Source organism: Anabrus simplex, chromosome 1 (assembly GCF_040414725.1).
Source record: "Anabrus simplex isolate iqAnaSimp1 chromosome 1, ASM4041472v1, whole genome shotgun sequence".
Taxonomy (NCBI): Eukaryota; Metazoa; Arthropoda; class Insecta; order Orthoptera; family Tettigoniidae; genus Anabrus; species Anabrus simplex.
Window position 1 is genome coordinate 817,949,772 of NC_090265.1, and position 144,179 is coordinate 818,093,950.

General features: G+C 40.5%; 1 protein-coding gene across 1 annotated transcript; it reads right to left on the bottom strand.

Annotated features, from left to right (window-relative positions):
- Positions 1-2,819: 2,819 nt before the first annotated feature.
- Positions 2,820-87,049, bottom strand: LOC136857124 (uncharacterized). Its single transcript, XM_068224975.1, has 8 exons — positions 86,905-87,049; positions 77,464-77,664; positions 61,456-61,580; positions 49,794-49,926; positions 38,817-39,100; positions 13,448-13,610; positions 2,990-3,093; positions 2,820-2,858 (listed from the first exon to the last, which is right to left on the bottom strand). The coding sequence occupies exons 1-8, from the start codon at positions 87,047-87,049 to the stop codon at positions 2,820-2,822; spliced, it is 1,194 nt and encodes a 397-aa protein (XP_068081076.1).
- Positions 87,050-144,179: the final 57,130 nt, after the last annotated feature.

A 144,179-nucleotide genomic window follows, 5' to 3' on the forward strand; every position in this document is an offset into this window, starting at 1 on the left:
GAGAGATCCGAAGAGTACGCTGGCCACGGAAGCATCTGTACACCTCGTAGAGCCTGTTGGGAGATGCGAGCAGTGTGTGGGCGGGCATTATCCTGCTGAAACAGAGCATTGGGCAGCCCCTGAAGGTACGGGAGTGCCACCGGCCGCAGCACATGCTGCACGTAGCGGTGGGCATTTAACGTGCCTTGAATACGCACTAGAGGTGACGTGGAATCATACGCAATAGCGCCCCAAACCATGATGCCGCGTTGTCTAGCGGTAGGGCGCTCCACAGTTACTGCCGGATTTGACCTTTCTCCACGCCGACGCCACACTCGTCTGCGGTGACTATCACTAACAGAACAGAAGCGTGACACATCGGAGAACACGACGTTCCGCCATTCCCTCATCCAAGTCGCTCTAGCCCGGCACCATGCCAGGCGTGCACGTCTATGCTGTGGAGTCAATGGTAGTCTTCTGAGCGGACGCCGGGAGTGCAGGCCTCCTTCAACCAATCGACGGGAAATTGTTCTGGTCGATATTGGAACAGCCAGGGTGTCTTGCACATGCTGAAGAATGGCGGTTGACGTGGCGTGCGGGGCTGCCACCGCTTGGCGGCGGATGCGCTGATCCTCGCGTCCTGACGTCACTCGGGCTGTGCCTGGATCCCTCGCACGTGCCACATGTCCCTGCGCCAACCATCTTCGCCACAGGCGCTGCACCGTGGACACATCCCTATGGGTATCGGCTGCGATTTGACGAAGCGACCAACCTGCCCTTCTCAGCCCGATCACCATACCCCTCGTAAAGTCGTCTGTCTGCTGGAAATGCCTCCGTTGACGGCGGCCTGGCATTCTTAGCTATACACGTGTCCTGTGGCACACGACAACACGTTCTACAATGACTGTCGGCTGAGAAATCACGGTACGAAGTGGGCCATTCGCCAACGCCGTGTCCCATTTCTCGTTCGCTACGTGCGCAGCACAGCGGCGCATTTCACATCATGAGCATACCTCAGTGACGTCAGTCTACCCTGCAATTGGCATAAAGTTCTGACCACTCCTTCTTGGTGTTGCATTTGCTCTGTCAGTCAGTGTATAATACTAATCGAATACTTATTTTAGCAACTCCGCCATAGCCGGTCCCAAGCCCGGTTGAGAAAGGAGGAGGGACTCAGTTGCGCCCTGTAGAGATCTAAATTGACAACAGTATGAGTAGGGAATAGAGACGAACACCAAATCTTCATGTAATCAGAAGGCGGGCACAGACGCATCTCCGTGAAAACGTTATTATTGGAAGTGCAACAAAGAGAAACCGGACGGAAAAAATAGATGAAAATTTTTGGCAGGAGATGAGGGAGGACGGCAAATCCTGGGTAGACTTACAGCTGATTGGCAGGAAACGGAAGCAATGGGGGACTTTTGTTGCAGCCCTTTACTCCGAAAGGGGACGCAGGATATAAGTAAAGTAAAGTAATTATTTTAGCTAACCCTGTGGGGGTAGAGGTAGCGTGTCTGTCTCTTATTCCAAGGCCCTGGGTTCCTTTTCCGGCCAGTTCAAATATTTTATTTCTGGACTGATGAGTAGAACGGGGTTCACTTCATACGAGGTTTTCTCAAGCTCTTGGTTACAGGAAGAAAGCGCATAGTAAGAAGTTGGCGCTACTGATCTAGTATACAAAGATGACGTACAATGGTTGTCAGGGTTACTATGGTGTCGGAAAATTCATGGCACTAATTTCGGATAGACTCCCAGCCCAAAAACACATCTGCGTCAGAAAAGTCCTCGCTCAATATAAAATACTGCAAAAGGTCTACAAAAATGTAATAATACAATCATGAAATGATTTTCCCGTCAATGACGGGCAGTACACTTCTTCTTATTCTACTTTGAGCCGTCTTCCTACGAAGGTTGACGATCCAACTTATTACGATAACTCGCGAAACAGCGGCTCAAAGGATTTCAATTGAAGTTCGTCCATGCCAGCGGCAAAGGTCTTTAAGTCAGGAAATTCTCCGTCTCTCCACAGATCGTTTTCATTTAGCTTCCCCCTCGATGATGAGTTGCAGAAGTTCATATATTTCACCTCTCAGGATGTGCCCGATGTACCTGAGCTTTCGCACCTTGACGGTTGTTAAGAGCTCTTTTTTTCTTATTTAACAAGTTGAGGACTTCTTCATTGGACTTCTTTTCTAGCCAGGATATTCGAAACATTATTTTGAACAAGTACATTTCGAAAGCTTCAATCTGCCTCTCCAGAAAAATGCTGAGCATCCAGCCTTCAAAACCATACAGAAAGGCAGGGAAAACATAGCATCGCAACATGCGAACTCGGAGATGAATGTTGAGATCTCTACTGATGAATAGGACCTTCATACTGTTGTACAAATTTTTGGTGTACCCAATCCTGGATAAGATTTCAGTCTTGGAATCGCAATGCTCAGCCACTATAGTTCCAAGGTATTTGAGAGATGACACTTGCTGAACCATTATGTTGTTAATGTGTAAGGAGGCCCGCTTACGAGTTTTTGAAAATACAATAAACTTGGTCTTGCCAATATTCATAAAGAGACCAAATTCTACACTGATTCTTACGATGGTATCAATAATAATTTGAAGACCAGCAAGGTTACTGGCTAACACGAAGGTATCATCAGCAAAGTGGATGTTATTAATGACATTGCAATTTATCCTGATCACTAGGTTAACATCCTCGACAGGTTCTCAGAGTCGATATTAAAAGGAGAGGGGGACAGGACATAGCTCTGTCACAAGCCTCTACGTATAGTATAGCTATATCCTCAGTTGTGTCTCCCTCTATTTTGACCTCTGCAGTACAGTTAGCTGGTCTCTATCAACAAGCTTGAGATCTGAAGATCCTGAACGTATGTACATAAAAGTGATAACAGTGATATAGCTGGTACACACGGAGATGGTACAGCTTAAATCCTAGGAGATAACTAGTGTACACTACACAAGCACATGCATGAACAACTTTATGGAAACTCACATGACTTGGCTTATCCCCCTGTACCATACTGGTGTCGTTCATTTGGACTACCAGCCGGTAAGTCTTCTTAGGGTCGAACTGCATGGAGTAGTTGGCTCTCAAGGCTGTGGACAAAATAATATTGATAAGTCATAAGTGAGGCGTTATCGTGGTCGACTACAATATATCGTTGTTGCGCCTCTAAAAACCGTTATGTGACAATGTTGAGGGGAGAAATACTAACCACCAGGTCATATCGTCGCTCGACCGGTAAAAGGTTGTATTCCACAAAGCTCTTCCTATCAGTTATTCTCCTTAAGACTGGTCACGCCTCCCAGCCACGTATGGATATGCAGTCCATCAGGACAAATTTTGTTGTGTTCATTTTCCTATGCCCATGTGTAAAGGAAAATGAACCTTACAGTACCGTACTGTAGGAATGTACGTTTGCATTATGTATTTACGCACTCCTAGTGTACAATGCATGTAAGGTTCATTTTCGTTTAATCGTCGACATAGGAAAACGAACACAACGGACATTGTTCTGATGGACTGCGTATCCATATGTGGCTGGAAGGCGTGACCAGCCTTAAGGAGAATAATGGATAGGAAGAATATTGTGGGATACAACCTTTTACCGGTCGAGCGACGATATGTCACAGAACGTAAATTCGTTGATATAGTTCATGCAGTACAGAACCTTAGATGACAGAACCTTTCTGGTCAGAGCTCTAAGCTGAAATATTATCACATAGCGGTTTTTCTAGGTGCAACGGCGATATATCAGATTATGTCACATTTTCATATAGAATTTGTATGTAATGATGTAGAGTTATCAAGTTTTTAGTACACTGCCTGACAAAAGAATAAAGTGCAGAGAAGACATGATCGGATATCAATGTAACATTTTTTTTGCTAGTTGCTTTACGTCGCACCGGCACAGATAGGTCTTATGGCGACGATCAATGTAACTTCGTACACGTACATATTATGTAGAAGGGCTACCAGAGTGCATTAGTGTTGTTCGTGTTTAGTGTTGATACCAGGCCTGTTAAGGATATAAGAGGCATAAACAGCGGAAAATGTTGAGTGATCGCAGTGAAGGACACGGAGATGCCACATACTCGATTGAGACAGCGTTTAGGCCTCAATGTGCGTCTTTATTTGGACGTCTGATCGAATCATGCAATATATCGATTTTTGGGGTATTCGTATGTCACAGAGGACCGTTGTTGGACTGCATGGGAACGTGAGGGCAGGCCTACACGTCGTCAAGTTTCGAGTTGACCATGTATGACCACCGTAAGGGAGGATCGCCGTCTTGTGTACCAAGCAAATCGTAACTCCTTCATAACTGCGCCTGCCATCCTAGAACAAGTAATGGACTCACTAGAATATTCTGTGTCATCCTTCACCATTGGTCGGAGACTAACAGCAGTCAGACTGGGGAATTACCGTCCCGTGTGTAGGCTGCCCTTAACACCACGACACAAACGGCTGTGTTTGGAGCTCTGCTGTGATCAGGAAGCACAGACTGCTGATGAATGGCGTTGCATTATGTTCAGCGATGAATCGCGATTCTGCACTACCCCGGACGACCATCGTCTGCGAGTATGGCGGTGACCTAGGGAGAGGTCCTATTATTTCAATGTTTTGGAGAGGCACAGCGATGTTGCTCCCGGCGTCATGGTGTGCGGATACATCGGGTATGACTTCAGGCCACGGCTGGTGGTGATTGACGGCACAACGGTACATCATGGACATCCTTCGACCTGTGTTACATCTCATGCGACAGTATCGTGGTGCCTGTTTTCAAAAGGACAATGCTCGTCCACGCACGACACGTGTTTTTATTACTTGTCTGCATGATGTTGAGGTACTCCAGTGGTCAGCATGATCCTCAGACCTTTCTCCAATAGAACATATGTGGGACCAGCTCGGACGTCAACTCCGTCCCAGTTCCAGTATCCAGGATATCAAGGACCAGTAACAACAGTTGTGGGCCAGATTGCTTCAGGAGAAGATACAACGGCTTTATGACACCCTTCCAAAGCGAATCAGTGCAGGCGTGCAAGCCACAGGGGGCGCAACGTCATTCTCACCGAAATAACATCACATACACTCTCAACACGTGAAGTTTGGTTTTGTTTCCTTCTCCCATTCTGGGTTATTCAATTTTTCTTCAGGCGGTGTAGATCACGGAAGTACTCAGAAATGATCCTTTGGGGTAGCAAGGAGCAACAGATCCATTTTTTTACACGGTAGGGTGGACCGGAGATAGGAAGTGAGAGCGGTATTTAAGGAATCCCATCCAGCTATTTTAGCCTTTCAGTATCAGAATAACTCATTAGTTACCTCCCATTTTCGTCCCTGATATGAAGTTTCTCATCCAAGGACCACCAATTCTTCCTCTCTTTCGCCAACTTCACTTTTACGAACTACTTAACGTCAGCTTTCTCTGTGGATCAGTAGTATAATATCGACCTCCGAGTCTCAAGACCATGAGTTCAAACCTGGCCCTGAAATCTGATTTTTGAAAAGCGGAATAATATCCGTTCACCACTCCATGCCATACGATGAGGGGAGAAATACTGACCCGCAGCACATATATCACTTAGAACGAAAATCTCTGGTGACACACTTGGTGTTCATCCGGCAAAATTATAAACTCTGATATACATTACCTGACAGAGATCCATTTTCCGGCCATGTAGTGAAAGGTTACATCGAAACTGGCAGACAGGCAGTGTGGATGGCATCAAATCAAAGTGCCTGCAGATGGTAGCTGGGGCCATGCGATTGTTGTGATAATATTATCATCACCGAGCGGAATGACAACGCGTGCTATGCTCTGCATTCATGAGACGTCGAGTGCCCTGGGAATAGTTTTCTGTGGTTTGGTTTTTCCATTTTCACTTCCAGGCAAATGCCCGGAGAGTTCCTATTCATAGCGACAGCTGATTTCTTCCACCTTCTCATCCCTCATTTATTTCATCTTCATTACCTCCTGAGGTTGCGTCGGGAAGGGCGTACGACCGTAAAACATGTCGTACAATTTCATCACTTCACATCCCCGACTCCGTATCAAGGAACGGAACCAAGGTTAGACATATACACAAAAATACAAGGTGAGTCTAGAAGAGTTCGATGAACGATACCACAACACAAGGAAATAAAAAGTCGCCTTCAAAGCACTCTCTGTTGGTCAAAATACACTTTTGGGAACGTCTATACAGCTGCTGGAGACTGGCAGTGAAGGCATCTTTTGGAAACGATTGAAGCACTGAAGGCACACGTCTTTCGATGTCCGGTATGTGAGCACAACGTGTCCCTTTCAGGAATAGTTTGAAGTGAGGAAACATGAGGAAGTGCCAGAAGTACCAGATTCGCGAAGTACGGTGGATGTTCAAGACGTGGCTCATCATAAAAAGTTTCCTGTCCATCCCGAAAGCGTTTAAACCAGTCGAAAACACATTTTCTGCTTAGCGATTCTGTTCCGTACACTTGCGCCAATGTCACATGCGTCTCCTTCGCGGTTTTCCCAGATTGTAACAAAACTTCATGTTTATGCATTTCTCGATTTCATTATGAAAATTCTTCAACTCACTGCGTTCGTCTGGCTAGCCTGCTTCAGCTCCATGTGTTCAACGCTAAGTGGTGCTTCTCAAGATGTCTGTCTATTCACATGCGTTTGCAGGTAGTATTACCATACGTTGCCATTGCGATTACCTTTCACATTCACCTTGTATTAAAACCGTGAGATCATCTCGTGACGTCTTCTATCCATTGTCCTGTTGGCCGAACCGTTCTAGGTTCTCTCTTTGTCCGCCCTTCCAGTGTGCTAAAGGCGAACCGTGTAGGATACGACTAACATACTCTATTTTCTCTTGTCACCGACGATAGGCTACTTCCTGTCCTGCACGACACACCGTCATTCGCCGTGTCTTTTCATCTTATTCTCGACTTATTTCTTCTTATAAACAAGCCTTCATTGCAGATTGTTTCTTCGTATGATGTCAACATTTCGCGTTCACATCTCACAGACGTAGAACAATACCCGACCCTGCACAGCATTTTAGCTTGCAAGGTACCAACGTCGTTTTGATATCACGCGTTAACAATTTCCTCATCCTTCATAACACACACACACACACACACACACACACACACACACACACACACACACACACACACACACACACACACACACACACACACACACACACACACACACACACACACACACACACACACACACACACACACACACACACACACACACACACACACACACACGAGTTTCAGCCTGTGTCACTGTAGCGTACTTGCTATGGCACGATCCTGTCAGCTCAGAAGACCGTGTTCAAATCTCTCTCCTGGCGAAGAATTTACCCCCACATAATATTCTTAATAGACTCTTACGTCTTTTAGAGTTCAGTCTGAATGCATCTGTGAGTTTACTAAACGCCTCCTCTTCCCTTCCCACTCCCTGTTCTGAGAACATAGTCCGGTTTATTACCATGGTTCTTCAGAACATCGTCCCATTCAACCGGCCCGATATTCTTTCCGAAGTCCAGCTGGCAGTGCGGTTGGTTTCCAATACCTATATGGATATCGCATTGGCTGTTCGGGGAATAAAATGCATTTTGCATTTTTTTTCTCCTTAAAATGTTTCAAGTACACAGTTAAAAAAAATTAGGGGAACATGTTTTTGAACATATGCCATACTTCACAAATCAATACCTCACACGCAGGTATATTACCAACTAAACCTTTATTGTTTACCGTTGAGGTATACAAAAGAACATCGGTCGATTCGCGTTCATTTTCAGAACACAAACGGAAATGTCAAAATCGGGGAAAAAGTGATAAAAGTCCTCCAGGGTGGATTTTTAACACAGTTGGAGAAATTTAGTATTGTGTATGTCCTCCACGAGCATTTATCACAGCTTGGTACCTACGTGATATGCTCCGTATAAATCGACGGAGGTCACGTTGCGGTATCAGGTCCCATTCTTCAATGAGAGTCTGTTCGAGGCCTTGGAGAGTCTGTGCTGGAACAGGACGCCCACGAACACTTCTGTCAAGCCTATCCCACACCTGCTCGATAGGACTGAGGTCGGGAATCACTGCTGGCCATTCCATCCCTTGAATGCCAGTTCTCGCAATACAGCTCTGGTGATGCGTGCTACATGAGCCCTGGCAATGTCGGGCATGAGTACGAATTCAGGGCCAACACCGTATTCAGCAACCAACACATGCTGTAGCAGTATCTGCTCGATGCACCCCGCAACGGTAAGATTAACACAGACGACGACAAGTTCCGTACGGCCGTCAATACTGATGCCACCCCACACCATCACAGAACCTCGTCGGAATCGGTCGCCTTCCTGGACAACATTTGGCATGTAGGCTACTGCTCACCACGGCGTCTCCATACACGTTGACATCCATCACGCTGTGCCATGGTAAATATGGACTCGTCTGTGAACAACACAGGTCTGCATTGGCGAAGTTGCTAATTGACGTGGGTACGGGCAAACAAAAGGCGAGATGCGCGATGTTGCTGCGTTAAACGGGGCACTCGAACAGGTCGTCTGGGTTGTTAGGACACTTTTCCTAACCTGTTCCTTACTGTCTGGTCAGACACCGTGACTCCAGTGACCCTCATAAGATTTTGTTGCAGTTCTCTGGCAGTTGCTGAACGATGCCGCAACGCACAGATGGTCAGATGTCGGTCATCCTGTGGGTTGACATACGTCCACAACCTTGTCCAACCCTCCTTGTGAACTGACCTGTCTCATTGTAGCGATTCCACAAGCGTTGAATAACTGACAGGGAGACATTGAGATCCACAGCAACGCTTTCTGGATCAAGGTGACGGCCCTTGCGACTTGAGCCTCGTTAAGATGTCTAATGGGATGTGCTGGTTGACGCACAACGTGCTCAAATGACCGCAGCAGTCTGTGTACCTCACAATGACACACGGATGCACCGCTATTCACTTTGTTTTGAGGGGTCACCTGGCAGTATAATGCATGGCTACGCCTACAGATGGAGTATAACTTCTATTTGACATATCCTGAGTACCTATGGTCTCAAGGTATGCTGTACGACCATTGGAACCCCCTCTACCAAATTAACTTTCATTTACCAGGTGTTACAAAATATGTTCCCCTAATTTTTTCGAACTGTGTGTATTTTGTCAATCTGCAATCTCTACAAACCAGCCGTGCTCTACTGGACTTTGCTCTCAATCTGTACGCCCGAGATATCTTTATTCTTAACGAAACTTTTCTGACATTCAAACAACAGCAATGTTTTCCGAAATACCACTTTTTCGTGCTGATAGGCTCGGTGAAGCTAGAGGCGGCATGGCTGTTGGTGTCAAACGTGGTATTACCACTAAATGTCACTGTTTTAACTTCAATAACAATTTATCTGAATATCTCATTATCGAAACTTTTCTTCGAACAATTCTTCTATCACTTTCGTTACTCTATACCTTCCTCCTCGAACTCCTCCCCCTATCGAGCTCATCAGATACATATATTCCACCTTTTTTCACTATAATTTTGTAGCTGATATCAACATTACTTCTTGCATTGTAACTGAAACCCATACTTTCAATTCGTTGCTTCCTGAAATCTGGGGTGTGAAGATTCTCTTCCTTTACCGCACCCGTCCAACTTCCAACTCTACCCTGATGCCCTCATTGTTTCCCCTTCGCTTTCCACCCTCAACATTGATAAGCTACTTCATATCAACTCTGATCACACACCAGCCCTCATCACTGTCTCTAATTAATCATATACTAATCGTTCGATACCTCCTCGCCCTTGCACAGACAAAGTGGACCAATTATCGTACTACAATAACTGACTTACTTCAAGACTCCCCTCCCTCCAACTCCCTTTCCAACCTTTTCACATCAATAAATAAAGCAGAACATGCATTACACGTCGCCGACCAACATGATACACCTCGTCATTCCTATCATACTTCAAAATCTCCCATCCCTGCCAAAACCTTATCATTACTTCAATTCGCCCATGATTATTATTGTTCATATTTACGTACTCGAGACCCCGTGACTTTACGTGAACATAGATGACATCTATGACTCGCCAGGTCTTACATTAAAGCACTTTAAATATGACAATGGATGACAGCTTGTAATAACTTGAAAGATATACACGAGCTCCATAAATTCTGGACAACTTTTCGACGCCTGTCCAAAACAAAAGAATTATCTCGACTTCCCCATACATTTTGGTCCTTCCCCACCCATTACTGACAAAGAAAAGGATGAAGTTTTTACAGATCATTATTCATGTATTTTCTCCCCTTCTTCCCTCCCACATTATTTCCAGTCTGACGAGCCACTCATTTTACAGCTCACCAATCCTGGTCAACTTCACTTGCAACCGTCTTTTCTACATTTTCGAGATATTGATTTTTCCCATCCTCTTAATTTAACTATTACCCCTCCTGAAATCCTCATTTTTTGAAACATAAACGTAACCCTGCTCCTGGACTTGATCACCTTACCTATCGCCATATCACCGAAGCACCTTTGCTCCTCACCCATATCCTTTGTTCTATATATAATACAATGTTATATACTGGCATGTACCCCAAACACTGGGGGATGTCATAATTTTCCTCTTCCTTAAATTTCATAAACTTCCCTCTGACATCAAATCCTATACACCTATTTCCTTCCAAACAATCCTTTCCAAAATCTTTGAAGGCATACTTTGCAAAAGGCTATCTCGTTATTTACACTCCCTTAACCTAATACCATCTTCCCAAGCCGGTTTCCGTTCCAGTTTATCTACCCAAGATCACTTGTTCCATATCACTGTTTCCTTATTCACTTATCTAAATCCTATAAAACCACCACCTTACTCTGCCTAGACGTAGATAAAGATTTTGATTCTGTATGACTTCCATTTAAACTCAGTCATCTTCCTTTCCCCACCACTTTCATTAGAGAAAGTGAAAACCTACAACCTGTTCTCCAGTCAGTGACAGGGTAAGGGATGGAAAAAATGAAACCCCATCTTGCGGTGAGGATAGGAAATGCACTTTTGCAAGATGCTTTACGTACCACCGACGCAGATATGTCTTATGGCGACTATGGGACAGGAAAGGGCTAGGAGTGGGAAGGAAGCGACCGTGGCCTTAATTAAGGTACATCCCCCGCATTTGCCTGGTGTGAAAATGGGAAACTAAAGAAAAGCGCTTCATGGCTGCCGAAAGCGGGATTCGAACCCACTATCTCCCGAATACTGGATACTGGCCGCACTTAAGCGACTGCAGCTATCGAGAAATCGGGGAATTGTACCGGCTGCCGAAACCTTTCGCACTCCTCTGGGACAATGATTAATGACTGACGGATGAAATGAAATGATAGTGGAGAATGTTGCTGAAAGGAAAGATGACAGGTAAAAATCGGAGTAACCGGAGGAAAACATGTCCCGCCTCCTCTTTGTCCAGCACAAATTTCACATGGAGCGACCGGGATTTGAACCACGGAAACCAGCGGTGAGAGGCCGATGCGCTGCCACCTGAGCCACGGAGAATTCCCCCTACTTTCATTAGACTCCTTTTTAATTACCTTCAATCTAGGACGGCAACTATAACATTCACGGAACCCATTCCTATACCTTGCCCATCACCTCTGGCCTCGCTCAAGGTCCTCCACTCTCTCCGCTCTTATATATTCTCTTTACGTATGGTATGATGTTTCCCACCCTCAACGTCCCCTACGTCTCGACCAGTATGCTGACGACCTCGCTATCCTCGCTTTCAGCCCTACCCACACCACACTCACCCGCCGCACATAACACTACCTTAACATTAATTTTTGGTAGTGGCTTTGCGTCTCCCCGACACAGATAGGTCTTATGGCGACGGTGGGATAGGAAAGGCTTAGGAGTTGGAAGGAAGCGACCGTGGTCTTAATTTAGGTACAGCATCAGCATTTTCCTGATGTGAAAATGGGAAACCACTGGAAACCATCTTCAGGGCTGCCGACAGAGCGGTTCGAACCCACTATCTGCCATTACTGGGTACTGGCCGCACTTAAGCGACTGTAGCTATCGAGTTTGGTATATAAATATTGTATTAGACCTCTTATTACCTATGATTCACTGACTTGGATCGATGCTCACCCAACGGCCTGAGAGACGGCGTCACCGTCTAAGAGGCCCGCCTTCCCCTTCAGGGGAGGAATGAAAACATTTTAGTAATAGTAGTAGCTGAGAAGGTCGGTAGATGCAGGGTGGGTCTCGGCCCATAAGTGGTCCACCAGCTCTGCTGGACGACGATTGCTCTTTAGTACGCTGCAGTGCAGCCGGGAGTCGTGGCTCCGACATGGACGATGAACTACATGCCTGAACATCTATTTATATATCACTTTCACCCGTATCGTCGTCAGTGCAATCCGCATGTGTAGTGTCCACATAATAGAGAGAATACGACACTACACATTCCACTGACTCATTTTTTAAAAACGCTGATATGTCATCTGCTACTTCCTTCTAACTCTCAGGAATATCTTGCGTTCCTTTCTGACGGAATGTCAACGTCCGCAACTGCTGTTGTAGATATAAGGCAATGTTTGCTTTGTTTATGGTTGCCATTGGACTGATTTATATCAGTACTACTGGAAGTATAGCACTGTTGTGACGTACGTGTCGACTGTGCCGTTCAACTGCGTCTCATAACTTCACTCTGTTCACATTTGTATACCTACAGCTCCGCCCCTTCTTGCCATTAGCAGCCAATACTGCACATGCTGGGTGGAGGATAGCTGGGGTTTCGAAAGCATGCAGTACTATTTGTCCTTCCCAACCTTGAACTCGTGAGGGTTCCTTGTGAATATATGTAAAGCATATAAAGGTTCTGGGGACATAAGACAATATTTAAGAAAGTCGGCGGAAGATGAAGTATTCGTGACGCAGAGATGACGCGGTGAGCGAAGAGGCAGAAGCAAGCGGCGTTCAGTAGGATGACGGGCAATGGTGCGAGGTGTTGGTAGTATGGTGGCGATGCAGAAGTCGACGACAAAGTTAAATGAAGTAGCATGCATACTTTTGGGAGAATGTTACAGTGTATACTGAAGGATTGTCATAATATTCAGAAGACATCCAACGCCTCTGCAGCTCTCTTTATACAAATCCATGGCCTGTGCACCTCTCAAGGTACTGCTGCTAGGTAACATCGCGTCACGCATTTTGCTACATGACACTACAGTATTTCGTTACACAAATTTTCGGAAGACAACTATCTACAAGAATTACTTATGTCGAAGGAGAACCAAGGTGAAATTGGCAATTCAATCATCAGTGAACCTTCCAGTGAACTTTCAAGATAGTTTTAACGATACTACGAGTATTTTGTTTGAAAATAATGTTTATTTTTAATGTTTCAATTTGCTAAGTTTTTGGTCTTATACGGAGATATACTCACTGCAGGTGGATACAGAATCGTTGAATCCAGTGATATTTATATGACTGACTTCATTACAGTTGATCCTCCACAATTTCATTTCATCCTCTAGTATCGATACCCGATGAACGTTGACTTCCTTCGTATCGTTATCAATGAAGATGAGTCTTTCCAGAACATAATCCTGAAAGAGAAAGAAAACTTAATCACAATACCAGTCCACGGTTAAAATAAATACATCTTTAAAATATATAAAAATTATCTCTTGATATCATTATTATCATCATTTTGAAATCTTGGCGGTCCAGTTCAAGTGAATTTGCAGGGTGGATGAAATCATCTGAAAGCCTCCCTCCCAGCGACGAGAGAACTAGATGACATGGAAAATACTCAAAAAGTTATGCTCCAGAGTTGACAGGTCAAACACCGACTTTAATGAATGGGGAATTTACTATGGGACTCCATGATATGTAAATGAGGTGAAAAAGAAACTATGGTCCATCTCCTTGTCTGCATTCAATGCCCAATGATGTGCACAGTGGGGCAATTGATGGACGCATAACGCTCGCAATGTAGCAAATTACTGGTCTCATTGGATTTAAACTACTTATTCAACTTTTGTGAATCTGTTTACCTCCTCCTGTCGATCAGTGGTCTAATATCGGCCTCTAAATCCGTAGATCGTGGGTTAAAACTCGGCAGACGTAGTACGATTTTTGACGGGTATAGAAAAAGTCCATTCGATACTCCTGTCGTACGATGTTGGCACGTAACAGATCTCTGGTGACATATTTGGTGTTTATACGAAAAAAATAATTAAAATTCAGCCATAGATCACCTAAAAGATCCAGATTATTCTGCCATCTAGGAGAGTAAAACGGAACGACAAAATTGCCGAGCAGGCGGCCTAATTGGCGTCAAATTAAAATGCCTCTACAAGGTAGCTGAGGCCATATTATTATTACTATTATTATTATTATTATTATTATTATTATTATTATTATTATTATTATTATTATTATTATTATTATTATTATTATTATTACCAAGGGGAATATGGCCGTGCGTGTTAACGTGTTACGGCTATGGGGCATTCGGGAGACGAATGGGTTCGAACGCCACCGTTGGCTGTATCCTGAGAAGGTTTTTCTGGGGTTTCCCATTTTCACTTCCAGACAAATTGCGGGGCAGTACCTATTCAACGACCACAGAAGATTCCTTCCACCTCCTTACCCAATTTCATTAACCACAATTCATTTCACCTTCATTGGTTCCTCAACTGAGGTTAGGGTGATGGACATCCGAGCGTAAAACATACCTTATAATTTCATCTCACCTCATACCTGACCCCGTATAAAGGAAAAATGACTAAGAGGTAATCATATATTTATTATCGTTCTTCTTCTTAATATTGCAATGATTGCACGAAAATGTCATACCGAGGCGTAAGTTGCTAAATTGATATTACTTTTTAAGTTCAAGATTTAAGATTATATATACCTTAAAGCCTCTTATTATAGAGAGAAGCATCGGAAAACATTGTGAGATAGCCCATATCTTACACTTAATCTTGTAATAGTGAGCACACTGAGAAATATGCCAAATAACTTGCATTTCTCATACCTTGATATTTACTTTTTGAATCTTACCTTTTTATATGTCATCTTTCCTGTCTGTAAATTATTAGAAAATATGATTTTCCTAATTCTCTTAGAAGTTTGAAAGAACATTTTTTATTTGTTTAGGGCAGATTGGGGTCGGTCAATCACGAAAAGCAAAAGTCGTCTACGCAACACAATAATCTACGGAATAAAATTTCCTTCGTAATCCTACTTCATCTCAACGACATAAACAAGATCACATTTAAATATTTTCTTCTACAGTGAATTAGTTTCACGCTACGACATCGTGACTGACTGACATTGCACATCTCCTCACAGAACAGTCAATTGCTCAGAAGAGAAGGTAACAACGAAGTCCAGAAGAAGTCATTTGCTCTCTTGTTTTCCTAAGAATATTGTGTTTATAAATGTTGGAGATTGACCCGAACCTTGAAGTAGTAAAATTGTTTTCAGATAGAGCAGCGAGCCATTTTAAGCAAAAATATACCCTTGGGAATTTGACGTTAATTTCTGCCATATTTTAAATTCAATGGGAATTTTTCGAATCATACCTTGGAATAGGGACAGTAGACGCAATTGGAGGCCAAGTAAAATGAATAGCGTGGGTGGCTGAGAAATTTGGAAAGAAGGTACAGAGCGCTGAAGATTTTGTTAGCGTATTGAGCAATAAGACCAAGCAAATCATTGTTCAGGAGGTACCACTTCAACGTATTTCAGCTATTCCGGCCACACATAAAGTTCATTATGTAGGAATGTTGGGCGAATATGTCATAGCATATTCACATATTTCGTGTGAACAATCGGTGAAAAGAATTCACAAGTTTCACAATTAAAACAAAATCTGTCGGACAATAAATTGATACGTTGAAAGATTGCACTAGGCAGCGTTCCTCACAGCAGTGTGAGTGACATATGCCCGGATGTTGCGTTATGTGTGTCATCAACATTAATAGATAGTGAGGAAATTTATGACAAATTATGCTCGTCTGACTGTCAATGTCAGCTTACCATTAATTAAATGTTGATATTAAAAACATTATTTTATGTTAATTACATCATGGCTATTTTCGTTTTTGTTATTTAAAGTGAGAAAACCGCATTTATATTGACAGGGGTTTAAATGTTGCATCTTCATTACGAAAATTTAGTGATGAACTATCGTGAAATTTGTTGGAAAATGAAAGTGACGGATCTGACTTTGAGGATATAAAGAATAAACCAAGAGATTCTGAATTAGATTTGGAATTTATATCAGCCATTACTTCCCATCAAATATCGGAAAGTGAAACTGATAATGAATCTGCAATACAGAAACCTATCTCAACAAAAGTAATCTAAGGTAAGCCTCCTGAGCAACACATGCCTATACATTTTCCCTAATATTTTCAAGAATATACCTCTCAGAGTGATAAAACTTTCACTAATGCATTACAGGTACATTACTGAAAATTTATATATCTCAGTTTGTTTGTGTAGTGTTTCAGTCTGGTGTACATATGAGCAAAATATTATTATTATTATTATTATTATTATTATTATTATTATTATTATTATTATTATTATTATTATTCTTTTGAATTTGTGAATTCCTCTTTTTGAACAGCCTGTACATTTTTCTACTCAGAACATTTTTACAATATCGCGTCAACATGACAATCCTCAGTGTATTAGCTTTACGTAGGTATATAAAACTTCGTAGATTTATTTCATACCTTGTGGATATTTTGTATTTCATTTAGACAAGTAAAATCTGGCAAATATGGCTGCTACCGGAAGATTTAAGGTTAGAGAAGTCTTAGTCGTGAACAGACGATATTTTTTTTCCGAAGACGCGGATCAAAGTTCTCTGGGAAACGTAAATAATTTTACCTTGTTATGGCAAGGCCCTAAAGATTATTATCATGTCTACATGAGAAATATTCAAAGCAATGAGATAGTGAGCACGATCGACAAAGTCGACAGAGCCAAGAATAATGGCCTAGAGTATTCGTTGTCCTGAACACGCTTCAGTTCGTAATCTGCGGGATTCTGGATTGAGCAGCAGTCGTAGGTAGCCCATCAGAGCTGTAGTGCTATGGAGTTTACTTATTTTATGTTAGGAGCCTTATGACACTACAATTAAATAAACAAAATCATCATCATGATCATCAAAGTGAATTTGTAATTCTAAGTAGCTGTTGAGATCATAGCCGCAGGATTTCCAGTTTTACATGGAATATCAACAGGGATACGATTTTTTTTATTTAAAACCCATTTTCTTTGTTCTCTAAACTTAGCTCTTGAAAATGACACCTTGAGCATGACTCTAGAGTACTGTAATTGTAACTATTTTATTTTTATTTTTCCATTTATCTGACTCCATAACTGTCAACCTTCGTTCGTGATTTCAAAGCTCCTACTTTTCAATGGGATGTTCATATGGCGAAAGAGAGGTTGTTTTCAATAGTTGGAACCGTGCATGTGATGCTGTTCTGTTTTTTATATATCGTCGCTCCTATGCTATAACCGCGGATGTGTCAATGCTCTTCCTATCTATTATTTCCCTTAAGACTAGTCGCGCCTCCTAGTCTCATATTGATCTGCAGTCCATCATAACAACTTTTGTTGAGTTCACTTTCCTATGCGGGTGTGTAAAGGAAAATGAACATTAAATACATCATACTCTAGGAGTGGGTAAATGTCATGCAAACATACATTCCTACAGTACGGTACAGTAAGGTTCATTTTCCTTTACAGTCTAGCATACGAAAATGAACTCAACGAAACTTGTTCTAATGGGGTGCATATCAGGATGTGGCTTTGAGGCGTGACCAGTCTTAAGGGACATAATTGATAGGAAGAACATTGTCACATTCACAATTTCGGCAGAGGAGTGACGATATATATATTCCGTAGATTTTGTTATCCTTTGTATGTTTGTAAACGTTGCGGCTCTTTCGAATTTGTATTGTCGCGGTATCAGTAGTTTAGTCATCTCTCTCTCTCTCTCCCTCCCCTTCTGTGGAAATGCCTAGATTTAGTGGTAACGTTTTTAAAAGGCGTATGAATTGACAGTAGAGAAAGGAAAGCAGTCTTCATGGCAGTGGCACTATGCAACCAAGGGAATATTATAGTGTCAGGTCCTCGAAAAGTTAGGGTTGCATGCTGGTTCTCAGATAATTGATGCTTTTCTGGCTTCATATAAGCTCAGACTCCGAAATGCAGACAGTGTAATCAAGATCTTAGCCAGAAAATCAAGACAAGTTAAAAAAAGTGCCAAGAGAAGTCTGGAGGGTGCCTTTGGAGATGAAGAAGGAAGTGGAGATTAAGCAACAGGGATGTTTTAACTTTGAACTCAGTTTTGCATAAGTTTAAAGTTTTCAAATTCAAGGAATATTTTCTCAGATTTCACTGAATCTATTCTTCTGAAATGTTCAGAACACTTTCATTATAGTATTCTAGATGAAATGGAAACAGTTTTATTTCAGAATGTACCATAATGGGAGTTTTAGAGGGAAGAAATATTAAAAAAAAGTGTTGAAAAATAAAATCTCACTCAAAAATAGCACTCATGAAAACCATTATTTTTATACAGACAACACGAATGTTTCCATGCAATGTCGAAAATTTAGATTTGTGGCTGCAGTGGTTTATGAGAACAATTAGGCACAATTCAAGATTGTGAAGATAGGTGATGCCATTTCCCCTTCAAGACACACGAGCCTGAAGTGAATGAACTAGCAATAAAATAAAGATCTACGTGTCCCCCACGTGCCTGCTCTTGGATTAAAACCAAACGAAAGTTGATCTAGAATTCTTTAGGTAGGTTTTTGAATGCACTTATATGAGACGTTACGGAAACAATTGAATATGAGTTTTTTAGTTCCTTTTGGTAGTTTTGACTGTTGCATCCATAGTTGCGAACCATTTCACACTGGGAACATATCGTCGTCGTTCCTCGAAATACCGTTATTTGGCAATTGTTGAGGGAAGACATACTGACCCGCAGTACCTGTAACGCTTCGAACGAAAGTTCGTTGATCTAGCTCATGTAATACTGAACCTTAGATGGCAGAACCTTTCTGATGATGGTGATGATGATAATGATTGTTGTTTAAAGGTACAAGGTGGAAGGAAATGCCATGATAGTTAAAATTTTAAAATGTAACCAGTGACTAGAATTTAAAACGAATTATGATGAAAAATGATTATGAATTAAAAAATAATTAGTAGACCTAATTTGCAATGCCTTATTTTCTGATAAAATGATAGAAACATAGGTTACGGTAGAATAAGGCCTTTAAGTTCAGTCATATATATACACTGACTGACAGAGCAAATGCAACACCAAGAAGGAGTGGTCAGTACTTTATGCCAATTGCAGGGTAGACTGACGTCACTGAGGTATGCTCATGATGTGAAATGCACCGCTGTGCTGCGCACGTAGCGAACGATAAATGGGACACGGCGTTGGCGAATGGCCCACTTCGTACCATGATTTCTTAGCCGACAGTCATTGTAGAACGTGTTGTCGTGTGCCACAGGACACGTGTATAGCTAAGAATGCCAGGCCGCCGTCAACGGAGGCATTTCCAGCAGACAGACGACTTTACGAGGGGTATGGTGATCGGGCTGAGAAGGGCAGGTTGGTCGCTTCGTCAAATCGCAGCCGATACCCATAGGGATGTGTCCACGGTGCAGCGCCTGTGGCGAAGATAGTTGGCGCAGGGACATGTGGCACGTGCGAGGGGTCCAGGCGCAGCCCGAGTGACGTCAGCACGCGAGGATCGGCGCATCCGCCGCCAAGCGGTGGCAGCCCCGCACGCCACGTCAACCGCCATTCTTCAGCATGTGCAAGAAACCCTGGCTGTTCCAATATCGACCAGAACAATTTCCCATCGATTGGTTGAAGGAGGCCTGCATTCCCGGCGTCCGCTCAGAAGACTACCATTGACTCCACAGCATAGACGTGCACGCCTGGCATGGTGCCGGGCTAGAGCGACTTGGATGAGGGAATGGCGGAACGTCGTGTTCTCCGATGAGTCACGCTTCTGTTCTGTCAGTGATAGTCACCGCAGACGAGTGTGGCGTCGGCGTGGAGAAAGGTCAAATCGGGCAGTAACTGTGGAGCGCCCTACCGCTAGACAACGCGGCATCATGGTTTGGGGCGCTATTGCGTTTGATTCCACGTCACCTCTAGTGCGTATTCAAGGCACGTTAAATGCCCACCGCTACGTGCAGCATGTGCTGCGGCCGGTGGCACTCCCGTACCTTCAGGGGCTGCCCAATGCTCTGTTTCAGCAGGATAATGCCCGCCCACACACTGCTCGCATCTCCCAACAAGCTCTACGAGGTGTACAGATGCTTCCGTGGCCAGCGTACTCTCCGGATCGAACACGTGTGGGATCTCATTGGACGCCGTTTGCAAACTCTGCCCCAGCCTCGTACGGACGACCAATTGTGGCAAATGGTTGACAGAGAATGGAGAACCATCCCTCAGGACACCATCCGCACTCTTATTGACTCTGTACCTCGACGTGTTTCTGCGTGCATCGCCGCTCGCGGTGGTCCTACATCCTACTGAGTCGATGCCGTGCGCATTGTGTAACCTGCATATCGGTTTGAAATAAACATCAATTATTCGTCCGTGCCGTCTCTGTTTCTTCCCCAACTTGCATCCCTTTCGAACCACTCCTCCTTGGTGTTGCATTTGCTCTGTCAGTCAGTGTATATCGTTTCGATTAATGTAAAAACACATTAAAATACGCAAACACAAATTGAAACAGAGTCAATAAAACGTAACGTAGTGAACAATAAATAAAAACTTATAGAAACTACTATACACAATAAAACAGGCCACTATCCCTCATAAAATGGATGACGAGTTTTGCTGACTGCACGTCATCTCGTAGAATGAGGGAGATGGTACTCGAAAGATTTAGACCACGGTGTAGATCGGTCAGGTCCGCGCACTCCGTACAGATGTGTACCACTGTAAGATGACTGCCGCATGTACACCAAGTATACACAGGGGGTCTTCTCCCTTCAGTAAGTAGGAGTGCGTTGCTATACTGCGGCCGATCTGAAAACGACATAATATCACTGCTTCCCCCCCGAATAGCCCAAATGGAAGTCTTCCATATTTTCGTAGTTCCTCTTATCGCTCTCAGATTATTTGGGAGAGGGGTGGCAATGTGACAGCCTCATTGGCAGCCCCTATCAGATAATTCGTTTCCCTCTACATCCATGTGGCTTTGGAGCCACATAAACGTGATTCTGGTGCTAGCATCCCGACACTCGGCCAGCAGGTCCTGGATCCGCTGCACCAGAGGGTGCCCAGGGAAACATACATCAATATATTGTAGTGAGCGCAAGGAGTCGGCACAGAAAGTGCCGGCGTCCATTGGATAGCGCGTACCGATAGATCTCTGCTGTATACACACTACAGGCCTCCGGTAGAGTAAAAATTAATCTGTTATTGTAGACAACGAACGGACAACCTACTTTCGCTTCTGCCCTCTAACCATCCGAGTAAACAAGTACTGAATCTGGATACCGGCTAACAACGGACAGGAAAAGCCTGCCATAAAAGGAGGGGTCCGTGTTTTTTTAGAACCCTTCTGGTCAAGTTCTAAGCTGAAATATTATCGCATAGATGTTTCTCTGGGCGCAGCGACAATATACTATATCAGCTAGACCTACCCAGATATTTTAGACTTTTGAATTTTTATATACTCTTGATTATAAGTACACCTTTGGATTTTTATTTTCAGCTCTAACTCACTTACTCCACGGTGTGTCTCTTATTGATATAGTTAATGGTACTCAGATTCAATAAAGAGTCGTATTCGGCGTATAGATAAAAAGTCGCAACGTTTCCCCTTCCGTAAACTTCATTTTAATGTTCTGAAAATAAGACAAATCACTACACGACACAACATTCTTTTACAAGTTACTTTATGTTGCACCGACACAGATAGGTCTGATGGTGACGATGGGGCAGGGAATTTATGGAAGCTGTAAGCTTTGCGATACGGAATGAAATTAAAGAACTAAATCAACTTGTACTCATTTTCATAGTTAGCATCATAATTTGTGAAATTAGGAGAGAATTACTATTTCTCGATTGAGGCACACGTATACAATTTTGTGAGCTGAAAATGACTCGTTGCGATGAATGGTTATGTAAGCTATTGTGGAGAAGTGATTGGCAGAGGTTGGAGTTTCAATGCAGAACAATCAGGATTGTATTCTACTCATTGATAGAAGTCTTCAGTATTATGGTATGCTATACATCACGGATATAAGTACTTTTTTATGTCGTATATATTGGTTTGAAAATGAAAGAGATTATTCAAAAACACACCTGCGTGTGAGATAAATTATCTTCATGCACTGTAAATAAATGAATGAATGGTATCCATGTATCAAGTGAAATTCTCATTGTATTCCATTAAACATGTTCTGCCAATATTTGACCGCCCCCACCTTTATCAAGCACAAATGATGTGTGTTCAGCGTTTTGTTAATGAAGCTTGTAATTATTGATCACCTTATCGAACTAGAAACAAACAACTCTGCACAGCTGGCAAATCCGGACTTTATCTAGTCCGTGACGATACAGGATTGTTTAAATAGGTAAATTAATTTTATGATAAACTAATAGAACATACAGATAAAATGTCATAGATGATATGGGGAGACGAGGTGGTTTGACGAGTGGACTGCCGATTTGGTGGTTAGAAACATTTTCGTTCGCTCATGGAGAAAGGGGATTTCTCTCTTCTGTGTCTTTATTTGGCTAGTTAGGTAGCGCATTGGCTAGCAATTCGTGTTTTGTGCTCAGAAATGTGAGACAGAATCGTGATACAATCGGTCGCGATTAATAAGAAGAGGGTACGTGTCCACGGTTAAATTGCTAGCGTGTTGACCTTTAGTTCATGGGGTCCCGGGGCTCGATTCCCCGTCGGTTCGTGCGTTTTAATCTAAATTTATTATTTCTTCTGGACCAGGGACTAGGAGTGTGTTCTTGGTCTTTGACATTAGAAATGAGAAGTGTCTTTTCAAACGGTGCTATTTCCACTTCCAGAAAATAAATCAGTATTTTGTCCACGAATTTTACAGTACAGGGTCTCTCATATAAATCCCAACCAAACGCACCGTGTTTGTACTTTGGGCTACGACAGCTGCAGTATGGGAGGCGCGCGCATACTTCGTACCTTGCAAGCAGCCTGCACGTGTTCGAACTGGCAAGCATCAGTCGCCAGTCTGTATCTCAGCTGTTAATATAGTGAGTCAGTTATCACTGCAACACCGTGTTTTCGTGTGTAAAAGTTCTGGTTTCATCTCAATGGTCGTGTGAACAGTCGTAACTCTCCTTATTGGTGTGCAGAAAATCCTAATCGTGTTTATAAGTTCCTCATTATGGTTGGAATATTGGGGTTTGGTGTGCTCTTAGTGGGAGACGAATAATTTGGGCCACTTTTCTCGAGTTCATAGAACTCATAGAGCTCATAGAACAGAAGATTCCCTTCTTACAATCTCGGAAATGTTTGCACACGGAGTGACCAGTGCTGGTCTATTTCCCCCTCGTTCTCCACATCTAACAGTGTGTGATTTTTACTTGAGGGGTATCGAACAAATACTCACACACTGGAGGAAACAATGTGAATGAAATCAGAAACACTGCAGTGGCAGAACTCACTCTCTCCAGTCAGAATGTGGTTACCAGATACAATGCCTGTACAACTCAGGAAGGACGACACTTCCAGCATAGTTTATAAGGTAAGATTTCATATAAGACTGTATACACGCTTAAGCAGGGCGGTCGCAGAGTACAAACACCGTGCGTTCGGTCTGAGTTTATATGAGACCCTGTAGTTGAAAATTGTCGACTGCCATGAGTAATCCAGATGAGAAAGATGCAATTCCTTAAAAGTTGCACTTGTTCAGGTGGAAATATCACTTTTTGAACAGACACTTGTCAATTATGTATACGTTCATTCCATTAGGTTCATTAACAGGTATATAAAGGGAAAATACAAAACAGGGGCTAAATAAGATCAAAAGCCAAACAGGTATTTAAAAAAGAACAAAAGAATAGAGGAGGCCACAGCTGTGAGGTCACCGATTTTCTTCAAACTACGCGAGGTTTATCTACGTCGAATATAAACATACACGTTCTGAGAGGATTTGTGCAAATGACCGTTATTGAATGAGGATAAGTCAATTTAAATTGCTACTATTCGTACACCAAGCACCTAAAGAGAAGAGAGGCTGAAAAGAGAGAGTGTTATGACTGAAAGAAACTGGATGAAGGAAAAACTAAGAACTAAGACCCTACTGATACAGTACGCATTCGGGTGATCATTTCTTCTTTAACGCATTGATATAGAAACCACGAAACTCAATGACGCTGCCAATATAAGACGTACTGGGCAAGATGAGGAGTGAGGTAGTTTGCCATTGCTTTGCTCACCGAGTCAGGAAGTGCTATTGCAGAACGACCAGTCTTTTTTCATAACATCCCGACCGAATACTTGTGGTCCGAATGACATTACTCAGCATTGCCCATACATCAACGGCTTCAACACTGCCACGGCCATTAATGAGACTGAAACTTCGGTGGAAGCTAAATTCTGGTCTGGTCTGTACCAAGAGGCAGAAGAAAAAACTGCATCCATCAACACAGTAGTATTATGGAGTAATTCAAGTTTATATATAATTTTATTTGTCTACTAGAGCAATAAATAATTGCTTTACTGATTTTTAAAAAAAGTACATTTTTGAACACTCTAGGGCGGAAAAAATATCACCTTGAGTAGTTTTTCCGTTACAAGGGAGAAAAGTTATTTTGGGTAGTGTTTCGAATTTTAAAACTGATTGTAGGTGTATTTGCGCTGCTGATTCCAAAAATGCTGTCCATTTTGTTCTAGCGGCTCTAGTTTTTTAAGATATTGTTAATTTTATGATAATGTATTAATTCATTTCTCAACAACATGCGTGTTCTCTTTCTACACATTATATATCTGTATGTGTAAATTACATGTCTGGAATGTTTTATTTCTTTGTATATATATGTATATATATATATAGCTTCATCAGAAACAACATTTTTTAACAGCCCGGATGTTTTTTGTTACATTTGTGGGGAGTACACGTTCTCTCATAGGAGGAAATTTATAACGGAGTGAAAATAGGCTGCTTTTCTTACTTCAAACCGAAACTGGGGGACCATGATAGGTCATGGGCACCGCAGGTCATGTGCAAAATGTGTATAGAGCACCTGCGACAGTGAACAAATGGACAAGGGAAGAGCATGGAATTTGGTATTCTGATGGCATGACGTGAACAGAGCAACCACACTAACGACTGTTAATTTTGTTTAGTAAATAAAAGGGAATCAAAGGGAGACATCGGATTTAGTGGAAGTATCCTGAGTTAGCATCTGAGAGACACATTCAGAAGAGATACCGCGTCCATCTTAACTGTAGCATTCCTGAGATTTTTGAAGCGACAGAAGAATCGAATAGTGAGACAGAAAGTTGTAATGAGCAACGTGATAGTGATTTCTACTTCGAGAGGTTTCAGTCAGACTGAATTGGATGGTCTTATTAGTGAACAAGGAAAGAATAAGAACCGACTTAAATTTAATAAACTTTTCCCCAAAGTACCTGTCATCTTACTGGAGTACTGCTGTATCTCTGTCTACGTCGTAGGCTTAATTTAATAACATAATATGTCACAAAATAGTTATTGTTTTAATGAAGTACTGGTGTTTCTTTGTCTATGATTTAAGCTTAATTTAATAACATAACAGCCCCGCAGCATTCGTTATGAATACGTGAGAGAACTCGTCTTGATATGCCTGTCGTAGTCATATTGCTTCGCCTTCCCTTTTCAATGGTTTTATGAACATTTAATAATAAGCGCTTTATTGCATGCCGCAGTTCGTAGTCAGAATTCATCCATTATGACGTCATCATGCCATCTGTTTGGTAAAACTCTATCCATATATTCGCTTTTATTAAGCCTGCAGTTCTTGATGTAAAGCTTTATATTGTGTCGTAGAATGCAATGGTATTTTTAATCTCAGTTCTTCTACATACGGTTGTCTTGAGAGTTCAAAGGTTAGTCTTGAAGGAGAGATTTTTCCCAGGCAGAGAACTTTTTCAAGGCACATGGCCTTGACTTTTTCTAGTGTAGCTAGGCTATCCTTCTATAGGTGTTCCCAGATAATGACTAAGGCGTTTGGCATGACGGGGTGTGTTTGTACACAGACTTTCTTTTTCTCTTAGCACCGGGCGAGTTGGCCGTGCGGTTAGGGGCGCGCAGCTGTGAGCTTGCATATGGGAGATTGTGGGTTCGAATCCCACTGCCGGCAGCCCTGAATATGGTTTTCGGTGGTTTCCCATTTCCACACCAGGCAAATGCTGGGGCTGTACCTTAATTAAGGCCACGGCCGCCTCCTTCCCACTCATAGCCTTTTCCAATCCCACCGTCGCCATAAGACCTGCCTGTGTCGGTGCGACGTAAAGCCACTAGCAAAAAAATCTCTTAGCAGCATGTAACTTATCAGGAACGCTCTGTTATCTGTTGAATATATTTGAGAGCTGGGGAAGGTTAGAGAATCAAAGAGTGTCTAGCAGGGAATAGTATTCTACCATCATCAGAGGAAGTATATACTCTCGACATTACAGGTAGTAATCAAACATGGCTGTATGCAATGACATTACTAAGGATGAAAATCACATTTATCAGGATGTTAATGAAGGTGTTAGTCGCTTAGCAACCTGCTAAGTGCAGAATGTATTGTGGGTTAGGGTTAGCCATCGCCTGCAATTATTGGAGTGATCATTTCATGAATCATTGTATGATTACTGAAAGTTGGCTGATCTTAAGAGACCTATCAATGTCTTCTGATTCACTGGCAGGCAATTTTTGAGAGAATGAAGCAAAAATAAAGCAAATCTGTCCGGTAAAACGGACGGACGGATTAGCCAAATCTGTTTTTAGTAAACTATTTTAATATATTGACACGTCCCAAAAAATACTTGTTGTATTAATGAAGTACTGGTATTTCTTTGTCTATGTTGCAGGCTTAATTTAATATCATAATATGCCATAATGTGAGAAGGAGAGCTGATATTTTCAGAATCTACGACCCAATAAACACCCCCAAATCGGACTAATATCTTGGACACAAAAATTCGTGTTCTCCAGCATTATATACCTGGCATGGGAAGGGTTAAGACAATAATAACCACAGCCAACAACTACCAATTCTGGTGTGCAAAATCGATGAAACTGAAACATACACGTAATGCGTGTTAATTCAAAGACAATTTCTCACGAAATGAGTTGAAGGAATTTGGTCTGCTGTTTCTAAGTTTATGATAACAGTTTCTCAATTGTCACCCTTTCATATTTTGAAAAGCAATCTAATTATGGAGAGAATTAGTTACATTTGAGGAACAAGATTTGCTCGCACAGTTTCTCTTCGATGATGGCGACTGCTAGCCAAGATGGTAAGGGCAGCTCAGTTCACTCAGGCGAACGTAAGTTTGTTTCCTAATTTTTAAATACGACATTCACAATTAGAACTTAGAGCCGAGGTTATGCACAGTAGAAGCCATCATACCTGTACAGAGGTAGCTCTTTGCTATTCAAGAGTTTAGAACTTCAACTCCATTGACGACAAGTTTTGTAACAAGTTCAATATGGACCATGCGTTCCTATTCTCAATGCTGTCTAAAGTAGCTTTGCACAGGAATGAAGTACATTTCGGAAACTCTTCTCTATGTTATTAGTTCGTAGTTTTCAAGTTACGTGAAAGTCATAAAGTTCTGGATCACGGTGTTTTCCAACTGGCGGTCCGTGGGACGCATGAGGTCCACAATGCGGGCCGCAACTTTTTTGGAAAAGTATTTAAAAATATCAAGAAAATTTACGAAAAACATTTCATAATAACAACGTTATTTGCTCTACGTCCCATTAACTACTTTTATGGCTTTCGGAGACGCCCAGGTGCCGTAGTACAACGTGATGGAACTGCGGTAGTGAGTCAGGCACCGTGCAGAATGGATATGACGAGGCAAGTACTGGAACAGCCGCCATATTTACTGGACCTGATCCATGCTATTTTGACCCTACCCCTAAAGAAAAATAACATTGTGTAGGGGACTGTTTGGGTCACAAGAGAACATTACCTGCAGTGTGAAAATGAGATCGCAAAACTCACACATGTTGAGAAGACTAGGATCCGATGTCTCCCGCATCGTTGGCAACGTGTTATGGACAATCTAGGGGACTACTTTGAGAGGTTTTACGTAAACTGTATTCTCTAAGAATAAACATTATGTAGAACAAGGATTTCATGGCTGACAGTTTCCTCGCTTTATATCCTTCACCTCGTATATCTACTTGTCATTATTCATACAGTGCATTCCCCTGCACCTTACGCTCCCCCCTCCCATCTGTATATTTCCATTTGTCTGGTAGATCCAGCATTCGTGCGAAAAAGTAGTTGCAACGACTTATGCTCTAACCCTCAGATTTGATTGATTCTTACTTACTTAATCCGTTTACCCTCCAGGGCTGGTTTTTCCTTGGACTTAGCGGGAGATCCCACCTCTACGGCCTCAAGGGCAGTATCCTGAAGCGTGGGACTTTAAGACGGGGCATACAACTCGGAACGAGGCCCGGTACTTCGCCCAGATGGTCTCACCTGCTATGCTGAACAAGGGCCTTGTGGGGGGTCGGATAGATTGGAAGGGGTAGACAAGGAAGAGGGAAGGAAGCGGCCATGGCGATACCGACATTTACCTGGAGAGAAGTGGGAAAATACGGAAAACCACTTCGAGGTTGCCTGAAGAGTGAATTGAACCCCCTCCACTCAGTCGACCTTCCGAGGTTGAGTGGAAACCGTTCCAGCCCTCGTAGTACTTTTAAAATTTCGAGACTGAGCCGGGAATGCACCCCGGACCTCCGGGGCTGGCAGCTAATCACAATGATCACTACATCACAGAGGTGGACTGATTGATTCTTTTCATATATAAATTAAGTTTTCGGGGGAATATAAGTCTTTACAAATGTCAGTGTTAGGTCTTAACCATTATAAATTGGCTGTGGATCAATTCTAAATCTTGATCACATTGCCAGCCTCAGTTATGGAAAATTTATGCAACGAAGCATACAATAAATACCAAAAAATACTTGTTTTCCAATGGTGTAGGAGGCGGTATCAGTTCTTCTCTTGTTGGTAGTGCTGGTCGGTACACAGTGATGCACTTCCGAATAAAGTTTCAGGGAAGTACTCTTGGAAATAAATTCCTGGGTTTTATGTTCTTGTAACTGAATATCAATGTTCTCTCCGCAAGGAAGATACAGTATTTGAATTTGGACCAGATGAAGAAAGTGATCACATTAAAAAAATAAACTTCTAGACAGAAAAATACCAAAACTTAATACAATTTGGGCAAAAAATGTCTTCAATGTTTGGGAGAACGTACATACGAGCAAGTGCTTCCTTTTATTTCTATGTAATTCATTTAAAATCAGTTCAGAAGTCGACATGCTGCTTCACCTTATGATATTAGCAACAACAGAGCTGGAGGTGGGTAATAGTTCATTGTTTGATGCAGCTGAAGAACCACAGTACCACCACTAAATTCCCCTTTTTGAGGTTTTATTTTGACTAATTCTTATAAATTTCACTTTATCTCTAAGTTATTTGTTTCCTTTTTTTGCAATTTTTCACACATTAATTCAAATAAACTGGCATTGCGGAGAACTGCTGTTCAAGCCGGGCTGAGTGGTTCAGATGGTTTAGGCGCTGGCATTCTGACCCCAACTTGGCAGCTTCGGTCCTGGCTCATTCCGGTGGTATTTAAGGTGCTCAAATACGTCATCCTCGTGTCGGTATATTTACGGGCACGCGAAAGAACTTCGGCGGGCTAATTTCGGTGCCTCGACGTCTCCGAAAACCGTAAAAACAGTTAGTTGATTGTAAAATCAATTAAAATTACTATTATTTTTCTTCAAAATACAATTGTTCTGGGTATAATAATAATTGTTTCTTTTTAATTTCTTTCTTTTATGCAATTGTAAAATATTTCATTATTTAGCGTAGGGCTAGGGATACAGCGTATATTGTTGTAAGATCTACACTATATACGTATGTCCAAGTTGTTTATATAGTCTATAGCCTCTGGAGTCGCAAAAAGCAATGTCACTACCACTGCCATTGTATTTTCTATTCCTGCATTCTTTAGTGATGTGGTTCACTGTCTGTTGTGTAGCGCCACAGTCGCACTCAGGCGTTGGGATTCTGTTCAAGTTGTAGTGGAAGGCTGCTCAGTTACCGTGGTTTGTTCGGATCCTGTTCAGTGCGGACCATGGTCTTCGAACGAGGTTAAAACCAGCTGGTGGCGTCTTCTTCAAAGAAGGCATTGTCGGGCAGTATTTTTCATTGACTCCCTGATGCCATTCAGCGGAACTTTGGTAGTTGCTGTTCCACAAGTTCATGGCATCTCTAGTTGGTGGTTTTCTTGAACGCAGACGATTAATATTCACATCACCGATGACATTATGTATCGGGAGTTCTGGTTTATTCACTATTTTCCTGAATTCTCTTAGGAGAGCATCTTTATGTCTGAGATCTGGGGGAGGGATATGACTTAACACTGGTAGTCACTGTGTAGGAGTGGATTTGATTGTGTCAGTGATGAGACGCATTGTAGTGTTTAGCTGGGTATCTTGATGTTTGTGTGGGTACAATTTAGCCAAACAGCAGCACAGTATTCAGCAGTCGAGTACACCAGCCCTAAAGCTCAACATCTCAGAGTTGAAACTGTAGATTCCCAAGTTGTTCCACACAGCTTATGAATTATATTGTTGCGACATCTTACCTTGGCAGAGACGTTCAGGAGATGTTGTTTATAAGGCAGTGTTCTATCCAGTGTAACTCCTAGATATTTAGGGTACCTATTATGTCTCAATTTCTGGTTGTCCATGTACACATTTAACTCCCTCTTAGACATTTTATTGTTTAGGTGAAAGCAATAAACTTCAGTTTTGCTGATGTTTGGTTGGAGTCCCCTTTTTTTTTAAAGTAGTGTGCCAGTATCTTGGGCTCTTCAGTCAGGATCTCTTCTGTTTTATCAACTGTTTTGTCCCTGATAGCAAGTGCCCAGTCATCTGCGTATCCGAATTTCCTTGGAAGTGTCTTCGGCATGTCTGCAATATATAAACTAAACAGCAAAGGAGCGAGAACTGACCCCTGTGGCAGACCGTTGTTCAGCGATCTTTGGCTGCTTACAGCTGCCCCATTGTACACACAAAATTGTTTTTGACTCAACATGTTATTCAGGATTCGTGCAGTTGTCCTGCATGGGACCACTTTCAGGAACTTGTAGAGTAACCCATCTTTCCAGACTGTGTCGTAGGCTGCTTTCAAGTCTATGAATGCCACTGAAGTGTTTTAAGCAATTAAAATAATTAAATCTTTGTTTCAAAATAACTATGTCTATTATTTCATACTGGTGCCTCTGTGCCGGCCAGGCGGTGTTCTGATTCTTACCCGGAGGTCCTGGGTTCGATTCCCGGCCGTAAATCTAGGCCAAATGCACCCAAAGTGCCGACCCTAAGAAATTGGAAAAAGTCAGGAAGAAAGAATATAATATACGGATTGCATTAAATTTCACAACGAATCACCTTCGTAAATTTAATTTGCTCTTAACAAATACACCTGTTTTATAAAATGAGGGAACAGTTCTCAAACAGTTCGTCATTATATATTGTCTACTTGTCACTTGTTTCTTGTTATGCTGCGTCTTGTACCAGCATTGCCAGAACGAAGCAAGAAATTAATTTTAGCGAGAGGTGGGGTATATTTAAGCGTTCTAATTACCCTTCTCCTTCTTTACCGTCGTCTCCCCTATACTGCGGAAACTGCTCATTAACCCCTTTGTAGTGATGTCGCAATACAAATGGTAAGGGTTGTTCATGTAGACAGATAAGGAGAGCGGCGGCTCTAGAAATCAAGAGACTGGGTGTATTTACTCTTTGATACGCGTGAATGATGCATAGTTCTGATTCGCTGTCACTAGACCAATGATCAATTTGCCGCAATTGTGAACGGACAACCAAAAACGGGAGTAATATTCAGTCTCGTATTTCCTCTATGGAGCCGAGACATGGATACTCCTTGATACATACCTGAAGTAAATCGATTATTTTGAAATGTGGTCTTCTTCTTCTTTTCCTTCCGCTGTTTCCACACCTGTGAGATCGCGGGTCCGTACTGCGTCTAACATGTGGATTTAGTCCTGTTTAACGGCCGGATGCCCTTCCTGACGCCAACCCTATATGGAGGGATGTAATCACGATTGCGTATTTCTGTGGTGGGTTGGTAGTGTGGTATGTTGTCTGAATATGAAGAGGAGAGTGTTGGAACGGACACAAAAACCCAATCCCCGAGCCATAAGAATTAATAGAAGCGATTAAAATCCCCGACCCGACCGGGAATCGAACCCAGGACCCTCTGAATCGAAGGCCAGTACTCTGACCATTCAGTTAACGAGTTGCACTATTTTGGAATGTGGTGCTGGGGAATAATGTTATGCATACCTTGGATACCATTTTGCACCAATGATTTCATTATAAAGCAGCTCAATTTCGGAATCAGATTATCATCAATTTGTAAACAAAGAGTTTTACAATTCTGAAGTCTCACAAAAAAGCTCACAAAGACAAGGAAAATTGGTCCACGTTCCAATATACCCAAATTTATCCCATTCTATTCTAAAATGTTTTCACATTCAATGATTTTAAGCACTACGGCGTTTTCAATATGCTTTTGCAGAGAATAAGGAAGAAACAAACAGTAATCGACTATAAGTTGGCGGAGAGTATCTAAAACAGGGTTTTCCAACATGTAAGCCCTCGAGGATCTCATTGGAAACTTCAGGCATGATGGCGGGCCGCACATTAATAACAGGCCAATTTTCGTAAAATTCTGCAAATAGAAACATAAGTACCAAACCAAACCAAACCAAACCAAACCAAACCAAACCAAACCAAACCAAACCAAACCAAACCAAACCAAACCAAACCAAACCAAACCAAACCAAACCAAACCAAACCAAACCAAACCAAACCAAACCAAACCAAACCAAACCAAACCAAACCAAACCAAACCAAACCAAACCAAACCAAACCAAACCAAACCAAACCAAACCAAACCAAACCAAACCAAACCAAACCAAACCCAAACCAAACCAAACCAAACCAAACCAAACCAAACCAAACCAAACCAAACCAAACCAAACCAAACCAAACCAAACCAAACCAAACCAAACCAAACCAAACCAAACCAAACCCTATGGCGCAATAGTCTCGAAAGGGCCATGACCGCTGCGCAGCCTGATGGCCTGCAGATTACGAGGCTTCTTCTGGTCGGCACGACGGATAATCCCGGCCATTTTTTGGTATTTCTAGACCGGGGCCACTAACCTACCGAAAGATAGCTTCTAATTTGTAATTACGTAAGCTGAGTGGACCTCGCACCAGCCCTGGCCTGGCCGGGAATCGAACCCAGGACCTTCCGGTAAGAAGCAGAACACCGCGGAGCCGGCACCGAGGCACCAATATGAAATAATAGGCATAGTTATTTTGAAACAAAGATTTAATTATTCTAATTGCTTAAAGCACTATCTATTTTAGAATTGCATAAAAGAAAGAAATTTAAAAAAAACAATTATTATTATTATACCCAGAACAATTACTTGTATTTTGAAGAAAAATAATAACAGTAATTTAATTGATATTACAATCAAATAACTGTTTTTACGTTTTTTGGAGACGCTGAGGTACCGGAAATTAGCCTGCCTAAGGTAGTGTGACGTGTTGTGTACAGATGAAGAAATTTGTATTGATACGAGCACAAACACCCGATCCCCGAGTCAGTAGAATTAACTATACGCAGTTAAATTCCCCGGACCAACCGAGGATCCAACCTGAGGCCCTGAACTGAAAGCCACTACCCTGATTATTCAGCCAAGGAACCACTATCTTTATGTATTATTATTATTAATAATCTGAATGGTGTTCTGTTTGTCTTTTTGTCTGTTGTGAAAAACAACTTTCCCGATCGATCGAAATGTAACAAGCTTATAGCTGGTACCTTCGGGTACTTACTATGCAGCGAACATAAATGTGAAGCAAAGTGGAGAAAATTATAACCTTGAGGCTCTCACAAAGTCTTCGAATGACTATCTTTCTAGAAGGATTTACAGTAGGTACTGTACTACTTCAAGTTTCTCCTGATTTATTGTTTATATTTACCTTCAAAATTTGCATTAAAAGCTGCTGAAGATTTAAGCAAAGAAACAAATATATAACTGCGAGGTAATATTACATGAATTAAACATTCTAAGTATGATTTATTGTTGTATATTTTTTGTTATTCTTTTATTTCACTGCCACGACTTAGTGTATCGGAAACCACTCTCAAGAAGCATCCTGCTAAACATAAATATCGAGACGAGCTGGACTACAACAAGTTTTAACGTAGAATATATCATTGTTGCACCTCGAAATACCGTTATGTGACAATATTGAGGGGAGAAATAATGACCCGCAGCACATGTATCACTTAGAACGAAAATTCGCTGATAGAGGTCGTGCAATACTGAACCTTAGATGACAAAACCTTTCTGGTCAGAATTCTAAGCTGAAATGTTATTACTTGGCGGTTTTTCTAGGTGCATCGGGTTAGAAATTTTATTGTTGACAATTTATTTCTGAAAATTGAATCCATTATTTGAGAAACCACACATATCCATTTTCGGACAAAATAGATTTAATGCTTTTAAGTTAAAATTATATGTATTCCAGTCTTTTACTTGGTACTTGAAAATTTTCTCCTGAATAACCTGAATAACAGGCATGACAAGACATTATCTGGGCGTTAAGTTAACAGGGTGGATGTCCCTGAGTACCTGCAATAAGTGATATTGTTATGACTGACAAAGTTCTGAATGTTCTGAATTTTGAATTTAATGGAGGGAAATTTAAATATGAAAATTAGTGTGTGATACATACTATGCTTAAATGTTTGTAAGCATTAAATAATATCGTTTTTATGTCCTTGCTAGCAAGAGTTTATTTAGTCATTTGTTTGAGGAATCACACATGTCCAGAAATTTTCAGTCCATATATCACTCATTTTTAAAACTTATGATTTTCAAACATTTATCAGAAATGTTACAAAAGATTTGATAAATAACTGATATTGAAAACAGACACAAATTCCAAACATTAGAAGCTGTAGGCAGATTTTTATACTTTTCTCAAATCTAGTAGTAGTGGACATGTATGATTTCTCAAATAACCAATTCAATTGTACACATCTTCAGGACAAATTTGATATACAATCTGGCTATAATATCAGAAGTAACATATATATGGTAAGAGATCGACGTGAAAATTACGGGAAAATGTTCGTACGACGCAGAGCCATGGTAGCTCCGATGGGCACACCGAGCCCTCTTCTATATCACCATTCACGAGTTCTAGATAATTTTTCACCACTTGGGGAAATAGATGTGCTTCGTTGGGTTCCAGTAGTGCGAAACTGGCCTCATGACGCTCGGTCGCTTTAACTGTGAGACACCCCCATAGATAAGATTTTCGACCCTCGACATTGGTGACGTTTTTTTTTTAGAAATCTAACGAGGCACTTAGTTTCCATCATTTTGGAGACATTTATTGTACATTTGACACGAATTCTACTAGAGAAAGATATTTTTCGTACTTATTCTCACCTCACTTTTCTCAAATATTTTGCCTTTGATTTATTTTTGCCCAATACTTATATAATTCACTGAGTGGAATCAAACGACAGCTCACACGGCGCTTTACTGCGTCGCAGTCCAGAGTTACCTAATTGCAAGCCGAGAAGCACGGTGAATTTGTTACCTCAAGGTGATTTTTTTATAACTGTTATGTTCTTCAGTCTTCCGAAACTAATTCTGAGTAATATCTTTTTAAACTATCTGCAAGTAAATAAACAGTATTATATCTGAGAAAAGGAACAACTTAATTAAAATAGAATGACATGTTTCGTTCTTAAAAGAACATCATCAGATTCTATCAAGTCTCACTCAAATATTTAGAAGAGTATAAACATTTTTAGAAAAGTACATATAAACATTTATGTTTATTCCTGTTTAAATACTTATGAACTTAAATGTCCAGAACTTATTTTAATGATATATTGTTTCCTCTCCACTCCAGCATACAATGCATATAATGACTATTTAGGTCTACCTTTCTTTTTTTCCTTACAAGTTGCTTTACGTCGCACTGATACAGATAGGTTTTATGGCGATGAAGGGATAGGAAAGGGCTAGGAGTGGGAAGGAGTGACGTGGCCTTATTTAAGGTATAGCCACAGCATTTGCCTGATATAAATGGGAAATCACGGAGAACTATCTTGAGGGCTGCCGACAGTGGGGAATGCACCCACTGTCTCCCAAATCCTAGCTCACAGCTACGCGTCGCTAACCGCACGGCCAGCTCGCTCGGTAGGTGTATCTTCAACAAAGGTAGACTGAAGTACTCTATAAAAAAGAGGATGGTTCAGGTCCGCGTTGGACAAAGATGAAGCCTCAGATACATCTTCAGTAATGTAGGCCCGAGTTCAGCAAAGAAGAGGTCATAAAAATCTCTTCAATTAAGAGGGGGATTCAGATTTTATTCACTAAGACAAGAATATCAGTCTATTTTTGACAAAGAAGAGGATTTAAGTTCATATTCAACGATTTTATAAATCCTAGACCTTTATTATCCCAACATCACCACAAGAATCTGTTCTAGTACGACATTAACACCTCTCCCACTGTGGATTTTGGCTTGCCAGTCCAAGTGCTGTCTACCCAGATGACTTGTAGATACTGTAGTGTCAGGAAGATACCATGACGACTTCTTAGACTTTATTACTTGACTTTCTTAGCAGAATCCACTCTCCCTCATATCAGACGATACTCAGTAGACCTCACGTGGCTACGTTAACGTTCCAGCCGAGCCGGGCTGAGTGGCTCAGACGGTCGAAGCGCTGGCTTTCTGACCCCAACTTGTCAGGTTAGATCCTGGCTCAGTCAGGTGGTATTTGAAGGTGCTCAAATACGTTAGTCTCGTGCTGGTAGATTTACTGGCACGTTAAAGTACTCCTGTGGGACTAAATTACGGCATTTTGGCGTCTCCGAAAACCGAAAAAGTAGTTAGTGGGACGTAAAGCCAAAAACATTATTATGTTAACGTTCCAGGCCTCAGTAATGTACTCTATAAAAATACTTCGACGAGCCGAAGAATTAATCATTGGGTATGTGAAACAATCCATGCACATTAAATCACCAGAAAAATGTCTTAAAATTGCACTATTACACATAATTCTCTGTTTACTCGCGTTTAAATATAATATTAACCACTTTAGACTTACCAAGCATAATTATAAATATCATTTCTGAAGCTTGTATTTTGCAGTAGAAATCATTAAGAGACCTCAATATGTATTTTTTACAGTTTTGCACATTAGATAGATAAATGTTGGCTCTGGTGTAGTCATGTACACTGCACAATACAATGAAGAGAACATGGCCATTTTTCGCTCAGCATATTGAAGTAAGGCTACACATTTTGTTATTTCTAACATTCAAAACCGTGTAGTTCGGTGTTATTGCTACTCGTAGTGCAGTAAAGATTTGCAGTATCTGCTGTGTACAGCTGTAATATCAGATGATGTTACGTGACGTCCGACTCGTTGGCTGAACGGTCAGCGTACTGGCCTTCGGTTCAGAGGGTCCCGGGTTCGATTCCCGGCCGGGTCGGGGATTTTAACCTTAATTAGTTAATTCCAATGGCACGGGGGCTGGGTGTATGTGTCGTCTTCATTATCATTTCATCCTCATAACCACGCGCAGGTCGCCTACGGGTGTCAAATAGAAAGACCTGCACCTGGCGAGCCGAACCCGTCCTGGGATATCCTGGCACTAAAATCCATACGACATTTCATACATTTCATGTTACGTGACACAAAAATTAAATTTAATAAGCTGATAATATATATATATCAAAAGTTTGGATTTTTCAGGTCTTTTTTAAAAAACCTAGTACGTAGTAGAATGATTAAGTTCGTGGACTGGTGGTCTAGTGTCGCTGTGCTGCACTACAGCGGAATGTTTGCACAAAATGATGGTGCCTTGACAATTCTTCGCTACTCCCAGCAGGAGGCAATTGTGTGCTTATAGTGTAAGCAGAAATATTGTTTCTGTTGTGAGGGGTAGTTGAATGTAAGTGGCGGAATTTGAGAATGTCGGAGTTTGAGTAAATTTCAAGTTTTGCCAAATAATTACGCAAATCCGCTAGTGGAACGTTTGAGATTATGAAGCCGAAGTCGTCCGTATCATCACGACGGAAAAAGGTCGCAAGAAAGGCAGGTTAAAAGACTATGTGATTCTTAAACTGTTAGCGCCAGATCACGATCATTCTGGCTGTAGTTCATAGGTGTAAACTATGTTGCCTTCAACGTACGTGCCAGTCCACAAAATTATTGACTCCAGTGGTATTTAAAAACATTCTGTACAGAAGAAGAACAGAAGACCAGTACGTTGACCAACCAGCCAAGAAACAGAACAGAATTATGTAGACTATAAATGATAACCAAATCGTATTTTTCCAAAGCACAGGAAACAATGTGTCTAAAGGTTAAAATTGAGATTCTAACTTACCTTTGGGATAAATCCTTGGTTGTCCAAATATAGAGTTTGTGGTCCTTCTATCGTTGGACGAGGAGTGTTGTCATTTACGTCCAGAACTGTCACATTCACAGTCTTGTTATAAGTGCTGACGTCATTTTCTCTCTTCACAGAACACTGGATTTGTGCCTGCACTTTGGGACCGGACAGATTTATCTCCCCGGTGACATTTTCACTTCTAGTTTTCTGCGTAGTGTCACGATCCAAATTCGCCTTACTCCACAGTGAGCCATTTAGAATTTGCACGAAGTCATCCACTGCAAATGGAAAGAATTAATATAAAGGAAGGGAGCACAATTCCCGAAGGGATTAGTTATACTTTTCATTGTTGCTAACAACAATAAGTTTTGAAGCTTGATTGTTAAAACAGACGCTTGAAAGTAGAACCTATAAATTATCTTATTACTATTTTTCTTAACAATTAATTCTTACAAGGTATATACTTATTTATTTGTTTACTTAAAAGGGTAGCACATTTACCAAACACAGCAATGTCATGTTTCCTTGTCTTGTTAATGTCAACAGCATTTAGAACAATACTAAGTTTTGTTATTTGTTTATTTTATTTATTATTATATAATAGGCCATCTAGGGACCACGATAAGTTTCATTATACATTCTGACATTTACTCAGTTTTCGATTGTTCCAGTAGGTTTTCATTAGTTCGCTCTGTCGAGCGCGGCTTTGATACGACCACTTTGCACCAGCTGATCACTTCACATCCCGGGAAGTCCCGAAAGTCACAATGCTTGTCCCGAAAAGCTCTCGTTTGTGCGCGTCATCTGGTCGTAAGCTCAATTATTCGAAGTCTTTCTTGACGTTAACGAACCAGGGAATTGTTATTTTTGGTTTTGAGTCAAAATAGTTAAAAATGCGTTTTGTACATCGAGAATCGTCCATACGTATAGGTGACCATAGAAGCGAGCCCTGCGATTGTGCATTGTTTCCGTGATCCTCTCTATCTTAGAGTAGATTGGATTTCTTGTTTGGTAAGTTGTTTATTATTATTATTATTATTATTATTATTATTATTATTATTATTATTATTATTATTATTATTATTATTATTATTACTATTACTATTATTATTATTATTATTATTATTATTATTATTATTATTATTATTATTATCTGCAGCTTACAAGTTCATCATGTTTACAGAGCAGTGCAATGGTCGTTTCTAACACCAGTTCTCAAGTGAAGTTGTGCTGGGTCTGTAGTTTAATCCTTCCTAACTCTCCAGTAAGATTTTTAATCAAAGTTGGAGGAAGATAACTGCAGGATAGAGACAAAGCAAGTTCATCCTTAAGCAACAGCTTAACAGACAAATTTCATCTTAATCAATATGTGGGAAGTTAATTTGTTAAACGTTCTTAAGTAGCGTATTAATATTGCTGGTCTAAAATCAAATTAATATTAATTAAATTCAGGTGAAAGTTAACGCAATTCTATTGCGTAGTCTAGAAACTTCTAAGCTTTTTCTAGAAAGAAAATTTGCTCGCGTAGTTCGTTAATTCCGTCGTCGTTATTATGCACTTTTCAGGAATATTTAAATTGTGTAGGTACAGGTTAGCTTGAGGGGTGAACAAGTTAACTGTGTACATTTTCAGGAAAGGAATTTTAGTTTCAGTTGAGGCTCGTTTCCTAAGTGGTATTATTTATTCTTGAAATAAAGTAGTAGAAATGTAACTCAGCTACGTAGTAGAGTCATTAAGTTCGCGGGCTGGCCGTTCAGTGTCGCTGTGGTGCACTATAGAGGAAGGTTTACACCACGAAATGTTGCCGTGACAGTTCTTCACTAGTGCCAGTGAGAGGCAGTTTTGTGCACACAGTATACGCAGAAGTACGGTCTCTGTTGTAAAGGTTAGTTGAATGTCAGTGGCGGAACTTGGGAATGCCGTAGTTTGAGCATCGGGAAAATTCGAAGTTCTGCCAAAAAGTAGCCAAATCCACTAGCAGAACGTTTCAGACGATAAAGCCGAAATCACGCGGATTACGACGACGGGAAAAGACGCGAAAAGGCAGGTCGAAAGACTATGCGATCCTTAAACTCGTTAGCGCTTGTCCACGAGCATATTGACTGTAGTACGAACATAGGTGTATACTGTATTGTCTACACTGTAAGCGCCAGTCGAAGAAGTTATTGACTGTAGTACATGAGTGTACGCCGCATTGCCTATACTGCAGGCGCCAGTCCGCGAACTTATTGACTGTAGTAGTATGTGCAGTAACACATAATTATTGTATGCGGGTATAGGAGCTAATGACAAGGGATAATCCAAAGATAAGTACAGATAACTCACTATTTTATTATGCAAAGAAACCTTGCGGATCTCTGAGCCACGTTGTAAAACTTGGAACTGTTTAGATCAAGAAATGCCTACATGTGAGGATAATTTCTGCACGAACTAGCGACTTCCATAGGTTAAGCACTTTTAGATGCCGGCGAATGACGATTCCGTGCGAGTGGACACAGGAAATCAACTCCGAGGTTGTTCAACAGTTGATACATGTCTCTGTTTGAAGATCTCAGCAGTTCGATGTGGCTAAGTTCCGCATGACACATGCATTCCTGCCACAGAGATCTGTTATTTCAGTTATGACCGTTGTTGCCTGACTGATTGATGTCATGTGACCTGTGGAGAGACCTAGGGGTTCCTCCTATTTGGCACCCAAAGGTGTCTGAATGTGTTATGATGATAATAATAATGATGATGATGATGATGATGATGATGATGATGATGATGATAATGACAATGAGGAGAGGAGAGGGTAAAGTACGTTGTTGGTACGTAGATCACTCCGGCCGAAAATCACCAAGGGGTCTACTTAAAGCGTAAAGTCTCCATATATCAGACGAATCACCATCAAAAGCGTCATATTCCGTCCTTCTATATGGACACTGTGGAGAGCTTCGGAATTGAAACGAGTCTTTTGTCACGTAATCTAGTGACTGAAAACTGTATACTACCATTTCTCTTACGCCGCTGGCCAATATTGTGATGGGAATTTTTTTCCATGTATCGGTGACATTCAGTAGAGTGACATCTTTCTCATATTGTATGAATTGTATTGTGATTTGGGAAGGTAAAATATTAGAACACTGCTTCACTTCCAAATATCTAGGAGTAACTCTGGACCGAGCACTAACCTATAGAACACGCTGTCTGAATACCAAAAGGAAGGCATTTGCAAGGAACAACATTATCCGGAAATTATCGGGTTCAACTTGGGGGACGCATCCTCTCCTTTGAGAACATCAGCAATAGCCCTCTGTTATTCAGCAGCAGAATACGCCTGCCCTGTCTCGTGTAGATCTAATCATGCTAATCAAGTGGATGTCGCCTTAAATGAAACCTGCAGACTCATTACAGGATGTTTGAGATCTACACCACTTGATAAAGTTTATTGTCTAGCAGGTATCCCACCTCCAGATATCCGCCGTGAGTGTGCATCCCGACTGGAGAAATCTAAAGCACTGAACCTGACGACCCATACTTTATATGGGTACCATCCAGCAACCCAACGGCTCACATCAAGGAAAAGCTTTCTCCATACACCTGAAAGCCTCACTGAATCACCATCGAACTTCAGAGTGAATTCATAGCGTTCCAGATACAGCCACCTTGCAGGATGGATGATGCCTTCCCAAAGACTTCCTCCAGGCCACGAGGAAAGCTGGTCAACATGGAAGACGCTCAACAGGTTGCGTTCAGGAGTAGGAAGAACAAAGACCAACATGAGAAAGTGGGGTTTTGTCTGTGACTCCACTCTATGTGAATGTGGTGAAGAACAGACAATGAGCCATCTTCTTGTTTGTAACTTGAGTCCAACAACTTGCTCTCTCCAGAATGTGATGGACGCTACCAAGGAAGCATGTAAATTAGCCGCTTACTGGTTACACCACATTTAATTAATTTTGTATTTATGGAGAACTTAAATCACATCGTTACCTGCCATCATCAGAAGTGATTAATTATTATAGTACCAGATTTGTTATTATCCTATTATTATTACTGTAAGTATAATATATGTTTCTGACACGATTAAATAAAGCAGAGTGACACGTATATACTGGACTTATCCTGCTCTCACATGTTCGAAAGATATAGCACCGTTGCATTACTTATCAGAAGACATGTGTATTTATACAAATACTAGGACAAATGGCAGTTGGACGGTAGAATATCTAGTAAATATGGTGGTAACTGTAATATACCGAAGCCTGTCTTATGCAGCATTCCATCGGAGATCAAGATCATGCTAAGATTCACATTCTGGGAGCGGACTACGATAGCTTTTTTCTTTCGCTAGTTCTGCCCCCTTCTAAAGTGTATTTGTGATTAGTTTCTCCAACTGCCTGAAAGTGAACATTCGAATTACTCTCCTGAATATGTGAGAGAATTTTAACGTATAGAATGCTTTTCAAATTCTACCAGACACAGAGAAAAACATTCTTTGTATGAAGATTACGCCAATATTCACCAAAGCTTCCCTTAATTCACTTCAAACATTTTAAAGTCCTGTGCATTGATTTTCCTGCTTAAAGCAATGGTATTTGAAGGTGCTCAAATACGACAGCCTCGTGTCGGTAGATTTACTGGCACGTAAAATAACTCCTGCGGGACTAAATTCCGGCACCTCGGCGTCTCCGAATATCGTAAAATGTAGTTAGTGGGACGTAAAGCAAAATAACATTATTATTATTATTATTATTAATATTATTATTATTATTATTATTATTAACAGAATTTTGCTGGGGGACGCAGATAAAATCAACTGTGTGTGACAAAAAGATACTAGCAAGCCAACGGGTGGAGTGGATGGTGAAAGTGGAAAGAGACAGAGAACTACAGAAAATGGTGGAGGTTTTGTAATCGCAACTCGTAGGCGGGTTAAACGAAAGTAATAATAATAATAATAGTAATAATAATAATAATAATAATAATAGCAGACAAGATTAATGGCATCTGTATGAAGAGACAGCAGAACGATCTCTATGAAAAGATAACACCATTACGGATGAAATCAGAAAACGTAGAGCAATGTTTTACACACATATTTGCAGAATAGACAACTCCCGAACGGGAAAGAAACTACTCAACATCGTAACAAAGAGAAAATGTGGTTCGGAATGGCTAAAAGTGGTTCAGAGGGACCTACAACAGATCAATATAGTGAATCTCGAGAACCGCACCGAGTGCCGAAATATCACAAATGTAAAATTTGAGTCAAAATTATCACAAAAACATGGGAAAGGGTGGACAGAGAAGCGTAAGAGGAAGCATTCAGAGAGTAGGACGAGATTTTGGGAAGAAAAGTGGAAAAATTCCAGAAGATGACATTATGTATTCAAGTTCAATCGCTCTCCTTAAAGGGAACAATCGTTTGAATAAATAAATATAATAATACAAATAATATAACTTTTTGAACAAATTAACTGGAACTAAGGAGGAAGTGCAGCAATTCCATGAACAGCAGCTCTTGCTTTAGTTTACCCGGTAGCTGACATCTACAGTACTGTGTGGTTTAACAGTACGGACACGAAGAAGTTAGGTATCCAGTTACTTGATTCAATGAAGACAATATCTGGAACATTCACCTATAAAATGGCTGCCAGTACTGTCCAACATCAAACCTCCACAACTTCGTAGACAGTCAGTACTCTAGAAAACATGACTGAAATGTTTGGGTAATCCATACATACCCATCTATCATACTGTAGCCAGAAAAAGCCTGTAAGATTGAAATCAAAAAATCCATCCATGGAAACTGGGTAAAAATTGATTCAAGCTGGATTAAATTTAGATGAAGCGTTGAGGTATTTAGGTTACCTCAAACCATGATCACCTAGAAGTGATAGAAGAACTGATATCCATCAACCAGGCTTCAGTCTACTTACGAGAACCTCGACTTTCCTCAACCGAATTTGGACAAACCATGGCAGGTCACAATTCTGGCTTCATAACCGGAATAAAGACGAGCATCCCTTTTGAGTGTATGGGAACACACCAAAAACTATCATGTGGTAATGAATGTCCGTTACGTAAGATCAAGGAGACCATAGAGGATATAGACCAAGCCATCGACAAAACTGTCAACTAGATGCGCAGCTCTGAAGATTTTATCTGACGTTTATTTGTAACATGCTTGCTGTTTAAGCAAGGCTGTAATGCTTCATATCGTTATTAGGTCTGGAAAACCCGCTATGTTATAATATTTCAGCTTAGAAATCTGTCCAGAAAGGTTCTGTCATGTAAAGTTCAGTACTGCATAAGTTACGTCAATGAAGTTTCGTCCTAAGTAATACATGTGCTGCGGGTCAGTATTTCTCCTCTCATCATTGTCACATGACGAATAACCGTTGTTATTCCAGGCACATCGACGATATACCCTTTGCTTTGCCATATGAAATAATAATAATAATAATAATAATAATAATAATAATAATAATAATAATAATAATAATAATAAAAATAATAATAATATCCGCGATTTTTGGGATATTATTCTGTGTGATGTACACAACATTTGTATTTTCATCTGCATGACTGAAGCACCTTCATAACTTATCAGTCTGCTACTTGTTGAGAAATTACGTGGTTGTGTTATTTCAATATTTACTGAGCTGATTATTATTGAAACGGTTCGCTACCGCTTGGCGAGTGAAATTTACAAAACTGTTTTAGTGAATTACACGGATAGAGCAAATCTCACAACTCTGGCTATATACGGGAACGTTTGGCCACCACTGGAGGGAGACGTTTCACTTAGCAGCCGTCTACAGCGCGGTCAGCTTCATGAAAGTCCAATGAGCTTCTGCCATCGCTATAATGTGAAGGGCGCTGTCTCCTTTACAGTCCAGTGCGAGATGAGAATTTTTATTCCAAGGAGAGAGGATATTGAAAACGTGTAATCTTCTGAAATGTTCTGTTCCATTTATTGCTGAATCTGAGACGATAAAACCAGAACGTGTTTTCATTTTCTAAAGCCTCACTTTTGTGATTAAAAATCAGCGATGAAGCATCTGCAAGATTTGTTCGATTTCATTGTCCGGAGAACGAATCTGGAGGTGGAGTTGTATTTTTGACTATTTAGCGAATAAAGTGCGAAATTAAACAATTAGAATGAAAGCATATACATGTAAAACAATTCTAATTCTTAGATATTCATAAACGTATACCGAGAATAAAACTTCCAGCATGGAAAATAGACTGTTTTAGTTTTGCATTTAACTCTTTGGGTTGCAGTCTACAAATATGTCTGTTTCATGAGAATAACATAGCTATGTAAATATATCTGGTGGGGACGTAAGTCTGTTCACATTGTAATATACACAGGAGGGATATTCAGCCTATGCAGAACCGGCTCTACAGCAGCAATAACACAGGTGTCCTTGCACTGGAATGGCTAGGAGTTATATCGGCAACTTGTCCGTCTACACCGTTAAGTGGTTATGCATACCTTCCAGGCGTTCTAAGTTGCCATACGAAAGAAATTTCGTCCCCTCAAGATAGTCACGATATTACAGTAAAGATGATGTTTTGTTCTGTTCTGGTGAATTTATATGAAACAGGTGCATGTACTTAGGTGCAATAATACGAAGGTGTTAATATGAAATCGATAATTTTGTCATAAAATACAGCTATTGATTGGTTGAAGTTCTTGATATTCTTACACCGGACTGGTCACTGGAGCTATGAGCTAAATAACCAATGTTATGTTCCTTTCAAAATCTACTTAAATCATATTGGTGACGAGCTCCGAACGGAGGCTTCCATCCCCCATTTGACCGGATAGTTAAAGCTTGCAAGAACAAAATTACATTGTTGCACTCAAATTACTATAGCTCGAAAATTATTCAAGATATCGACTTCAAGCGTGGAACATTTACTCATCAGGTTACTTAATAGTTATATAGAGTGTGATACCTTTCAAAGCCGTACCCTTTGTGAAGAGGGACCTACATTACCTATGTTTACACCTTCGTCAGCTGTATGTATCCACTGTTCAGTTCCAACACAACAGATTGTTGTCCACAATTTGATATAGAAGGTGCAACATTACTTTTGAGATCACTAACATATTTAGAAATACCAAATTCACTGTCAATCAGTACATGTGATAACCGAACTGCACATAATTCATCACAATTATCGGTATCTGTTAACAACTTCATACACAGCACCTAGTTGACACACAAGTAGCTCTATATTTCTGATATTATTTTATTAACCGCATAAAGGCTGAAAGACAGAAAGAAAGAAAGAAAGAAAGAAAGAAAGAAAGAAAGAAAGAAAGAAAGAAAGAAAGAAAGAAAGAAATAAAAAAGGTGCGAATTAGCTGTCTTAGACTATATATTCCATGACTACATCGTTCGAAACTTACAATCTCGTCACCAGATTATAGAAGCAATCAATGAAACGCAGTGCATAAAACGGAGATTTCACGGAGACCAACAAGAACCCTTCGCGAGCGTACTACGAAATTTCTCGGGGCCCATCATACGTGTGTTAACTGAAAGCATTAAAACTTTTCGGAGATGTTAAAAGCAGTTAAGAGAAGCTGTTGAACCAAAATCACAGGATAAACTCACTGAGTTCTTGAATAGAAGAAAAACGCTCTTTTTAGTGATTGCTTGAAGTAGGGCAACTAATATTAATCATCTTTAAAATATAAGAAAGCTACCTAATTCTAGTTTAGTCAACGCACAATATGCCGGTTATTTGCCATATCATACCAGACAAATATTGTACAATAATTAAAGACATGGCCACTTCCTTTCCATTCTTAGCCCTGTCCTTTCCAATCGTCGCCATAAGACCTATCTGTGTAGGCGTGACATAAAAGAAATAGCAAAAAAGACAAAAAGCAGAGAAACTTTGGCAGAAGCAAAGAACTATTAAAGACATAGATGGATCAATAAGGTGTTTTCACTATCTGGTCTACCTGTCAGCTTGAGCTCAACTGTAGACAGAGTCGTCTGTTCAACAGTCCGCTACAGGGAGATTCTTAGAACAATGACGATTATCAACACAGTCTATATGACACTGGGCACTATTTACTTGTTGGCTATAAGGCAGCGGTCGACGTTATGGCCACTGCTGCATACATCTGAGTATTATATACAATATTCTACGGCGTGTTACTCTGCAGAACCATAGATATGGCACAGGAGAAGCAATGGCGTACGTAGAGTAAAATTATTATTATATTCTGTATTTAATTAATCATTTTCACGTGGAATCACTTTAGCACAGGTTGTCAAAGCTAACTTGCCATTACGGGTAGAAGCTTACAGAAACGCCCAGTTTATTTTTCCGCTATTTACTGACTGAAGACTGGAAATTATAGAAGTTTGAAAAGCCACCAAATAAAATTTTTGCAAAATGGAGTTAAACATGGCTAATGATCAAATTCCGACATAACTCCTTAAAATACCTAGTCGTGATATGAGGCTGAGTTTCAATGTCCGGCAAACCCAACACATGTAGTGAAATTTGTAGTGTCCAAGTCCTCCAAATCCCTGTCAGCCAATCGGCGCTTACCATGATTTTCCAGCATGCGCTGCGTATGTGTTAATTACTACTTCGTATGTCGCACTGTAGAAGCCTGTCCTTCTATTTGAATGAGGTATAAAAATTACGATCAAAACATTTTGACGAAAAATGGAGGAATAATTAGCCGCTTCAGTTTTTATTCTGCTTTAGGAAGACAGGAAGATGTAGGACTTCAGACTGAAGAAAATGATGAAGGCGTAGTAGTAGTGTATGAGGAAGAAATAAACAGATGTACCGTAATTTCAAGGAAAGTGTGAACAACTTTGAACTGTGTTGGAATCAAGTAACACCTTACTTTATAAGGTGGTAATAAAACTCTGTTTTCAGAGAGATGGATTAATTTAATGTTAACCAATAATTATTATAAGTGATTATTGTATTACACAGGTAATAGCACCTATTTCATTGTTACCTGTACTCTCAAAACTTTCATTCCTTTGTTTCGGAACCAGCTAAATCATAATTTCAGTATCAAACACCGCGACATCTAAATTCACTCAACTTTATTACTTAAATATTTCAAAAACCATATACCTTAAGACTATTATTAAAATTATACGCTAAATGGATAATTTAAAATTTAAACGTTAAATATTTGCTACTCTGAAGAATGCTTTATTCTGGACAATTTTTTTCAATTTGGCGAAGTTGCAGGTAAATGTATTTGGCGGATTTCGATACCAAGCACCTCTATGTGGGTAATATTTAATTTTTTAATTGTAGGGCCTATATGGTATCGGAGGTAAAACTGTAAAATTATAATTATGTTCTGAACATTTACTTAAAAAAACTGTGATAATGGTAGTAAAATACTGTTGTAAGGAAAGGAGATTTTGTCGATTTTTCGTAATGTTAAGGTAATAACTACGTGGAGGGAACTTAGACTAAACGAAAGTTGCTACCTTGATTTTCATGCAGGAACACGAAAGAAACTTGGTACAAGGCCACTGGTGACTGACAGTTTTGGAGTTCCACGAGTCTAGAACCCAGAAAGTTTTATTTCTACAATGGCAATGAAATAAGTTTTCCTTTAATACTTAATCTACTAGCATTTCAACTAATACATACAGGTTTCAGTGGTGTTGGAAGAGGAAACGCCTAGGATTAGCAAGGAAGGGGCCATGATCTTAATTAAAGTAGAGCCCCGGCATTTGCCTTGTGTAAAAATGGGAAAATATGACAATATTCATGACTGCGGATGGTGGGGCTCGAAACCAAATATTCCTAATGCAAGCTTAGAGGTGTGCTACGAATTCGTTCTATTTGTAATAGTTCAAATATTGTAATGATTCTAGAGATGATTTAATCTTAGGAGGTTTAATAAACTTAAACTTATTTGTGTCAATTCATGTTAATAGTTTTCAAAACTTTACTATACTTAGTACTTACTTGATATGAGTTGGTATGAAATAATGTATTCCGGACAAAGATCTTGGAGATAGGACGGACCTAGTGGACCCAGTAGAGTTGGAATGCTATTCTCGTAAACCTGGTACTGCACTCTGGGCCAGAAGCACAGAGCCTGTAAAATTTATAAGACTAATAATAATAATAATAATAATAATAATAATAATAATAATAATAATAATAATAATAATAATAATAATAATAATAATAATAATAATAATAATAATGATATATCTAAAAAACATTATAGCATATTTTCGAAACACATCAAACAAAAATTATTTCATCACATTTGTCGATTTCAAAAAACTTATGACAGTACAGATCACGTTTCACTACTTAATGTTTTAACAGAATTCAGACTTGACCAAAAAACAAGGAATACTCGTATTATAAAGGCTACACAAACTGAAACGAAAACTAAAGTAAAGTTTATGGGTGGATGTAGTGATGAGTTTGAAATAAATACAGGTGTACGTCAAGGTGATGGGCTCTCTTTTTACTGTTTAACTGTGCTCTTGAAAATGTTGTCAGAGTGTGGAGAAAGGCAGGTGAACCATGTCAATGATTAGGACCAAAAATTAAGGTTATTGACAAAGACTGCTTCATGTTTGGTGATGATACAACACTAAAACACATCTGATGCATAGAAAAAGATTGCTATACTGGAAAAGCAAGCAGCAAAAATAGGATTTAAAGTATCATATGAGAAAACGAAATTTATGACAAATATCAAAATTGCTCCACCAGAACTTACCATTGATATGAATAAAATCGCAAGAGTAAAGGAATTTAAGTACTTAGCTGAATGGATCACTGCAAATGGCAATGGTAACAAATCGGTAGCTTCAAGAATTCTGAAAATGGAAATTGCTTTTCAACACACAAGAATGTTCATAACAAAAAAAAAAATGTTTGTCCTGAAACAATAAAATTACCGAGCTCGGTAGCTGCAGTCGCTTAAGTGCGGCCAGTATCCAGTATTCGGGAGATAGTAGGTTCGAATCCCACTGTCGGCAGCCCTGAAGATGGTTTTCCGTGGTTTCCCATTTTCACACCAGGCAAATGCTGGGGCTGTTCCTTAATTAAGGCCACGGCCGATTCCTTCCCAGTCCTAGCCCTTTCTTGTACCATCGTCGCCTTAAGACCTATCTGTGTCGGTGCGACGTAAAGCCAATAGCAAAAAAAACCCAATAAAATTCGTCTTTACTTAAAAGTAATCAAACCTGACGATATTTATGTTTTAGAGTCGCTCAATTTACATCACACAAGTTTAAAGGAACAAAGAAAGGAAAATCATGAGAAAAATGTTAGGGCCAAGAATTAAAAATAAATTACATTACTCCAAATCTAACTCGGGTATATCTGAGCTTACTGATACAATGAGACTGCGACGATTTCAATTTATAAACCATTTATAAAAAAAACGAATAACAACTGACTTATGGAATACAAATCAAACGTACGAGATCAAAATGGTGTAAGCAAGTAGTAAAAGAGCTCACTGAACTGGAATCGCCAAATCTGCAGGATAGAAATGTAATCAGGAGGGTTTGAGGAAGACGAGAAGAAACCGACACGACATACTTGTTCGGAGGAACAGAAATTACAGCAGTAAATAAAAATGAAGGAGGAAAGCTCAACAAATATTGATTCTGCGTGAACCTAAGTGACCTATTCGCTCAGAAGGAGAAAAAGGAGAGTAAACATTAATAGTAAATAGATTCTTTATAATTTTAAAAGTAGATTTTTAAGGTAGAATTTTGTATTTATGTAGAACTTAGGAATAATATATGAAGTTTTGAAAGTTGGGTTATAAACTAGGATTACCTGAAAATGGTTTTCCGTGGTTTCCCATTTTCACACCAGGCAAATGCTGGGGCTGTACCTTAATTAAGGCCACGGCCGCTTCCTTCCAACTCCTAGGCCTTTCCTATCCCATCGTCACCATAAGACCTATCTGTGTCGGTGCGACGTAAAGCCCATAGCAAAAAAAAAAAAAAAAACTAGGATTAGATACCCTATTATTCAAATTGTAAATATTGTTACTTCAGTAGTAATAGTTATGTTCTTGAAACCCAAAGAATTTGGTGGTGTTTTAGTCTTTTCAGAGGAATCTGTCCTGTAATTGATAATACACGTTATAATTGACTTGATTTTATCAGTTTGTATAAAGCCGCCGTAAGATTATTTGTTTAGAATGATAATTTTCTATATCTCTTATTAGAGTAAATGTCAGGTCAAGGTGCAGCTTATAATCAAGTAGGGGATGGATTACAATAAAAAATTAAATGGATCTTGCATTGAAAGTAGTGCATTTGAAGGTGGATTTGAAAGTAATATTGTTATATTATGATAATATTATTTTAGCTCTAAAACATGTACACATCGCCCGTTGCTCTCATTATACACTATATACACTATATACATTAAAGGAAAGTTGCTACATTGATTTCTTTATCTACTATAAACTCAAGGCTCACAGATCCAGAAACAAACAAATGAAATAATACAAAGCCCTTCAGAGTGACCTCAGGAAATGATTAATTTTTTTCGGCCATAATCACTCTATTACTCATGTTTATCTTTATATCTCTCCAGTACTTTCTCTGTTATCGCCCCTCATCTTCTGTGGGATATCTGCACTTGTATTTAGGCCATATAGTTTTCCAAGCTCATAGGAGATTCTAAATCCAAGTACTTATTTCTCAAAGGCATTACCTGCTTTCTTGAGTGTGAGTCCTATCTAATTCAATTCGATTTTCAATCTGTTCTTTAGTGAATTATTGTGCTATAATATGGAATAGGCCGAAATTGTAATTCTAGACCAGGTCATAAGTGAGCCTCTGCCATGATACCGTTAAGTGTGCACGTTGATCATTCCAATCAACGCGTCAGAGTAGGGATCGATTATCTGGAATACTATGATGAACTAGTGTATTACATACCAGCAGTATCAGAAAATGTATGAACCAGAGGAACGGCATGCGAAAGAAGAAAGTTATCTAATTCCCCAGCTATTTTCCGACAATATTCAGGCAGGCTGTTATACTGAGTACGCAGCAGAAATCCATCTACCGGAGATGAGTGCCAGCGTAAGAGACAAAGAATATCACAAAAATGGTCAATGTATTGTTGATCATTTTTTTGAGCCTTCGATATCGTAGGCCTTCACATTAATTTTCTTCCGACTCTGAAATACCACTATTTCAGTCGGTACGGTAAAACTGAATAAACTATAAATTATCGGAAAATGTATTTTCTATAACTTTTGTTATGCAGTACTTTTCGACAGGACCAATAACATTGGTATTTAAAAGTTAAATTTTATGCACCTTCCCCTAAACTACCATTTCATCCAGGTTGAATAAAATTGCTTATAGCTTAGACTGTAGTTTCTTATTCCCAGACTCTATCTACCGATTTTCATTAAATTATGTTTACCCATTTTCTCGTGGCTCGTCGTTGATATGGACTTAGCAACAAAAATACAAATTCATGAATATCTCTGTTGTCATAGCCGGTATGGTAAAAATGTGTGACATAAATGATCGGAAATTTAATTGTATATAACTTAAGTTATGTAGTATTTATCGATAGGACCACTACTGACATAAATATTTGAGAATTACATTTTAGGCCTTCCCCTAAACTACAATTTCACGCAGCGTGAATAAAATTATTAATAGCCTAGACTGTAGTGGCTCATTTCTCGACTTTACATACCGATTTTCATCGAATTCTCTTTTGCAATTTTCCCGTTATGCCCGTACAGACAGACAGACAGACAGACAGACAGACAGACAGACAGACAGACAGACAGACAGACAGACAGACAGACAGACAGACAGACAGACAGACAGACAGACAGACATTACGGAAAATTTAGAAAAGTGCATTTCCTTGTTACTGTGGACATGACCGATACAGAAATGCCATTCTTTTCAAATTCTAAGCAATGTACAGGCAAAACTCTTATTTTATAAATCTATATAATATTATAAAAGGAAGTGTTTGTCTGTCTGTCTGTGCGCGATGCCCAGCAAAATCTACAGCACGTAGAGATCTGAAATTTTGAACATAGTTGGATGGAAAGGGGTCCGAATGCACCTCGAAGCCGGAATTTTCATTTTCGCTTTCGATGGTGAGTTATGAACGAAAAACCATCGGAAAACGTGCGTTGGGATATGACAATCCAACGTGCTGTCACCAGGATTAAATGCATCGAGTCGCTGTCGCTAGGCAACGTACATAAGATAGGTAGAGAACACAATATTCAAGGAGCCATTTTACGTCCAGGACGTAGGAAGCTGTTTTTGATCTTATATGGTGTGAGGGCATATGACGGTCTTGATGATGATTCGTCCGTCGGATCGAGACGTTAAGTCTTGAGCTATTCGAGAGGAGTGGCATATGTGCCGGCGCCGGGTTTCATCCTCTTCATTCTTGCTATCATATATCATGTCATTCATTGGGGGGTCAGGGGGGGCAATGTATAAAAATAATCGAAAAAGTGCCGAATCCACAGTTTTCGGGGTCGCTGAGATGAACAGTGACACTCCCCATTTTTCAAATGCCAAAGTTCAGCTCCCTTTCGCATGGGGGGCGAGGGGGGAGTGATATATAAAATTAAACGAAAATAATGTAGAGTACATAGTTTTCGGGGGTCGCCGAAGTGAATTGTATACTCTGGATTTTTAGTATCAGGAGACAAACAACGTGGGGGTAAGAAAGCTCAGGAACCCTTAGGGGCGGGGGGGGGGCGAGGGGGCTGATATAAAAATAATCGAAAATAGTGTCGAATCCATACTTTTCGGGGTCGCTGAGATGAACAGTGACACTCCGGAATTTTTTAAAGTCCAAGTTCAGCCCACTTCGTGGTGGGGGGGGGCGATGGGAGAGTGACATATAGAAATAATAATGATATATAGAAATAATGGTGTCGAATACATAGTCGCTGAGGTGAATAGTGACACTCCGAATTTTTAGTATCAGGAGACAAACCATATGGGGGTAAAACACCCCAGGAACCCTTAGGGGCGGAGGAGGGGCAAGGGGACTGAGATATACAAATCATCGAAAGCAGTGTCGAATCCATACAGTCCGATTTTTTAAAACTTAAAGTTTAGCCCCCTTTTAGGGTGGGGGAAGGGGGAGTGAGATATAATAGTAATCGAATATACTGCCGAATCCATAGTTTTCCGGGTCGCTGAGATGAATAGTAACATTCCGGATGTTTAAAGTCTAACTTGAGCCCCCTTTGGCATAGGTGGTGAGAAAGGGTGAAAAAATAAATTGTCAGAAATGACCGAGATAATGGACGTGTTTATGTTCCAGTATGACTTTCAAGCATGAGTTACTACCTGGAAAACGTACTGTGGGAGTAAGACGCCCCTAGAACCACTAGGGAAGCGGGTAAATATTATCCACACTAATAAATGGAAGTCTGTTTGGCGCGATCTATATATACTGTACTATATATGTATTTATATAAATTAAGGCATAAAAATGAAAACAGCCGTAAATTAGTGAGACCATTCTAGGCATCTTAGAAATTTAACACTTGGTACCGGACAACCTGATGACTTCAGGATCCCTAGAAAAATCTCAAATTCTCATAATTCTCTGAGGAGTACATGCTGGGAGTTTCAAACATGCATAAGAACACAGTCAGTGATATTTATCCAGAACATACGGGTTTCATGGGCTTAAAAGTTTCCTTAAAGTCCTGATTTTAACCCACTCCCCCATATCAAGATCGCAGCACAATCTCCCAGACAAGTTAGAAAATGAAAATTTGCAAAATTATAGCTTTTAGCATGTAACCGACAGAAAATTTACGAGATGTTTAAAATTTTTATTTTTTTACCCCCGAAAAAATCGAAATATGGAGGCAATTTTAATGACGGTGCAGTCCTTCCTTTCGATGTATTTCGCGGCTAAACGGTAAGTCGTATCACAAAATGGATGGCACAACTACAACTTCGGTCCTATGACCTTTTGTCGTATCTCTATCCCTTATAGATTACATTTTTCTCTATTTCTGGATTTACGTAAATTTTGCACTTTGTGCACCTACAATTGATGGTTTGATTCACTTATAGGAAAGATGGGATCATCAAATTCTACACGAATATTGGCCCACCCAGTAGCCATATGTGAGCCAAATTCTATGTTTGAAGCTGTTGCATAAGTATCTAAAAAGTAATGCACTGTGTGAAAATCTTACACAAATTTCACCCTATTCAACGTTTCTAAAACATAATGAATTGTGGTAGACAAATGCACCTGTCCTTATCATCACAACTCCACAACTCGCACTTTACATTGGAAACATCGTTTGCGGACCTCCCTATGCTTTTTCTTGGATTACGCCAATTTACATGCAATTTAAATATTATTATTAACTTCATGTACAGTAATTTACTTCGATATCCGTATACAATCTGGAATACTGTAGCGAAGCACGGGTACAATTACTAGTATATATATATATATATATATATAAACACTTACCGTGATTCTGATCTAAATAATACAACAGACTTCACAATGCTTCTGAAAATGTTCATTTTTGACTTTTTTCCAGATGGGGTAAAGATTGAGGCATACGATCAATCGAATTCTTCAAACACAAAACAATCGACAGTGCCACACCGTAAGCATCAGTGTCGACCATCGGTAAGACCACAAGAAAGTTTAGTGACGAACCCAGTGCGAAAACACACCAACCACGGAGGGAAGGTCACACACAAACCCAGAGGACGTAGGAAGCATGGAAAAATATAGATAAATACTCCGGACACAAGGTCCGCAACAGGAAAATGGATCATGGACAAACAAGAGATACAAAAATTTCACTGAAATAAACCCTAACACAGTCTTTAATCGGTTTTAAAGGACCCAGAATTTAATGTTAAGACATAGATAAGAATGGTAGGTGAACAAAGAAAGCATTTTAAAATCCATGGATACTAAGTAAGAACTTAAAAAAAGAATATTTTGTGAAAAATATAAAACTTACATTTTAAATTTAAAATCTTGGAAAAATCTAACATACAATGAAAATTGTAAAAACATAACTTAGAGGAATTGAAGATTGTACTATTAGTTACATACTTCATTTGAATTTCATTAAAATGCGTTAAATAATTTTTATTAATGAATACTATAACAATTTCCATTTAGCTAACTATTGTTCATAATCAATTTAAATTACTTTTGGTTGAACCATAATGTTGTAAGAGGAACAAAAGCTCTATTCGCTTTGCGGATACGTTACTTTTAAGCCTCTTTTACCCCTCCATTTGTTTCAATAACGGTCCCTGTAGGAAAAAATTTCTATATCCTCGAGGACTTCTTTGTCCAGTATTGTGTTGTATCCTGGTATTTAATATCATGTCCTCGTTTCTGCCATTTTTCATTAGATCTTCTAATTCAGCGTTGACATCTCTGTACGATTCTGTCAACAGGAACACATCATTGATAAAGTCGAGATCTCCTAATCTACCTGAGGGGCCCCTCTATACCCGTCATCCTTCTTATACAGTGGTTTTCTGCATTACAGCATCAATGACTGTAAGAACGGTGACAGGATGCAATCCTGGCTTAATCAAGTTTCTGTCTCCAAGGTCTCTCTTTCTTCTATTTCATGAATAATTTACCTTGTAAATGGTATGGCTTTTCGATATCATCTTCTTCGGTATCCCACATAGCTGTAATGCTATTTACATACAGTGAGTTTCTGTCATTGGTTGGCCGGCAGGCGCTCCCAGCTTATCTACCTCTCGTTGACTCATCACTTCCCGTTACACAGCGCAGCGACAGCACGGGAATGCCCGCACTTCGCAATTCAGGTCCGTGATTAAAAACGTGTGTTAAGTGTTGATCTGTCGCTCCAACTGTTCTCGAGTTGTGAACTGTTACTTCGGGGTATAATAATTTTTCCTCATGCGTACACGGCAGAGGAAAGGATATTAATGTACGATAATTATGTGAAAACAGAATCTTGCAAGGAAATCGATAGGCGATCTGAAACATAATTTACAGGTGTACGCCCTCCACATATCGAGACCGTGCTCGTAAAGGAATTGAGAGGAACTGTTCTTTACTCGATAAGAAGCGAAGTGTTAAAAAACGTGAACTTAACGAGGAAAGAGTAAATGAATTTGCAGGAAGATTAGAATATACGTCTACAAAATCCCTATGACGACTTGGACAAGAATGCGAGGTTTCGAAGAGCTCAGCATGGAGGGCTACGAAAATGTTAAAGAACATATCCGGGGAGAAATAGCCTCAATTATGGAAAGCGAACTTACGCGTGTGAACCGGAGTTTCCTAAGACGATGCTAGAAATGTGTGGATGCAGGAGGAGAACATTTCCAACATCTGCTGTCATGAGGTACGAGCTCATTTTATTAATTCTTACTTTACTAATATTCTTAATTCTTAATTTCAGTTGTTATCTCATGCCATGCACGGATAATGTGAGCGAAATGTTGTCCTTGTTGCTATGGCGTGAAGCGGGGAGTGATGAGTCAAAGTGAGGGAGATAAGTTGGGTGGCCGGCAGTGAGAAACTCACTGTATTTTTCTTGTTACTGATTCGAAGACCTTGTCGAAGTATAAAAATGTCGTATATATCATATTATTTCACTTAATGTACTGCCCTTTAATTATTCTTAATGTAGAAATGTTACTTATATAGGACCTGTTGGGACGAAATCTTGGTCGTTCCTTCCTAATATTAGCTTCCACTTAATCCTTTTTTCGGTTTAGTACGATACTAGTAAATATCTATCTTACTTGGAAGATACATCAATGTGATTCCTCTGCAATTATGGCAGGTTACATCATCACACATGACCTGTGACATTAATGAGTTGTTACGTACATGCAACTCACTTGTACATTCAAGACCCGCTATAATTATTGGACGCGCATGTTGTCTAACAAGTCACTTCAGGAGGAGGTGAGTGGCACATGGAAGGTTTGCAGGCAGCTAGAAATTGAGAGCTCCACGTCATATTGTTTGACAATAAATCCCCTTGCTGTAGCCACAAGTGTCACACAGCGCAGTTTGTTCCCATCGTTTAGCCTTTTGTGTTCTCAACATCAATAATCACACTGCATTACACTGGGCCATCATTTATCACACCCACGTCCAGTGAAAACAAAATGAAACTACAGAAGAGAATGAGAACGAGTGAAATTGAGAGGGAAGAGAAGTAAGCTCATATTGTAATGAAATGTCATGTGGAATTATACCGAAATTGAAAATGTGAATATTTTCGTCTGTGTCATACTAGGGCGATTAAGTGAGTGAACTTCCCGATTCATAAATACTAACGTATGAAACTATATAAGTGTCTCTTCAGCTCGTCATGTGTCTAAAAATGTTCTTCAACTCTTTTCCTGCTTAGCATTTTCTCTTTTGTGTAGTGTCTGCATTGTGGATGTTATTACGCCAAAGACGATCAGTTACATCGCCTGGTCGTTGGTATTCAACAAATTTCCAAATTCATTGCAATTATTTAAGAAAATACTAAGTAAACAATATATAGGAAATCTGCAACCTGGGCGAGTGTCCTAAATGCAGTTCAGTGGTGATAGATAGATTGATTGATTTATTGATTGAGCATATGTTCCATACGATTCCACATTTTAAACCCCTTGATTTCCATCTCTGAGGTATTAAAAAGTAAGCTCTATGAGACAACCCTGTACAGTTTTGTATGAATTGAAGGGTGATATCCACCAACATACAATTTAATTTCACAAAGAAAACTAAGACGCACATTTTCATAAATACATGCCAGAAATATGAGGAAATAGAGGCAAGCAAGTACGGAATCTTCTTGCGTGATAAAGGTGAGTCCATACATTTTTTAGTTTATTTCTGCTGTTGATACCACGGACTCTTTCGTAACGCGGACTCCCGTGAGGGAATGTTTACTGGCCGATGCATTTACTACTGCTATTCGGCCTTCAGATAATTAGATGACACTATACTTTTCGTACCCTACTCATGCACAAAATAGGGGTAGAGAGAAAGATATATATATATACATACACACTGACTGACAGAGCAAATGCAACACCAAGAAGGAGTGGTCAGAACTTTATGCCAATTGCAGGGTAGACTGACGTCACTGAGGTATGCTCATGATGTGAAATGCGCCGCTGTGCTGCGCACGTAGCGAACGATAAATGGGACACGGCGTTGGCGAATGGCCCACTTCGTACCGTGATTTCTCAGCCGACAGTCATTGTAGAACGTGTTGTCGTGTGCCACAGGACACGTGTATAGCTAAGAATGCCAGGCCGCCGTCAACGGAGGCATTTCCAGCAGACAGACGACTTTACGAGGGGTATGGTGATCGGGCTGAGAAGGGCAGGTTGGTCGCTTCGTCAAATCGCAGCCGATACCCATAGGGATGTGTCCACGGTGCAGCGCCTGTGGCGAAGATGGTTGGCGCAGGGACATGTGGCACGTGCGAGGGGTCCAGGCGCAGCCCGAGTGACGTCAGCACGCGAGGATCGGCGCATCCGCCGCCAAGCGGTGGCAGCCCCGCACGCCACGTCAACCGCCATTCTTCAGCATGTGCAAGACACCCTGGCTGTTCCATTATCGACCAGAACAATTTCCCATCGATTGGTTGAAGGAGGCCTGCACTCCCGGCGTCCGCTCAGAAGACTACCATTGACTCCACAGCATAGACGTGCACGCCTGGCATGGTGCCGGGCTAGAGCGACTTGGATGAGGGAATGGCGGAACGTCGTGTTCTCCGATGAGTCACGCTTCTGTTCTGTCAGTGATAGTCACCGCAGACGAGTGTGGCGTCGGCGTGGAGAAAGGTCAAATCCGGCAGTAACTGTGGAGCGCCCTACCGCTAGACAACGCGGCATCATGGTTTGGGACGCTATTGCGTATGATTCCACGTCACCTCTAGTGCCTATTCAAGGCACGTTAAATGCCCACCGCTACGTGCAGCATGTGCTGCGGCCGGTGGCACTCCCGTACCTTCAGGGGCTGCCCAATGCTCTGTTTCAGCAGGATAATGCCCGCCCACACACTGCTCGCATCTCCCAACAGGCTCTACGAGGTGTACAGATGCTTCCGTGGCCAGCGTACTCTCCGAATCTCTCACCAATCGAACACGTGTGGGATCTCATTGGACGCCGTTTGCAAACTCTGCCCCAGCCTCGTACGGACGACCCACTGTGGCAAATGGTTGACAGAGAATGGAGAACCATCCCTCAGGACACCATCCGCACTCTTATTGACTCTGTACCTCGACGTGTTTCTGCGTGCATCGCCGCTCGCGGTGGTCCTACATCCTACTGAGTCGATGCCGTGCGCATTGTGTAACCTGCATATCGGTTTGAAATAAACATCAATTATTCGTCCGTGCCGTCTCTGTTTTTTCCCCAACTTTCATCCCTTTCGAACCACTCCTTCTTGGTGTTGCATTTGCTCTGTCAGTCAGTGTATATATATAGAGAGAGAGAGTCACAAAACAGACGCATGATAATCGATATATTAGTATCTTAGCCTTAATTTAGTGAAGTGTAGTAAAAATCCGTCGACTGATGTGCAGCAAATTTGTGAATTATACGAAATCTATAACAAATAATGTACTCACCTGTGGGTTTTCTTCACAAAGCTTCTTTACGTCCATAGATGATAGGATTGTCACATTTACTTTCATGTGAACCGTGTTTCTACTTTTATCTCTGGCAGAAATTTTCACCTCTTCGCTGGCCAGTTCTGCCGAAATAAAATAAAGGGAACAGAATTAGCCATAGAACTCTCAACTGGAATTTATTAATACAGATGCATATTTATCTCCTCTAAATTCCATTTCAACTTTCGTTCACGGTGATCATCACTGGCAACGGAATGCTGTAGCCTGGCCAGTAAAAAGGTAGTGGGGACTTCGGTAGTGCCTAGCGCACTCAGTCACAGTGTTTGAAAGCAGGTATTTAGCGAACCAACTTACATTTCTCCACCACACATCAAATTCATTCAAATAAAGATCAACTTAAAACAACTTAAGGTAGTTTCAATATTGCTTGCAATTATGCTTCATGCAGTGCGAAAATCAAGACCAATGTTACAATGGTGTCTGTGATATGCCATTACAGTATCATTTTGCGTATTCTTTGCGCATCCATGTTGTCATACTATGTTAAAGTGTCACTTATAACAACACACTAATTCAGTATAAAATTTTTCATTCTTAGAAATTCACAGAACAATATTAAATTTTACCATATGCAGGGTTTCCGATATAAATCCCGACTTAAAGCACGGTTTTTGTAGTCTGCGCTATGGCAGCTGCAGTATGGGAGGCGTGAGCATAGTTCTTGAGACCTGGCACGCTTGAATCGCTAGTCTGAATCTCAGCTGTTAACATAGTGAAACAGTTATCATTTCAAAGCCGTATTTTCATATGTAAAAGTTGTAGTTTCATCTTAATGGTCGTGTTAGTCATAACTCTCGCTATTGGTGTGCAGAAAACACTGATGGTGTTTATGAAGTCCCTAATTTTGATAGGAGTGTTGGTGTTTGATGTGCTGTTAGTGCAAGTCGAATAATTGGGCCTATTTTTTTTCGAAACGAGAGTAAATGCAGAGAAGTACCAATATGACATTTTTGACGCGGTTCTTTCATCTGTTAAGTGAGTCTGGGACTGAGTTTTTTGTGAAAAAAGTAAAAATTATCGATTTTTCAATTTGTGCATATTATTGTACGCCGGACTCCTGCAGATCATTTGGCGGTGGTATTTTTCGGGTTCCGTCATTTTTAAAGTACTAGAGTGACATTTAAATGTCCGGTTGAGTCCCCATCCACTAGCTTTTACTTACGAAAATGTGTTTTTTTCATATCTACATTTTCAGGTATTTAAAATGTTCCAGGTGAACCTATTTGGTTTCAAATTCCACGAGAATTTCATGGATTGTTAACACCTGTATTGTCTTGATATTAACAGAAGGATTTTTTTATAATGTTGATACTTTAAAAGACAGTAGCATTCAAAGGGTACTTTTTTAGCATAATTTGAGAAAAACATAAAACACATAAAACACATTTTTTCCCCACATTCATGAACTACATATGCAGACTTCCTCTCTGTTAAAATTCTTTCCATACCTTGAAGTGCCTGTACACCAGTTTTGAATGTGATATAAGAAGAAACTGTTCAGCTGGAGCATTTTTTTAGCTTATCGATTTTTAAACATTTTTAATTGTAAGTGTTAATTTCTCAGAAAATTCTGTTTCTATTTTACTCAAAATTGGTATATGGCCTTATTTCACCATTAGGAGACCACAAACCAAATATCATTCAATTCTATCAATAATTACTATTTTTTATAAATTCAGTCCTAACTTCCCTTAAAGGAAGAAGAAAAATCGTGTGGTTGGTTTCAACAAGATTCAGCCTCTGCTCATAGAGGAGATGATTCCCTTCTTACAATTTCGGAAGTGTTTACACACAAAGTGATCAAGGCTGGTCTATATCCCCTCCAGATATAACAGTGTGCGATTTTTACTTATGAGGTAAAATGAAAAAAAAGTTATCGAACAAATCGTCATACATTGGAAGAACTGAAAGAAAACATTACGAATGATATTACAAGTACTATAGTACCAGAACTAACTCGCGTCAGCCAGAATGTGGTTAACAGGTACAATGCCTGTACAACCCAGAAATGACGACTCTTCTAGCATTTTTATAAGGTAAGATTTCATGTGATATTGTGTACACCCTTAAAGCAGGGCGACCGCGCGTGACGTAATTTCGGCTGAGGCAACTGCCGTAGCGCAGAGTACAAACACCGGCCGTTCAGTCTGAATTTATATGAGAGATCCTGTAAATACTGAAGAGATTTTAAGATCATAATCATCATAATAACAATCATCATCATTTCCAGCTCCAGTATCCCGGGTGTAATGTACACGCGCTCAGCACTTCTTCCTGTCTGAATATATTTGCTGTTCCTCTATGTACTCCCACCTGTTATTACTATTGCTGACCTCCGATTTCACTGTGTCTATACATCGTTTCCTTGGCCTCCTTATTGGTCTCTTCGCTCTCATTTCTCTTTCAAAGTAAGTCCTTGCCGTTCTGCTTCTGTCCATCCTCATTACATCTCCAAACCATTGTAGCCTGCGTCTTCCTAAACCTCGGTAACGGGTATTGTGATGCAATCCTCCTTCCTGCTTGCTCATTTCTAATCTTGTCTTAACTGGTCTTTTGGTTCATTGTTCTGGTGAATTTCACTTCTGTTGACTGGATTTTTAGGGTACATACTTCGAGTCCATAGGTGAGAACCGGAATGAAGTAGGAATAAAAAACCGAGCTCGATAGCTGTAGTCGCTTATGTGCGGCCAGTATCCAGTATTCGGGAGATAGTAGGTTCGAACCCCACTGTCGGCAGCCCTGAAAATGGTTTTCCGTGGTTTCCCCTTTTCACACCAGGCAAATGCTGGGGCTGTACCTTAATTAAGGCCACGGCCGCTTCCTTCCCACTCCTAGGCCTTTCCTGTCCCATCGTCGCCGTAAGACCTATCTGTGTCGGTGCGACGTAAAACAACTAGCAAAAAAAAAAAGGAATGGAAATTTTGCTTTCTGAGGTATTTTATCTTCCCACAGTAGATTTATAACTTGAAAATAAAAGTGCGAAAGTTTATTATTAGTGTTTTGTTTTGAAATGATAATTCCAAGGTACGTGAAGTTATAAACAGGTTGTAACCGAAAAAAGTTTGAATCTGTGCCTTTCCTGTTGATAGTTATTCCAACAGATCTTGTTTTACTGATATTTAGTCCATATTTACGGAACAGATACGGTCAAACGGACGCCAGTGGGATCCAAACCCACAGCTATCCGATTTCACGTCGGATTCTCTTACCATTGAATTGTGGTGGCCTAGACCATATCTGTTCTGTTGGAAAAGATCTAAACTGACAGAACAACCGCAGAGGGCACGCAAGTTACCTGCTGGAGGTTAATTCAATTAATATTTGTTTGTCAAAACAATTTCAACTTATTACGTCGTGTTTAGTACATATGGTACATCTGGAAGGAATCCTATTAATAATTACGTTTACTATTGCTTGTCTTCCACAATATATCCTCACTGTAAAAATTGGCAAGACACTGTTTGGTGGTCTGTTAGGCCTATTATACATTCTATATGCTATGAGCATTTTCCGTCTTTCATACCTATCATTTGAAGTTAATTTCATATCTACCTCACTCCATTCCAGTTTCACGGCTTTCATTTTATTTTACGATTTAATTCACCACGCCATCAATCAACTGCTTCATGGCCAGCAAAGCCTCCAGCCGTGTGAGCTGCATTTTTCAAGTAGGCATTATCTTTTCATGATAATTTCAATTTCTTTCTGGGGAGAGATTAATTTACGTTTCTAGCCCATTTTAATAACACTTGTCTTCCTTTAGTTAAACTGGAAGACTAAAGGAACATTGGAAAGGAGGAATTCTTAATTAGTATTCCCGTTCTGTAGAAAGAGGAAACTGTTACTATGAAATTCGTTTTGGCATTCAATTAAATAACTTTCTATGTGGTCGTGTTACGAACGTGTCCGCCACTTAATTTTTAACTACTCTGAAAACTGAGAGAGTTCAAGCACGAGCCGCGAGAACATTCTAATATCCTGTGTAGCACACTTACCAGTCCAGTGGAAGCAATTTCCAGCGACGTGAAAGTACTAAAATAGGCCGACAAAGTCTGTCCCTGTCGTTTATGGACAGTATGATATACGGGGACTATTTTATTATGAGTCGAACATGTGAATAACATAATGATAATAATAATAATAATAATAATAATAATAATAATAATAATAATAATTATTATTATTATTATTATTTGCGTATGGACCCTGTTGGATCACGCATTACATTTATGATTCGCCTTTCTAACAGACCATATTGCTTTCATTCTTTCGCTGTGTGCCTGTTTTCTTTCTTCTGACCACTTAGTCCCCGATCTTTCAGGGACTTCATTCTCTGGCTTTACTACCCATCTATGTATCTTGCGACGGCAAATGTTTCTGTCCACTATTTCTGATGGTTCTATCTGGGCCTTTTACAGATCACTTTTGACATCTTGTATCCATGGTACGTTCTTCAGTTCAGTATATGTCAAAATCTTGTGGGTTAGCTTGAAGACGATAGTCTGTGAACGTGTCCATAGAATTTCAGTCTTCGTTTCCGGACGTCTGCGGCAAGGTTAGACAGTCTTTCCGTAGCTTTGCGTGATTTGAGCCTATACCCTTCTTCCTTTTTATCTGGACCCAGAATTTTCCTCAAGATCTTCCTTTCCTCCTTCAAGATGTTTTCCAGATCACCTTTATTATTAAGAACCAAGATTTCACTTGCATACAGCACTTCAGGTTTAATCACCGTATAATAATGTTTGATTTTTGTATGTATGGACATGCATTTCTTGTTGTAGATGTCACGGGTTCTCCAATATGTTCTTTTGAGTTTTTGTAATCGAACTTTCTGTGCTTCCTTTTCCAACCCTGTTGGTTCTAGGATCTCACCGAGATATTTAAAGTATGGAACTCGTTTGATGTGTCCATATTTTGTTTCTAATTCCTGAATGTCGAATTTAGTGCAAATAAACTTGGTCTTCTTGAATGAGATTTTAAGTCTAGTTTTCTCAGCGCATTCCTTGAGGATTTCAATCTGTTTGATCGCTGAAATTTCACTGTCTGTTAGTATCGCTTGGTCGTCAGCGAAAGCTAAACAACTGACCTTAATGTCATCGTTCTTTCGGCCAAGTTGAATTGGTTTCCAGTGCTTCTGAACTTTTAATTCCTTCTCCCATTCCCGAATGACTTTGTCTAGAACAAGATTGAAAATCAGTGGTGACAGTCCGTCACCCTATCGCACGCCGGTCTTAATGGCAAAGGGCTCCGATACTTCACCCATGAATTTAACTTTTGACTTTGTGTTCGTGAGTGTTTCCTTGACGAGTCTTAATGTCTTTGGGTCAAGCCCTTGTTCTTCTAAGATGTTAAAGAGAGACTGTCGATCGACCGAATCGTACGCTTTCTTGAAGTCGACGAAACTACAAATAATCGGGGAGTTTCGGGTTGCTCCATATTTCAATATCGTCTTCAAGTTAAAAATTTGTTCAACACAGGACCGCCCAGGCCGGAAACCGGCTTGGTAGTCTCCAATTTTGTGTTCAAGCTGTTCTTGTACTCTTTGAAGAAGACACGCGGAGAGAATCTTGTAGATGACTTGAACGAGAGAAATCCCTCTGTAGTTATTTACATCGGTTTTGTCACCTTTCTCGTGTACCGGGTGGATAAGTGCACATTTCCATTCTTCAGGTAGCTCTTCTTTTTTCCAGATGTCCATGATTATTAGTGTGAGCTCCTCAAGTGTACTTGGGCCTATGTTCTTTAATAGTTCTGCAACTATGCCATCTTCTCCAGGCGCCCTGTTATTTTTGAGTCTGAAGGCGTGTCTCTGGATTTCTTCTTTGGTAGGTGGTGGAGATTCAGGGTTTACATGTACAGGAGTTTCTTTGGGCCATCGTAATGTTGGCTCCTGGCAATTCAGTAATTCAGAGAAATATCGAGCCAACTCCTTACAATTATCCTTGTTAGACAGCGCGAGTTTTCCGTCTTGTTTTCGGAAGCATAAATTCTGTGGGGTGTATCCACGGATTCTTCCTGCGAAAGTCCTGTAGAAGTCTCGCATATTGTGATCTTGGAAATCTTTTTCTATAGATTCCAGTTGGTCCTTCATGTATCTCCTCCTCGTTTGCCTGATTACTTTTGACGTTTCCTTCCTTGTCTGAAGATAGTGTTGTTGAGCCTCGAGTGACTTCTTACAGTTCTATTTCTGAAAGGCTCTCTTCTGCTTTTCCAGTGCTTCTTCACATGCAGAGTCCCACCAAGGGTGTTTCGTATTCTTCCTCAATGGAATCGTCTCTTTAGCTCTTGTAATGATCTTGTCATGGAACTGTTGCCAGGTGTCCGCCTTTTCCTTTTCCCATTCTTCTTTTATGTTAGTTTCCTTTATCTTTTTCTTGTTGAACTTCTGAAGATGGCATTTATTATAGTGGATTCTTTTCGGGCTAAATTTCACTTTGATACGCACTAAATAATGGTCAGAATCAATATTCGCTCCTCTTAGAACTTGAACATCATGAATTTCTTTCTGTAAAGGATGTGTGATGGCTACATGGTCAATCTGATATTCTCCAAGAGATTGTAAAGGTGATCTCCAGGTCTTCTGTTTTCGAGGATGCTTCCTCAGAGAGGTGGACATTACCTTCAAGTTGTTCTGTTGACAGAGCTCAATAAGTCTCATGCCATTCTTGTTGGTGAATTTATGAGCTGGATATTTCCCTACGGTTATTTTAGTATTCCTTTTCCCTACCAATCTGTGCATTGAAATCACCTAGCAATATCTTTGTATCTTCTCTGGGGACTGCTGCCAAGAATGTTTCGAGATTAGACCAGAATTGTTCTACTTTCTGCAAGTCCTTCTTATTTTCGATGTTCGTGGGGGCATGTACATTAATTATTGTGTATCTTTTGTTCGCACATTGTACGCGCATCGTCATTACTCTATTACTTATGGGAGTGACTTCTTTGATCGAATCAACAATGCTTTTGTGGACTACAAAAGCCATGCCCAAAGGAGGGGTGGCACCTCTTCCTATTCGTTTGTCTGTTTTACTTATGAAAATACGATAATTACCATAGTATAGTGTGTTTTCATCCATAAGGCGTGTTTCCTGAAGAGCTAGTATCTGTATCCTTTGTCGATCTAGTTTTGATGTTAAGGTGTGTAGTTTGCCTGGTTGTAGTAACGTGTTAATGTTGAAGGTCCCGATGTATGTGGGTTTCTTTGATGGTAGTTTGCCAGAGAACTCCGACTTTCTCTGTGATCGTGGTAGTCCAGGTCCCCCAGAATCCGAAGACCTGGTTGCCGTCCATTGACGGGTGGATTGGTTACCACCTGGGGTAATTCTGTAATTACTCTCACGAATCATAATTGCTTGTAATCAAGGATTAGTCCAGTGTTTCCACTGAGAGTTTAGGAACAGGGATTGCTAGTTCCTGGAACGTAATTTGTACAGCCGTATCTACTAGGTAAACAGACGCTGACCACTTTGCCGCTCGATCCAAGTCAGACGCGAAGTGGATATCATTTTTGGTTCTTCCGCCCTCTCTGCCATTGAGACATAAGTCCTCTTCTGCCATCGAAGCCGTTGACCACAGTTCTATTCAGCTCAGTTGATCCGCGAGTGCTTATTTGACTAGGTCTTATTCGCACCTGTCCTGTATATCTACAGGTAACTTCCCCTATTAGCCATTGGGACGCGCCGTGTCGGGGTTGAGAGCCCCATCCCAGTGTCTCACGCAGGGTTATGCTTAGCTCGTACTTAGTTCGGAACTAAACCCCCACGTGAACTGACCAGGTAATAATGTAGTATGCTATCCAGTACAGAAGTGTCGCAAATAATAATAATAATAATAATAATAATAATAATAATAATAATAATAATAATAATAATAATAATAATAATAATTTAGTATACAGAATAAACATAAGGTCTGAAGATGCTCCCTTGCCTAACGGAAGTTGTAGCGCTCTCAGTAATCTGAAAAGCGTTGTCGTTGACTTAAAAGGGAGATAAACAAAGTTATTATAAATTGGAAATAAGCGAATATTACGGTGTGACTCACAGCATATAGAAGCAAGACACTGTACTGTAGCACATGTTCTTACCTACTGTGTTGTATGTCTAACCCTTAGCCCTGTTTCCGGATACGGGGTCGGGGATGAGGAGTGATGAAATTAGAACATGCTTTTACGGCCGGATGCCCTTCCTGACACCAACCTCCATAGAGGAGCTAATGCAGATGTATGAATGAAATTGCGTAAGGGTGTGGAAGGAATCGGCTGTTGACTGTGGATAGGAACTGTCCCGGCATTTCCCTGGAAGTGAAAAAATGAAAACAGAGAAAATAATTCTCAGGACAGCCGGCGGTGGGGTTCGAAGCGAATCCAGACCTTGGATCCATAGCCGTAGCGCATTAACACGCACGGCCACTCCGCTCGGTTCCTTAGCTATTGTACTGTCCTACATAAAAATATTGTGTTTTATTACGAATAACCACAGTACCTACAGTATGTCCGAAAAAAGTTTACTCTATGTCTGCTATCCCGTATAACCGCTGTACAACACTCCCTTTAACACTGTACACTCATGTTCATAAAAAACAGAACACATTGAAAGACCAGAGATAGGAAGTTAATATTAATTAATTATTCATTAATTTTCATTAGTATATTCTGCAGAAACGATTAGCATTTCAGTCACCCAGGTTCAGTATGTGTCCTGTTGCCTAGAAGGCACTGGGTCCTCCATGGGCACTGGTAACTTGTTCCATGCGTGATGGCGTCCTGGGGTATAGCCATCCATGCTGCATGTAAAATGTGACAAAGGCTTTTCAGTCTGTCAAACACACAGCAAATACAATGTAAATTACAACACTATAAACATATCTGTAAAACACACACTAACATACAAAGAATGACATGTTTCGTTCTACAAGAACATCCTCAGATTCTATCAAATCACTTAAAAACAAGCTTGTATATATACAGTAATGTTTACGTAGCGTAAACTTGTCAATGATAGAGAGATTAGTGATAACAGGAAATAGTAATGACAAAAAACAGAATATATACAATTATTAATATAATGAAAAAACTATGCCTGAAATAGTGTTTGGTGACAACGGACTTAACATCGGCAGTCTAGATAAATACGTAAGTTTTTTCATTATATTAATAATTGTATATATTCTGTTTTTTGTCATTACTATTTCCTGTTATCACTAATCTCTCTATCATTGACAAGTTTACGCTACGTAAACATTACTGTACATATACAAGCTTGTTTTTAAGTGATTTGATAGAATCTGAGGATGTTCTTGTAGAACGAAACATGTCATTCTTTGGATGTTAGTGTGTGTTTTACAGATATGTTTATAGTATTTTAATTTACATTGTATTTGCTGTGTGTTTGACAGACTGAAAAGCCTTTGTTACATTTAACTAAGTCAATACTGGAAAACATGGCTTCATTTTTAACAAAAAAAAATTACATCCATGCTGTATTCACCTGGTTCCACAGTTCATCCTTGGTGGTTGGCATTGGGTCACAGCACTGCACCCGTTCTTTCACCATATCTCACACATTTTCGATTGGCGACAAGTCCGGTGATCGGGCGGGCCAGGGCAACAGTCTGACATCCTGTGACAACAAGAAGGGACGTGTTCGTGCAGCATCATGCAGTCGCGCATTGTCCTGCTGAAATACGGCGTCTGGGGTGTCGTGTAGAAAGGGTATGGCTACGGGTCGCAGGATGTCATTCAAGTACGTCAAAGTGGTCACAGTGCCCTGGACACGCACCAGCTGTGAATTGTGGCTGTAGTCAACAGCACCCCACACCATAAGGCCTTGAGTTGGCGCTGTATGTCTTGTGCGAATGCAGTCAGTGTGATGCCTCTCCTCCTGCCTGCGGCGAACCAAAATGCGGCCATCATTTTCAAACAAACAGAATCTGGATTCGTCAAAAAACACTATCTGCTACCATTCCTGTTCCCAGTGACGTCGTTCCATACACCATTGCAGTCTATCATGTTTATGCACGTTAGTGAAAGGTAGGCGGAGAAGTGGACGACGCACCTGTTACCCAGACCATAATAAACGGCGACTGACTGCCACTTATTATTATTATTATTATTATTATTATTATTATTATTATTATTATTATTAGTGTAAAATGGCCCTCCATAGGCTGTATCTAATAAATAAATAAATAAATAAATAAATAAATAAATAAATAAATAAATAAATAAATAAATAAATAAATAAATAAGTAAATACATGTTTTACACCGTTCCACTGTAGCGCCAGAGCCGAGGAGGACGCATCTGTCCTGCAGTGCCATTCGGACGAGGTGTCGATATTCTCAGGGTGGTCCGGGTGGTGTGACAAGACCCATCCTGTTGTGTTCTACTGCCTTCTGCGAACCATTCTGAACACATCCGTTGCACTGCCGACACTCTTCGTCCCACACGCGCAGCAATTTCCCGGTTGGATGCATCACGTTCTCTCATGCCAATAATGCGTCCTCTTTCAAACTCACTCATTTGACGGAACGTTTCTCGCATACGTCTGCGAGGCATCCTGCACGTCTGCTCAAGTCACACTGATCCATTATCTTCGGTTTATAACGACGAGAGCCGCAGGCACATTTTACCAGTCGGTGGTGCTGCGCCGAGATATCGATGTGAACCTTGAACCTGAGAGCCGACATGATTCCAATGCTAATCATTTCTTCAGAACATACATGTCCTGTGAATATGAACTTCTTATCTCTAGTCTTTCAAGGTGTTCTGGTTTTTATGAACATGAGTGTATTTCAGGTGATTTCCCTGCCGGGCCGACAATGTTATGGAACGTGTATTTGGCGATAATCTTGGCGATGTTATTTGAACTCGATGTTATTGAGGCAGGTTGTCAGGTTTCTAAAAAAGAAAATGCTCTACTCAAAGAGGTAGTATGTTTTAATATCGATTGAATTTATTAAGCCTACTATGTACAGTTGTTACAAGTGCACTAGTGTTCAAATTTCCCACTTCTGCGTTTCGCACTCATTAACACGCCCGACCGCTTAGCCCTCCGGCGGATCGAACTTCTGCTCGTCAACAAGGCTTCTCTCTCTGCGCAGTGTGGTCCGCAAGAAAAGTTCACTCTACAACACACAGCTGATCCCAGAGACATGGCTCACGCGGCGCGCTGAATTCCGCATAGCCAAGACCATCTGACTGACTCGCTCGTTTCAGACGCTCTCTCCAATAATTTATCTAGATTCGCGACTGTCTCGTGACTGTATCGTAACTACTTCGCACTCACCCCTGACTAACTCAAGACTGACTTTCTCTCCAGTTTCACTCTTTATGTAGGCGAGTGGAAGATTCACGACAATAGATCTCGAAATTTTTGCTTCCAGATCAACCTAGCCACCTCTCCATGTTTACCCTGCTTCCAGCATCTTCGAAGAGGCTTGACCAAAATCCTAATCGCGTACCTCAACAATTCGCTGGGTCTGTGGGTCTGTTGTTTTTCTTTCCACTGGCTCCGCCCATATTGTCACCACTGTGCTTCTGCCGCAAGTCTCCCCGGCATTATCGGCCTGCATTGTCACATTACAGTTCTGTAAAACCGTGAGATATTTACAGTATGTTCCTCGTAGCTAGTTAATCGAGTGTTATAAAACTAAATTCTGTTCTTCAATGATTGAATAACGTTTTATGGTCACTATATTTTTTTCGTGATACTGAATAAGGAACGAGGTCCCTAAAACTCAGCGTTTCAATTTATATTAATGGAATCTACGGTAACTGAACTCAGTGAAACTGAATTACATCGACTGTACCTTGACGTATAATCGTCACTTACTTTACAACCATCTAAAACACCCAATGAGCACACAACATTTACTGATGTTGCTTCAATACATATTCAGGGAGTGGTGTTTTCAAGATCTATGGCCGGTTTAATGAAAATAATGGTTGATGGCTTACACTTAGAGGCATGTTCATCAGTTATTTATAGTTTGACTAATTGTTAGAAATAAACTTTGGGCTCCTAAATAATTTTACACAGGGCGAGTTGGCCGTGCGGTTAGGGCTTTGCGGCTATGAGCTTGCATCCGAGAGATAGTGGGTTCGAATCCCACTGTCGGGAGCCCTGAAGATGGTTTTCCATTTTTTCCAATTTTCACACCAGGCTAATGCTGGGGCTGTACCTTAATTAAGGACACAGCCTGTCCTTTCAATTCCTAGGCCTTTCCTATCCAATCGTCGCCGTAAGACCTATCTGTGTCGGTGCGACGTAAAGACACTAGCAAAAAAAATTTTAGAATAAAAAAGCCAGTGTAGATGGAAATGATTGGATAGATCGATGATGTTGACGCAATGCGTGCAAACACCCGGGTGTGTAAATCATCTGGTACTTTGAGTAGGGTACTGTAATCTCCGTTCGCATGTAAAAGATGACACATTTATTCTTTTGTAATTCGCTTTACAATTTTACGTTGCACCGACACAGATAGGTTTATGGCGGCGATGGGATAGGAAAGAACTGGGAGTGGGAAGGAAGTGACCGTGGTCTTAATTAAGGTACAGCCCCAGCATTTGCTAGGTATGAAAACGGGAAACCACTGAAAATAATCTTCACTGAAAATCACTGCCAACAGTGGGATTCGAACCCATTATCTCCCGAATGCAATTTCATAGCTGTGTGTCCCTAACCACACGGCCAACTCGCTCGGTGATACATTAGGTGTATGCCCGGAAAAATTAATTGAAAATCAGCCAGATTTGCGAAACAGAGACGTGGTTTACTCTGCCATCGGTTGAGAGATATCCTGATGACAACCCTTACTCACGATGGTAGGAATAACAAATAAATTATCAAACAATATAAATTACGTAACATTAAAAAAACAAAAATAAAACAAACAATTGCATGAAAAACCAAATATTGCAAGAAATTACACCGAAACGAGGAATTTCACGATAGCAAAAGGACAATTAGTGAAGAATTACATTATAATAAACAAAAACAGTTAAAATGACATACGGGTAGAGTAACATAAATATATTTAAGAGAAATCACACAGAAACGAATAAGGTATTTGAGGAAAATCACTTATGTAGCGTAATATAATTGTAATGCATTTACCCAAAATTGACAAAATATTCTACTGCATGTGGTATGGAACACTAATAAAATAAAACAATTATGTAAAAAGTTCATAGATTTTTTTACAATTTGCCTGGTATGGAAATGGAAAGCCACGGAAAGCCATCTTCACAGCTCACAGCTGCGCGCCCTTAACCGCATGGCCAGCTCACTCGGTAAGGGTTTTTCTTAGTATTCCTCATGGGTGTCGAGACAATGGGGGGGGGGGGCATTTTCTTTACTCTGAATGATTTCCGTCGTCAAACTGCTATGCCTAAAGTCCATAGACTATCCATACAAGTTATCTTTTTCCTAATTAATAAATGTAATTTGGTTATAAGGAAGTGTCGTCTAGCCCGTTCTTCCATTGTGTAACAAGAGTAACATACATTCTAGGGGTTCTGATGGGCCGTGCCCTAGAGTTTATGCAAGACTCGTAACATAGTCATTGTGTAGGGTACACTATACTTGTTACCCGCTTTACTTGGGTTGAGTTTTTAATAGTGGCAACTTTTTTTTTGCTAGTTGCTTTACGTCGCACCGACACAGATAGGTCTTATGGCGACTATGGGACAGGAAAGGACTAGGAGTGGGAAGGAAGCGGCCGTGACCTTAATTGAGGTACATCCCCAGCATTTGTCTGGTATGAAAATGGGAAACCACGGAAAACCATCTTCAGGGCTGCCGACAGTGGGTTTCGAACCTACTATCTCCCGAATACTGGATACTGGCCGCACTTAAGCGACTGCAGCTATCGAGCTCGGTAACTATTCTTTTATTGAGATACATAATATAATTACAAAGTTAGGCGTTTTACAGGCCATCGAACTAATCGCCACCATTGTGTAACACTCGTTCCCAGCGATGTGGAAGCTGTTGGATGCTGCTGAGAGCGCCTGATCTCTGGAGGTCACGGACGGAGCGGTCGGTGGCCTGGAGAATGTCATCCATTGTGCGGAAACGGGCCCCTCGAAGTGATGCTTTCATTTTAGTGATGAGATCATAGTCGCAGGGGCTGAAATATGGAGAATGGGTGGGGTGGTAAAGCACTTCCACACCCCAGCGATTGAATAACTCACAACTCCTATTGCATGCCGCCTTGCATTGTCATGCAGAATGATGGGTGGGTTATTCAGGAAGTGTCCTCGCTTTCTTCTTAGAGCTGCTACCAGGTTCGTTTGCAAAAATGCACGGCAACACTCCACATTAACGGTACGTCGTCGGGGAACCGTATGCTTTATGATAACACCATCCCAGTCGTAGAACACGATCAACATGCCCTTCACATTGATTCCCGTCGGCCGAGCCGTTACTTTTCGCGGTGACCTGTTATGACGCCCCTCGTTTGATTGGCGCTTCAGTTGCGGTTCATAAACTCTAGCCCAGGTCTCGCCAATAGTGATTATCCGCCGTAAGTAGGCCTCACCTTCACGTTCATAGCGCTCCAAGTGCGTACGAGCTGCATCATAACGCAGTCATTTTTGATGTTCGTTCAAGTCATGTGGAACCCATTCGGAGGATATTTTCCGTATTCCCAGCCGCTTCTTCAAGTTTCGAAGGCGCCTGCCCTGTATCGTTGGCCAGTTCACGAACTGTGGTGTTCCGATCCGCCAGCACCAACGCGTTCACATTCTGCACATCGTCATCACTTACTGCAGGATGACCAGGCCGCGGCATGTCTGTCACATTTTGTCGTCCGTCTATGAAGTGCTTGATCTACCGTACTACAGTACGTATGGTAATGCACTTTCACCTCAAGCCTCTTGCAATCCTTCGTAACACTGCCTCGCAGTGCTATCTCTAGCGCATTCAACTTTCAGTCAGCTACTATGACCTTGCTTCGAAATAATTTCAGCTGTACTCCACGAGCGCACATTCAGAAATGCATTCTTGTTGTTGTCACTGCACACGTGCATGGCTTGTGAGGGGCGAGTTAATTTAGGCCGAGGGAGGGTGGATATCTAAGCTGCCTCATGTATACATTATATTACAATCACAGGAATAGAACCAGCTGTTGGGTGGTTAGGCCGTGCGCATTTTGCAGAGTTTCGCCCAGACGTGCCATTTGGGCTCATCAGCTGGATTGGCACGCCCCTCCAGGACTCTGCTTAGCAGTGGCAGACCAAGCGCCATCATCATCATCATCATCATCATCATCATCATCATCATCATCATCAAGGAGGTGATTTCATTCCTGCCACGGAGTGGCAGGCGGGCCGTCAGCTGAACTAGCAGGTCTTTGGCCATCGAGTAGGAAAGAGAAAGAGAGAGAATTCATTTCTCCTTTAGCAGGTTAGCAATCCCTATTTGCTAACACGGCGGGACCATGCGCTTGGTCTGCCACTGCTAAGCAGAGTCCTGGAGGGGCGTGCCAATCCAGCTGATGAGCCAAAATGGCACGTCTGTGCGAAAATCTGCAAAATGCACACGGCCTAACCACCCAACAGCTGGTTCTATTCCTGTGATTGTAAGATCTGTGGCCGTGAAATCCATTTTTGATATACATTATATTGCCTGGCTACGTTTCGCGGCATTGTTACAGTATAGTTGCCACTATTAAAAATCAACCCATGCATTAGTGCCTACAATTCCGGATTCTAGACACCATCCTTGTCTAACATACTTTCTGTATTCGACGTCAACAGAATATCTCGAAGGTTTTTACCCTGCTAAATTATTTCTTACTGACCGTCAAGTTTTAAGCAGAGTACAGCGCAACATACCAAACACATGATTTCATTATCGGCTTACCTAGGCTGTACTTTAACATAACAGGGATTGATATACAATACATTATATAATACTATTTCAAAATACGCCTTACCTTTCTGTTTTCCTGTTAGTCTGAGCATATTTGAGGAAGGGTCTATCTCGACCCAGCCAGGATTATCTGCTATTTTGTACTTCGGATTATTCCGTGATTCATGACCACTGTTTTGTCTGGCCGTGACTCTTAGAAGTATCGTCGGTCGAAGAGGCGGCGCAACCAGTTGCAGTTCGGACATAGGGAAGTATAAACTGCTCACTGAAACATAACGAAAGACAGGATGATCAGAATGCATTCGTCGAACTTCAAACTGTCTATCTCTCCCATTATACATAATCACAATTTCAAGCTGAAAATTCAAATCCGAATGTGATTTAATAAAGTTGACGCAGCACTAGGTGTGAGGAAGGAAAAATAAAAGTAGCCTATAAAGAATGAAAGTTCGGGTAAAAGAAGGCTGTTTAACACCAAGACCAATATTCCAAATTGCCAACATTAACGGTTACCAAAATGTGGGCCGCAAGGTACTTGGAAGAAAGTAGAACAAATTATCCTGGAAATGAAAAATAAAAGAGTACAAACGCTGCTTGAAAAATTGAAAATCCACAGCCTATTTTCAATTATACGACTGGGTCAGGGATGGAATGAATGAAATCCCCATCTAGCGGTGAGGACAGGAACTGTGCCGGCTGCCAAAGACTGTCGCACTCCTCCGGGAGAGAGTGTTGCTGGAATGAAAGATGACAGGGAAAACCGGAGTACACGGAGAGAAACCGTCTCCGCTTTGTCCAGCACAAATTTCACATGGAGTGACCGGGATTTGAACCACGGAAACCGGCGGTAAGAGGCCGGTGCGCTGTCGCTTAAGCCACGGAGGCTCTACAAATAATGCCCATTTATCCAATATAATGTCTAATCAAATTCTCCTATTCAGTACTTTATAATGTACTTCATCTATAAACATGTCGTTTTTACATTACCGTACAGGTTTCGACATGTATTTCATGTCATCTTCAGTGGATATAAATCTTAAAATACATAACGTACAATACAGTTACTTTATGAATGAAAGTTATTGAACATTGGTACAGTAGGTCTCATTTGAGTCCTAATTATATACAAATAAAACATAGTTTAAATATTGCTTGACATGTAATCTCTTGTCTTGAAATTTAAAAATCGTGCTGTGTAGTTAAAATGTCTAAATCTTCATTTCTGAGCTGAATTCATTTCTTAAAACTCCGCTGTAGTCGCCTTTATAGTGACAATTCCGGACTCCAGATATCATCCTTTTCTAACATACTGTCTGCATTGGTCGTCGATAGAACACCTCGGAAGTTTCTAGCCTCCTTCTTTATAGATGAAGTATATTATAACGTATTGAATAGGATGATTTGAGTAGACATGTATATTATACTATTGATACTGTCAATACAGAATGCAGTTAATGTCATGCAATATCATGCAATGATCCTTATTTGGTATTGAAAACCTACAACCTGTTTTCCAGTCTTTGACCAGGTCAGGGATGTAATGAATCAGATATAGGCTGTTATTACGATGGGGTCGCCACTCCCAAAGTGATTTATATTAATGAGTGATAGATGCTATGAAATGAGAATGGAGAGTGTTGCTGGAATGAAAGATGACAGGGAAAACCGGAGTACCCGGAGAAAAACCTGTCCCGCCTCCGCTTTGTCCAGCACAAATCTCACATAGAGTGAGCAGGATTTGAACCATGGTATTCAGCGGTGAGAGGCCGACGTGCTGCCGTCTGAGCCACGGAGGCTCCTCCTTATTTGGTATTATTTTATAAATTATTAAATACATTAGCAGTAATCATTATCAAGATGCTACCCTTATCGTTTAATCATGTCCCAGCATATTTTTATTGGATAGAAATCTAGTGATCGAGTAGGCCACACCAGAATTTGGACGTTATTATTTGTCAGGAAGAGCCATCTGGTCGAATATACTCGAGGTACTGAAAGACACAAACAAATCCAAATGGGGTTATGTAGGGGTCAGGTCCGCCATTTTGGACTAAAATACGTCCTACCGTACGTGATCGGTATTGTCAAAATAAAGTACCTGGTCATTGTAAAAATTGTCTGTCTGACATGTCGTCAGCTCGGAGAAGTCTTCCTCGTGACAGTCGAGATTTCGTTCTGAAGACGTGGAGGAAATTTCTCTGCGAAAACTTGATTTCTTGATCCGGCAAAGCCCAAAAGCCTATATCATGTCTACAAGAACGTGCCGTGTAAGCATCATTGTTAACATGTATGTTTGTACATAGTTTTTTTAATATTTACTTCCTAGTTCCCTCCTTAGACCGGTGTTAAGACTAACGGACTACAAATCCCAACATCATGTGTTCAAACCTGGCACAATAAATGAAATTTTTGAAGGGGAAAACAAAGTCCATTCGACGCTTTATGTCGTACGATGTCGGCATGACAAAGATATCTGGCGATATATTTGGTGGTTAGCGAATAAAATCACTTAAAACTGGCCCACAGATTGCCTAGCATTCTGAGACAGGTGGGAGAAATGCCAAAATTGACACGCAGGCAGGCTAAATGGCGTCAAATAAGAACGCCTACACACAGAAGTTGGGACCACACAAGTATTGTTATTCTCCTTCCCCTTCTTTCAAACGATGATAGTTGAGATCAGGCTTGTTCACCTGCCAGGCTGAGTAGCTCACACGGTTGAGGCGCTGGCCCTCTGACCCCAGCTTGGTACGTTCGATACTGGCTCAGTCGGGTGGTATTTGAAGATGCTCAAATACGTCCGCCCCGTGTCGGTAGACTTACTGACACTGACACACTCCTGCGTGACCAAATTCCGGCACCTTGGCGTCCCCGAAAGCCGTAGAAGTATCAGTAATAATAATATTTTTTTACAATTGGCTTCACGTCGCACGACACAGATAGGTTTTAATGTCAACGACGGGATAGGAAAGGGATAGGAGTGGGAAGGAAGCGGCTATGGTCTTAATTAAGGTGGAGCCCCAGCATTTGCTTGGTGAAAATGGGAAACCACGGAAAACCATGTTCAGGGCTGCCGACAAGTGGGATTAGAACACACTATCTCCTGATTACTGGATAATAATATTATGGGCTTTACGTCCCACTAACTACTTTTTCTGCTTTTTGAGACGCCAAGCTGCCAGAATTTAGTCCCGCGGAAGTTCTCTTATGAGCCAGTAAATCTACCAATACGAGGCTGTCGTATTTGAGTACCTCCAAATACCTTAAAGGTAGTGGGACGTCAAGCCAATACCATTTCAATTATTATTATTATTATTATTATTATTATTATTATTATTATTATTATTATTATTATTATTATTATTATTATTGTTGTGGTTTAACTATTTGGTTCCCAATTAAATAAAAATGATAAATAATTCATTCTTTCACTACAGAGAATAGCGGCTGGAATCGAGACGGAAGTGAACCCTTCTTCTTGCCTTAAGACAGGATGTAAGTGGAAGTAGAGAACTGAGTAAACTAACTTTCAGGTCATGAGGCTACTTCGTGAGAAACTGCCCACAGGAAGAAGACAGACTTGCAATTTTCCGGTCGTTTTCTGGTCACTGGTTAAAACTGCCAACTCAAACACAGTTACTCTCGATCTCTTATCTGAACTTAAATGACCAGTGTGGGACGACCATGGGAGGTCCAGTAATAAAGGAGATTTCATTTATGACATTTATTTCATACCACCAACAGAGATGTTTCTCAAATTAAAAGTGGCTTAGTCACTATACATTAATTATTAAAAAATAGCACATAATAAGAACAAGTGCCTCCGTGGGTGAGAAGGCAGCGCGCCGGCCTCTCACCGCTGGGTTCCGTGATTCAAGTCCCGGTCACTCCATGTGAGATTTGTGCTGGACAAAGCGGAGGCGGGACAGGTTTTTCTCCGGGTACTCCGGTTTTCCCTGTCATATTTCATTCCAGCAAAACTCCCCAATATCATTTCATTTCATCTCTCATTCATTTATCATTGCCCCAGAGGAGTGCGACAGGCTTCCGCAGCCGGCACAATTCCTATCCTCGTCGCTAGATGGGGGCTTCATTCATTCCTTTCCTGACCCGGTCGAATGACTGGAAACAGGTTGTGGAATTTCATTTTCAATAAGAACAACCTACATCTCGAAAAAAATATCTAGAGTGGTGGTGGTGATTATTGTTTTAAAAGGAAGTGCAACTGGGCAACCATCCTCTATTAGACACTATCAGAGAGAAAAAAAATGGAAGGGACCCGACACTCGAAAAATGAAGGTATCAGTCAAAGAAAGGCAAGGGCAACGATGGGCGTTAAAATGAAAGACTCCGTAGGCCTCCATGAGTAATACCGTCGGGGTTAATTTTTTTACAATCTGCTTTACATCACACCGACACACAGATGTCTTATAGCAACGATGGGATAGGAAAGGGCTAGGTTTGGGAAGGGAGCGAGCATGGTCTTAATGAAGGCGCAGCCCCAGCATTTGCCTGGTGTGAGAATGGGAAACCGTGGAAAACCATCTTCAGGGCTGCTGACAGTGCGGTTCGAACCCACTATCTCCCGAATATAGGCTCACAGCTGCGCGACGCTAACCGCACCGCCTCTTGTTCGGTGCGGTTGGAAAAGTACAAGAGTTGACCAAGGGAGGTCGGATAGGATAGATGAACGTGAGGAGCCTGACTCAAGTAAGTGGAAGTAATGTCAGGACTCAGCCACGGGCCCCGTGGTTGCCGAATCTAAATCCAAATTGCAAATATCTAAAAATGAAAAAATAAAATTACACAAATTTATTAGGAAGAAAGTAGCAATCGGAGTTTTCAGTACATAAATACTTTTCCAGATTCGAAGTAGACGTACACTTACAATAGAATGCTTACGGTGATATGGGTAGATCGAATCACAGTAAAAAGACAGAAAACAAAAAGACGGGGAAAGTAATTCAGGACATACGTATGTCTCATAAGAGGCAAATTATTTAGAGTTTTCATGGAGATGGTGAATTGGTGTTGAAACAGGTCTAGAGGTACACAGAAATGTAAAGAATTCTTCTTCTGAACTACACTGTTGTAGAATCCCATAGCCTGTAGTGTGGGGAATTTGGGTCAGCGGTTATTTTGACATTTCTCCTTGCATTAAATCGGCGTATGTGAAAGCTCAAGAGGCATAACAAGTCAGGGTTTTCAATTATCGAGTTTACGGTTTTGTACAGAAATGGTGAAGGTTATGTACGGAGAAGGTGTGGGTGATGGCGGCCGTGACCTAATTGTCCCAGGAGAATGGAAAACTACAGAAGCCATTCGCAGTAAAGCAGACGGCAGGGGACCAGTACCTATCCGTCTGCAGAATGCAGATCTGTGGAGCTACGGTAGAGCCGTTGCCACTGCTAAACCGAAGAAAATCTGCTCGGTTGGTCGGTCTGAATACAGAGCTCTAGAGCCACGGTAGAGCCGTGGCCACCGGTAAGTTGAAGCCTACTCTGCTCGGTTGGTCGGTCGGGATGGAGAGCTGTAGGCCGACGGTGGAGCCGTGTTTGTTGTTTGAATCATTAATCCATAGACTGGTTTGATGCAACACTCCATGTCACCCTATCCTCTCCTAAAATTTTCCTTTCTACGTAACTGCTACATCCTACATCTGCTCTAATCTGCTTGTCATATTCATACCTTGGTTACTCCTACCGTTCTTACCGCCCACACTTCCCTAAAAAACCAACTGAGGAAGCCCTGGGTGTCTTAAGATGTGTCCTATCAGTGTATCCCTTCTTCTGGTCAAATTTAGCCAAATCGATCTTCTCTCGCCAATTGGATTCAGTACCCCTTCATTCGTGATTCGATCGATCCGTCTCACCTTTAGCATTCATCTGTAACACCACATTTCAAAAGCTTCTATTCTCTTTCTTTATGAGCTAGTTATCGTCCATGTTTCACTTTCATACACTGCTACACTCCAGGCGAAAGTCTTCAAAAGCGTCTTTCTAATCCCTGAATCAACGTTCGAACTGAGCAAATTTATTTTCTTAAGAAAGCCCTTCCTTTCTTGTGCTAGTCTGCATTTTATGTCTGCCTTGTCTTCTTTCCCAAGAAGTGGTTTCTTCACCTGAGTTCTTAATATTTACACACCTAGTTTTGCTTTCTCCAAAGGTTTCCTTGAATTTCCTATATGCAGCGTCTGCCTTCGCTCGGACCATACAACCTTCAACATCCGTACAGTTCTCCTTCACTTTCTATCCACTCCGTTCTTTAATCGCCTGTATTCTTTCCTGCTAGCTTCATTCTTCGCATTCTTATATTATCGTCGTTCATCAATTAAGTCTAGTATCTCCTGAGTTATCCATTGATTCTTAGTTGATCTTTCTTTTCTTCCTAATATTTCTTCAGCAGCACTATTGACCTCATTCTTCATGACTGTCCATTATTCCTCTATTGTGTTTCCCTCATCCCTTCTATTTAGTCCTTTCGCAACATATTCCTTGAAACAATCCCTAACATTCTTTTATTTCAAACTGACTAGATCCCATCTCGTTACCTTCCTTCCTTTCCTCAATTTCTTCAACTTCAAATGGCATTTCATGACCAACAAGTTGTGGTCAGAGACCAGTCCACGTCTGTTCCTGGGAATGTTTTGCAATCCAACATGTGGTTTCTGAATCTCTGCCTAATCATAATGAAGTCTATTTGATACCCTCCATTGTCTCCTTGTCTCGTACACGTATACAACCGTCGTTTCTGGTGTTTGAACAAAGTATTAGCAGGGGCTAGATTGTGATCGGTGCAGAATTCAATCAGCCGACTTTCTCTTCCATTCCTTTGTCCCAATCCCAATTCTCCTACTATATTACCTTCTCCTCCTTGCCCTACCACTGCATTACAGTCCCCCATTACAATCAGATTCTCGTCACCTTTCACACATTCTATTAAATCTTCTAATGTATCTCTTCATATATTCTTTCGATTTCTTCATTATCCGCTGAACTAGTAGGCATGTAGATCTGCACTATTGCGATGGGCATTGGTTTGGTGTCTGTCTTGACAACAATAATCCTTTCACTATGCTGATCGAAGTAGCTTACCCGCTGCCCTCTTTTCTTATTCATTATTAAACCAACACCTGAGTTTCTCCTGTTTGATTTTGTATTGATAATTCTGTAGTCGCCTGACGAAAAGTCCAGCTCTTCCTGCCAACGTACTTCACTTCTACCAACCACATCTAACTTTAATCTATCCATCTCTCTTTTTAGATTTTCTGACCTAACACAACGATTCAAACGTCTAACATTCCACGCTCCGTCTCGCAGAACGTTAGTATCCATCTTCCTGATGATCGCCCACTGTCGTGTAGTCCCCACCCGGAGTTCCAAATGAGGGACTAATTTACCTCCGGAATATTTTACCCGGGAGGAAGCCATCATTAGTACATCATTCATACAGAGAGAGCTGCATGTCCTTGGGAGTTACTGACGGCTGTCGTTTCCCGTTATCTTCAGCCGTGTAACAGTATCAACAGAGCTAAGCCATACTTAGTATTATTACAAGGCCACATCAGTTAATCACCCAGATTGTCACCCTTGCAATTTCCGAAAGCTGCTTCCCCGTTTTCTATGAACCATTCGTTAGTCTGGTCTCTCGATAGATACGCATCCGATATGGTTGCACCTGCGGCTATCTGCTACATTGGGGCACGCAAGCCTCCCCACCGTGGCAAGGTCACATGGTTCACACCGCCGTAGGCACCGGCAAGTCGAAGCTTACTCTGCTTGGTTGGTAGGTCGGATAAAGAGCTGCCGAGCCACGGTAGAGCCGTAGCTACCGGTAAGTTGCAGCCTACTCTGCTCGGTCGGAATACAGAGCTGCCGAGCCACGTTAGAGCCGTAGCCACTTGTAAGCCGAAGCTTACTCTGCTTGGTTGGTAGGTCGGAATACAGAGCTGCCGGGCCACGGTAGAGCCGTAGTCACCGGTAAGTTGAAGCCTACTCTGCTCGGTCGCAATACAGATCTGCCGAGCCACGGTAGAGCCGTAACCACCGGTAAGTTGAAGCGTACTCTGCTCGGTCGGAATACAGAGCTGAAGAGCTACGTTAGAGCCGTAGCCACCGGTAAGTTGAAGCTTACTCTGCTCGGTTGGTCGGTCGGAATACAGAGCTGCCGAGCCACGGTAGAGCCGTAGCCACTGGTAAGTTGAAGCCTACTCTGCTCGGTTGGTCGGTCGGAATACAGAGCTGCCGAGTCGTGGTAGAGCCGTAGGCACTGGTAAGTTGAAGCCGACTCTGCTGAGTTGGTCGGTCGGAATTCAAAACTGTCGAACCGCGATCCAGCCGTGACGACCGTTAAACCAAAGTAACTTCGCATCCGACGACCGGCCAAATTTAGAAGCTTGAATAACATATTGGGGAAGATTTGTGGTTCAACTTACGGTACTTCTGCCGAGCCACGGTAGAGCCGTAGCCACCGGTAAGTTAAAAATCTGCTCTGCTCGGCTGGTCGGTCGAGATGCACAGCTGTAGAACCACGGTGGAGCCGTAGCCATCGGTAAGCCAAAGACTACTCTGCTCGTTTGGTCGGTCGGAATACAGAGCTGTAGAGCCATAGTGGAGCCGTGGCCACAGATAAGTTGAAGCCGACTCTGCTCAGTTGGTCGGTCGGAATTCAAAGCTGTCGAACCGCGATCCAGCCGTGACGACCGTTAAGCCGAAGTAACTTCGCATCCGACGACCGGCCAAATTTAGAAGCTTGAATAACATATTGGGGAAGATTTGTGGTTCAGCTTACGGTACTTCTGCCGAGCCACGGTAGAGCCGTAGCCACCGGTAAGTTAAAAATCTGCTCTGCTCGGCTGGTCGGTCGGGATGCACAGCTGTAGAACCACGGTGGAGCCGTAGCCAACGGTAAGCCAAAGACTACTCTGCTGGTAGATCTTCTCTACAGCTTAATAATTTGAGGCAGTTTGTTTGTACATATATTCGTCATGCTAAGTTAGTCAACACTCAACATAACAATTGTACGAGATTAATTACTGTCACAATAAGACCGACTCTCAACTATTGACCATCCAGTTCTCAGCAACATCATGACTTCTCGTCTGCTCAGAAAATTTTGTCTTAGAAATCCAAGATTTGCAGATTCATGAAAACTTCCCTGGCCTCAATAGGAATCAGCTTAAATCCTATTTAATCAGTTAGGCCCAGAACACTTTCATATCAACTACAGCAAGCCTTCAATGCTTATGCTAGATTCGTATTAAATATTTCAGTCCAGATTCGCATTAGCCCTTTCCTCTCTCAGCTGTCATGGCTGAGATTGACCGAACGACGTAAATACTGCGCTATTTTCTCATTCACAGTGTTCTGAAAATAAGCAAACCAGAGTATTAGAATGGACTTCAACTATCTCTCACCTTCAGGTAGAACCCCCTCAAGGTCGTCCACAAGATCCCTCTTGTCCATTTCCATTCATCACAGTAACGCATTTAACAACTCATTCATACCTGCTGCCATGCCTTCTTGGAACTCAATCTCAGCTGGATTAATAGGCATAGGCAATCCGATGATATTTGATCTGTCAAACTGTGTCCTCAATTTCTCACAAACGCGACATCTCTTGGCAGTGGTATAAACATGATTTAACTCCATTTAGTCTGCTTTGTGCCAATTTAAACGATCAGTGAACTGGAAATTTGATGAGAAACCTACTGCTCAGTTTTAATTAGTTTTATTGGGTAAATACAAAATACGTCTCTAGAAATCTTCATTTTTCAGTCTTCAAGTATTTGACTATATCTGCCATATTGTGATCATCATATGGAGCTACAAATTCACGTTATTACTGTGTAGTAACGACCGTCCGATAATGAGAAAAATAATGCCATTTTCATCAACAAATCAATGATATTCAGTATGGGAAGAGTGTATAGCATGAACACGCATTTGTATCAGTGTTTAGTCGAGAAAGCATTGAAGACCGTGCTGGTTGATTTATAAGTTCCGAATGCCTTGCCCTGGAAACGAAAGTCACGTTATTGCTAGTGAAAGAGGTTGGCATTATTGAATGAAAGAATTTTAATTAGACAGGTACTAAAGACCTGCTGGAGAGTGTAGGCGGCTTTGTGATCGTAGTAAATCATCGTAGGTCTTTGGCTCTTCTCCAAGGAAAAGAAACGTTACTCTAGGGAATATAATTTCAGTTTGTTTCTGGCAGGTTATTTAATTTTTACAGGTCGGAAGCCAACTATAATACATCTCTGACTTCATGTGTTACAATCGTATAGCAAAAAAGCAAAGAAAAGCAATCGCCGTACAGGCCATGAAGGCCCTTGGAGGGGTGGAAGGTATAAGCTTCCACTATCCGTAACCTCGGCACTTGATGGGATAGAGTGATTAGCTCTACGCCCGGCCGCCTTTGCCCCCAGGAATTAATCTGGTGGTCATTTTTTGTGTTTTATGAGCGAACCTCAGGGCCATGTGTACCTCCGGAAGTGGAAAAATCGTTCCTTAAATTTTACAACTTCCTGACGGGGATCCGAACCCACCTCCTTCCGCGCGAGTCGAGCACGCATTTACCGGCTCGGCCAGTCATCCCCTTGTTACAATTATGTAGAAACATATAATCTTTTCTTTAGCAGAAACAGTAGAAAATACACGGGGTTTACTTCTCTATAAAAATTTTCTTGCAGAAGTGGTTAAACTGAACGTACCTCTCTTTCTCTACACTGCTTAAAAGGGCTAAGATAGTACAAGGATGGCAATCTGATCTCACATTACCGGGTTTGATCCATGCACAGTGCATTGGTACACAGCTCGTAAAAGAACTCCTTCGAGACAAACATTCCGGATCATCGCCATCTCCGAAAATCGTAAAAGTAGTTACTGGGTCATGAAAACCAATAAATATTATTATTATTGTTATTATTATTAGTTTATCTATTTATTATGCTCCTAATTCTTCCAAGTGATATCCCGCTCGTGTTGTGTCTACTGTATGAATCTTTTACCGCACTTGTTCCTGTTTTTTGTTTTTTGTGGTCGCAGCTGTGTTATGTCATACCTATTTCTTTCTTTTAATACAGAATGTTTCACAATTATAAGTACATCTTTCCGAGTTGAGTAGAGGGTACTGAAACAAGTTATAGTAAACATTCGAGCAGAAACCAACCGTTTCCCAGATATAACGTTATATCATATTACAACGTTGTTCTATATTTTCTTTGTTAGTGTTTTAACGTCACACTGACACATCGAAGGTTTTCGGTGACGCAAGGATAGAAAATGGCTATAATTCGTAAGGTACTGGCCATGGCCTTCAGTAGGGTACAGCCGCAGCATTTACTGCTGTGAAAATGGAAGTCGTTTTCCTTACGTTCAGCTCTCCAATTCCAGCCAAACACATTGGCCGTGGTCAGTTCCTTCCCAGTCATACCACCTACCCATTGTTACGTACACAAAACTTCACCAAAAGGGAAACTTCGACAACTTTTACAATGCCACTGAAGATGTCTTCAGTAGTTGCAGATGAAACCTCCTAAAGTGAATGAAACGTATTTCTTTCTTAATCCGTTGACCCTCCAGAGTTGGTTTATCCCTCGGACTAAGCAAGGTATCCCACCTCTACCGCATCAAGGGCAGTGTTCTGGAGGTGAGACATTTGGCTGGGGATACAACATGTGAGGAGGACTAGTACCACGCCCAGGTGACCTAACCTGCTATGCTGCTGTGTAACGAATGGGAAGATCGGAAGGGATAGACAAGGAAGAGGGGAGGGAGCGGCCGTGACCTGAATTTAGATACCAAGCCGGCATTTGCCTGGAGGAGAAGTGGGAAATGACATAAAACCACTTCGAGGATGGATGAGGTGGGAATCGAACCTCCCTCTACTCAGTTGACCTCCTGAGGCTGAGTGGACCCCGTTCCAGTCCTCGTACCACGTTTCAAATTTCGTGGCAGAGCCGGGAATCGAAACCGGGATTTCGAGGTTGGCAGCTAAACACACTAACTACTACACCACTGAGGCGGACATGAAACATATTTACTTCTCGTAATACAGAGCACAAGTGTACACTTTGCTTTATTTGTGTCTTGCATTTTGTATTTTATTTGTATCAAGGTACAATTTGTACCTTGTGGTTTAACTGAATTTCCACGGAACTGGAGCGAATGTAATACGCTCATTTTTCGGTTGAGGAACTCCGTAAAGGTACTTAAATTACTTTAACAAAATAGAAGACCGTTAATTGAAGCAAGGAATTATGTTAGCGGAGCGCTACACTAGAGTCTCTATCAAAGAAATTTAACAGTAGCCAGAACTATTCATTGTTAAATTGGAATTCACTTACCTACATACTGCATTAAGTGCCAGGCAAACTGAAAGTTGATTTAATGCCAGAGTTCCCTGGATTGTGAAAAGTTAATTCAGTTCTTAGTCCTTATAAGAAGTTTTTCTTTTTGCAAGTTGCTTTACGTCGCACCGACACAGAAAGGTCTTATGGCGACGGTGGGACAGGAAGGGGCTAGGAATGGGAAGGAAGCGGAAAAACATCTTCAGGGCTGCCGACAGTGGGGTTCGAACCCACTATCTCCCGAATACTGGATACTGGCTGCCAAGCGACTGCAGCTATCGAGATAGGTCATAAGACGTTTGTTATACCGGGTGGGCAAAATAATATTGGCCCGAAAAATATTAAAAGTAGGATTGACGCGTGATTCACCGGTATTAATGAACATCACAGAAGATGCTGAAATGGCTTCATCTGAAGAAATGAAAAACTGAGGATCCAAATGTCCTGACTCCATTTCACTCAGAAACCACTGGCGGACCTCAACACGCGAAGTTCATCTGGACGCTTTAACGCGTGCACAACAGTAAATTTGCAAGGGTACAGATGCAGGTCCTTTATGATAATGTTTCTCTTAATTCTCACTTTCACAGAAAAACGGCGTTGAGATTTCGACGGACTTCGTTCCAGGCTTTCCTTTACTAGAGCAATGTTTTCTGTTGTTCGAACTCATTTCGGATAGTTAAGGTTTTATTCGCTACTGAGCCCGTTTCCCGCCATTTTGTCCCTATGTTTTGCATTGCAGACTTTGTTGGAGGTTTTGACAAAACAATTCCAGTCTTAAAATTTTGCGCAAACACTTCCATACTGGTTTTCCACGAATCGTGATTCGCATAACATTCGACAATGAACACGCCCTGTTTCATCGTGAGCACAAATTTTGTGTTCATTCAACTGGTCACTAAACAAGTCTGCTCCTCTCACTCACACGTAATGACACAGAAACTTACTCGGGAGATGCGGGAGATGCGCACGCGTAGACAAGTGACAGCAACCAATTGGTGCATCGAAATCACTTTTTCAGCATTTCCTGTGATTGGAAGTACTCCTGTTCATTAATAAGGTTCATTTCCTCGTCAGTCCTATAAATATTATCCGGGTCACTTTTATTTTTCCCACCCTGTATTAAGGTGAGTTAGCTGAACTGTGTCCGACTCGTTGGCTGAATGATCAGCGTACTGTCCTTCGGTTCAGAGGGTCCCGGGTTCGATTCCCGGCCGGCTCGGGGATTTTAACCTTAATTGGTTAATTCCAATGGCACGGGGTCTGGGTGTATGTGTTGTCTTCATCATCATTTCATCCTCATCACGAAGCGCAGGTCACCTACGGGAGTCAAATAGAAAGACCTGCACCTTGCGAGCCTAACCCGCCCTGGGATATCCCGGCACTAAAAGCCATGCGCCATTTAATTTTTCAGCTGAACTGTAGTGAATTTCGAATGTCGCTATCTATATATATAAAGAAGAATGTCTGTCTGTCTATCGGTCTGCCTGTCCGTCTGTTCCTTAAAAAAATCCTTCCCGTGCACCAACCTGAACCGAACTTCGTATACATACCTTTCAGAACCCTGCCGGTGACCTCATCTACAATAAATTTTAACGGCCTTCTCCATTTCATAGATTTAGACCCTTTCTAACATTAACGTAGGCTAATATACGCGAAATATCGAATTTGTCGTACAAGGACTATACAAAGTTCATTTTATGCCTCACCATGCGAAGAACAAAACTCGGCAAGGCCCTGTTTGGGAGACTAAAACCAACCTTTATGGAGATATTTGCATCACACTAGCCCGCTGTAGGATTCGGATGAAGAAATGACCAGCCGTAATCATGTCAACGTCAGCTCAAGGATTCTTCAGTAGAATACAGGCCTGATGTTGGAAGTAGGCGTAAATATAGGCTAGGCCAAGGAGAGATTCTGATACTTATATGACAGCCTAAAATGGAACAAAAAAGCACCGTTGGGATAAGCTACCCGTAGGAGTGAAGGTGGAGAAGGGTTCGCATGAGGAATCCATCGAAAATAATTTATCCATACGTTTAGGGGTCGCTGAGAAAGAGTGACACTCCAGATGTCGTTGAAGTCCGAGTTTAGCCGTATGGGCACAGGGGTGAGGAGGGGTGGAAATAAAATATCTGAAATAACTAAGATTGCGGATGAATGTGTGTATATTCCAGAATATCTCTCAACCAAACATAGTACTATACGTATGTCTTACTATCTCAAAAAATTACTGTGGATTCAGGACTTTCGTAAATATCGTGACACTCTGAATGCCGTTTAGGTCACAGCTCGGGCCCAGTCAGATTGTAGGTTGAGAAGGGGTGAAAAAGAATGTCCTAAATGGCCGAGATTTGGATGCGTGTGTTATATCCCAGCATAGCTGTCAACTAAACTTGGTGAACGCATGACTTTACATATTGCCCGGAAAACATTATGTGGTGGTAAGCACCCCTAGGGGAGGGAATGACAATAAGAATAAACGACGAATATTACTGTCGAATCCATTGTTTTCTGAGTCGCTTAGATGACTACTAACACTCCGGATGCCTTTAATTGAAGGTCGTCTCCCATCGGCAAATAGGGTAAGAAGATGTCAAAGAAAAGATCCAAAATGTCCCAAATTATGGATGTATGTTTGTGAGTATGTTCCAGAACACCTCTCTACTAAAACTTAAAATTAAGGACATAAAAATTACTCATAAACTGAAAAACAGTTCTTAAAAAATCAGTGAACGTCGCAATAAAGAGATTACAAAAAATTTGCTTCATACATAATTAACAGGTACCCACTGTATTAGTAAATAATTAATAAAGTGTCAGGGCAGAGCCAGGTAATATAGCTAGTATAGCTGTAAGTATCAGTTAAACAAAATATTGCTGCTTAGTATACACTTTGGCGTAGAAAAGTCTTTCTTTTGGGTCGGGTACTGCGTCCCGTGTAGAAAATAGATTGCGAAACCACGATAAGTTCAAGTTTTTAGATTTTTTTTTACACCGGTTGGTGTATTTTAGTGCGATCTTCAATAAAAAGTGATAACATTGATACATTTATGACATTAGGTCCTTGATGTGAAATACATTTGTTTTACAATGGAGTGTATCTTAATGATGTTCAGTGCAAAACAGCGAATTCTGCACATACATGGGTTTTACACTGGAAATTAAAGGAGAATTCATCTTCCTTCAGTGGAAAACAACGATATCTGGAATTTCAGCGGTCTTGCGGTGGCAATGTTTAGAAACTTTAATCTCCTATTTCTCAATAACATGATTTTTGCAGGTATCCTAGTCTTGTACTGACACGGCGATATAGTGTTTTGGCATCATGAGTTTTCAACCATAAATTATATCTACATGGTTAATATCCTGTTGAAAGAATGAAGGATAAAAGTAAACTCTGAAATTAGTTTCAATAATAATCAGTGACGAAATAGCGAATGGTGGGAACGTCCTTAATGTTGTACCGCAATTGAGTGTGTTGTGAAAGAGTAAAATTAAACAGCTCGCTCCTCCTCGATGTTAGGTTGATATCGTTGCATTTGTATGGTAGAAATCTATAACGCTATTTACCGTTAGTCAGCACGGCTTCCGTAACTTAGGGGCCACGTAAGTTGAAAAGTTGACAATAAGTGTGCTAAATTTGCTAAATGTCTAAAAATGTCTAAATATCTTCGGCCTAAGTGGATCGAAAGGTACTGTAGAATTATTCAGGAAGATAGAGGGAAATCTGAAGAACTGAGCAATCCCAGGATGTCTGTAGCAGAACGTGCCAGAGAATACTGGCAGCGCGCGGGACGTATAGCCCAGCACTTCTTCCGCGCATATTGTTGTTACATCTCAATCGATCTACTTCATTAATGTCAGAAAGGCGTATCCTACACCATAAAACTTCGGTCGTGCCTCTGATACAGCCGGTCTGTTTTTTTATAAAATATATACATACGTCTTCGTTACAGACTGTCATGCCTTACAAAGTTCAGTCTGCAAACATCTGTAAATTAACTAAGCATCTCCACAATCCTCGTTTAGTTCCACACCATTTAACATTGAATCATTAGAAGATCTAACCGGTTTACCTTCATATGCTTCTTCTTCTCTTATCCTCTATAGCTTAGTACGTTATTCTCCTAGTTCACTGCTCTTCATCTGACAGTTTATACGCGAAGCTTCATTCAAAGAGTTATTCCTAACCTAGCCTATATCTCATCATTCCGTGTAACCTCCTGCCATTGTTCCCACCTGTTTGTGCCTGCAATCATTATCGCAACTTTAAGGTATATTACTTCGACTGAAACTACCTGGTGGCGATGATCGTGAAGGCACAAACTCTCTATTGTCTGACACCGTGGGGTTCGAGTACTGTTAGTGAAAAAATCACAATCATAATCTTGTTCGGAAGAGTAGGAGAGGTGATGGTATACAATTCCTAATCGCTAGGTTACCGAGCCAGTTTGCCATGCGATTAGAGTCGCGCAGCTGTGAGCTTGCATCCAGGAGATAGTGGCTTTGAACCCCACTGTAGGCAGCCCTGAAGATGGTTTCCGTGGTTTCACGGTTTTTAAACCAGGCGAATGCTGGGGCTGTACCTTAATTAAAGCCACGGCCACTTACTTCCCTAGCCCTTTTCTATCCCATCGACGCCATAACACCTATCTGTGTCGGTGCGACGTCCAGAAAAGTGTAAAAATAAAAATGAAAAATCACTAGATTGCGTGCTAAAAGCCTGGATTAAATTCCAAAGCTCCTCGCTGTGTTCATATTGAGTGAGAGCATGTGACGCTGTTGATGGCGATTCGCCCGTCAGGCGGGGACGTTAAGCCTTGTTCAGACCCCTGGTGTTTCTCGACTCGAATAAGCTATGGGACAACACCGTGCTTCACTCTCTTTCGACATCACTGTCATCATCTCATGTACAGATGTGCAGGTCACGCATGGGTGGCAAAGAGAAAGACTCGCACCAGGCGAGTCGAAAGTGTCGTCGGACACTCTCGACTCTGAAAGCCATACGTGAAATAAACAAATAAATATGAATATCATGAATTTACACAGTTTTCACACCCATACAACGAATTTCGTCCGAACACAGACCGATTGGTTGCATTGTTTCAAAGTATTTGTGCTATGGAGACCTCACCAAGTTGCACTAGTACAGTAAAAACAGAACACGGGGTTAGAATGTTAGTACTGATCTTCTTAGAGCATGTCCGCTGGTACACCTGTGAAGCCCTCACAGAAATGGTGCCTCTACGAGATGTATGCAGAGTTACTGGTACATGTCGAAAGTACAAAAAGTTTTACACGAAGCCCAATTCATTTCAAGGAACCGTGATGTGAATCAGTTGGCAACCGCTGTTTTTTGTATTCATGATTTTGAAATAAATTCTGCAGTAATAAATCTTTAAAATCATGTTAAAGAAAGGACCCGATGTACTTAGTTTACATTCATGATACTGAAATAAATTCTGAAGTAATATATCTTTGAAGTCATGACAAAGAAAGGACCCAATGCATTATTCTCATTTATGTATGACCTTCTGAAAAACATTCCTCCACAGTTCACTGAAGTGAGAACGGAATTTCGATAACAGTCGAGGCAAGATTAAAAATCAAGTTATAAAAAGAGCTTTTACTAAATAATCTATTACTATGAGATTTCAAAAAATCCTTTTGAGGAAACATTCCTCCCTGCCTTGTGATTCTAATTCTAGAGCAGTGGTCGCCGGGCGTCTATTTTGGGTACGAATATAATATATATTTCAGATTAAAAGTGATTGTTAGCTGTTTTGGTAGAACTTCAGCATCCGAGGTATGTATTGCGGGTCAGCGTTTTCATAGAGCAAGACGATGTGTTGCGGGTCTGCATCTCTAATGTTCAATATGATTGTGTTGCGGGTCAGCATGTTCAACCTGCACACTACTTGAATCAGCATATCGTCGCTTAGGAATGCTTAATTGCGATATTGACTGATGAGATACGATGTTATAGCACAACAGCGCATAGATTCTCGTACTGTATCATAGGGGTGACGTTTTCTTTGCATGAAAGAGTCCAAAATATGGAAACCTGATGAGTTGATTCTGCTAGCAACAGGGTTATATTCACAGTGCATCTTAATAATAATGTCTTTATCTGAATATTGCTAGCCTGGTACAGCTCTTGCTAGGCAGACCTTCTGACGTTGGTGGATGGAATCTGCCACATATATATATATATATATATATATATATATATATATATATATATGAAACTGCATGTTTCATGGTGGATGAGTTCCAGGAATGTTAGGAACAATCCGCAATCCAAGGGAGTTAATTTAAGATTAAAATCCCTTGATCCGACCGAGAATCGAACCCGAGACGCTGAAGACCACGGTAAAAGATGCTGGCAACTCAGCTATGTAGCCGGTCATTACAATCTGGGATATTTTCGTTCAAGTTAAAGTAATGAAATAATTTGTAGCGTTGTTAGGAACCTGTCTTTCTTTCAGCATGATGTTATGAGCTTTGTACTTAATATTACGCTTAGCCATAATCACGTGAATTAATAAAACCTAAGCAAGAACAAACGCATACAATGCAACTGAATCTATGTATGGTTAATTGGGGATAAGAATGAAATGGAAAATTATTTGAAAATCAAATCTTAACAATTCGCACGTACCGGGCGAGTTGGCCGTGCGCGTAGAGGCGTGCGGCTGTGAGCTTGCATCCGGGAGATAGTAGGTTCGAATCCCACTATCGGCAGCCCTGAAAATGGTTTTCCGTGGTTTCCCATTTTCACACCAGGCAAATGCTGGGGCTGTACCTTAATTGAGGCCACGGCCGCTTCCTTCCAACTCCTAGGCCTTTCCTATCCCATCGTCGCCATAAGACCTATCTGTGTCGGTGTGACGTAAAGCCCATAGCAAAAAAAAAAAAAAAATTCGCACGCGTGACCTATATCATCTAGAAATATGAAAGTTTTCTCTCTCAGAGTAAAAGAAAACTCGGTAAAATTTTAACTTATACCATATTCTAAGATTGTATGTTTGCATGACTTATTTACGCACCCGTACACTAAATGTACTTAAGGTTCGTTTTCCTTTACACGTTAGCGTAGGAATATGAACACAACGAAAATTGCTGTGCTGGACTCTATATCCATATCTAGCTGGGAAGAGTGACCATCCTTGAGGCAAATAATTGATAAGAAGGGTATCGGGAGATATGACCTATTGTCAGAACTGCGACGAAATTTACTTGTGATAGCACAAAGCTATGCAAAAATAGTATAATATAAATTCACATGAAGGCATTAGTTAAATCCTGTTTTGCCATTTTGACATTTCATAAACTGTAATATACATGTAACTCGCCACCTGTCACTCATGTTAATTACTAGCCCTGCTTGCAAAATAGTATGTACAGCCCTGGTATATAGTACTGAGAGGAGTGGGATAATAGTAGGCTACCCTTCTTCAAGGAAATTGTGAGAACTATTTCGACGTGTCACTGTGCAAAATATTATCAAAAAATTATAGAGAAACGCATATGGAAGGTAGCAGAGAGTGGATTAAGAGAAAATAAATATAGTTTCCAATAAGGTAGATCAATGGTGGATCCTATATATGTGGTAGGACGACTACAGGAGAAATACAGCGTCTTCATGATGACAGTTTGAGCTGTTCGTTTTGAGTAGATGAAATATGGCGTTTCTAGCGCCTCGTCCTCCCCAGAAAGGCAAAAGGGCTCATCCTCCTCTTTATCCGCCTGGAAAAAGGGAAAAAGGGTAAAACCAGACGGATAAGGAGGAGGAGGAGGATGAGCCCTTTTGCCCTTCTAAGGAAGAGGAGGCGCTAGAAACCCCACATTTCATCTACTGTTTTGGAGTACATAATATCAATGTTGTGTTCACTCCTTTGATGTTGGTTATTGAGGGAACTCTGCTACCACCGCAACGGAGACATGTTTAAGGTAAATGCTTAACCTCACCAGGAGCTTATTGTGTTTAAGCCGGACGTCTGATTAAATTAAGCGCTGAAGGTACTCAATGTGCCGAATATATTCCAGTTATGCTGGACATTCGCGTGGTTTTCTATTTGGACAGTTGGTATTAGTAGGCTGTGTACGTGTTGTTATCTTTTGTTATGCTTGTTATATTTTATTATGAAAGTTTACATTTGTTAATTAGTGTGTTGACAGTACAAGGGAAATGCGCTCATTTTAGCTGTATCGTGTGCTTCGTAAATCAATCAATCAATCAATCAATCAATCAATCAATCAATCAATCAATCAATCAATCAATCAATCAATCAATCAATCAATCAATCAATCAATCAATCAATCAATCAATCAATCAATCAATCAATCAATCAATCAATCAATCAATCAATCAATCAATCAATCAATCAATCAATCAATCAATCAATCAATCAATCAATCAATCAATCAATCAATCAATCAATCAATCAATCAATCAATCAATCAATCAATCAATCAATCAATCAATCAATCAATCAATCAATCAATCAATCAATCAATCAATCAATCAATCAATCAATCAATCAATCAATCAATCAATCAATCAATCAATCAATCAATCAATCAATCAATCAATCAATCAATCAATCAATCAATCAATCAATCAATCAATCAATCAATCAATCAATCAATCAATCAATCAATCAATCAATCAATCAATCAATCAATCAATCAATCAATCAATCAATCAATCAATCAATCAATCAATCAATCAATCAATCAATCAATCAATCAATCAATCAATCAATCAATCAATCAATCAATCAATCAATCAATCAATCAATCAATCAATCAATCAATCAATCAATCAATCAATCAATCAATCAATCAATCAATATCATAAGATGGGTCTGCCCATCCGAGGAAGAAGGGCGTGCTTGATTCCACCGCGTGGCGAGCTCCTATTTCTCGTCAGGATATCGAGATAGTGAAATGAGACTTGCACTTTCTAAGATGCTCGTGCCATTGGAGTACACCGGACCCACAGAAAGAAGAAGGCCGGCGCCACACGAGCGTTGAATACCCGTGAAGCCAACGAACAACAGACCTCGGGTAACTGTTCAGCGAACGTAGCTTTACGTGCGTTCAACAGTTTCAAGTCTGAATCATGTCGTTTGTTTCGCTATCTTACCTTGTATTGAGAATTAATAGGGAAAGGAATTGTTTATGGAGGTTCACAGCCAATTGAGAATGATACGAGTATATACATGTCCGATTCTAAACATTATATCGCCGTTGCGCCCCGAAATACCGGTATGTGACAATGCTGAGGGGAGAAATACTGAGCCGCAGCACGTGTATCACGGCAAAAAATCGTTGACATAGTTAATGCAATTCTGATCTTTAGATGGCAGAACCTTTCTGGTCAGAGTTCTAGGCTGGACTATTATCACCTAGCAGTTTTTGTAGGCACAGCGACGATATATTGGTTTCAATAGAGAGAGTGAAAAAATTATTTAATTATTTAGGTATGTTTGCAGCTTTCTCCTATGGATTCCTTTCTCATATACGTAATACGTGAATACACAAACATAAGATGAGGAACTGCAGCGTAGGAAAAGCACAAAATAGTCTGCCTATTAAGCCCTAAGTCTGAAAGCTGGTTGGAGCCACAGAATAGCAATACCAAATGTTATTTACGTAGTTATAGGAAAAAATGCAAACAGCGACGACAGCCTGATCGTACAAGGCATGACAAGGAAAAAGGTGGTTTGCCATTGCTGTCCTCTCTGGGCTAGACAGTTATGTTGAAGCACAACCAGACCTTGTATAATATCCAGGCACTCTAGTTGTACCCCGAATGTCAGTACTCAGCACCACGCATACTTCGGCAGCTTCTTTATTATCACAGCCGTGAATGAGATTGAGACCAGTGAAAACTAGATTTTGCTCTTGAAGTGGCGGAAGACAGAGGAAAATACTGCATCCTTGAAGAAATGTCAACACGTGGAATGCTAACCATTACTTTAAACACTTTTATTTTGTGGCTTTATGACACAGGGTCTTTACATACCACTACTAATTTCAGTACAAACGTGAAAATATTTTTAAAAGAATTCACGACTAGCATTAAGACATAAAAGTTATGATAAAAATATCCACACTTATAGCCCTGCAGGAAAGCAACTCCATGTTGAAAACATCCTAGGGATATGAACTACGAATTTTAGGTAAATATAATAACCTATGAGAATATATTCTTTATTTATTCCTAAAAAATTATAATACTTTTATTAATCATCGTCATCTGGTCGATTAGATTATCAGTTTGCCTTTTCTTACCACTAAGAGCGCTAGTGTGAGTCAATGCAGAGCTTCACTTAAGCCCGTATAACTACATTCCGTGTGTAAATTTTTCAAAAAAAAATAATCACGAAGGAAATTGAACCAAGGAACAAATGACAGAATTAATTATATAAATATGTTAATTTGGTTAGTATTTGAATCAAACAGAAATCGAGTAAAGAAAAAGCTATTTGTTCAGTTTTTTCGGAACTGCAATTAGGCCGGAAGTGTTTTTCAAAATTTGTTGTTTTACTTTGATAGAGCTATCCAAAGCTCACAATTTTACACCTTTCCGGACCCTTTAGCCGTTCAACTTTCGGCACAGTTGAGGATATTGCTAAATTTTATGTTTTCCGTGGTATGGGGATTCCTACTTTGTCCACTAGGAAATGTTTTCAGCGTTAAAAGCTGTATGCTCAGTGTATTTAACTATACTGGAACAAAGACTTGTAAGCCCAAGCCCACAATAACAGGAGAGAGAGGATTACATTAATTGTATTAGATTGGTTGCGATTATATTTAATGAAGTTTGGCTAGGTAATATAAAACAATAATTATTTGTTATTCCAATTTGTATCATAAAGAATCTTGCTGTAATTGGGATAAACATCCTGTAGCAAGCAATAAATTACATAAAATTGTTTTCATCCCTTTTCTGAAGAGGGAGACGGACCTCTTAGACGGCGATGCCGTCTCTCAGCCCGGGAAATTCGTGGACCATCAGTGGCCCTTGATTGATTGCTTGCTTGCTTTATTCATTCCTCCCCTAAAGGGGGAGGCGGGCCTCTTAGATGGCGACGCCATCTTCCAAACCGGGAGATTTGTGGTGGTGAAGGAGATGTATGGTGAAGGTGTGGGCGTTGGTGGCCTTGAAATATATTAGTAACTGTGCCGGATTTCACCTCAGTGCAGGAAAAAAGAGGAAAACGAAAACAGTTTTCAGGACAGCCGACGGTGGGATCGAGTCCTTCTTCGTCTCCCGAATGCAGAGCTGTAGAACCATGGTAGAGCCGCAACTACCACTCCTCTTCTCCGTTGGTCGGACGGAATGCAGTGCTTACGGACCACGGACCAGCCGTGGCCATTTACAGGCCGAAACCTTACTCTGCATCCAACGACTTTCGTTGCGTTCTGTACATTTATACAGGGTTATTCACCTAACATGTTACACGCAAAGAACTTCTAAACCATTAAAGATATCAGTATTCTGTTTTCATATTCGTAAATGGTACGCAGGGTCTTGTAAAATAACGTGATACTTAGCCTCATGGGGGTGATTAACAACCGAGATATTAATACTAACTCCATATTTTAAATGGAACGGCACAAATTTATACAACTGATTTAAAAGTTCATCTGCGTACAAGTTCAAATATGTAAGTATTTTCAAAATCGGACAATTACTTTTTGAGATATAAATAAGAACAGCATGCGTGGTTTTGCATGCCGCATCAGACGGCGTGAAGTCGGGCAAGGACATATTGAGGCGCAAGCAGTTTCCTGGGAGTGAGTTCAGCCACAGAATGGGTACCAGGCACGTAAGCACCTCGTACACATGTGTGTATGACAGGCGAACACATGACAGGACAGAAAGGGTTGATGCGTTTAAAATGAATAAAATAAGTACTTTGCCTTGAAAGGAACATAACGAAAGCTATAATTGTCACTAGTTTTAGTGTACAGTATATACTACTGTATGAGTTCAGAAATAAACGTAACACAAAACACCGGAAGAGCTCCTTCTAGAAAAGCAAATGTTCAGAGCTGATTGTAGTGAGATGGCAGCAACACTATTATTTATGTTTTATTTTACACGCATTAATCTCCGCAGAGCTCCAGCGCGACTGTAGTAGCGTGCATTCGGGAGAGCGTAGGTTCGAGTCCTGCCTCGCCCAACCTGACATTGATTTTCATGGTGTCCCATGTTCAACACCAGGCAAATACCGGATAGGTACCTTTGTGATAGGCCGACTTTCTTTTCAAATCCTTCCCATTCCCATCCGTCAGAAAAAACGCTAAACTGAGATCAGGCTATTACATGTCAAAACAAAACAATACAACTTTAATCTCCCTTCCCTGTTGTGTGTTCGCCAGTCATACAATAACGTTGCACACCTAGGGTATGTTACGGTACATCACATTATGTTTACAGTACATGCCTGGTATCCGTTCTGTGGCTGGAATCAAGGCCAGGAAGCAGCTTGCGCCTCAATATGTCCTTGCCCGACTTCACGCCGTCTGATGCGGCATGCAAAACCACGCATGCTGTTCTTATTTATATCTCAAAAAGTAATTGTCCGATTTTGAAAATACTTACATATTTGAACTTGTACGCAGATGAACTTTTAAATCAGTTGTATAAATTTGTGCCGTACCGTTTAGAATATGGAGTTAATATTAATATCTCGGTTGTTAATCACCCCATGAGGCTAAGTAGCACGTTATTTTACAAGACCCTGCGTACCATTTACGAATATGAAAACAGAATGCTGATATCTTTTATGGTTTAGAAGTTATTTGCGTGTAACATGTTAGGTGAACAACCCTGTATAGTGTGCCATATTCACTCTCATTCGATGTCACAGTAATACAGGTAGAATATATTAAGTATGCCTTTGTCCTATAATATACCAGGCTTATGAAAGTAATCACGTACAGTATGATTTATTAGCTATACAGTTTACATTCCGATATCCATGGCCGAAACGAGAGCTTCTTCACTGACACACATCCAGATGCGTGAGCACTTCCAGCTTACTCTGTGAAACACTACAGCTTAGATCACAGCTTGAAGCGTACGTTGTAACATGACCATGCAAGTCGAAAATTATTTAAAGCGGACCTTGATCTCACTTTCGAATTGATAACAAACTACTGAAAAATATCTTAAACATTTTAAAACTGAGATTTCATATTCAAATCGGCATTTAACAACCCGAAATGAAGTGAATATTTCCTATTCGGCAATTCTTTTGAATGTCACAGCTCATGTGGTGCAATTATTCAATATAGAACGAGAAATTTGTTTTAATACCTTCCATAAAGAAAAGGGAAGCAGCAGAAACTATACTGAAAATTGCACTTGTAGTCAGGAAAGTAACCGTGTTTTAGGGGTTGAAAAGTCAAAACCAAGTTGAGCACCAACATATTGGAAATGGCAGGATGAAAATTGCGGAGGAATATCAGCCATTTCTTGTTCGATATACACTGACTGACAGAGCAAATGCAACACCAAGAAGGAGTGGTCAGAACTTTATGCCAATTGCAGGGTAGACTGACGTCACTGTGGTATGCTCATGATGTGAAATGCGCCGCTGTGCTGCGCACGTAGCGAACGATAAATGGGACACGACGTTGGCGAATGGCCCACTTCGTACCGTGATTTCTCAGCCGACAGTCATTGTATAACGTGTTGTCGTGTGCCACAGGACACGTGTATAGGTAAGAATGCCAGGCCGCCGTCAACGGAGGCATTTCCAGCAGACAGACGACTTTACGAGGGGTATGGTGATCGGGCTGAGAAGGGCAGGTTGGTCGCTTCGTCAAATCGCAGCCGATACCCATAGGGATGTGTCCACAGTGCAGCGCCTGTGGCGAAGATGGTTGGCGCAGGGACATGTGGCACGTGCGAGGGGTCCAGGCGCAGCCCGAGTGACGTCAGCACGCGAGGATCGGCGCATCCGCCGCCAAGCGGTGGCAGCCCCGCACGCCACGTCAACCGCCATTCTTCAGCATGTGCAAGACACCCTGGCTGTTCCAATATCGACCAGAACAATTTCCCGTCGATTGGTTGAAGGAGGCCTGCACTCCCGGCGTCCGCTCAGAAGACTACCATTGACTCCACAGCATAGACGTGCACGCCTGGCATGGTGCCGGGCTAGAGCGACTTGGATGAGGGAATGGCGGAACGTCGTGTTCTCCGGTGAGTCACGCTTCTGTTCTGTCAGTGATAGTCACCGCAGACGAGTGTGGCGTCGGCGTGGAGAAAGGTCAAATCCGGCAGTAACTGTGGAGCGCCCTACCGCTAGACAACGCGGCATCATGGTTTGGGGCGCTATTGCGTATGATTCACGTCACCTCTAGTGCGTATTCAAGGCACGTGAAATGCCCACCGCTACGTGCAGCATGTGCTGCGGCCGGTGGCACTCCCGTACCTTCAGGGGCTGCCCAATGCTCTGTTTCAGCAGGATAATGCCCGCCCACACACTGCTCGCATCTCCCAACAGGCTCTACGAGGTGTACAGATGCTTCCGTGGCCAGCGTACTCTCCGGATCTCTCACCAATCGAACACGTGTGGGATCTCATTGGACGCCGTTTGCAAACTCTGCCCCAGCCTCGTACGGACGACCAACTGCGGCAAATGGTTGACAGAGAATGGAGAACCATCCCTCAGGACACCATCCGCACTCTTATTGACTCTGTACCTCGACGTGTTTCTGCGTGCATCGCCGCTCGCGGTGGTCCTACATCCTACTGAGTCGATGCCGTGCGCATTGTGTAACCTGCATATCGGTTTGAAATAAACATCAATTATTCGTCCGTGCCGTCTCTGTTTTTTCCGCAACATTCATCCCTTTCGAACCACTCCTTCTTGGTGTTGCATTTGCTCTGTCAGTCAGTATATATAGCCGGAATGGAGCTGTTTCCCAACAATTTTCAAGGAAACACTAGAGTTGGTTCGCAAACACTTTTAGGGTCAGTGCAACAGTTGGATTCCTAGTAACTACTATTTTACATCCATTTTTAAAAAGTTGAAGGCTATCCCCTGCAGTACATACAGTTGTGGATGTTGTTATACAGTAAGGAAATTAAGTCCTCTGTTTCCGTGTAAAATAAATTAATAACATATTAAACTGAACCAAAAACTAAAATAATGTTTCAGTCATGGATGGTCAAAATTTAAAACACACCATCCACATTCGCACGCATATTATTCATTTGCAATTTTCCTTTCTTGGCCTGATTTTATTTTTGATCCTTAATTTGATGACAGTGTCGTACTTTGTTTTCTGGAGGACATCCGTTAATTGGACCTTATTGGCTTGTAGAGGTTAAAACTGTCCATTTAATTTGCTTTGAGAATATTCAGAGCAATTCAGTGGTACGTTCGGATAAAAATTCTGCCCGAATTGCAAGTGGATATTGACGTTCTGCAGCAATATAAGGGAAAATACAGGAGAATGTTACTGCTATCTTAATAAGACGATTAACCCAAAATTAACGGGAACCAACTCTAGCTCCGTAAATAAGGTTTCGGGGCCAAGTCGAGAATTTGGCGATATATCGTCGCTGTGCGAGTGATAGCCTACCTCGTACCATTCAATGCTCTTCCTGTCCATCATCCTTATTAAGACTGATCACGCCTCCAAGCCACACATGAATATGCAGTCCATCAGAAAAATTTTCCTTGTGTCCATTTTCCTGTGCTAATGTGTAAATGAAAATGAACCTTAAATGCATTATACTGTACTAGTGCGTAAATACTTCATGAAAATATACATTCCTACAAGCACGGCACAATAAGTTTCATTTAAAAACTGGCATAGGAAAATGAACGCAACTAACACTGTTCTGACGGACTGCATATCCATGTGTGCCTGAGAGGTATAACCAGCCTTCCCTCCCTAATATATCATACTAAGTCGTAGCGAAAAAGGAATCGCATTCCGTCATATATCGTACTAGGTCGTGCCAGTGTTTTAGGAGGGTACAATTCTGCCATCTCTTGACGAATTTTAGAGTTAACTACTGACACTTTTAGCACAGAGTATATAGAAAAAATTGCTATCTATCATGTTTAGTGATGATTGGATAGTAGTTTGAATGCTTTTGGAAATATGTGACGCACGTATCGCGGCAACGTCGCACTCGATGTAAACAGAAATGGTGGCATGGTAGAGCGCTGGGTTGTGTTATTGATGAGAAAATACCGTATTTGCAGGACGAATGTGTTGATTTAGTAGGTTATACCGATAAAAGAGATAGCTACAGCAGTGGTGGTAGTGATTTTGAAATATAAAGCGAAGGATTTGAAGATGAGAAGTGTTAAATGGAAGAAGATGAAGGACCTCGGCTGGCGAAGATATCTCAACGAATTGGGCCTACGCCTGTACAATTTTCTAATAATTTAGATTTTATCGCACCCAATCTCTTCACTGAATATCAAGGTGTTTTCCATAACTTACTGGTAGGATCAAGTGTGTTCGACTAGTTTTCAATGTATTTTGGAGAGGACTTTTTTCAACTTTCGTCAGACAATAAAAACCAGTACGAGAAAATGAAGCAAGAGGATCAAAAAGGGAACCTAAAAGTACGTAATCTTTTTATAGTAAAAATAAATTTTCAAAAGTAAATATGCCCTTAGAAATAAAAACAAAACTATTATATTTTAACTATGAGTTACGTCCCTCCGGTTGTTCAAATCGCCCGCTATAGATTTTCCAAATTATTTTAATCTGCCAAATTTTGCTTAGTGAAATTTTCCTTTGCCACAGTGTTACATGCATTCCTCATAAAAATTGCAGGTGTGTAGGAGTAGCAGTTTTAAATCTATTAATGCTCAAACGTTGGCTCTACAGAAGTGGAGTTGTAAAAATTGTTGTATGGAAAGTTGCCCTTGAGTAGCTTCATAGATCCGAGGGAGAGGGTTGGAAAATAATGGGTAAGGAGAGCATTGTGGAGTGCGAGGTATTGCTCGCGCAGCGACGATATAACGAAAAATTCGAGACTTATAATCAAATATTTATACCTGGAAACGTATGTTTACTGGATACGATTAGGTAAATTAGTAGGCCTAACTTTCGATTTCATGAATTTTGTCGGTTTCTATAACCGCATAAACTTTGGTGGTGCTTTATGAGGATCCATCGGGCGAGTTGGCCGTGCGGTTAGGGGCGCGCGGCTGTGAGCTTGTATCCGGGAGATAGTGGGTTGTCGGCAGCCCTGAAGATGGTTTTTCGTGGTTTCCCATTTTCACACTACGCAAATGCTGGGGCTGTACCTTAATTAAGGCGAAGGACGATTCCTTCCCACTCCTAGCCCTTTACTATCCTATCGTTGCCATAAGACCTATCTGTGTCGGGGCTACGTAAGGCCACTAGAAAAAAATTATGAGGATCCAACGAACATCAGTGCAGAAGATTTAACATACATGCATCGGAAATTACTTTTATGGAGAGTAGAATATATCATCGAAGCAATAACGAAGAACCTGATGTAAGTAAAATGTAAGTATTTCCTCCCAGAGCTGGGGTCACCACTAGTGCTATGTTAAATGTACAGGATTAACACGCCGCGCCAGGCTGCCTCGCCTAGGGACATGTTTTAACTCCCTCACGTCCCCAACCACAGTCGTAATTACAGCCCTCTCGTGTGTTGCTAACGACGAGAGGCTCTTCCCACGCACTACCTGATGTTGGACATGGAGGTCCTGAGGATTCATGTGATAAGAGAACCATTTAAGCATGAATTACCTCTCCGACAGTTTACAGCTTTTAAGTTTCATTTTACACTCAAATATTGATATGTAAATGAGAGATACCGCTCATTCACTCATGACGGATTCTCAGAAACAAAAGAAAGTGATGAGAGTGAAATTAGATCGTAAGTTCCACCTTCTTATTCTTGTTGTTCTCTTCTGATGTGGTCCTCTCACAGACGGCTGGTGGCCAGCGTGGCATAATTATTCCTTTCTTGTGTTTGCTTTATCAGATTTTCCGGAACTGTGAAAAACGACGTGTAGATTTGCTTAATCTCATTTACAAGAAATGCGTCCCTCTCAGTCTACATTGACCAGACAATGAATTACTAAATTTTCAATTTTTCTGAATTTATCGCTAAATTTGCTTGCTAGGATATATATATTTTTTGCTAGTTGCTTTACGTCGCGCCGACACAGATAGGTCTTATGGCGACGATGGGACAGGAAAGGCCTAGGAATGGGAAGGAAGCGGCCGTGGCCTTAATTAAGGTACAGCCCCAGCATTTGCCTGGTGTGAAAATGGGAAATCACGGAAAACCATCTTCAGGGCTGCCGACAGTGGGGTTCGAACCTACTATCTCCCGAATACTGGATACTGGCCGCACTTAAGCGACTGCAGCTATCGAGCTCGGTGGGATATTTTGAAGTGTCTTGCTGTTATAGTACGGACCCCTAAATAATATATCGTGACTTTTTGTGAATACAATTTGAATTTTGATGATTTCGAACACGAATTTTATTGGGCATTTTAATATTAAATGTAGTTATGGTTGGTATTTTTAGTTCAACTAACAAAGTACCATTACATTAGGTTACTAATTTTGTATTGTTTTCTGTGGAGTATTCTGTATAATAGAGGTACAGCATCAGGATGACGATATTAAGAGACTGGCTGTGAAGGTATCACAATTGTATACCACGTCGCATTAAGGCCCTTATCAAATCCAGAAGTGGGGAGGAGAATTTCTGAATACTCCGCTTGATGACAACATGTATTACAAGTATCGAAGCACTGAATTTTATACGGGAATGCAATCGTATAGAAAGTTCATTAAGTTTTATTAAAACAAAATCCAGACCAAAGGTCCTAATTCAATGGCAGGCGACTGTAGACTCGTTCAGAGCTTCCTGCGCGAGGACCAAACTCGAAAAGACGTTCATGTTCCCTGAAAAAGTAAGTATACCAAACTTTCCATGCTGTCTGATCACAATGAGCAGGGAGATAGTGGGTTCGAGTCCCACTGCCAGTAGCCATGAAGATGGTTTTCCGCGGTTTGCCATTTTTAGACCAGTTAAATGCTGCGTTGTACCTTAATTAAGGCCACGGACTATATATGTACTACATTAGATATTTTATGTTCAGTAAGATAGCACAGTAGTATAGTAATTCGTTTCTGTTTTTTAAACCTTATGTTACACATGTAACAACTGATTAAGTGTAAAACAGGGACATATGACCCTAACTTCGCCATTTAAAGTAGAATAAATAAATAAATAAATAAATAAATAAATAAATAAATAAATAAATAAATAAATAAATAAATAAATAAATAAATAAATAAATAAATAAATAAATAAATAAATAAATAAATAAATAAATAAATAAATAAATCTGTCTATAAGCGTCGATGAAAACGTTTCCATTGGACGGCCGTACAGTCCTGAATATGGATGTCAATTAGGCAGAATCGCCGTGAGAATTGAGGCATTCATCGCATCGATGCACCAGGTTGAAGATCCCCGTGTGGCAAACCGCTGTGTCCTGCTGAGTGAAGAAGTCCGTAACCGTCTGCTGCACATCCTCGTACACAGGAAGCGTCGACCATTCAAGGCTTTTCTGAGGCGACCGGAGGCTTTATAATCACATGGGGAGAGATCAGGACTATAGGGCAGGTACTTGAGTGTCTCCCACTTGAGTTGTTGTTGTCCGTAATGGATGAGGGTGGCTCCCAGATCGACCGGCGTTTTGTGTCGAAACGGGCTCCGCACTGAACGTGGTGCACCATTCCAGAACAGTAGTTTTCGACAGACATGCCGCCCTTTATAGAGTCTTCAGTCTCCTATGGATGTACACCGGTGTTTGTCCTTCTGCATCCAAGAACACAATAACAGCACGTTGGTCCTGTTTGGACGCATTTGTTAATAACGTTGCTGTAGTTCACGTGACCACATCTAACGCACGCACTTCGGCTCGAAAAGATTGCCACACTAACCCTTTTGCCTACTTGTCCGTGGTTATATGCCCACATGGGAGCCGCGCAACGTTGCATGTCCACTACAGGAACGCCCTCAAAGGGAAACTTTTTGATCACGCCATAAATCTACTGTATGTTATTTCATGTGTACGCTACACAAGGGTCTTAGTGGCATATTAATTATTGTATGTTCAGTCTTCAGCCCTAAGGCTGGTTGGATCCTCAACAGCTCTGCCATCAGCTGTCATAGATGGCCTAGGCGTCACTGAAGAGGCGTACTAGGGAAACGAGGAGTGAGGTAGCTTCCCGTTGCTTTCCTCACCGGGCCAGAAGTAGCTATTGCATATCAGTCTGCCAAGCCCACTGAAATGCATGCACCAACCGACCCTATGGGCAACGTTTTCGCACCATTCATAGCAGGGACTGGCTGCATAAGGATTGGAATTACTAGCATCGCTCATACCTCAGTCACTTTCATATTGTCAAAGCCAAGGATAAGACAGAGACAGATCAATGAAAGTAACAAAATTGCTCTAGCCCCTACCAGAAGACATAGTGCACTGTAAATTCGGTTCAATTCTGTCATTCTGTCCTTGTACCAATGACTGAGTGATAACACGTCAGGAATAACTGCAAAGTTTCCCTCCATTCCCACATTAATTCTTCACAACTTTATCCCTTTCTTTCCTTCTTTCCTCTGTTATTCACATATTTAATTCCTTGAATCCTCGTAGATTTAGATTTACTTCATCGGCAAAATTCTGGCACATCGGCGCCCCTGAAAAACATAAAAATAGTTAGTGACAGGTAAACCCATTATTATTATTATTATTATTATTATTATTATTATTATTATTATTATTATTCCTCCATAGTTTATAATTTGGTTTTCGCCGCACCGACATAGATAGGTCTTATGGCGGAAATTGGATAGGAAAAATCTAGGAGTGGGGAGGAAGCGGCCGTGGTCTAAATTAAGGTACAGCACCAGCATTTGGCTGGTGTGAAAAGGAAAACACGGAAAACCATCTTCAGGGCTGTCGACAGTGGGGGGTTCGAACCCACTATCTCCCGAATGCAAGCTGATAGCTATGTGACCCTAAATGCACAGCCACTTGTTCGGTCCCTCCACTGTTCCCCCACATCTCACTATCCCCTTTTCGTGCTCTGTCCTCCTTTTTCTACACTTTTCTTTCCTTTCTAATTTCCTCCCTCTATCACGCATTTCCTTCCTTCCTACCTTCCTTCCTTCCTTTCTTCCTTCCTTCCTTCCTTCCTTTCTTCCTTTCTTCATTTTTCTTACATTATCTTCTTTTCTCCTCTTTCCCTTCTTCCTTCCTCATTCACTCACTCAATCAATCACCCACTACCTTATTAAATGTGGCTAAGACCCAGCTTATTTGCATAGGTTACACAAAACTCCTGAAAACTGTTGACCTCAAATCCCTCCCAGCAATAAAAATTCTAGAGACAGATATTCATTATAGTGACACCGTTAACAATCTAGGTCTAATTTTCGACAGAACCTTATCCTGGTCTGATCATACGTCAAATGTAATCCGAAAAGTTGTGTCATCCATGCATATTTTGAAACGTAACGTGTCATGTACACCACCTTTCATGCGAAAACTACTTGTTCAAAGTCTTATATTTACAATAATTGACTATGGTTCAGTCGTATACAACGACTTATCTGAAACTTTGAATATAAAACTACAGAGGGTACAAAACGCATGTGTTCGTTACGTTACAAATGCCAGGCGTGATGAACACATAACACCCTATTACATACAGCTACAATGGTTGAAACTCCATCAACGTCGGGAAATCTCAGTACCTGTTGCTACGCAGAAAATTCTCAAACTGAAGGCACCATCCTACCTTTATAATGCATTTAAACCTATGGAGTCGGTACATAACAGAGATAATAGGTTTACAAAAACCACCCTTCAAATTCCCCTTCATCGTACCACTAAATTTAACAAATCCTTTGTTTGCACTGCATCACGTATCTTTAATGTCTTTAATCTTCACCGTTTCGCAAGTAACACTAACTGTACCCAACTAAAGCAGTTCTTAACATCTATATTTCTGGAGGAGTACGCAAGAGGCTGAGATCAGGCATTCTTGTGTCGAACAATCAGGAATATGCATATTTCGAAGAAAATTGTTTCTCTGCTTTAGCTTTATATTCTTTAAACCCATGTAGTCCAAAATAACAGAAGGGCTTAATGATTTACTTTCTTACTTATCATATAATGTATGTCTTAACCTTACTGGATTTGGTATCTGTATTTTCATTTTTTTAAGTTTCTTGTTTAGTTTAATACTTTAATATTATAAAAATGTAGTTACTGTTTTCATAAATCTGCATTGTATTATAAGAAGACGCTACATAAAGGGGCTTTTCAGTCTCAGTGGCATGTAAATCATGATCAATAAATTCAATTCAAATTCAAAATTCAAATTTCATTCGTCTTTATCTCATTTTCTTCCTTTCGTTATTCTCTACTCATTTCCCTTTATTTATTTCTTGCTTCTTTTAACTTGTTCAGCGTCCCGCAGTCTTTTGGACATGGTTCATTACACTAGCCTGGAAAAAAACTTTTTTGTGCGGTAGAAGAGAAAATAGATGGGTTTTATGAATTTATTAACGCATAATTCGAGAAAAAATTAGTTTTGGTGTATCATGTCTGGTTTAATGGTAATTTTACAAAATATGTTTTGTTATTACGTAAAATTATTCATACATAGTATTGATTAAATTTGATGTATTAATGTTAATTTCAGCTTGCAAAACTTCATCATATTTTGCATGCATTAAATACACATAAGTGCTGCTTTGTAAGCAAGTAGATGGTTTGAATTATATTTTTAATGTATATTGAAATTCGTGAAACTGAAGCATAAAGCGTCTATTTAGTTTAGGATTTACAGTTGCTTTTAAATTAATATAGCCGTACTTTGAATAAAAACTACATGGTTAAATATACATAGCTTTTTTACTTACATTATGTGCAAGTTAGATTCACACCTCCATCTCTTTTCCCGTTTTCCGTGGAATTTGCGGGTTTTTGAAGTTCTTGAATGGTCTCTAGAAATGTCGTCTCGTGCAATTGACCAACAGTAATCGGCCATCATATTCACATCCCAACGTCCCTGATAGCATCTTTGAGATCCTGGTGAAACCTTTCACCTTGTTCTTCACTGACACCTCCTAAATTTGGCGGGAAATATCCGGATGCAAAGCTAAGAAATGAAATTTAAGGCTCATATTACAACCGAGTTCCTTAAACTTTACCAACATTTTCCTTACAATTTCTTTGTATTTAAGGTCCTTAATGTTGCCAAGGAATTTAGTCACGACATCTTTGAATGTGTCCCATGCCTCTTTCTCAATTTTGGTCATCGTGTCTGTGAAATTTTTATCCTTCATCCGTTTGCGAATCTGTGGTCCATCAAATACGCCTTCTTTGATTTTTGCATCTGATAATGAGGGAAATTTAGTGGATAAATATTGGAAGTATAGGCTACTTTTATCTAATGCCTTGACATACAGTTTCATCAATCCTAATTTGATGTGCAAGGGTGGAAGTAGAATTTTTTCACGGTCATTAAGACTTACATTCAAGACATTTTTGTATCCTGGTTGTAGTTGTTTCCTTTCTGGCCAATTCACTGTATCCCAATGTTTATACCGTGCCCTATAGGAAACAGAGAAATCTTGTATAGCATTTTTGTTGTCCCAGCAACAATCCAATGATCTTCAAATCACCGCAAATTTGCCACCCATGCTCATGATATTTAATTTATTCAAGCACCAAATTTAAGTTCTCGTATGTTTCAGACATTTTTGTGGAGTGTGCAAGTGGACGGATGCCAGAACATTTGTACTATGAAGCAAAACAGCCTTTAAACTTATTTTGGAAGAGTCAATAAAAACACGCCAGTTACTAGGATCATACTCTTTCTCTCCTAATTGATGTAGAAGATTTGAAACATTCGTACAAAATACAAGTTCATCTTCTTGAGTATAATACTTTCGGACTGTTATCTTTGAATGGAAACTGGTTTATCAGTCCATCATAAACACTGCATAAGGGCCGGGGCTTTAAACACGTCTGTTTATTCAAGTGGTCTAAGATGAGACACAAACTATCAACTATCTTATCTTCAATTCTAAATACCTCACGGTCTATTGCGTATCTGGGGGTGTTTGTTATGAATTTACCAGAAAATACCCAACTACAAAATGAAAATTTAGACAGCAATTCTAAAAAAGTTGCGCGAGTACATCTCTCAACATTGCATCTTACGAATTCATGCAGATACTAAAAGACCAAATTGCATCAAAACTAGACGTGATAGGAAAAATAGCATCATTTTCAGAATCAGGGCAGCGATTTCCATAAGAATTACATATTTTCTATTTTACTGCAAAATCATGTTGGCTAGTGTTATTGAATGTGATCAACTCACTAATTTGCAGTCCGGCTACATGGATGAATAGTTGGCGTGCTGGCCTTTGATCACAGGGCTCCTGGTTTGATTCCCGGCAGGGTCGGGAATTTCAACCATCATTGGTTAATTTCGGTGGCACGGGGCCTGGGTGTATGTGTCGTCTTCATCATCATTTCGTCCTCATCACGACGTGCAGGTCGCCTACGGGATTCAACATGTCCTCGGACACTCCCGGTTCTAGAAGCCATATCCCATGCCATATCATTTCACTATTTTGCACTTTCATCTTGGAGTTTCTGGAGATTTTACGAGTAATAATGTTAATTCCGTAAAGGTTTGGGAGTTTCAGTGAGAGGATTAAAGTTTCACAGCACTAACAATGAGAAAATTAGAGATCAGCCATTGCGGGCAATTTTGTAACATTGTGTGGGATACAGCACGCAAGGGTGAGTATCGATATTATAAGAGAGGTACGATTAGGATTATTTTTGTTTATATTAAAACGCTTTCTTATAACGAGAACATTTAGAAAGTCTTAATCTAGGCAAAAATTAGTTTCATAAGCCTTTCGTAGCTCGTTTTCTGCGCTCACAGCAATGTTTAATTGGTAGATACGAAATTACGTACATTGAATATTCGAGTTTCGTTCAAGCTAACAAAGTTCTAAAAGTAGACCAAAGCACGTAGCAAAGCGAATGTAGAACTGTGTTATATATATCCACATCTCTCTGTATTTGTCAAAGGGAATTCCAAATGGAGGTTTAAATTATGTACATGATCATTTCACGTGGTATTCATAAATTCGATTTGTAAGAGAGAAGGGGTGACGTTATAGCCTGCACTGGTTGGAAATACAGACGATTCTCCATTTTCGGCAATGGCCCGTTGAATACACAGTCCCTTTCTGTGTGTCATAAGTGTTTTATTAGAAAATCTATACTCACCTCGCACAACGCCGGCTGTGTTAGTTTCACACCATAATTCTGATAAGCTTGCGGTGGGCAAAATGCTTCCAATAATTACGTACCAACAGCTGTACTGATTATACAATAGCAGCTGAGAGAATGTAGAAACACGCAGTTTAATACTAAATCCCTTAGTAATTTATTAATACACTCGCAGTTGTACCCGTTCTTCGCACGGAAATTTGCAATAGATTACATGTTTTCTGCATGAATTTATGCGAAGTTCCATGCCTGTATTCAAACGCTTAAATTGATATTTTTCTTTGACAGCACGAGGCAGCAACATGAAGTACGATAAAGATGGACAGAGTAGAGACAGAATGAGGACGATTAGAGAGTTTATTGTACGTTACAGTTCCCGGTCGGAAGTTGTGCGAGATTTTCGGTTACATATTGTTTCTCTGACTACTGGACGAGCGCAGTGGCTGAAGACTCATGAAACCCAACGTTGATGCTAGAGTTAGGATTTTTAGGTACTGATAGGATAATGCAAATTTACTCGAACAAGTGTATACTATCCCGTACAGCAGTTGTGCTATGAGATTTGCATTGGCATTAGGGGTACGGCTTATACACCAACTCCTTGAATTTATGTTACTCTTGCTACATTATGGTACAACGGGTGTCATGACACTTCATACAAACCAAATTACTTTGCATTCTAATCTATTGCTACCTAAAAATCCGAGGTCTAATGATAACCTCCCTTATTATCTGTTCTATCGAGAAAAGTAAAATGGCTTTTTAGTCCTTCCCGTCAATCCACCTTGAAGTGAAATGCACCAAGTATTCCACGGGACTTGGACTAAAATCCAATTTTTCGTAAGCATCTCCATTACTTACAGTCTTACGATAAAAAATCACTGTTTCGCTCCTCCTACAAACCCCCAGGCTATTCACGGATTTAGAAGTGACTTTGTACCTAAAATTCTAAATATGAAGTTTGGTAGAAGTATTAGTATCCAGTAGTTTTATACTTATGGGAACTCAGACAAACAGACAAACCGACACCAAAGGTAAAAAATATGCAGATGGTCATTATTAGACCTGAAATGGGTAACAGTACGAAACTTTCGCCAAAATATTAAGTGCATAGGCACATGGTGGTTACGACTTTATATATATAGATTATTCAAACAGTACAGAAACACAATTTATTTCACACTTGTGAAATGTAGCGCTCTAACAATCTCAACGACTGTACGAAGCTGTCGGAATTGAAAAACCTATACGCAAATATTCGCTTTATCATCGCCTTTTCCCAACTAGTTAGGGTAGACGTTAATTGAGATTAAGCCCAGTTTATCGGTCGGATGACCATCCTGACGTAAAACATATGTAGAGAGATGCATTCCTTATTACATTAAGTAAACTTCCAGACCTGTTCATCCAAGCTTTATAAGGAGATGAGGAAGTAGAAAAGATGTAAAATTACGTGGAATTCCTTTTAGAGAAGAGATGTGTTCATTGCGATATCCAGGAACCCACCGGTCCACCCAGAGAAGTACATTTACTTTTACCTATATAAATAAAAAATGAATCGCTAAATGTGTTGCTAAGCGCAAAACTCGGGAACGGTAGGACCAATTCGGCTAATTCTTTTTTTTCAAATATTCGTCGAAGTCCGAGTAAGGTTTTTACGAAGTGAAAAATGGGAAAAAATGCCAGGAAAAACCGTAAGAGCCTCATTTCTCTTTTACCATTCAAACTGTTCGTCTCTCTTTCCTTCTCCCACGTTTGCGCTTAACGCTGTCCTCCTCTAATCCAGTGCGTTTGCCAAATCTCCGTAAATCTCAATGTTATCGGTTAAAATGGGTGAATATCGGATTATGTACAAAATTTCAAGCCGCATTTCATGCCGTCAACAAAAAAAAAGTTTACAAAATAATTGAGTGTGAAAATGTGAATATAATGGAATGTTACCCCAAATGCAAAATCTTCATTGCATAGAACTTATCATGTCATAACACCTATGTTATATTCACAATATTTGTAACTTTTTCACTGCTTTTAAAGGAACATTTCAGCTCGACGCAGGTAAGTTTGTTTCTAAATTCAAATGTTAAGAACATGCACTATTTGTGTTTCTTTTCAGTCATGTTCAGAAATTTTCATGTGCAAGCACGAAAAAGTCAGTCGCTGGCCAACTTCTTTGCTATTGAATTTGCATGGGGGGTCAAAGCGAGACAAATGGTCTTGAGATATGGAAGTTATTTTTAAAACAAACTCCAAGTTCTTACCTCGCTTAGTTCTCAGTTTGTGACAGGAAGAATGTCTCCTTGGGTTTTGATTTCGCGCGTACGCTCTCCAGACAGTCGCACGCAGTGTCGTAGTTAGAGACCTTTGTCTACCCTGATGGTTTTTAAATCTTCGCTTCTCAACAAACAAGTTCATCGATTTCTTTGGTTGATTGGTTTAATTTGTGTGTGCTTCCAAATACAGTATACTCATTTTAAGACTCATGCCACCTATAAGACGTGGGCGGAGCAACTTCGGTCGAAGAACTCGAAATGCTGCATGCCAATCCAATTTTCAGTCTAATCAGACTGCACAAATTTACAAATCAGAGAAGAAATGTACAATGAGGCGTTGATATCAATTGAGAACATGTGCTTGATGGTCAAACAAAGTATAATCTCAATTAGGCATGGCCGCGCCCAATCACCCGATGCACAGCGCTTTTAATCAAGAGTTGCAACGCGAAAAATTGTACGATCTCGGTGCTTTAAGAGAATCATTCCGAATAAATCTTCCACTGTTGAACCAACAACAAAAGTATGTATTTGATACTCTAATGAACGTTATAAAGGATGAAACTGGAGGGATTTACTTCTTGGACGCTCCCGGGTGTACAGGAAAAACTTAATTTCATTCATTTTACCAACAGTTCGCTCACACAATGAAATTGCACTCGCACTTGCTTCATCAGGCATTGCAGCTACATTGTTGGAAGGCGGTCGAACAGCCCATTCAGCGCCAAAATTGCCGTTGAATATGCAAAGCAACGAAACTCCGACCTGCAACATATCGAAGAACTCTGCAATGGCAAAGGTTTTACAACAATGTAAATTGATAGTGTGGGATGAATGCACCATGGCACATAAAACGTCTTTGGAGGTATTAGACCTAACCATGCAAGATCTGCGGAACAATCAAAACCGATTTGGTGGAGCGATGGTTTTGTTATCAGGAGGTTTTCGTCAAACATTGCCAGTGATTCCACGGTCAACGCCAGCTGATGAACTTAATGCATGTTTAAAGTCATCAGTTTTGTGGAAACACGTAAAGATACTAAATTTAAGCCAGAATATGCGTGTCGAGTTGCAAAATGATGCAGCTGGAGAGATATTTTCAAAGCAACTAATTGGCATTGGTGTCCGGCTCCATGGCTAAGTGGTTAGCGTGCTAGCCTTTGGTCACAGGGGTCCCGGGTTCGATTCCCGCCAGGGTCAGGAATTTTAACAATCATTGGTTAATTTCGCTGCCACGGGGCTGGGTGTATGTGTCGTCTTCATCATTTCATCCTCATCACGACGCGCAGGTCGCCTACGGTAGTCAAATCGAAATACCTGCACCTGGCGAGCCGAACATATCCTCGGACACTCTCGGCACTAAAAGCCATACCGCCGTTCCTTTTTTTTTTTCATTGACATTGGTAATGGCAGACGTTCTGACTGGCTGCATTACTTTTCCTGTCAATTTTTGTCAGTTTACTGAATCTAAAACCAAACTCATTCAAGAGGTGTTCTCAAACATTGCTCAAAATTACACAGATCAAATTTGGTTGAGCGAACGAGCTATATTGCTGCCAAAAACATGGATGTAAATGAATTAAATTTCGAAATTCAAAATGAAACTGCCGGTGAATTGAGGACATAGAAATCAGTTGATTCTGCTACTAACCAAGATGATGTCGTCAAGTATCCACCCGAATTTTCGAACTCGCTGGATTTGCCAGGATTGCCACCTCACATTCTTCAATTAAATGTCAGATTAGTGGTCATAATGTTCCGAAATATCCACCAACCGCGTCTTTGAAATGGCACACGGCCAGCGGTGAAAACATTACTGAACAACGTGATCGAAGCAACCATTCTAACGGGGAAGAATAAAGGAGAAGACGTTTTGATACCACGCATCCCTATGATTCCGACTGACATACCATTTGAATTAAACGACTGCAGTTTCCAGTGCGGCTCGCTTTTGCTATGACCATAAATAAATCCCAGAGACAGTCATTGAGTGTTTGCGGCATTAATCTTGAAAACCCATGTTTCTCGCATGGCCAATTGTATGTTGCCTGTTCCCGTGTTGGAAAACCATCAACCTTGTTTGTTTACGCGCCAGGTAATCAAACAAAAAATATTGTGTGCCTTAAAGCTTTACAATGAAAAATATCTTCATAGTGTTGGTTGGAATCAGTGTTTTCTATGATAGTTATTTCCTACGTATAAAGAGGAGTAAGTTTTGCCACATTATCTTCACGCCATCACCTTATCAGATCAAAAATTAAATGGAAGGCTTTTCCGGCGTTTGCTCTATTAACCAGCGTTTCGTCTTTACTTGGCTCTGTGAGGGATTTGAAGACCTGCTGAACAGTTCCTATCTACGTTACAGTCAATCAGGGTTATTTCTGGGTAGTGATATGCTGTGACCTATTTGAGCATTTCTTTATTCACCAAGAAGATATTAATATTGCAGGTAATGAAAACACATTTTCCAGTAGTTTGTTACTAACTTTTGGTAGCAGTAGAAAATTAACTCATTTGATGTTGATGATTCGTCATTTGCATTATTCTGATTTTTGCGTGCAGTACAGACTGAATTTGAGTTCGTTCCATTGTCATTTATTTTTGGCAGAACGACGTCTGTCGGGTCAGCTAGTAACCTAATAAAGAATAACAGAAGTTGTTTTCCTTTGCTGGACTAGCTATTAGCATTGGTATGGGACAAAATATAATCGGATATTACGTCATTTCCGTGAATTATTACAAATACATAAGTACCCACGCAGGCAAAAGAGGTGTATTGAATCATCAGTGCACAGATGCTCTGCTGTATCAATCTCGAGGCACTATCTGCCAAGAACAATTTATTAGGCTTTAGTCCTGATCGGCATTCTTAATTAATTAATTGAGTTTCTGGCCAGTAACAAGATACATGTCTTCAGCCTGTTGACTTGACAATAGCTGGCATATCACTAGATCAAGTCCAATGCTTTAAGTATCTCGGCAGCGTACTTGATCACAGCTGGAACAATGTTTTTGGAATTCGGTCCCGAATTCTATAGGTAAGAACTGCATTCAAGAGAATGAGCAAACTTCTCTGTAACAGGGACTTTAAGATCAATCTCCATGTACTTTCACTTCGGTGTTATGTGTATTTTCTATCTTACTTTATGGTGTCGAAACTTTAACTCTACCAGAGAATACCACCGAAAAACTTCGATCTTTTTAAATGTGGTGCTGCCGACGCCTGCTCAGAATATCATGGGTTGACAGAGTACGTAACAATGAAGTACTCCAACGCCTGAACAAAGAGCTAGAGGCCATCCACAACATCAAAAGTAAGAAACTTGAGTTCTTTGGCCATATCATTTTAAATGATAAATACAGACTCCTTCAGCTTATCTTACAAGGTAAAATTGAAGGAAGGTGAAGTAGGGAAAGAAGGGGAATATCTTGGCTACGGAATCTACGAGAATGGTATGGGTTCGGTACCCCAACTACCTGTATTTTCCGACTTGCTGAGAACAAGAACCAGATCACCTTGATGACAGCCGACATCCAATGACGATATGGTACAAGACAAATAATAATAATAATAATAATAATAATAATAATAATAATAATAATAATAATAATAATAATAAGAAGAAGAAGAAGAAGAAGAAGAAACAAGGTATTTCATAAGTTTACCACTAACCCACATATAATGCGCTGTTATTGCACGACAAGGAAAAAGATCTTTTAGTAGGTCCAGGTCAATCTCTGTCATTGGTATCCTGTCATTCCCTTCGAGAGGCTGGTAAGAAAAATGGTCATTGCACATCGTCTTAGTTCCTATGTAGACAGGTTGTCAGTCTTGTGCACCGCGCGATAACATCGCCTGCGAGAAATTAATATACGGCAGTCATACCGCGCGAAGATATGTTGCGTGAACAGGACTGGAGTGATGATTTGCGTGATTCTGGGAGTGTTTGGCAGTCTGATGTATTGCATGTGACACTCGTCATTCACTCTTTCGTAGGTATCATAAACTCGAATAGCAGTCAGTGGTGAGTAAAGGCGGAGTTCCAATTGGAACACAAACGCCCTTTCCCTGAGCTAGAGGAATTAACCAGTTCGCCGACAATTTAGCCGAGGAACTGGACGATTATGCCCAATTACTGCCAGCTTCGAGGTATAGGCATAGAGCGGATGCCTCTCACCTACAGATGGAATAGCATACTCTTATCCCCTAGTTTAGGCTCGCCAGGAACTGGGAAGAGAATGATCATTTATGAAAACCTACAACCTGTTATCCAGTCAATGACCATGTCAGGGATGGAATGAATGAAGCCCCTATCTTGCGGCGAGGATAGGAATTGTACCGGCTGCCGAGGCCTGTCGCACTCCTCTGGGGCAATGATTAATGAGATGAAATGAAATGATAGTGGAGACTGTTGCTGGAATGAGAGCTGACAGGGAAAACCGGAGTACCCGGAGAAAACCCTGTTCCGCTTTCTCTTTGTCCAGCACAAATGTCACATGGAATGACCGGGATTTGAACCACCGAACTCAGCGGTGAGAGGCCGGCACGCTGCCACCTGAGCCACGGAGGCTCTAGAATGATTATTTATAGTAATCCAAATTGTATGATATGAGCATAATTTTGTTGCAATTAATCTATTACTAACTTAAATATTAAATCACACCTACTCACTAATTAGACCTACATCCGATCTCTAAACTGTAGTTTATAAGATTTTTGTTTTTTATTTTGTCCTAGACGTTAACATTGTTACATAGTCGGCCAATGTGTATCTTACCCCTATTAATCTGGGTTAGTGCAAGTATTTATGTGTGCTACTAGTCTGAACAAAGTTGTAATTGGCTTACAATATGCATTAAGAATGAATGCATGCATGAATGAGTGAATTAATTTATTAATGAGCGAATAAATGAAAGACTGAATGAATGACTGAATGGGTGATTTGCCTGATTGGGTTACATTAGTACACTGCATGATGAATGAATGAATGAATGAATGAATGAATGAGTAAGCGATTTAATCATTTAATGAGTTGAATGCTCTCCGCCGACGTCTACCGCACTCCGGCAGATAAGATGAGATCATTCCATGTGGATGAATACATGCCTGATGAATGAATAATGAATGAATATACGATAAATAAACGACCTGTATTCATACATGCATGAAAAGAGGTCCCTCTCCCAGTCACGGATAACCACCAAATGGAGAGAGAGTTTTTATTATTAAAGGAGTGAATAAATGAATATGGCACAATGAAAAAATGAATGAATGATGAATGAATGAGTGATTGGTCGATTGGATAAGTTGAATGCTCTCAGCCTACATCTACGGAACTCCAGCAGATAAGGTGACATTATTCCATGTGGATGAATGAATGACTGAATGAGTTAATGTATGATTAATGCGTGAATGCAGGAGTGAATAAATGAACTAAATTCATGCATGCATGTAAAATGTCTCTCCCCCGTCATGGATAACCACTAACTAAAGAGAGAGCTTTTATTATTGAATGAGTAAATGAATTGAATTAATGCATAAATGAATCGATGGATCAATGAATGAATGCTCTCAGACTACTGGTACGGAACTCCAGTAGCCGAGATGGGAACACTTAATTATAACCTATCACCCAGAGATCCTGGGTTCGACTGCAGAGTCATCAAAGGATTTTTTTGAACTGATGGATGGAACAGGATACACTCAGCCTTGTGAGACCAACCCAGGAACTATATATATGGGAGGCAGTGGATATACAGTATTCAAGAAATACTAACAATACGACTGAGAATGTCGTCACCTCGACCACTTGACACCCAAATTTTTGTTGGCCAACAGTCTTCGAACCCTGGTTGTGCGCTTAGGGGCGCGCAGGTGTGAGCTTGCATTCCAGAGATAGTGGATTAGTGGGTTCGAACCCCGCTGTAGGCAGCCCTAAATGTTATACGTTATTTTATATTAATATAAGTTTATAATAATGTTTAGTTGAATATTGGATGGTTTTGCGTGGTTTCCCATTTTCACACCAGGCAAATGCTGGAGCTGTACCTTAATTAATGCCAAGATCGATTCCTTCCCATTCCTAGCCCTTCTCTATCCCATCGCCGCCATACGACCTATCTGTGTCGGTGCGACGTAAAGCAAATTGTAAAAAAATGTCTTACGGCAAGTCAAATTTCTGAAAGTGTTGTGCCATAGTATCTGGGACGTACTTTATAACATTTCACACATTGGAATTTTAACTTCCATTTCTCGCACGTTTCGTGAAAGAAATGAACATTTCCTCCTCCGTCATCCCCTTCCTTTCTTCCTTCCTTGCTTACCTCCTTCATTTCCTCTTTCATTTATCGTATATTTCCTTCCTCCCAATCTTCCTTCCTTTTCTCCTTCCTTCGTCTTCCTCTCATATTATTTCTTTCGTTACGCTCAGCGAAATCCATTGCTCCTTTGTGGTAGTCCGAGGTTAGTCACATAAATCCTCCATGTTGAAGAAGAATGAACGAGAAAATATTAACAACCATAACTCTCCCAATCCATTAAGATATAGCTGCATAATTTGGATGCCCCAAATCAAGATCCTCACCAGTTAGAACAGCACAAGGGATTGGTAACGATGACATTAATGTAGCAACTGAATGGCGATAGGAATTGCCTAATGCAACTCTATGTGACTGGCATTATTTAGCATCCACTCCCCTCCAGATGGTTTTGATTTACCAAGCAAGACTTGGGTTGTCTTGAATGGAACTCGAACCAACCATTGCTCCATAAGTGGGATATGAGGTCTTACCATGACTGTGGTTGTAGTGCACCAAATCAAATAGTTTGGTATATCGTCATCAAATGTGCATACAGGACCATCTCTGGATCAATGGGGACATTGTGAATACCTCTGAATGGGCTATAGACAAGAAGGAAACCTTGAATTTTTAATGTAAGCCCCTTGGTCCCAAGTTAATAGTTTAGTTTTATTTGTATATTTAAAATTACTTTTGTAAATGTGTGTATAATTTTCATAAGTTAAATAAATCACCCTACCAAAGAGAAGCTCTGATGTTTGTTGCAATCCTTGTACATACATTACAAGGCTGCAAGTGATTCTTGACCTTCCCAGAAACTACAAGGGATAGCACTGTCGGAGTTCTGTGTTTATTCGTCCATCACTATTTGTATCATGAACTTGAATAACAGTTAGTTGGGAGCAACGGTGCAGTTGTAATTGGAAAGTAGCCATGTCACATTCAAAGGAAACGAAACCAGCACTTAAAAGAAAACTTCACGATGAACGTGTGAAGTATATTATTTTTATGTTCCTAAGGGAGAAAATTTAATTGTTCTTTTATGTTCAAAACTTTTAATGGGTTTCCATAAAGGCAGTTTTCACTGGCAAAGTAAGCCTGTATTTGCAGTTTGAATTAATATCAATGTAAAGTTGTATATATTTTAAATAGCCATGTGACGGTAAAATAGTGTAGATGTATTCACATATTTTTCAATGGTTAATTATATGAAATTAGTGTTAAATGCAGCGAAATGTTTTGCTGTGTTTGTTTATACAGGGAGTGTAATTTAAGACTTCGCTCTCCTCATCATAGGCCATGGTAGTCTCCAAGCGAGCACCATAACGTTAGTGTCAAGCTTTGCGTGCGTCATTTGGCTTATGTCGTTTGTAACTATTGGACTTATGTTATGAGGTTATTAATCGTGATGGTTAAGTGTACAATAGCGCAGATAATATTTTTTGTTGGGTATTATTTGCACAAAAAAAAAGACACCAGTTAAAAGATGTCTTCGAAAATTCCGTAGACAGTTTCCCGGTTCTAGAGGACCATCAAAACGTTACGTGCAACAAGTGGCGTGGTACTGGTCCCATAACTAATAAAAAATACAGGGAAGAAGAAAGGGTCTCACACAGGACAAGTTAGAAAATCCACAGGCAAGACTGCAAGTCAGTCCACGTAAGTCGCTTCGGAGAGTAGCTCATGACCATGAAACTGGTATTTCACATTCGTCAGCACGTAATACAAGAAAATTACTACATTAACGATCTTACTGGTGTCATTCAGTGGTGAGTTCAAGTTCATTTATTTATTTATTTATTTATTTATTTATTTATTTATTTATTTATTTATTTATTTATTTATTTATTTATTTATCCTGAGCATGTATGTAGCAGGTGAGTTCAGTTCCGTTTAGTTTCTATAGGCATAATCAAGCCGCTTCTTTGAGACGACTACGCCCGCTCGTCATTGCGGGCACTGCGCTTACTGACACCGCTTGTCTGCCTCGGTACTCCGCTGTGAAGTGTTAAATTATACACCCTGTGTATATTTATATCAGCAACTGTTTTCAGGACTGAATTATACCTAGTTCTGATACAAATCGCATTTGGCTGATGAACATCTTTTGGCTCAACTGAGAGTAACTTTAACTGAAATAAACGCAGATTTTTGTGAATAAATTTGAAATTTTTAAGTACAGTGGAAAATAAATAAATACATAAATACATAAATAAATAAATAAATAAATAAATAAATAAATAAATAAAGAAAGAAAGAAAGAAAGAGTAAGGGTGTCCACTATGAAAATGAAAGGGCTATTAAAAGCAGAAAAATTAAAGGAACAAAGGACCGTGTACATTTCACTCTTGGTGACAAAAGAGAAGAGTTGACCAAGGGAGGTTAGATAACAATGATGGGTCTGTCTCAAGTACAGGAAGTAATACCAGATACAATGTGGTGTCCATGGTAACCACGCCATATTTCACAAGCTGTGAGACGCCGATCCGTTGAGGGAAATACCCAACAGAGAACACTATCTCAGCACTTATCTCTCTTGGATATGGACTAACAACATTGCTATAGTCAAATTGCACCAAACAGTTCCTGTGTTAGGGCGGTTCAATTACCTGCTATCTAATCTAGCAGCAGAGACTGATGATTGATGGCAAGTCATCCTGTACAACTGATACGATAAGCCACGATATTCCTTCTGGGATTAGGCTTTCTATTACACCTGTTATGTAGAATATACAGACCAAAGAGCTGAAACTCTGATTGAAATAAGATAGAGCTATATAGGGTGATTCAGTAGAAGAGTGCAAAAATTAAACAAAAAATAAGGAATGTTCAATTGAACGTTTTAAGGTAGAGAACCTAGAGTATGAGAAGTCAATTTAAATATGTTTATCAGTATTAACACATTCAGGGTTATTTAGAGGTAAATTTCACACGTATTTACATTTAAATTTTACATTAATTAGTTGTTACCAGGGCCATGATTTTTGATGATTTAAATGACCTAAGATTCCCCAAATTACCAAAAAATCCAGGAACGAAAATATATTTTTACTCAAAATAACAAATGTGTGCATTAGCCACATTACCTTTAACTCGCAATGAAGTGAATACAATTAATGCCTCATTAAATAATAATAATAATAATAATAATAATAATAATAATAATAATAATAATAATAATAATCATAATAATAATTGTTACGGGAATTCCGTGGCTTATAGAGGTGTAATAAAGTAAATGACCTGAGCATAAGTTAAAGCACTAAATTTTGAAATTTCCCTTCCTTTTTTCTTAAAATTTGATAGAAAATCTGAACAAACAACTAAAATATAATAATTGAGCTAGCCAGCTTCAATAACAGTGACTTAAAGTTCAAAAGCAGGTGCGGAACTCGAGAGAATTATTAACACGATAACATACAAGGAATGAGGCGAAAACATACACTCCTTCTAGAAAACACTTGAAGCCCTAAGTAAGCTTATGGCCGTAAGATACAGTGGCTAAGCGCCGAAGTGACTAAATCAGAAAAAATAAATAGCAAAATAGTTTAAGAATTTTTGAGGATTATAAAAATTAATCACCCCATACCAAGTTGAATGGGAATCAACAGAGAGAAATCGCTCTTTGTTTCCATACTTTATATGTTTCCCAGCAGGGATTTGAACAGAGCCCTCAGAATTGCCGAAAATATACATTTTAACAATGAAATTAGAACTTTACATTAATAAGTTTGAAAACTTCCCCTCAAGCTATGTGCCGGAGTTGTCACATGTTAAGAAAATTCTGCCATTACCTCGAGTTGCAGGGCCTTCCTAACACCGATAAATTGGTAAATTGCACACACAATCAAGTGGAGCGATGAAGATGACAACACAACCCTAAGGTGCCCAGCTTTTATAGCATTTTGAGGGCAAGTTTCCAGAACTCTTTAGAGATAGGCTGGATGTCTGTACACACCCCCAATTTTAATTGGCTAGAAAATATATTCTCAAAATTCCTGATTGGTTGACAGGTACAGTAGTTGAATGTGGTGGAAGTGTTGACAACCTTGACATAAGAACAAAACCATCTTGACAAACTTAAGGTTTGCCACCTGTCACAATACAAATTTCTTAACAAATTAGTTAGAGTTCTACCCGCTAGGGGGAGCAGCAAAACCGATAACAAAGACATCTGGTAGTTGAAAATCCAAATATCTTGCATAAAATTAGTTCAACTTCAATTACATAGATGGCCTTATGGAAGGCGCGCAGTTTAAATGGATGGAGAAAATGTACCCCCGGTTCAATAATAATAAACACCTGGGAGAATATTTAAATTTAAAAAAAATAGTTCCTACTAGCAAAACAACGGAGCATCTACAGTATATATCATCACATCGTCGATGAAAAATAGTACCTCGTACGTCACAATGCTCTTCCTGTCCGTTATTACCCTTAAGACTCGTCGTGCCTCCTAGCCACACATGGATATGCAGTCCATCAGAACAATGTTCGTTTTCCTATACGAAGGTGTAAAGGAAAATAAATCTTACATACAATATACTGTAGGAGTGAGTCAATACGTGACGCAGACATACATTCCTGCTGTATGGTACGGTAAGGTTCATTTTCCTTTGCACATAAACATAGGAAAATGAACACAACGAAAATTGTTCTGATGGACTGCATATACATACGTGGCAGAGAGGCGTGACCATTCTTAAGGAAAATAATGGATTGAAAGAGCATTGTGACATGCGAGGTTTGGTTTATTCAACGACGATATTAGGATATTATGCAATATATATTATTATATATTATTATATTATTATAACACATTATGGAGACCACTTGTTTGTCGTGACCTGCAGGTTGTTGATTGGTAAATCTTTCATCTGCTTCCCATTTCACCTCGCATATATCTCGGAAAGGTATCTGAATAACTGAAGAAAAAATATCCAGTCCAAATTGCGAAATAAGATTTGGCACAATTTGTTTTTAATTGCTGCTTCACCATAAGATTCTTGAAGCATTCCTAACGTCTCTGAAAGAGATTTGAGAAACAAAACACAAAATATTACTCGTTGCTGTGTAGCCGCCATATTATCAAATTCGATAAACGAACATATACAAATAACAAAAACTGGTTGCCATGCAAAGACCGTTGTTGTTATGATTATGAATTTTCTATATACGTGACCTTATGAACTTTACCATAGTCTAATAAAATACCCTTTAATATCGTATAGGGCCTACATTATAAAGAAAATATAATATTCCGTCGACTTCTTGAATCTAGGGTTACATCTCTATGCCGGCGTCTTTCCTTCCTGTAGACAGTTACCGTGGTACGACTGAAAGACAGACGTAGTCTGCGTCGAACTACTTTAGCGTATCAGGCGCTTTCTGAAAACACTCATACTTGCCTGTCCACCAAATCCGCTACTTAAGTTTCCTGCACCTGTTCAATACACACTCAGGTGTGATGATAGACATCACTTTAGATCGAGCGCAACATACAACAGATCGCTCACGATCACCGCGATCACATGGAATGAACTCCCGAATGACACTGACATTGATGATATTCTCAGCAACATCATTTTCCAAGTCATCCTATGAGTAGAAATGAGCAATTAAGGATCCTGAACAATGGACTTCCGCAAGGATCAGTGCTGGTTCCATTATTCTTCAATTTATACATATAGGTCTTTCCCGAAACGCAATATACTTTTGTTACGCTGATAATACAGCCCTCGCTATAAGACACTAAATTATCAATCTCGCAGAGAAAGTGCTGACTACGACACGGTTAAAATTGAAGGACATTTATATAAATGGAGGATCCATTCAAGCACAACAAAACCAAGCTATCTTGTTTCCACTTGAACAACAGAAGAGCTGCCAGTGTGATACGCGTATCGTTTGAAGTATCAGCCTATAGGTAAAAATAATGCTGAGAGTTTATAACATGTTGCCGAAACTTTGTAGCACAACTTTGTTTGCTTTTGCAGCAGCTGCGAGGTTTTATGCCGTAGGTATGGTTCTCTACATCTGAATATTGTGCCCCAGTCTGGTTGAACAGTCCTTGTGTTAAGCTGGTCAACACCCAACTTAACAATTGCATGGGCCTAAATACTGACGTAATAAGTCTGATTACCAATTATCCCTTTCCAGTTCTCAGCAAAATCATGGCCCCACCCCATCTATGCAGACAAGTTGCTCTGATTCGAGAATACAAGAAAAATATTTGAAAATCTGAATCTGCCTATTCATAAAGACATGGATGACATTAACAGAACACTCCAGTCAGTTACACCCAAGAGATGATGAGAGAGCCGTTTTGATGCAGATGCTCAGTGGATAGAACTATGTAGGTTAAACACATGCCCTCAGATTTGGTCTTATGTAAAAAAACAACCCTGCACCTGATTTCAGTCTACCAGTGAAACCATGGAGTGCTATGAAGTGTTTTGGTGTCAGTGACACAATCTGCGCTGAATCTGTGATATGTGGGTATGGTGCTGTCATAAATTCAAAACAAGTGCATACAGGAAAATTGTCCTATTTTGATCTGGCAACACATGCAGCCCTACAACGGATCAGCATATTAGATGTGTCAATGTAAATGGTTGTAGATAGTTGCACATAATACTGGTATACAATAAATATATAAAGATGATTCATGAAGAGAAATAAAAAATATCTTTCTTGAAGTTTGTCCATTGATGGATTCGGTTCGTACTGCATTCATGGATGTTATTTTCCCACGGTTTCTGAACAGTGGTCTTACTCCCACATTTTGCATCACGTGTGTATAGGTTTTAACTTTACTTTTCATATTTGAGTTTTTTTTTTTTGCTATTTTGCTGTTCGTAAAATATATGCCCAGCTTTTCTTTCCACTGATATAACTTGCTTCATTGCTGTTGCTTTTTGTGCCCTAACGTCTGTAAATTGAGATTTAGAAAAAATTAATTGCATTTTTTCCCAGTAAGATAAGAAAGACGATGTCCGCCTGCCTGTTGACAATTTCAATTTTGAGTCCCAACTGAAGCCCGCATGCATCTAAACAACTCATTCTAGTAATTAAATCTTGTTCATACAGTTACAAATAAAACAACGTAAGTTTTATTACTCTAATTTGTTTCAGGATGAAGCCCCCCCCACACACATCAATTCTAATCAACCATGAAAAGCCAGACTTACTAATTGTTCCTTTTTACGAGTCTCTGTTCTTTGCACACGTCTGGAAATCCAGGTTCTTTGAAGTTACCTAACAGATGTATAATAGTACTTTCACTTTTCCACGTCAAGTCACTCCATACAGTAGCTGTGTGAAGACAAATGGATTTGAACACAGTGCTACTGTCTGCACAACACACGATGGCTATTCCTTGGCTCGACTCAAGAAACAGTCCAGTAATTCACACAGTCAAACACAGAGAAGAAATAAACAGCAACAATTCAACAGGGCTATCCAGCAGGGCAGTACTCACAAAACGATTATTAATGCAGATCCATTTACACTCACGATAGCTGTTTCCATTGCTGACTCATGGTAATCCTCAGTCCACAGAAGTACACACACATTACTCTAAGGCAGTACACAGTTTTCTGTCCCGTAAGCCGTCCTCAATCCAGCCACTCACTCGTTTCTCGGACGTAACAACCGCAACTCCTCGTTTAGACCTCGGTAGGACAATAGCAACGGTCGTATGAAAGTGAAAAATAATGTTTAGTTTCCTCTCTGACTTATTCTATTTGTTATGGTTCTTGCTTCCAAGTGAAGGTCAGAAGGCCAGCGCCTCAACCATCTGAGCCATTCAGCCCTGCACGGAAGGTCAGCCGTAGCCTATGAATAGGAACTGTCCCGGTGTTTGCCTCGAAGTGATAAAGGGAAACCAATCTCAGTACACTCAACGGTGGGGTTTTAAACGCACCACCTACCGAATTCAGAGCTGCTAAACCATAGCCACTCAGCTTGGTCTTGTACTCCAGTCGTTCCAGCTAGCGCAGCGAGAGTAGTAGTCGGCCGTGGACTAACACCAAACATGAAGTTCAACTGTATCTAGTGGGAAACATTAAATACAATCCCTGACAAAGCACGGCCGACTAGCTCCCACTAGCGCAGCGACGGATCCAGTCGATCGTGGACAGAGAAATTCATGCACGACATATTTATTTTCAAAGTATAAGATCTTCAGAGGTATAATAAGCACAGCTACCGAACCCTACTACACTGAGTCTCACACTGACTCCAACACTGAATCCCACAGTGACTAATATTGACTCCGAGTCCAAGAATGACTCCATCAAGGAGTCCAACGATGACTGAATCTCTGCGGATAGCTTTACTTCTTATAGCTCCAATGATGTGTATCAGAACATTCGCGACGTGGCTAGAGACGGAACGTAAATCAGCCGACAAGAACAATACAGGGAAAGGGGCCCGTCCTACAAGCCGGTTGCGAGATCCACCGTCGGCTGACTCACTAGCCCCTTCCTGGAAGTACCGAATGGGGCTACCACGGGGCTGGCGCGTAACAATATGAACTAATTAGAAGGCTGATCATTTCAGCTCCCAGATAGGGTACTATAAGGTGGATTACCTCTCTACAAATTAAACGAAACTAGCCTGAAAATCTAGTGCTCTAGTGCTCCTCCATCCACAGTTGTGCTATCATATCTGTGAACTGGAAGCTGGAAGTCCAATCTAATTAAGACAACCAGTTCAGTTGTTTCGTACCGTTACGATGGATATCGTCTGTGTGTGAGATTTCCTTAGTGATTATAGACGATACTAATATACTGTTGTTTGTTGAAGATATTTCTTCTGCTTATCACTTCTGATTGAACTCCCTTCCAATTTTCCATTCACGAGTAGACACTGGCAGGAACTACTCGATCTTTATGCATATCTATCAATGGTACTCGGCCACCATGCCCCATCTCAGTGTTCATGCCCTTAATACGTTAACTGTAGAAAGGATATCAAAATCTCTTTATTTGCAAATGAGGTGTCTACCTCGGTGGCAAATGGTACACTAAAATACATTATTATCAAGCACTAAATTTTAAATTAACAAGAGACGAAGAAAATTTTCCTAGAATACAATATTATACAATTTACGCTAATAATTTGTTCTATTAAACACACACATCATCCTTAATAAATTTATATTGTTTACAAAATTCTACTTATAATATCTTACAAACATAGTCAACTCATATACAGTATGTGAAATTACTTATAATAATATACAACTGGTATAAGATTCAAATTAACATTGAATTTATTTACATATTTATATTTTACCCATTTTGGAACCTAAGTAGCATAACGACCTGCTGCGTCTTAACCCGGGCCCCTTTTGCCACCACTTTTCAGAGTTCCTGAAGGGCCTTCACAGCTACCGTAGCGGTCCCAGGGCCCTCGAAGTCCCCGCTGTACTTCACCCCTACAGGCAGTCCCCTACTTGGGCTGTCCAAACTCCATAGACCAGGGGATGGAAATAATTTAATCACACACATTTTTTTATTTACAATATCCTGCACTGGTCAAATGCCCTCTAACATTTCATTTATTTTCTCTGTTGTTGTTTATTCTCTTCTTGAATATCTGTACAGATTTTGGAAAAGGATCAAACACTACCCCTGGTAAACTGTTCCACTCCTTCACGCCCTTCCCAATGAATGAAAATTTACCCCAATCGCTTCTGCTAAAATTCCTTCTAATTTTGTACTTGTGGTCAGTTCTACCAATATAATTATTTTCCAACTGAAGCCTCTCACGGATATCTCTCCATGCTTCTTCTCCTGTATAGGCTCTATATAATCCTGTAAGTCTAGTTTTCTCCCTTCTCTTACTTAAAGTTTTCCAACCAAGTTCCTTTAACATTTCTGATACACTACTCTTTCTTCTGAAATCCCCTGTTACAAATCTTGCTGCTTTCCTCTGCACACCATCTAGTTCTTTTATTAGGTATTCTTGGTGAGGATCCCAAACACTGTTTGCATCTTCCAATAATGGACGAACCATACTTAAGTAACTTTTTTCTTTTAATTCTTTGTTGCATCCTTTAAGTAGCCTCATTATGACATGTAACGATCTGTATGCTTTCCCAACAATGTCATCAACATGACCCACTTCCAGTGCAAATTACTTTCAAATCTCACACCTAAGTATTTGCACTTGCCATCTTTAGGGATAACTACCTCATCCAAAGTATATTCAAATTCAGTTTTAAAGCTCCTGTTTTGTAACAGTTGATTTGCCTCCATTAATCTTCATATTATTTTCTTCAACCCATTCTTGGATACTCTCAAGGCCCCTTTGTAATTCTGAGCAATTCTCAATGTTATTTATTTCCCTATAAACAATTATGTCATTTGCATACAATCTTATTTTCGATGTTATATTGTTCCCTAAATCATTTGCGTATATTAAGAAAAGTAACGGACCGATTATACTACCCTGTGCAATTCCCTTCCAAACTTTCTCTTCCTGTGATATATTATTTCCTACTTTGACTTTCTGAACCCTTGAATTTAGAAATGTTCTTATCCAACGTATAACCCTTACGTCCAATCCTATTCCCTCCAATTTCTTTAATAATATTCCATGTTCCACTCTATCAAAGGCTTTGGAAAGATCTATGGCTATGCAATCTAACTGGCCTCCTGAATCCAACTGATCTGATATGTCCTGCTGAAATCCCACCAGTTGTGCCTCGCAAGAAAATTTCTTTCTAAATCCATACTGGCTCCTCATGAACCAATTTTTATCATCACATATCCCTCTGATGTACTTTGCTATTAAACTCTCCAGTATTTTACAAACTATACTGGTCAGGCTGATTGGTCTGTAGTTCTGTGGTTTCCTTTTATCACCCTTTCCTTTATAAATTGGTATTATTATAGATTATTTCCATTCCTTTGGTATTACACTATTATTTATGACATAGTCAAAGAGAAATTTTAAATAAGGCACTATATACCACCCCATTGTCTTTAATACCTCCCCAGTAATTTGATCACTTCCTGCTGCTTTTCCTTGCTGAAGCAGTTGGATTTCTCTGAAAATATCTTCATTTGTGAATGAGAAGCTTCTTGTTTCCCTATGTGTCTCTCCCTCTCTATCTTCTGTTATGGTTTCCAAGTCCTGACAATCTTCTACTGAATCTCTGAACTCCCTACTAAAGAGGTTTGCTTTCTCAGTATCTCTTAAATAGTGTTCACCCCCTTCTCCCACCATTGTAGGAATTTGGATTCCTTTTCCTTTTTGATTCCTAATATATGAATACAGCTTTTTCCATTTCCCTTTGTGGTCATTACCCTCTTGAAGAATGCCATTCATATAATTCTCTTTTGCTTCCTTCTTCACTCTATTCAGTTCCCTCATTAGCTGTTTTCTAGTTTCTCTATTCTCCCTACCCTCTTTGATTTTCCTGTTTACTATTCTACATTTTCTTTTTAATTTTCTTATTTCCCTTGTATAATAAACAGGGTCTGAGGTCATTTTACCCTTCTTAACAGGTACAAATCTCTTCTTTCCTTCCCAAATGATTCCTTTAAATTTAGCCCAAAGTGTATCCACATTACTCCCTTCACTCATCCAACAACTGAATTGTGATTTAAGGTAAGTCCCAAATTCATCAACTTTAGTTTTTCTGTACAATTTCTTGTCTTGTGTGACCCTCTTATTAAGCCTTTTTGGTACCAGTCCTACATCCATTATTACAGCCTTCTGGTCACCTATTCCTTCAATTACCTCAGTTTTATTAACAATTTCCCATGGTTTCACCAAGAATACATCTAGTAAGTCATTGAGACGAGTCGGTTCTTGTACTACTTGTGTAAATACTCCCTCCCAAATTAACTTATTTGCCAGTTTCTGTTCATGGGCTTCACTTGCAGCTCCATTCCATTCAACTTCAGGCAAGTTTAGATCTCCCCCAATTATTACCATATCATTATTATTGTTTTTATGAGTATAATCTATTATTTTCTCAAATATTTCCATGTCTCTTTCCTCTCTTCCAGGCCTGTATGTTCCTATTATTCCCACCTCCTTCATATTATGACAAACTAACATATAAAGACAAAGATAAAATCATATTTCCTTCAGGAAAATCAGTGATGCAAAGTTATTTCAAATAATCCTTTTTATTTCAAAAAAAAATTCCCAGAAGGAAATCATTAATTTCATCGATAGCAAATGTTAAATACATTTAAACTCTTTAGGCCTTTACAATCATGAATTCACCAGCGTTTCACCCCAGTGCAACAGTGGCTCATCAGCTGGATTGCTACATCTTTACAACTCTGATAATTTCACGATTGAAAAGGCCTACAGATAATGTTTCAATCCTTGTTCTGATATGATTTCCCTCTGTCTTCTCTCCCGTATAACGCCGTTCCTTGAAAAAAGTTGTTTAACAGTTCTGTAACAAAATTAATCTTTCCCGCACGAACAGTACCATATAAAGTATATTAAAATGAGAATACTAATTCAGCTATAGAATTTTGAACAAAGCTCAGTGGTAACATTCGAGAGTTTATTCACGCGATAAATCTGACAGCGTTTTTTTAAACGAGTGCATTTATGTGGGCTGTGGATACAAACAAGAGTCGGGGAATGCGGTCTGATTTATTCCATTTGAAAGTACGTATGAATATTACATGGCAGTAACGACATCAACAAAATCCGTACCGATTATAGGCAAAGTTTGACATTGCTTTAACAAAAAATTTATCGCTTAATTTATCAGGATTAGAGAGATATTATCGCACCATCACTTGACAAGAACAGTGATTAAACGTATCTCTTGTGATGATAAAAGGAATTCATGATTGTTAAACAACTTCGTAATGAGCATAGAATTAACATTAGTGTCAGTTAAAACTCCAGCTCAGCTAGATATATTGACAAAGCAGAAATGGTGTCTATTGAAATGTAGCTATAAATTACAACGATTCTAGATTAAGTTAAACGCTGTTGATGGTAATATTTTACTTAGAAGGATATATATATTTACAATTGAGGACAGACGATGGGAAAGTGTCAAAATTTGAAAGAATGTTGTTTTGAAAAATGGGATATATTAGTCATATCACATATAGTGGTAAACGGTGCATGTGCCTAAGGTTATTATTTTAGTTGGTACGAAGTTCAACAGGTAGACCCACAGTCCAATTTCTGAGCCACTTAAGTACAGAAATGAACATTTTAAAAGCTAAATATTATTATGTAATGATATAAAATTTATTTGATGCAGTATACTTGCACTTCGAAGACCGTAGGTAATTATTATTCCTAGCCTCCTTTGATATACAGAGGTGAAAATGCCAGTTTGCAAGGGAACTCTATTATTGACTTTTACTGGAAAACATGTTTTCGGCCCTTTTCCATATTAGGTCCTCAATTTGCTTTACGTTGCTCCCACACAGACAGGTCTTACGGTGATGACCGGGTAGGACAGGCCTAGGAGTGGGAAGGAAGCATTTTTTTTTTGCAATTTGCTTTACGTCACACCGACACAGATAGGTCTTATGGCGACGATGCGATAGGAAAGGCCTAGGAATTGGAAGGAAGCGGCCGCCGCCTTAATTAAGGTATAGACGCGGCATTTACCTGGTGTGAAAATGGGAAACCACGGAAAACCATCTTCAGGGATGCCGACAGGGGGGCTCAAATCCACAATCTCCTGATTACCGGGTACTGACCGCACTTAAGCGACTGCAGCTATTGAGCTCGGTGGGGAAAGGAAGGAAGCGTCCGTATCCTTAATTATAGTACAGCCCCAGAATTTGCGTGGTGCGAAAATGGGTAACCACGCAAAACCACCTTCAGGGCTGCCGACAGTGCGGTTCCAACCCACTATGTCTCACAGCTGCGTGCCCCTAACCGCACAGCCAACTCGCTCGGTGAGATAAATATAATACGTATTACGTATTACGAAGGGTAATATTTAGAACATATTTTGTAAACCACAGTGAGAACCCATTGGCTAACTTCACCGTGCGCACAAACAGTGATCACTTCACTGATTGTAAGTTCTGAATTGTAATTCAAACAACTGATATTTCTCTTCTCTCAATGTACCCATCATCTTGTTAATTCTTCCTTTCTCTCGCTTCAATTTCAACATCCCGTTCTCAGTTATAGACATCTGTCTCTGTTAGTTAGAGGGTAAACTGGAGTCTCTTCAGAATAACGCTGACATTTTCTTTCCCAAGGGATCTCTTCATTCGATGATAGCTCAGTGTGTGTGTGTCGAGTTCAGCTTACCTAGCAACATGTGTCGCTTTCCTAATCCTCACCTGAGTCTGGTGGAAACAGTTATAAGAGGCTTACACTCTCATTTCGAGGTAATTACACGACTGTAAACAAAGGATTATACTTGGAAGTATAGAGAGAGTGTAGAGCAGATATGAGAACACATGCCGAAGAGAACGTGGAATTTCAAAGAGACACTGGAAATATGGTGGGGTTGAAAACGAAGAAGACAGATTTATAGTAAGCATCTGGCAATGATAGGAAGGGTCATTAAGTTTCAACCAGACGATGAAGGTATGAAGGGGAGTTAATGTAATAAAATTACTGTGAAAATAACATGTAATTTTATAAAGAAAGTAAAGACATTCAAATACCTGGGCAAATAATTCAAGAACATGGTATAGAAAAATCTGCACTGGGAGAAAGTTTACACAAGATGGAAATGGAGTATGGAAACACTAAGATTTTTTACAACAAGTGAATGTCTAGTTTTGATCTATAGTTTAGATACACTGGAAGTTCTAGAGAAGAACTACGAGTAAACTCTCAAGACCAATCAAAACAACACAACAATGGAAAGTAAGAAGTAATAAGGAAATATACCAGAACATAGAAAATATAACAGAACCAATAAGAAAAGTGAAACCCGGTGAAAAGTGGTATGAGGAGAGAAGAATAAAGCATAGTGCAATGATGAAGGAAGAAACTGTAGTGAAGTAAAATTAATAATTATATTTTTGTTATGTTATTTCTTATTTTTAGTATGTTATTTTTCTTCACTACAGTTTCTTTATTGTTGTTGATCTTTCCTTGTTATTCACTAATCACTCACGTTTGACGTATATATAATGTACCCTATGTATTTACAAAACTACGTAACATAGAGGAACATGTCAACAATGATTTGCGCAGTAAAATTCATTAATTTTCTTAGGTAGCATTGCCATACCAATCATGACTGCATAGGGTTGCGTATTTGCTTTTTAATTCAGAGTTTAGTTGCATGAGTTTTGATGTTTATTTACTTTTTTGACCAGTTTCTGGCGAGTAACAATTTCAATGTAATTTGTCTCCATATCTGACAGGCTACTTGGGTAACATTCAAATGTTCAGAAAAGTTAAAAAAAACAATTAATAGAAGCAACTGAACCGAAATGATTGAAACACTCACATATTTCATGAGTTAAACACTTACGTGACATCTCTCTACTTAACCATTATTTAAATTTAAAACTTCTCTTTTGATATTACTTAAACTATAAATTTCAAAAAATTTATTTCAATGGATTTTAAGTAAATGCTAAAACTAGTGGTAATACGAGGATTGGGGCAAAAGTCATGGCAACTATATTTTTTTTTGTAGATATGTGAACGGATCACAAACGAATGTGTGTCGTGTGGAAGTTCTGCAGGCATAGTGTGTATGCAGATCAACAGATGGCTCCGTGATAGCTGGTAGTAGCGCAGCGAGGACTATGAAATCAGTCAGTTGGTGAGTGTCGTGCGAGATGGAAGTAACACGTGTTGAGCAGTGCGCTTACATCAAAGTAGCCATTCTCCGACGGAGATATGTGGTGGAATGTCTCAGTGAACTAGTGGAAGCCCTTGGGAATAATGCCCTACCATACCGTACAGTAGCACGGTGGGTAGGAAAGTTTCAGCAAGGACGTGTGTCAACCAGTGATGAGCAACATTCGGGACGACCTGTCAGTGTGCGGACCGACGTGGCACGTGCCGTCATCGAGCAGCTCCTGGATGAAGACAGACGATGGAGCTACTGGAGTTAGAGAGGGCAAGTGGCATCGAGAAACGCACCGTCCACAGGATATTGCATAATGAACTGCAACTGCGCAAAATCGCATCGTGGGTGGTACCGCATGCACTGACGGAAGTTCAAAGGTGGGTGCGCTATGCAATATGCTCCTACTACCTTGCACGATGGCAACAGGACGGCGATCAATTCTTGTCATGAATAATCGCCATCGATGAATTTTGGGGCAGGGCATACGAACCTGAACTGAAACGTCAGTCCGCGAAGTGGCGACATGCTGGATCACCAAGGAGGCAGGAGGTCTGTCAGAATCCTTGCCCAGTCAAATTGATGGTGATCGTCGCGTATGACGTCAGGGGTGTCATTGTTTGCCACTTTGTTCCACATGGCAGAACAGTGACCGCACAGTACTACAGGGACTTCCTGGTGCGACAGGTACGACGTGGCGTTCGGGAGAAACGTCCTGATCTTGTGGACAGTGCAATAATCCTGCACGACAATGCAGAACCACATAAATCAGAGTGTTTAGGGCAGCTACTGTGACTTTGGGGATGGGAAGAATTGGAGCATCCACCGTACTCTTCCAACATTTCGCCCTATGACTTTGATCTCTTTCGAAAGGTTAAGGAACCACTACGTGGTAGGCGGTTTGCAACACGAGAAGACCCGATTCACACATGGTGCGGCAAATGCTGAGGCAGATGGTATTCAGTGCCCCCCGCATCGTTGGCAGCGTGTGGTGTCAGTAGCAGGGGAGTCTGAGGGTCTTTAGGCCCAGGTTTGTCATGTCAACTTTATGTGTACTGTGTTGTCATTCTTTTGCACCGGGAAGGTCATAATTCAAAATTCTAGCTTTAACAAATTCAGAAATACAGAAACATGAGCTCAAACATTAAACAGTGTGTTTGCTGCAACAGGGAAACGTAAGATTCCTGAGCAACTAGGAATAAACTTCAGGAATTGAGTGCAAATGAACTATTACCACGAAGAATTATTTGATCATGTATATCAAATCTTGCGAATAACTTAGTAATACGTCTATGTAAATAAGATGGTTGCATATGACCACATTCTGTTGCCTTAATTGCAATTATTTGTTACTCTAATTTAAGTGGGAACGGAGGCACCTAGGTGTACGCGCGGCCATACTCTTCCTACATTCGTCATATCAAAATAACATATATACCGAGTGAGTTGACTCTGCCGTTAGTGTCGCGTAGTTGTGGGCTTCAATTCGGGAGATAATGGGTTAGAACTCCACTGTCCGCAGTCCTGAAAATTGTTTTCCGTGGTTCCAAATTTTCACACCAGGCAAATGCTAGGATTGCACCTTCATTAAGGCCACGGTCGCTACGTTCACACTCCTAGGCCTGTCCTATCCCTTCGTTGCCAAAGTACCTATCTGGTCGGTGTGACATAAAGGAAATTGTGAAATAAATTGTATGTCAACACTTTATGGAAAATACGAGGGCTATAAGTAAAGGAGAAGCAATATTGATAGAACGCAGTATTTAATGAACTAACAAGTAAAACTGCGCAAGGAAATCTGTGGCCTCGGAGGGATTTCTTCAACTTCGGAAATGGCTGAAGTTACAAGGACTCATATCTTGTGAGTACAGAGGGTGTTCCAAGACCTACCAATGCCACCACTGCAATAAGAGCTTGACACTGTTTGCGACATTGCCATGCAACACGATAGGGTGATCGTCTCGCAATAAACGTGGAAATTTTCACCGCATAAAAGTACGCATATGTTGCTACAGAAATCGGCAATAGTAGTCACAGTCATCGCTTTGTCCCTCAGGAGCAGCATGAGTAAGAATAACATAACACCCTCGTATTCGTATGCCATAATCATCATAAGCTTCACCCGACTGTGTCCCTATCGAAATTTCTGTGGACGTGGTGACGGGATTCATTAGATTGACGCTTTAATTCAGACTCGTAGGCTCGTTCCCATGTCTCATCAACGGCAACAATACGCTGCAGAAATGCGTCTACTTCGTTGCGATATCTGACCAGATGGATGCCAGCCAGTGCCTATCGGTGCCATTTCTGTACGTCAGTGAGTTGATGCAGAACTCAAAGGGACACAAATTTCCTCATGTTAAAACATTTCGTCAGTACGTGCCACACCTTTTACTGACTGAGACCAACCTCTACGGATAATTCCGGACAGCCCATCGATGGTCTACGGAAAAGAGACCACTCACGATGTCAATCTGATCTTGAGGAACGGACAGCCGACCTGTGCGGTGCAAATCCACAGTCTCATTCCTGCATGGTAATGCATTCTCGCCACAGGCTTCGCGTAATCCTCGAAAAAATTCTGATGCATTTTAGCCACGAGCAACCTCGATTTTAATCAACGAACGCTGATCAGGCTTTAGAGCGGTGAAAATGACACCATTCACTTCAATGCTACACAACAAAACTACCCACTGGATGCACGTCAATTGCATCAATTGGCGGGCAACATCGACACCTTACCACTCCCATATCCTATTTGCGCATGCCCGATTTTCTGCCAGTATCTGGACTACGTTGCTACTGCTTTATTTAAAGCCCTCACACATAATAACAAAGCAGCTGTTGCGTTTTAAATAACTTTGAAACGTAGCGCGAAGGAGTATTCTGTTGTCAGTGGGGTGTCCAGAAATTTGAACAATGCAGGTAGAGATATAGACCTTCTCTCACATATGAAAGGCAGTCTGCGTGAGGTACAAAAATGTACGCATAAACATTGAAAGAACATGGTGCATCGTCACGTCAACAGTATTCCAGGCACACTACACTCGTTAATGTCAGGTAAGCCTTCCGTAAGAGCAAGTAAAAATATTAGCGAAGTAACGGAACCTGATTCTCCTCACGCTCTAATACGTTGCGTTAATTTTTCTCACTCTTCGGCAGCAATGATGCATTAGAATACTAAAGATTCAATGTCTACTCTACGTGGAGTGAGCGTTGCAATATTTCAGGGTTATTGAGAAGTTTATCACATTTAAAGAGAACTGGAGTTATGGGAGTTATGCTCGTGGAGGGCAAGATACAAAAAACAAGGCCCCAACGAAGAGCTCCCACAAGGTAGATTTAACAGGAAAAAGAGTTGATTAGGACGTCTCTACATCAAGCGACACACACATACAGTGGAGGATAGTGAAGCATGCGAAAAGTTTCCACCATACGTGGAATTCCTCCACATCCTATCAATAGTAGGTGGATAGGAGAGAGAGAGAGCGTGAAAAGTTGTTTATCCCGTTGTGTCCTGGTGGTAATTTGAAGTTGTTTCTTTCCCTTTCCTTAATCCGTTCACCGTCCAGGGTTGGTTCTTCCCTCTGTCTCAGCGAGGAATCCCATCCCTACCACCTCAAGGGCACTGTCTTTGAACGTGAGACTCTTTGGGTAGGGGGTATACAACATGGGAGGACGACCAGTATCTCACCCAGGCGCGCTCACCTGCTATGCTGAACAGAGCCTTGCGGGGAGTTGGGAGGAGAAGTGGGAAAGGACGGAAAACCACTTCGTGGATGTATGAGGTCAGAATCGAACCCCCCTCCACTCAGTTGACCCCGTTCCTGTCCTCGTACTAATTTTCAAATTTAGTGGCAGCGCGGGAAATCGAACTCGGGCCTAGGTGAGGGGAAGTAATCACACTAATCTCTACACCACAGAGGCGGATGGTAATTTGAAATAATCCTACCGTTCCAAATTTAGCTCAATCCAAAACCACAGAATGTTTGAACTACAACGTTGAGTCCTGATGGTATTCTATAGTATCTAGCTCCCTTTGTGGATCAACGGTAGAGTTTCGGCCTTCGGCTACCAAGATAGAGGGTTCGAACCCGACAGAGGTAGTATGATTTTTGAAGGGTGGAAGAAAGTCCATTGCTCACTCCATGTCGTACGATGTAGGCATGTAATAGATCTCTGGTACTTTAACACATTTGGTGTTCACCCGACAAAATTATTTAAAACTCAGCCACAGACGCCCAAGAGTGTTTCGATTTTTCTACCATATAGTAGGCCTAATGTAAACCGGAACGTCGAAGCAGCCAGATAGTGTCAAATTAAAATGCTTGCACACGGCATCTGAGGCTATATGATGATGATGATGATGATGGGTATTATTATTATTATTATTATTATTATTATTATTATTGTTCCGAGGTATCTGTGGAACAGCAGAGGTGAAAGAAGGTGCGGGCTGGAATAGGTCACAACTACAAAAATAAAGTAAATTTAAAATTTAACATAGGTTATATTTTCTTTTCAAAATCAACAAATAACAGATAACAACATTCAACAATTTCCACTAGGTGAAATAACAACGAAAGGCAGGTAAAAAGTTATTTTTCCCGTTCAGGGGTTTTTTTTACCAAGTTTTGGGCTTCGAGCCCCACACTCACAATCTTTGAGCGATTAGCTCAACTTTACCC

What these genes read in the sequence shown, in the direction of transcription:
- LOC136857124 (XM_068224975.1), bottom strand. Translation starts at nt 87,049, where the DNA reads ATGGAGTTAAATCATGTTTATACCACTGCCAAGAGATGTCGCGTTTGT. An exon ending in ACCAAGGATTTATCCCAAAG is followed by an intron (nt 13,611 to 38,816) that starts GTAAGTTAGAAT and finishes TTTCTCTTTCAG; the next exon opens with GATTATGTTCTGGAAAGACT. An exon ending in CGATTCTGTATCCACCTGCA is followed by an intron (nt 3,094 to 13,447) that starts GTGAGTATATCT and finishes TTTTGTCCACAG; the next exon opens with CCTTGAGAGCCAACTACTCC.